At 42.3% G+C, this 144,179-nt stretch overlaps 4 protein-coding genes, 1 long non-coding RNA gene and 1 pseudogene across 6 annotated transcripts; 1 reads left to right on the top strand and 5 right to left on the bottom strand.

Annotated features, from left to right (window-relative positions):
• Nucleotides 1-18,974: 18,974 nt before the first annotated feature.
• LOC143515066 (N-acetylneuraminate-9-phosphate synthase-like) lies at nucleotides 18,975-22,530 on the bottom strand. Its single transcript, XM_077006971.1, has 6 exons — nucleotides 22,272-22,530; nucleotides 20,892-21,107; nucleotides 20,658-20,757; nucleotides 20,311-20,465; nucleotides 19,808-20,074; nucleotides 18,975-19,530 (listed from the first exon to the last, which is right to left on the bottom strand). The coding sequence occupies exons 1-6, from the start codon at nucleotides 22,401-22,403 to the stop codon at nucleotides 19,339-19,341; spliced, it is 1,062 nt and encodes a 353-aa protein (XP_076863086.1). The 5' UTR covers nucleotides 22,404-22,530; the 3' UTR covers nucleotides 18,975-19,338.
• Nucleotides 22,531-53,296: 30,766 nt separating this feature from the next.
• LOC143515065 (N-acylneuraminate cytidylyltransferase-like) lies at nucleotides 53,297-59,612 on the bottom strand. Its single transcript, XM_077006970.1, has 8 exons — nucleotides 59,271-59,612; nucleotides 58,681-58,823; nucleotides 56,586-56,741; nucleotides 56,224-56,357; nucleotides 55,959-56,053; nucleotides 55,315-55,486; nucleotides 54,928-55,093; nucleotides 53,297-54,832 (listed from the first exon to the last, which is right to left on the bottom strand). The coding sequence occupies exons 1-8, from the start codon at nucleotides 59,459-59,461 to the stop codon at nucleotides 54,618-54,620; spliced, it is 1,272 nt and encodes a 423-aa protein (XP_076863085.1). The 5' UTR covers nucleotides 59,462-59,612; the 3' UTR covers nucleotides 53,297-54,617.
• A 1,692-nt stretch (nucleotides 59,613-61,304) lies between these two features.
• LOC143515063 (N-acetylneuraminate-9-phosphate synthase-like) lies at nucleotides 61,305-66,693 on the bottom strand. Its single transcript, XM_077006968.1, has 6 exons — nucleotides 66,483-66,693; nucleotides 64,357-64,572; nucleotides 64,119-64,218; nucleotides 63,766-63,920; nucleotides 63,263-63,529; nucleotides 61,305-62,240 (listed from the first exon to the last, which is right to left on the bottom strand). Exons 1-6 carry the CDS (start codon nucleotides 66,612-66,614, stop codon nucleotides 62,049-62,051), a joined length of 1,062 nt encoding a protein of 353 aa, XP_076863083.1. The 5' UTR covers nucleotides 66,615-66,693; the 3' UTR covers nucleotides 61,305-62,048.
• LOC143515064 (uncharacterized) lies at nucleotides 64,548-101,092 on the top strand. The gene is made up of 3 exons (XR_013131027.1): nucleotides 64,548-64,721; nucleotides 99,975-100,059; nucleotides 100,238-101,092. It is a non-coding gene; the product is annotated as an uncharacterized LOC143515064 (long non-coding RNA).
• LOC143515062 (N-acylneuraminate cytidylyltransferase-like) lies at nucleotides 95,809-103,407 on the bottom strand. The gene is made up of 8 exons (XM_077006967.1): nucleotides 102,610-103,407; nucleotides 101,324-101,466; nucleotides 99,957-100,112; nucleotides 99,576-99,709; nucleotides 99,314-99,408; nucleotides 98,663-98,834; nucleotides 98,274-98,439; nucleotides 95,809-98,178 (listed from the first exon to the last, which is right to left on the bottom strand). The coding sequence occupies exons 1-8, from the start codon at nucleotides 102,795-102,797 to the stop codon at nucleotides 97,964-97,966; spliced, it is 1,269 nt and encodes a 422-aa protein (XP_076863082.1). The 5' UTR covers nucleotides 102,798-103,407; the 3' UTR covers nucleotides 95,809-97,963.
• A 4,189-nt stretch (nucleotides 103,408-107,596) lies between these two features.
• On the bottom strand, nucleotides 107,597-126,146 carry LOC143515061 (N-acetylneuraminate-9-phosphate synthase-like; annotated as a pseudogene). The gene is made up of 6 exons (XR_013131026.1): nucleotides 126,015-126,146; nucleotides 120,311-120,524; nucleotides 120,024-120,125; nucleotides 109,940-110,094; nucleotides 109,428-109,694; nucleotides 107,597-109,203 (listed from the first exon to the last, which is right to left on the bottom strand). The product of XR_013131026.1 is annotated as an N-acetylneuraminate-9-phosphate synthase-like (transcript).
• Nucleotides 126,147-144,179: the final 18,033 nt, after the last annotated feature.

Raw genomic sequence — 144,179 nt, 5'->3', positions numbered from 1 at the left:
TATTTAGACTGTTTCTGCACATTTTAAATCCGTCTTTTTTTAAATCACTGTGTCCATTTTACGTTCGCCCCCCCGGTCAACTATTTACGTTCGCCACCCCCCTTCAACAATTTACGTTTGCGTATGAGAGTGTCCTTGTTTTTTGTCAGACCTAGGTGGCAACCCTGTCACCCAGAGAACTGTTGCTAAGGACGTGATTCACATTTGCCCTGCCACTCACATTTTCTTTTTGATTGTACATTTAAGTTGATATTTTCTTCTGAATGTACAGTTTTTATATTAATGTTGCTCTTAATTTAATATTTATTTTGCACTCAGTTGTAGGTTAGTTCATACTTATTTTTTGTATTATGTTACAGTGATCCCGCAACACTTCGTGCTTCAGCTTTTGTGAATTCACTCTTTCACGGATTTTTATAAGATATTAATGGGGAAAAATAATTCACGGGTCTTCACTTTTTCACCGGTTGTCTGCGGAATTCGATCGGCGGAAAAAATATATATATTTATGATTTTTTACATGACAACACTTTTTTTTAATGTTGCTTTGTGTTCCAGGTTTGAAAAGTGCTGGAATTTAGGCTAAAGTACATGAAAATGCTTGAAATTGTAACTACTTGGTTTCACAACAAATAGCTGTCTGAACAGTTCTCTTGTATTACATTAACAAATACGAGCCTCTTGTAATTCCAGGATGAAACATAACTATTTTACATATATACAGGGCCGGCGCCACGTGGGGGCGAAAGGGGGCATGTCCCGCCCCCTCAAAGTAAATAATAAGACCCATTTATTTTACTACAATCGCTGCACGGCGCCCGCTCGACAATCGTCACACGCCGCCACCCAAGCACTCAACAACTTACGTTCGCCGCCCCCTCACTGTATATGTCCTGACGCCGGCACTGCATATATATAATATTCTTATATTTTTTTATTATATAATATAATATTTTATATTTACGTATAGGTTTAGTTTCATTTTGAGCCTGCCTGCCTCGATGTATAATAGTAAACAACACAGAATTGAAAATTAAACAACAGCGAATAATCAGTAATTATTGATGGTCAGTGAATTTAAATGAATTATAGAGGTCTTGGAAAGAAAATAGGGGATTAGGAGGAGATGATTCGGGCATAGATTAATGGTAACAGCAATTGCTAAATCGGACTCTGGGAGGTAGAGATATAATTGGTAGCTAACAGACAGAACTGGCTACCCCAAAGCAGCAAGTAAACTCTGAGCGTCTTACAGAAACGTAGCCCGGCATGTCCGTGCGTGGGTCCGGGGGAGGAAGGCGTGTCGAATGACGCACGTTCAAGGTTCGTTCACTCCTGAGGCGGCTAGGTCAACAGAGTCGGTCTCAGCTGAGACTGCTCAAATCGCGAAGACTTAGCAGTGACGTCACAGTCACGGATGGAGGGTCACAGTTCCCTTGATGAGATGTACTTCAAAGTTAAACTAAAGTCAATTTCTATCGGCCAAACAGAATTAACTATTTAACTAAAGTCACAGAAGATGAGCTTGACTTTAAAGACAATGCAAAACAAAAGTAAGTTTGACGATGACACATAGACTAAATTAAAACACTTTTCTCGAGAAAATAAAATATAACGAAGATCTTCTACAGGTTGGACAAAGTTTGAACTCGATTACGGTCTTTTTGGCATCACTCCAACTCTAGAATTCACTCTCGAGGGACACCTTTTAAGCAACATTTAGGGGCGTGACTGTAGTTCCCCATGGGTTGCTATTCTGTTGCTGAATATTCATCATCTCTGCCCAGACAGGAGGTCATCTGAGAAGGGGAGAGAGAGAGGAGAGGGGAAGAGAGAGAGAGAAAGTGGGGTTTTTGTGTGACGCTGAAGGAGGAGGCACAACAAGCGTCGGACAGTGCAACATACAACTTTTAATCGACACTCAAACACGCGTAAGCTCCGTGCGGAGTGCAAGCACACACGGACACTCTCACACAGGCACGAAACTTTAGACAAAGACGAGCACAAGACACTGCGCGAACGCACGTTAAATAGGTGAATAACACAAACCCTCGTGATCTCGAGACAAGGCACAGGTGCGACTACGAACATGCTCACGAACAACCCACACCCACGGAAGTACATACATGGACATGACGACACGCAGACAACGAAGCGGCACGCCCACAGGGAAGGGTCCGGAGCTGTGACCGTGACATTTTGACCCTACCCGTCAAGACAATTGGAATTCCCTATTCCTAAATAAATTGACTTGTAATGCTCTGCCTAAATAAGTATTAACTTGGTTCTACCAGCTTATACATTGAGCCATTCTTAATTTCCACTGTTGGACAATAAATGACACATAATACACAGACAGGTATGAAACTGGGGTCACATAAGCACACATGAAAATGGTTACATTTGATAAGTGACCAGAGGCGGTTTTTGCATAGAGGCGTGGCTAGGCAACTGCCTTGGGCCCCTCCCACTGCAGCCCACTGTAGGGGCCCCCTGACCAGAGCCGTATAGAGAGAGAGTCGCGACAACGGAAGTTCAAAACGCTTGATGGTCACGTGATTCACGGAGGCTTCAGATAGTTCCAGGAAGTTCAATTTGAGCGCATAAACACAGAGACAACTGCGATTTGAGGATTATTGTGAACATATAACGACCAACTTTAGGCTAATTTTAGAGCACATTGCTGTTTAATGCTTTGATTGTTTTATAATTGTTATATATTACGTTCATTTATATATTTAGAGGGACAGGAAGGGGTGAGAAATTCAGATTAGATTAATTTTCTAACATTAACATATCTTTAAATCATGGTAATTTCTGTAATCCCATGGTATTGGTGACCTAAGTAATCTAAATGACTAATGTACATTTTCTGACAGAAGGAAAATTTTCTTTGACTTCATTGTGCAGAAATATGCTTTAAAAGGTTACATTAAAACACATTACATTTACATCCAGACAGTATATGACATATTAAAATACATTGATAAATTATATATATATATATATATCTTGTCTTTTTAATACACACTTATTTACAGCAATTAATTCATTAAATAAATCTCTAATAATCTCAAATATGAATATCATGTCAAGCAGTTTAAGCAGTGTCAAGCAGCTGATTAGTTCCTTTTTCAGTTCAGTAATTGAGCTCAGCAGCGACCGTGCAGGCCGGCAGGGGAACTGCATGCTCAGTGATTCGTTCAGTGATTCGTTCAGTGATTCGTTTACTGTACTGAGAGCTCTCGTTCATTCTCTGATTTGTTCATGAACTGAAAGCTCTCGTTCACTCTCTGATTCGTTCATGAACTGAAAGCTCTCGTTCATTCTCTGATTTGTTCATGAACTGAAGGCTCTCGTTCATTTTCTGATTCGTTCTTGAACTGAGGTCTCTCATTCACTCTCTGATTCGTTCACTGAACGTACTGTCACTAGGGTTGCCACCTGTCCCGGTTTTCCCGGGACTGTCCCGGTTTTCACGTCGCTGTCCCGGTTTTCCCGGGCTGTCCCGGTTTGTCCCTGTTTTCCTTATTTTTAATATTCGGTCCCGGCAAAATAAAAAATTCATTTAATGTCCCGGTTTTCACTAGGTTAGTTCAAACGACTATTTAGACTGTTTCTGCACATTTTAAATCCGTCTTTTTTTAAATCACTGTGTCCATTTTACGTTCGCCCCCCCGGTCAACTATTTACGTTCGCCACCCCCCTTCAACAATTTACGTTTGCGTATGAGAGTGTCCTTGTTTTTTGTCAGACCTAGGTGGCAACCCTGTCACCCAGAGAACTGTTGCTAAGGACGTGATTCACATTTGCCCTGCCACTCACATTTTCTTTTTGATTGTACATTTAAGTTGATATTTTCTTCTGAATGTACAGTTTTTATATTAATGTTGCTCTTAATTTAATATTTATTTTGCACTCAGTTGTAGGTTAGTTCATACTTATTTTTTGTATTATGTTACAGTGATCCCGCAACACTTCGTGCTTCAGCTTTTGTGAATTCACTCTTTCACGGATTTTTATAAGATATTAATGGGGAAAAATAATTCACGGGTCTTCACTTTTTCACCGGTTGTCTGCGGAATTCGATCGGCGGAAAAAATATATATATTTATGATTTTTTACATGACAACACTTTTTTTTAATGTTGCTTTGTGTTCCAGGTTTGAAAAGTGCTGGAATTTAGGCTAAAGTACATGAAAATGCTTGAAATTGTAACTACTTGGTTTCACAACAAATAGCTGTCTGAACAGTTCTCTTGTATTACATTAACAAATACGAGCCTCTTGTAATTCCAGGATGAAACATAACTATTTTACATATATACAGGGCCGGCGCCACGTGGGGGCGAAAGGGGGCATGTCCCGCCCCCTCAAAGTAAATAATAAGACCCATTTATTTTACTACAATCGCTGCACGGCGCCCGCTCGACAATCGTCACACGCCGCCACCCAAGCACTCAACAACTTACGTTCGCCACCCCCCCCACCCCCCCCTCAACAACTTACGTTCACCAACTAGAAATTTTCTGATGCCCCCTCACTGTATATGTCCTGACGCCGGCACTGCATATATATAATATTCTTATATTTTTTTATTATATAATATAATATTTTATATTTACGTATAGGTTTAGTTTCATTTTGAGCCTGCCTGCCTCGATGTATAATAGTAAACAACACAGAATTGAAAATTAAACAACAGCGAATAATCAGTAATTATTGATGGTCAGTGAATTTAAATGAATTATAGAGGTCTTGGAAAGAAAATAGGGGATTAGGAGGAGATGATTCGGGCATAGATTAATGGTAACAGCAATTGCTAAATCGGACTCTGGGAGGTAGAGATATAATTGGTAGCTAACAGACAGAACTGGCTACCCCAAAGCAGCAAGTAAACTCTGAGCGTCTTACAGAAACGTAGCCCGGCATGTCCGTGCGTGGGTCCGGGGGAGGAAGGCGTGTCGAATGACGCACGTTCAAGGTTCGTTCACTCCTGAGGCGGCTAGGTCAACAGAGTCGGTCTCAGCTGAGACTGCTCAAATCGCGAAGACTTAGCAGTGACGTCACAGTCACGGATGGAGGGTCGCAGTTCCCTTGATGAGATGTACTTCAAAGTTAAACTAAAGTCAATTTCTATCGGCCAAACAGAATTAACTATTTAACTAAAGTCACAGAAGATGAGCTTGACTTTAAAGACAATGCAAAACAAAAGTAAGTTTGACGATGACACATAGACTAAATTAAAACACTTTTCTCGAGAAAATAAAATATAACGAAGATCTTCTACAGGTTGGACAAAGTTCGAACTCGATTACGGTCTTTTTGGCATCACTCCAACTCTAGAATTCACTCTCGAGGGACACCTTTTAAGCAACATTTAGGGGCGTGACTGTAGTTCCCCATGGGTTGCTATTCTGTTGCTGAATATTCATCATCTCTGCCCAGACAGGAGGTCATCTGAGAAGGGGAGAGAGAGAGGAGAGGGGAAGAGAGAGAGAGAAAGTGGGGTTTTTGTGTGACGCTGAAGGAGGAGGCACAACAAGCGTCGGACAGTGCAACATACAACTTTTAATCGACACTCAAACACGCGTAAGCTCCGTGCGGAGTGCAAGCACACACGGACACTCTCACACAGGCACGAAACTTTAGACAAAGACGAGCACAAGACACTGCGCGAACGCACGTTAAATAGGTGAATAACACAAACCCTCGTGATCTCGAGACAAGGCACAGGTGCGACTACGAACATGCTCACGAACAACCCACACCCACGGAAGTACATACATGGACATGACGACACGCAGACAACGAAGCGGCACGCCCACAGGGAAGGGTCCGGAGCTGTGACCGTGACATTTTGACCCTACCCGTCAAGACAATTGGAATTCCCTATTCCTAAATAAATTGACTTGTAATGCTCTGCCTAAATAAGTATTAACTTGGTTCTACCAGCTTATACATTGAGCCATTCTTAATTTCCACTGTTGGACAATAAATGACACATAATACACAGACAGGTATGAAACTGGGGTCACATAAGCACACATGAAAATGGTTACATTTGATAAGTGACCAGAGGCGGTTTTTGCATAGAGGCGTGGCTAGGCAACTGCCTTGGGCCCCTCCCACTGCAGCCCACTGTAGGGGCCCCCTGACCAGAGCCGTATAGAGAGAGAGTCGCGACAACGGAAGTTCAAAACGCTTGATGGTCACGTGATTCACGGAGGCTTCAGATAGTTCCAGGAAGTTCAATTTGAGCGCATAAACACAGAGACAACTGCGATTTGAGGATTATTGTGAACATATAACGACCAACTTTAGGCTAATTTTAGAGCACATTGCTGTTTAATGCTTTGATTGTTTTATAATTGTTATATATTACGTTCATTTATATATTTAGAGGGACAGGAAGGGGTGAGAAATTCAGATTAGATTAATTTTCTAACATTAACATATCTTTAAATCATGGTAATTTCTGTAATCCCATGGTATTGGTGACCTAAGTAATCTAAATGACTAATGTACATTTTCTGACAGAAGGAAAATTTTCTTTGACTTCATTGTGCAGAAATATGCTTTAAAAGGTTACATTAAAACACATTACATTTACATCCAGACAGTATATGACATATTAAAATACATTGATAAATTATATCTATATATATATATATCTTGTCTTTTTAATACACACTTATTTACAGCAATTAATTCATTAAATAAATCTCTAATAATCTCAAATATGAATATCATGTCAAGCAGTTTTTCTGTGTCCTTTCCTCCGTGTTGTTTGTGTAGTGTCCACCATGGTTTGCTGTGTTGCATGGGGATGCTCCAATCGAGCAAAAATGTATGGTTTCCCCACTGATACTGAGAGGAGAAAAAAATGGTTGTCTCAACTAAGCAGGAGCAATCTTACTAAAGATTACAACAGCAAATATATATGTGAGGTGTTCTGTCCTCGTCAGGCGCCCATTCACTTGACTAGACAGACAGCTAACGATGGAAAGAATTTCTGAGGCAGAAGCGAGTTTTGAACGTTTACTTCAATCTTCAGATACATAGAATTCTTCCTTCACTCTCGTAAAACTAAACAAACAAACAGAAATGTACATAGAAGTGTGTTCGCTGCATCTTCTTACATACATTTTCAGTAGCATACGAATTACATACAGAAACGAACATACTAGTTAGCTCTACATGACTTGCCGAAAATCGTCAGGCATTCTATCTATACACAAACAATATAGACTCATAAAGGCATGAATTGGTCATTTTACATAAAACTATAAACAATATCCACTTACAAGCAAAGCCTTCTCAAGGGCAAGAACGGCTTATAAGGATGAGCACCTCTTCACTTTGTGATGGTTTAAATTAACTGAAAAAACGAACTTCTTCTCGAGCTAGAAATGACATCACAGAAAGTTCCATCAGTTGAAGGTAGGCTTAATAGTGGATTTTTTACTAGAAGACACCAGGGTGGCGTCAGAACCCCAAACATTTCAATGTCATGACACTCCCCGTCTGGTATTGTGGGATACCACTACAATTGCACACTATATATTATGTGAACACACAATTAGGGTCTCTAAACACTGTCCTGTGACTCTAGATCATTGTGAGACATGAGAAGCACTGTTTCAGATACAGGTCTTTGGTAGGTCTTAGTTGCTCCATTCTTGAATATCTTGACCTCGACTTTTCTGACCTTACCATCTTTGTCTGGAAAGGTGTCGTTGATGAGTCCCATTGGCCATTCGTTACGATTTACTTGCTGGTCTTTTAGCAGCACTAAATCTCCAACTTGAAGGTTCGGACGGTCGGTCTGCCACTTTCCCCGGCTTTGAAGCGTCCCTAGATACTCCCGTCTCCATCTGTTCCAAAACACATCCGCAAGGTGCTGCACCTGCCTCCATTGCTGCCTGTGCAGATCTTTTCCGTCTGAACCACCTGGGAAAGGAGGAGGAACGCAGACCTTTTGGGTGAGGAGCATCGCTGGTGTAAGCAGGAAAGGTGAGTCTGGGTCTGTCGTGATAGGGGAAAGTGGTCTGGCATTGATAATGGCCGTTATCTCTGCCATAAGAGTGGAAAGCACCTCATGTGTCAATTGAACACGGCTGGACTGGAGAAGCATTGCATCTAGGATGCGTCTAGATATCCCTATCATTCTCTCCCAGCTGCCTCCCATGTGAGAGGAATGAGGCGGGTTAAAGACCCACGTGCAACCTTCTTCTCCGAGGTACCTTCTGATGTTGGACATGTTCGGGTCTGTCTGCAGAAACCCCAGCTCCCGACAAGCGCCAACAAAATTGGTACCACAGTCTGATCGTATCTGTTTGGCAGGTCCGCGCAAGCTGGTGAACCTCCGGAAGGCATTAATAAAACTGGAGGAGTCCATCGACTCAATCAGCTCAATGTGGATGGCGCGTGTACTAAGACACGTGAAAAGGACAGCCCACCGCTTGCTGTTTGCATGCCCCCCCCTGGTGCGCCGTGTGACAACTGACCAAGGACCGAACACATCTAGACCCACAAAGGTGAAGGGAGGTTCCATGCTCAAGCGATCGGGTGGTAGGTCTGCCATCAGCTGAGTGTTTGTTCTGCCTCTAAGTTTTCTGCAGATGATGCAGTTGTGCAGGACATGCTTAATCAATCTTCTTGCTCCAATGATCCAATATCCAGCAGAACGCACTGCTCCCTCTGTGAAGACTCTGCCCTGGTGCATCACTTGCTGGTGATAGTGCCCTACAAGTAGTTTTGCAACGTGACCCCCTGGAAGAACAAGAGGATGTTTCTCCTTATATTCTAGATCGCCATGTCTGAGCCGTCCTCCTATTCTCAGCATTCCTTCTTCATCACAGTAGGGACTAAGTTTGTACTGAGGACTGTGTGTGGGGATGTCTTTTCCGCCGGCTATGCAGGTAAGTTCTTCCTTGAAGGCTTCCTCTTGCACACTTTTGATGATTGCCTTTTCTGCCTTTGCTAGCTCTTCAACGCTGCGTGGCTGCTTGCAGTAATGCCATGGACGGCATGTCTGATCTTGGGCTTTGTTCTTGATGGATCTGATGTTGTGGACTAGCAAGCTCATGGCCCTGATTAGCTTCTTCCATGAAGAAAACCGTTCAAACCTCTGACATCCAAGCTGAGATCGATTGGTGAGCAGGTGAGTAACTGTTGCTCGTACCTCCACATCCACATCAGGGTCAATGAGTTCATAGGCTTCCGTGTCTGTGTCTCTGTTGGCATGTGACAAGAAGGCAGGCCCCTTTAGCCAAGCGCTGTCACTCAACATGGCTGCAGACACAGACCGGGTGTCGGCTGGGTTACAGTTGGTGGGGACATAGTGCCACTGCTTGGGTGCTGACGATCTTCTGATACGTTGCACCCTGTTGCCAACATAAACATAGAACCTCCTAGTCTGGTTACTAATGTATCCAAGGACTACACGACTGTCTGTGTAGAATTCAACAGCATTTAGTTCAATGTCCAATTCACTGGTGATAACTTCTGCAATTTCCACAGCTAGAACAGCAGCACCCAGTTCTAATCTGGGGACGGTGTGCGCAGACTGTGGAGCTAGTTTTGCTTTGCCCAGTACAAACCCGACGTGAGGATTGTCTTCTACATCAATAACTTTGAGGTAGGCAACAGCTGCAATAGCTTTCACTGAAGCATCAGAGAAAACATGTAGCTCTTTCCTTGTAGCCATTGAAACTGAGGTAGCAGCATAAGGTCTTCGAATCTGTAACTGCTGAAGATCACTGAGAGAATCTCTCCATGCACTCCATCCAGCCTCCCTGTCTGCAGGAAGAGGAGAGTCCCAGTCCAAAGTCTTGCTTGAGAGTTCTCTGAGCAGCATCTTTCCCTGAATTGTGACTGGTGCAGCAAACCCCAGTGGATCGAATAGACCGTTGATGGTGGCTAGGACACCTCTCCGTGTGTAGGGTTTGGCTGTGTTGGTCACTTGGAAGGTGAAAGTGTCTTCGGTTAAGTTCCACCTTAGGCCTAGGCTTCGTTGAATAGGTGTTGCATCATCATCTAGGTTGAGTTCTCTGAGCTCTTTTGCACGATCATCGGCAGGAAATGCTTCCATGACTTCCTTGCTGTTGGATGCTACTTTGTGGAGACGGATGTTGGATATGGCAAGCATTTTCTGTGTCCGTTTCAATAGATCGATCGCCTCACCGGCTGTGGGTCGTGAAAGAAGCCCATCATCTACATAGAACTCTCTCTCCGTGAAGCAGCGCGTATCTGAGCCAAATTCCTCTTCGCCGTGAGCTGCAGCGCGTCGAAGCCCATATATGGCAACTGAAGGAGAAGGGCTGTTGCCAAATATATGAACTTTCATGCGATACTCACAGAGGTCATTGGCAGGATCATTGTGCTTGTGCCAGAAGAACCGCAGGAAATCTCGGTGGTCTTCCCTGACAACAAAACTGTGAAACATCTGTTCTATGTCCACGGTCACAGCAACAGCTTCACGTCTGAACCGCAACAAAACACCGACCAAGCTGTTATTTAGGTCGGGTCCAGACAGCAGGACGTCATTGAGTGAAACGCCATGGCTCTTCGCACTTGAATCAAAAACCACCCTGATTTGGCCAGGTTTCTGCGGGTGGTAAACTCCAAAGAGAGGTAAATACCAGCACTCTTTCCCAGCTGGGAGAGGAGGAGCCTGCTCAGCATGGTCACGGTCGAAGGTGTTCTGCATGAAGGCGACAAAGTGTTTCTTCATTTCAGGTTTTTTCTCCAGAGTGCGTTGGACAGAAGCTAACCTTGTGAGTGCCTGGTCGCGACTATGAGGTAGGCGTTCGCGAGGTGTTCTGAATGGAAGTGGAGCAACCCAGCTGTTTGTATTGTCCATGAACATCTCTTTATCCATAAGCTCTAGGAACAGTCTGTCTTCCACAGAGAGCCCTATCTTGTCATCATCTTTGGTTGTCTCAAAAATTGTGCTTCCTAGTGAACACTCTAAAGATCTGTGAATGTCTGGAGTGGCTGTCTGCTCGAACAGGGACCCAAACTTCTCCTTGACGCGAAGCCTGTTAGGACAGGGTCTAAAGAAGGAAGGTCGTTTGTTCTCAAGAATGTTGGTGCGGTAAGTTTGAATAGCTGCAGGCCTGTGAGTGCTTCCTAAGCAGACATCACCTACAATGACCCATCCCAGGTCCACTCTCTGGGCATACGGCGTATCATGAGGACCATTCCGCTGCTCCCTTACTTTGTGGACTCTTAGTAAGTCACGGCCCAGCAACAGGAGGATCTTGGCTTCAGGATCTAGTGGTGGGATAGAGTGTGCTATGGGTTTGAGGTGAGGGTGGTATAGAGCCGACTCAGGAGTTGGGATCTCGGTCCGGTCGCTTGGAATGTTGATGCACTCGATTAACGTGGGCAAGGTGAGCATTGTAGTTCCATCTAGTGACTGCACAATGAACCCTGTGGCTCTTCTACCTGTCATCTCGGTTGTTCCAGCACATGTACGCAGTGTGAAGGGTAGGTCTGATCCCTTGATGTTGTACATGTCAAAGAAGTCAGGTCTCGCGAGAGACCGGTTACTTTGGTCATCTAGAACCACGTAAGCTCTTGTCACTTTCTCTGGGTGTGCTTCAGGAAAGATCTTTACCAAACAGATCTTGGAGCAGGACCGTGGACTTTGACCCTCTCCACACACCTCAGTGCAGCTTGACTCGACAGTTAGTGGCGGTGTTACTCCTGCGCTCTCCCCGCCATGCCTAGATGGTGAATATGGCGGTTCAGGATGGAGAGCTGAGACGTGATTCGTACTATCACACTCCCTACACCTAATGACTGCAGTGCACTCTTTGGCCATGTGACTCGTTGAGGAGCAACATCTAAAACAGGCACCAATGTCCTTCAAGAGGGCTTTACGTTCCTCTTAAGGATTTGCTGCGAAACTCTCTGCAGCGCTTGAGAGGATGCGGTTTCTTGTGAAGGGGACACTGCTTCTCTACATCGCCAGCTTGGTGTCCTGAAACTTCTTTCTTGTCTTTCTCTTGTGATATATCTGTCTTGTGGGCAAACACTAGACTCTTCTGTGGTTTCTTATCAGCGGCGCCTTGCTTTAGGTACTCTGTGTTACCAGTTTGCAACCTGAAACCTGGATCATTGCGTGCTCGTGCCTCATCGTAGACGAACTCACAAAAGAAGGAGAATGGAGGGAAGGTTACACCATAAGTGCTCTTGTACTTGAAGCCCTGTTTAAGCCATCGCTCTTGGAGGTTGTATGGTAATTTTTCCACTATAGGAGCGACACCACGTGCAGTGTCCAAGTAGCTAAGGCCAGGGAGGTAGCCTTCCAGCTTAGCGGCTTCTAACTCATGAAGGAGATCACTGAGTTCTCTCAGCTTCACTGGATCCTTGTTAGTGACCCTTGGGAAGTTTGTGAGCCTGTCAAAGAGTGACTTCTCTATAATCTCCGGAGAACCGAAACATTGTTCCAGGCGTTCCCAAGCCTTGATTAATCCAGCAGAAGGGTTACCTACATGCACGGCTCTCATTCTTCTGACATGCTGTGCTGACTCTTGTCCTAACCACTTAATTAGGAGGTCCAGTTCTTCACTGGCACTGAGGTGTAGTCCAGCGATAGCGTTGGTGAATGATGATCTCCATGCCCAATAGTTCTCAGGAGAATCATCAAACCGTGAGAGGCCTGAGGTAATCAGATCTCTGCGTGCCAAGTATCTAGCTACATCACTAACACCTGAACTGCCATCTACTGGCTGTTGTGAAACGCCACAGAGAGGTGAGAACTGTGCTGCACCAGCTGTAGGTTGCCATGGAGATGTGTGATGAGGCATAGGCTTGGTGGGTTGCGGTGTTGGTCTATAAAGTTTGGGCATTTTAGAAAAATTGGCTTCAACTGTGAACTCAGTAAGGCGCTGTCTAAGAGGAGACTCAGATTTCAGCATGTGAATTATTGGTGATGTGGGTTGTGCATGTGGCTTAACATCCTCTGTTAATTGTAACTGGACATACTGACATGTTCTCTCTTCCGCTTATTGCTGGAGCGATTTATCTGCAACCACTTCAGACTCCTCTGCCGCTTCAAGCGCACTAACTTCAGCTAAGGCAGCCGCCACCTCCCTTTCATGTCTGAGTGCGTTTAATCTAGCTTCAATTTGTGCTTTCTCAATCAGAATGTCTGACTCCTTCTTAGCGAATTCGGCTTCTGCGCGGGCTGTCTCTACTCTAGCATAAGCTGCAGCTACGGCTCTGCTGGCTGACGATTTGCCGGACAAAGATTTACTGGAAGACGCACGAGCAACTGACCTGGTTTCCACGGTAGAGGAATGTGTTGTTTTTCCATCCATCATTCAGATAAGCTGCAAACCAGGTGTGAGTAGTGGTAACGATGATGAGAAGTAGGATAACAATTGAAGATTACTTTCCTTGAATAGTTCCGCCCGCCGCGCTGGATGCTTTTTTACTGTTCTGTCCTCGTCAGGCGCCCATTCACTTGACTAGACAGACAGCTAACGATGGAAAGAATTTCTGAGGCAGAAGCGAGTTTTGAACGTTTACTTCAATCTTTAGATACATAGAATTCTTCCTTCACTCTCGTAAAACTAAACAAACAAACAGAAATGTACATAGAAGTGTGTTCGCTGCATCTTCTTACATACATTTTCAGTAGCATACGAATTACATACAGAAACGAACATACTAGTTAGCTCTACATGACTTGCCGAAAATCGTCAGGCATTCTATCTATACACAAACAATATAGACTCATAAAGGCATGAATTGGTCATTTTACATAAAACTATAAACAATATCCACTTACAAGCAAAGCCTTCTCAAGGGCAAGAACGGCTTATAAGGATGAGCACCTCTTCACTTTGTGATGGTTTAAATTAACTGAAAAAACGAACTTCTTCTCGAGCTAGAAATGACATCACAGAAAGTTCCATCAGTTGAAGGTAGGCTTAATAATGGATTTTTTACTAGAAGACACCAGGGTGGCGTCAGAACCCCAAACATTTCAATGTCATGACATGAGGTAATCATCAAACACTGCATTTGCACTTTTCACAATAAACACACTATTGGAAAGCTTAATGCCTGATTTATTAAAATACAGAATAGTGAACAAAAAAAAATCATAGACTCCAGGCAGACTCGGGTGCAGGGTGAGGGTGCTATCTAGTTGCAGGCTCCATTGAATCCCCTATGGTTCTTTGGCTTAAAGAAAGAGAGGAGAAAAAGACAGGAGAAAATGATTATTATGAGTATTGATGTGATATGAATTTAAACTTGTTGCACATCCTTGGTTGTTTCTTTATATGTGTAATGAGTGTATACGTATCCAGTAAGTGTTCTCTAATACTGTGTATTCACCCACTATGGGATATGTATATGGGTAGACAAAACTGAGTTGTCATGTGTGAGGAGTAAACTCACATCACTCTGCAGGCACATTTTGAGGCAGACCAGTTCATCAAAACCAAACAGGGCAAGACTAGGCTGAGAGCAGATGCTGTTCCCACCATTTTTGTGCATCGCCCCGCACTCAGAAAGAGGAAGCCCCCTGCACTACGATGCACCACTGGACCTGTAAAGACAGGGCCCATAGCTGCTGATCACAGCTATAGTGTTGACACAGGTATAATAAGTATGAACTCCTAATAATTATATTATTTCTTTAAGTGATAGAATATTTAAAACTTTTTTTTTTTTTTGTATATATCCAATATATCCAAAAATATAACAATATTTTTACATACAGATATAAAACCAACCAGCTCAAATGACCACTGCAAAGTAGAGCAGAAAGTATACCCAAGACATACAGCACAAATGACTGTGATGTATATGTATGTATGAATGTGTGTTTATGTGCAACACAAAAGTGCAACATAGGATAAATGTACAGAATGTACTTGCCAGCGAGGGTAGAGAGCCGCGACAACATTCCCCCAGAGGCCAGAGGTAGGCAGAGAAAGGCCCGGGAATTCCACCCGCCCACGGCCCCCCCAGGAGATGTGGAGTCCCAGGGCTGCACTTCCCAGTGACCCCCGCACGCCCGCCCCAGCAGGCGAGAGAGGGAGACCCCGGACAGCCCCCCCCACAGCCAAGGAGTGCAGGTCCAGGGCAACCAGAGGAAACAGAGCCCCCCCCCCCCCCCCATGGGCCAGTAGCAAAGCCCCAGCGCCCCGCCCCCCGGGGAACCACCCCCCACCCGGCAGGGCCCCCCTCCCGCCGAGGAGCCCCGAGCCGCCCCGGACCACAACCGCCCAGGGGAGCGGGCCAACCGCCCCCACGCCGGAGCACCAATCCAGGCCCCGGAATCCCAAGGCTATTTAAAGAATATTTAAAACGTAATCACACTAAATAGTATACGTCTTTTATATCCAGCAGTTTCAAAAACTGAGGAAATACGTTAATAAAATAAAATAAAAATAAATAAAACAAAATAAAAAGGAAAATAAAATAAAAGGATAAATAAATAAAATAAAAGGAAATAAAACGTTAGCTGGTACTCCAAAATGGATATCTTCATTTTACCTCCTCGACCCAACACACTCTACAATCACACTCAAATGTTATATTTAACCAATACTAGCTACCCCGCAAAAACATCGCGTTTGGGTGAAATGGCATTAAGAGAGGAATTTACAATTAATAGGCTGTCGGTCGTTAATGTGAAATCTCGCTAACCGTATTCGCGTTGTCTTAGCATAGATTTAGTTCCCTAAATCTGCTTATTAAGAGGTGGATAATTCACTAAAATGCTTTAATTCACATTTTAAAGCACATGCTAATTTGATTCTGATGTCCTTATAATACACAATCTGATTTATTAAGCGTACTAACCTGTAAAAGTGTATCACAGATGGTCCACTGCTCCAGTTTGACTGCGCTGCTCAAATTTGCTGCTAACTTCTGGGAACTATTGACAGGCTCCACGATCCGCCATTGCTGTAAAAAACTGGTCCATTGGAGTGAACGGAGTTGACGCGACTCTCTCTCTATAGGGCTCTGCCCCTGACTAGCTAACTTATTTCTCGCATATTAATGTTGATGGGCCCCCTAGCTAAATTCGCCTTGAGCCCATAAATTGCTAAGTCCGCCACTGTAAGTGACACAACTTAATACATATATATGCATATGCCTACTATAGCACATTACATGTTGATACTCGGTTACATATAAATCTAATTTGACATTACACTGGACTACAAGTTGTGATGGAAATTTTATGATTTCCCTTTTTCGTAATATATATTAAACACATTAGATGTATATGTTAGGGCTTTTGCACATATGTGTGTTAATCATGGCACTGAAGCCATCCTCATGGCTTCAGTAGGCCTCAAATGTGTTTGCCTTCTCTCTGGATGGCCTCGGCTCACTCCTAATTTGATGTTCTTCTGATGTTTCTAAACTGACCTTGCTGGAGGCGCCTAATCTCCACTTAGAAGTGGCCACGGCGACTCTCAGTCCACCATGCCATTATGAGAATGCTGAGTGTGGGGAGGGCATGTAAGGGGAGAGGCTAATATACTTTTGTCAAATCAGTGTTAATTACTTCATGTATTGTCCAATCATATTCTGTTAATCACCTCATGTTCACCTCGTGGACACTGTGTGTGCTTATGATTAAAGTATAAAAGATGAGAGTTTGGAGAGGGGAATTAGCTCTCTTTGCAAGTGCCTTGTGTGTTTGTGAGAGGGGTCTCTGTGCTCTCTTTTGCAGACGCCTTGTGCGTTTGTAACAGGGGTCTCTTGGAGAGGGGTCTCTGGGCTCTCTGTGGCAGACACCTTGTGTATTTGTAACAGGGGTCTCTGGAACTAATCCATACTTGCTTAATTAATCCATACTTGCTTATTAAATCCATACTTTGTTAAATAAATCATTGTACTTTATTATCTTACCCAACTGCTTCTGACTTTTATTGTGCTTACCATTTAAGGGTTTCAGAATTTCAACCACAAGTGTATTGATAGAGCTCAAATAATGCAGCACCTGAACATGAGAATATGCAGGTCTCTATGACAGAACTAATGAGCATGCATATCTAAATAGCAGAACACGCAAGAATATATATATGCATGCATGCCTTCACAATACAGTTCAAAGCTACAAAGATAGGTATGTCTAACTACTGAAACACATAGTAATACATGGATATGCGTCAATGTGGGGTGATTATACAATAACAGATATTCTGATAAAATTACTTAATATTGAGTACATGAAAGATCATGATTTGTGTTTTTATATCAACCACAGATCACTTTGTTCTGGTTCTGTAAGGGCTGGAAAGCTGGATACTGGTTTCACACATAATTATTCTTTCCTTGGTTGAAAGGTTGCCGAGTTTGGTGTCTCTAGACTGAGTTCGCGGAGTTGGTTCCAGTCGGCTCAATTCCAATTCCGTGTACAGTTCAGATTTGGAGTTACAAGGATTTCTTAAATATTGCATCTTCAGTTCTGGATTTTAACACATGAATTCCAAGGGGTTATAAACTGGGGTTAAGCCTTGGGGAATCAGATAGGCCTTTAATTTAGGTTTATGAGTGTAGACCTTTCCTGAGCTCTGTGGCCTCCTGAGAAGGGTTGATCCTGACCAGAGCACGTTAGTAGTATGAATTCCTTGGGGCCTGTTACCGAGCAAAGGACCAGTGTTTATCTTTACATACAATTAAAGAGCTGTGGATGGGTTAGTCTCTTGCCTTCAAAGGTGAAAGTAATCCACTTTGTGATAGTGCAATGACTTTGGCTGTCTCCGCTACACAATATTTGTTCCCAACTCACAAGAATTGTGTAAGAATGGGGCATAAAGGACAAGATTGTGACAGCGGTCACAGATAATGAGGCCAAAATGGTTGCTGCTGTGCGCAAGGCAGGTTGGGCACATTACCCATGTTTTGCTATCACCTTAAACTTGGTTGTAAAAGACTCGCTCAGAGGTGTCCTGGAGTTGTTTGAGATCCAAAAGAAAACAAGTGCAATTGTTTTTTTCTTTCACCACAGCACCTCTGGTACATCCAAGCTCAAGGAAATTCTAAAGAAGCAGAAATTTCCTGAGCAAAAACTGCTTCAGTCAGTTGAGACCAGATGGAAATCAATATTTTTACATGTGGCAGAGACTGTCTGAGCAAAAGGATGCAGTTAACACAGTTCTCTGTCTGCTTGGCAAAAGCTGTCTTTGCTTGACTCAGGAAGAATGGTCTGGAATCCGTTTCTCCCTGAAAGACCATTTGAAGAGGTAACCAGGGAAATATCGGCTGAAAAACGTTTCCATTTCAAAAGTCATACCCCTGCTGTCACTGATTTCCATAGCTAGGTGGAATTGAAGTTAACATGTAACAGGATAACTTTAATCAAGATGCCCAATAATAAAGCATCAAAAATCAATAATTACTGTACTGAGACAGTACTTGAGTTTGTACAAAGCATTTTATATCCTGGAAGTGGAAAATTATTTTGTGCTTTTTGTAAAATCTTCTAAAATCACACTTGACGAGCAGCATTTCAGAGACACAGAGAGTGAAACTAGCTCGGGTAGCAATCTAGCTAGGTAGATTGGCTATTTGCTTATCATTTTATAGGCTACTGTCACATGTGATGATAGCATTTCTGGTGATGGTTGTCTGCGAAATGTTGTAAATGTAATTTGCAGACTCCAAGCTCTCAGGAAGTGATCTTTGGTTTTGTTCTAGTTCTCAAATCAGTGCCAGAACAACCTACAGTCCTTTATTACAAAGTTGTGAACTCACTTATTGAACAGTTGTAGGGTATTTTATTCCATTTTATTTGTTATTGACCTCTCATCAGAGGTTCACATACTCTTATAACCTATACCTGAACCATTTCTCCCTAATTATATATAAAATGTCTACGGCTTCCCTTCATACACAATACCCTTTACCATCACCACCCCCTCCATAATTAAAATGATTAAATTAAATTAATTATTAATTATATTAATTAAAATGAAGATTTATTAAAATATGAATGGATTAACAAAGGGAAGAATGAAGGATGCCCAAGTTATGTGCAATGGTCTACACCAATTAGCAATCTCTCATTAGCCCACTGATTATTCCAGGTAAGAATTCTAAAAAGGTACACAATTTAATCAAAATAAAAACATTCCCACATACAATTACAATCCTTACATTTTCCTCTCTTCTTTTACAGACTACATGAATGGGTTTTTCTAAGTTGGCTGTGTTCACAGATAAAATTATCCTTATACCCTTTCTTATCCAAGTCTTTTTTTATTCCTATTCTTTCCATGGAACAGGTGATTGCCCTGTTACAAGCTGCAATAAAGTTGAATAAATATTATTAATTCAAATGATGTAATCAGCAGCCTTTAACCATGTCATTAGTTATGGTGTTATCTTCCTCTACGTCCACAGTTATTGTCTTGCCCACCAACTTGAAGATATTCTGGGGTGGTATGCCTTGTGGCTCTGCCACCTTAACTCCCAGCATGTCAAGGGTTAATTGTGTCCCCTTCTGCACTGCTCTTCTCACCACCACTGACTTGCCCAACTGAAACCAGAAAAGAAAATTATTATTAATGTTATTATTAACTATTAAAACATGATATTGGAAATGGTAATAGTATTAGTGATAGAAACAAGCAACGTTTGAAAAGTAATTTGGATATAATGTGGTTATTATTTGATAGCATATTATTTGACACTATGCTAAATTGCATATTCTGCTATTCATATTACTTGGTGAAATGAATAGCAGACAGTTGACAAAATAATCATGAACAACAGAAAGATCAATGAAAGTGCAGTACTTAAATTTGTGGTCAGACCTTGCTGTGGCAGGAGGCTTCACAGGGAAGCATTTGCTTGATTGTTGAACCCATGGCGAGTTCCACTGTTCGGATTTCTTTCACCAGTGCTTTGAGCTCAGCTGGCTCTAGGGACGCTGCATGGTCACTTCCCTTCCAACTTTTGTCCAAGGTCACATGACGTTCCACGACCTTTGCACCTAGGGCTACTGCGGCAATGGTTACACTGATGCCCGACTCGTGACCCGAGTAGCCGATCGGAATGTCTGGGAATTCCTTCTGGAATTCCTGCATTGGAGAGCAAACAGAGGTATGCATACCTATTCTGTTCTATGATCTTCCATGGCGGCATGGCAGGTTTGGTAGCAGGAGTCAGAGAAATAGCACCTAATGAGAACAAGTAACTAATGCATGATTAAATTTAATTAAACAATGAATTATTTATTTAAAAGTTCAGGGAAGTCTGTCCCTAAAGCTCCAGGCATAATGGCACCAAGTCTCTATAACAAGTGCAAGATTCTCACTGTGATGATGCGCAGGTTGACATGCTCTGTGGCCAGTGGGTAAGCACTGGTACACTGCAGAAAGGTGAAGTTTGGGTTGTGCTTCTTCACTGTCTGATAAACACAGTGCATGGTCTCCATAGACTGCATACCACTGGAAATCACCATGGGACGGCCTTGGAATATGTCCAAATATGCACCGTTACTACAGTAAACATTTTGTGCCATGTTAAATAATGAATGCAATGATTTATGATTATATGATCTATATATATAGAGAGAGACTCAGTTCAGACTTGTACATGTTGGAGTCACCTTTACTCCATTAGGGTTACAACTCTTGCTGAAACTGTAAGACACACACAAACCTTTTCTGGCGGTCTTCTCAAGGTAAGGGATGTTGCTGGTGTCTGCCGAGGCCACTTTAAAGAAGGGCACATTGATTTCATGTAGGAACTCAACTGCCATCTTTTAAGGAAAGAAACATAACAATAATAATAATTTCAAATTGTTTTTTTTTTTTGCTATCACTATATGTAGACCACATAGTAGTTCAAATACAGTATGTTTTGAGACCCATTAAACTAGAAATATGCCCTAACCTCGTCCATGCCTGATGCAGTGAAGAAAATTCCAACTTCTCTGGAAAACTTTTGCAGCTCTTTGTACTGTTCATGGCTGAACTCTAGATGGCGCTTATGTGCCCCATAAGTGTTTCCCCAGGAATGAGGAGAATTGTAAGGACGCTCTAGTGCTCGTTTAGTGAACCTGTGCTGGAGCTCGCTTTTCTGAAATTTCACACAGTCTGCTCCACAGTCCTGAATAGGGAAGATAGAGGAGGAGAGTGAGCAAGAGCATATTAAGCGAGTACAACTGGTAAGTGTGGAATTCAATCGCTGTGACCTGGACAGATTAGAGTAGACCATGCTTGAAAGTGATTTGGATATGTTTGACACATTTGGTAAGTATGGAATATTTTTGTTTTGGCATATGCTTTGTAAAATGAACTTGATCTTCAGTTGTGAATTTTTGTTTGATCGTACAGGATGTTTTCCTTTATTATTTTTTGTCTATAAAGATTGCTATGGGACCAGTGACAATAAATTAGACAGATTGTGAATGGAGACAAACCTGAGAAATACATTTTTGGGTTATAAATTTGTTTTTCATTGTCTGTGTTACGGAATATGTTGGGTTCCTTTTTGTTATCTTTTTATGTGGATTGTAAAACACCTATGACTGGAAGGGGGTAAGTGCCAGTTTTGTTCTGATTTTCTCCTGGTTTTGGCTTAGTTAGGGAGCTAGGTTGCATTCCTGTTTTTTTGTTGATTATTTGTTTTGTTAGGTGAAGTTAGTGTTTGGGTTGGAGTTAGTGTTGGGTTCTGTTTGTTGTGTTGGTCTTGCTTATCCCCTGGAGAAACTGCCTGTTTTTCTTTTGTTGGTTTGGTGCAAGTCATGACAAATACACATGAATGAATCCATGCGGGGTCTCTGTGGTTTACATTTATTAACCAAACACCCACCTCATCGCCTAGACTGACCAGTAACAGTCTGTCTGTTGGAAAGCCTAAAAAATGATATATTTAATACAGATTTGTTCTTTTCTTTTCCAATATAAATATGTAGGAGTTGAGGAGTTTTTTATTTATGCAACTGATTGAATAACTGACTCATTCCAAACTGAAAACAAATGGAACAACATATACAGTACATCTTGTACATCTTATTAATTATTGTCACATCATTATTTGTATACAAATCTGTGGCATTTAACAACTGCAGTTTAAATTAATGGCTATTATATTTACAAAAAGTTACTCATGTAGTATTGCTCTGGGCTGTTTTATTTATGTGAACAAACTCATCCGAGATTAAATGTTTCTAATTAGCATTATATATCAAATGTTACCTCTAAATAAAATCTAAAATAAATAAATAAAAACAAAGCCAAAAAAACCCTGTAAACTTTTCAAGGACAATACCTTAGCCATGTGAATCATTTTCTTGGCAATCTCAATGTCTCCTTGATGATTCTGACCAATCTCTGCGATGATGAAACAAGGGTTCAAGCCCCCGATTCTTCTTCCTGGACAAAGTTCAAACTCTGCAGACATCTTAGATTATGCTTAGATGCTAAAAAATAATTTTGAGATCTTCTCACCAGTGAGCTTTCGCTAGCAAAGGGGCTTACATCAGGGTCAAGGAGCAATATATAGGCTTCAGATGTTCCGCCCCCACACAGCAAGCAGTAAGTGACACGTACACAGGTTTTCTGTGTGTGTGTGTGTGTGTGTGTGTGTGTGTGTGTGTGTGTGTGTGTGTGTGTGTGTGTGTGTGTGTGTGTGTGTGTGTGTGTGTGTACACATGCATATTTTTTGTAGTTGTGTTTATAACATTGAAACAAGAAAATTTTGTAAAGACTCTCTACAGTGCAATACTACCAAGTACTTGGACTTCCAAGTGCTAAAACTGAAAAGTGTAATCTCAAAACGTATAAAGTGCAATTAAAAATTATTTGCAAAATGAGACAATCACATTGTGTACCTATCTCTTTATAATGAGAACAGCAAACAGAACATTTTGCTTTTTAAATGTATGTAAGGAATGTCACCTGATCTGTCCCTACCAGCCTCACCATGCCCCTTTTTTGGCATACTTATACACCTTCCCACCACTTCCTAGTCATGAAGTATCATCGTTTCCATGCAGCATACCAAGCGTTTCCATTGCCTGTTTGATCTCCTGTGGTCTGACCTTTGCTTACTCTCCAGACCTCGTCTCCTACCTAGCCCTTCTGTACCTGATGGATTCTGCTCTCGCGTTATGACCCTGGAGCGTCCAGACCACCCTAAGAAAACGCTATCGCTACTAATCTTAGTGCTAGTGATTCATGTGCCATTTTCTGTACACGTGATTCATTTAAATAAAAGCGGTATACATCCGCAGTTGGATCCCTCTCTGTCTGGTCAATACGTTACAATGTAGAACAAAATTCTGAAAACAGTTCCCCAATAAATGAATATTGGCTACACTTAGAGGCTCACTTTGCAGGTCTTAATTATTATCTGTGAATGAGTAAGGTAATAGACTTAACACATTTGCAAATTATATCTATAGTAATAAGATTATACAGAAAGAATATATAGTACAAAATGTTACAGTGAAGTGTGAAGTCATGAACAACTTTTTAATCTTAGTTATATTTAAAAGCTTTAGTGAACCAGAGGCTTTGAACAGAAACCCATGTCATGTCGTATAACAATTAGATGGCAGTAAATCTTACTGGACCTGTTGGGGAAGTGCATGAAGATGCATGAATTTTAAGACTTATAAGCATAAAGTTTGAGTATTTGTATTTATTATCATTTGTATTCGGTTTTAACTCATTCAGGTTCTCATTCATTTAATTCAGGTACTGTCAGTATGCCTGCAATAGCACAGCACTGGAATTAATATTATATTATCCTAATAACTAATCTAATAGATATTATTATTGATGCTGATCTTCGAATTTCAAACAAGAAATATGGAATTGATTAAGTGGTTTCTCAATGCAATCTTTTTTTCCACAGAGGTGTCATTGGTCGGGAGAACCCACATGTCCGGATAGAATGTTCTCGGCTGGATATGTGCTTGACTCCTGGGTGACATGGCGTGGGCTGTGTTCGAAATAGTCTACTACATACTACTGGCATACTGATTGAGCCCCAAATCAGTATGTCGTATGCAGTATGTGACCAAAATGAAAATTTCCAGTACGCGAAACATACCCGGATGACCTACTACTTCCGCAAAATATTCCAGTACGCGAACAGAGCTATCTTCGTGGTGTACTGCATCCCATCATGCAACGCTACGTTCACGTGACCCCGTAGTGTACTTTGCTTTTGTCGCATACTGGAAACGGTACTGCATACTACTACGAGGACCAGTATGCAGTATCCAGTGTATACTGAGTCCAGTATGCAGTATCCAGTATGTAGTAATCTATTTCGAACACAGCCGTGGTGTGTGTCTCGTGCCTCTCTCCCTGGAAGACATTAAGGGCGTATATCTATTTGGAACTTTCATTGGATTTCTGCTGATTGGATTGGCGTTGCCCTGGTGTATCGGGAAATTAAGAGTGGGGTCAGTTAGTGAAAACCCGCGGAAATTGCCCAACATGTTTGATGCGATAGGTAGACAGTGACTGTTAGTAAAAGCATGGATTCGATCATGGAGAGGCTCACAGCTCTACTGTGCCATACCAGCCTCTGCTCCCTCCATCTGGATGAACATGCCTCTCACTGATTGATTTTGTGTCACCTCAATGCTTATACATGCTATGGGGATTTTTTCCATGCTCACAGACTGTCGAGAGAATAATCTGTGATCATATTTTTTTTGTCTCTTCCTAATGTTATCTCTCTAACAGTATTCAACAAAAATGTGATAAATTGAAAGCGTTATTGTGGTCATACATTATAGGCAGCTCTGAATAAGTGCGTTTTGAGACCCGACAAAATGGGAAAAGGAATTTAAATTCCTCAAGTCAGGAGGCAGAGCATTCCATAGCCTAGGGACAGCTGCTAAAAGCCCTACTCCCCATGGTGACGAGACGTATGGTGGGAATAGCCAGGTGGATACAGGCAGATGATCTCAATGATCCTGAGTGAGAGGTGATATTAATGTGGTCTGATATGGTGGAGTAAGGTTGTGAATTGCCTTAAAAGTGAGAAGTAACATTTCATACATGATATGATGATTAACTGGGAGCCAGTGCAGTTGATGTAAAACTGTGATATGGTGAAACGAAGGAGTTCTTGTAATGATACATGCAGCTGCATTTTGATCCATTTTAAGTTTGTTTAACTTAATAATTTAAAAAGAAGAACATGAAGAAGAGATTTACAGTAATCCAAACAAGAAGTGACTAGGCTGTGAACCAGAATAGCAGTAGTGTGAGAGGAAAGAGAGGAGCAGAGGCGAGTGATATTTCTGAGGTGGAAATAAGCAGACAGATTGATATTACTGATGTATGATTGAAATGAAAGTGTACTACCCAGGATGACACCCAAGCTCTTTATCTGAACCGAAGGAGAAACAATTATCAATTTACATACACCCAGGGCATCTGCAAAAGAGAGCTCTGGATTGATCCATACTTGCTTAAATTCAGTTTACTTTATTACCTTACCCAACTGCTTCTTACTTTTATTGTCAGGAGGGAAATGTGGTGGAAAATCTAACATTTTCCTTAATGCTATGCTTTATTAGTTTATGCTAAACACAATAGTCACATGATAGATAGCTAGTGCTTTTTACCTACCGTATTTTTTGGACTATAGAGCGCACCTCAATATAAGCTGCACCTATCAAGTTTTTTTTTTTAATGGAAAATGTTGTTTAAGCCGCACCGGGCTATAAGCCGCATATATCTACTGAACTGAATACAGTGAGACCCTGCTTAACGACGGGACTGGTTAACGACGGACCGGAGTTACAACCGACTTTTTAAAATTCGCGCGGTGCACGGAGGAGCAGTGGCAGCACAATGGAGTGTTGTGGAATGTTGTGAAGTGTTGTGTACGATAAGCTGAGGCAGCCTTCACCGCAGCCCATCTCAGCAATGCGATCGCTCTTTCTCACACTGTATGCATGCATGAGAACATACTGTATTTACAATCAAAGTGTATCTAAATCTATGGTCACGCTTAACGACAAAAACTGCTTTACGATGGACTTTTCAGTCTCTATCCACGTTGTTAAGTGGGGACTCACTGTACATTTAACTGAACTGATCAGTTTCTGATTGGTGCCTGTATATGGAGCTTTTTTAGTGTCACCAGAACCTGAACCTGAAACCATTATTACTTGATGGTCGAAATTCAGGTTCAGGTCGAAATTCGGGGTCGGGAATGTATCCGCGATACTTAGGACGAGCAAACAAACAAACTCAGAGCTAATTGAACTGCATCTGGCCAATCACAAAACCAGGCATGAAAATCTGTCACCTTTCGGCGAAATTCGCCGTTTTGAAGTTAAAAAGTGTGACCTACGCGAATCATGTAGATCTGAGGAGTTTTTCTTTTTTTTGGGGGGTCGGGAGATATTATTTATATATATATATATATATATATATATATATATATATATATATATATATATATATATATATATATATAATCATATAGACTTAATAAGCAAACTTCCGAAATCGGCTATTTCAATGACACAGCAGCCAGCAATTTCCGCTCAGAACCATCATAGAGGCCAAATTGCGTTTCAATCATACGAACGTTCTTCATTCATGTTGTGAAGCAGGACCTAGTGCTGTCTACGCCAGGGACAAGGCAGAAGAGTGTACATGTACCACTACATTTACCAGATCGTACATTTACCACTACATTTACCAGATCATACATTTACCACTACATTTACCAGATCGTACATTTCCCAGTGAAAATACTATACTGCAGAAGCGTCCCCTAGTGAGCCCGCCAGCAGGCCCAGCTCCTTTATGGCCTTATAAAACATAATAAACATTAATGAATCTCCGAACAAAAGTGATAAATTCAAAATTTCCTATCCCATCTACATGCCTACCGAGTTTTAAACATCTACATGCAGCCGATAGCGAGATATCTGGCTTTGAAGTTGGTGACAAAAGTGCACCCCGCAGGGGGGTCTCCCAACATATCCGTTTAAAAAACATATTTATGATGTGAGATGTCTTAATGTTTTGTCACCTAAAAATCGTATGCTAATAAGGCTTTAATTTAAGACATTAACATCGTAGATCCGTTGTGGTTAAATATCTTAAAAAGCTTGCTCACCTCATTGCAAAATTTTGCGTAATCCACTTCCTGGATGAGACGCTCCGACAAATCTGCCCCCTAAGCATCACCGAAGTGTTTTGAAAGCTGATTTGACCTCTTATTACAAAGCTGCAGAGGTTCTGCTTTGATTTGAGTGGTTTTTATTGGTCTGAAGGGGGGGTAGTGACTTTGAGTGACAGGTTTTACAACCTCTCACCAGCGAGGTGCAAAGGGGAGAGGGGGTGGGCTCACCAATCAGCCTACTGAGACAATCTGGTGCTTTAGAAATGATTGAAAGCTGTACCAACTAACTAATCAATAGTTTACTTCCTTCTGAAGCTAACCAGCCGTCATTTGCCATGATTGGTGGATGATTTCTTTGTAACGAGGCCCTAGTCATTTCCAATGTGGGTCCGCTAGCATAGCAACATAAGCTAACCTTTGCTAACCTAAGCTAAGCTCCCCAGAACACACTGTTCGGCGAAACTGAAACAGTTATGGATCATTTTGTTCGTTTTTATTTCGATTGTGGATACTTTTGAACATCACAGAAAAGAAAAGGATTACTTTTGGTGGAATTTATTTCCATTTTTCGGATACAACGCCAACCCGAAGTGAGACTGTACACTGGCTACGACGCAATTCAACGTACTCGTGAGTAAAAATGGATTTTACATAAGCGAATTTGTACAAAATATATAATCTAATACTAAACATTAGATTATAAACAGTCTTGGAGCATTTAAGTGCTGGAGTACTCTGTATCGTGTCGGATGCTAGCCAAGTTGGCAACGTAAGCTTAGCTTAGCCTGTCGGACTATATTGGACATAAATATCATAACGTACCATTCATAGTTTGACATGAAATTTCTTCGTTGGAATTTTCTGGTCTTTCTGTAATATGTGCAACGTTGTTGTTTGAAATAGCTCCTCGGTTTCGTGTAAGGAATTTGTTAGCATGTTAGCTTAGTTGGCTGATGGTGTGTATCGGGTGTGGCATATTTGGACATGGGTGTGGTGCACTTGACATACCTTGGATAACTTTTCAATGCTTGCATGGATTTGCTCCATTTTTTCTGTGTTGTTAGAAAAGACCCTAGCGAAATTTATTGTAATTTCTGATACCACATTTGAATAACTATGTGAATATACTGTAGCGTCGGGCCAATTGGGGGTGCCAGAGGGTGACACCATTAGCCATGAGCTCTTGCGGCTCCAGCCCTGTTATGTTTAATTATGTGATGTTTATGTTTGTATAGTGTTTTAATGATTATTTATTGTGTGTTATTAGTTAAGTCACCCCGGTCCATCTTTTTGTGTACATGTGCATTATCGTAGTTTCCCCTCCATGTACGTGTAACGTTGCCGTCTTCATGACCTCCCCCTGTGTTTCATGTGCAAGCAGTGGGGAACCGTCAGGGCCCTCTACGCCCTCTCAGAGGGCCTAAAATATTCTTAAAACATTATATATATAATTATCCAATTTTATTTGATCTATTTACTTACAGTTTTACAATCGACATCTAAACAATTACAAAAATATAAGCAAATAAATTATTCAATCTGTGTCTATTCAATCTGTGTTGGAAGGTAAGGGGTTAAGTGGAAGCCTGTGAGCCTGTGTCTCCCCCTATCAGGACTTTGATGCCCGCTGTTCGTTTACAGAGGGCCTGGCAGTTATAATTCAGCGCAATACCAGTTTCAAATGACAGTAAAATTGACCAATCATATCTTCCCTCTTAGTGGGGGGGCTTAACTATGATAATTTCCGCCCACTGTGGCGACGCTAGCTGTCGTTAGCGTACCGCCGCTAGCTAGTTTTGATTCAGGCCCAGGTTAAATGGTCACGGTTCGCTACTGTGTGCAAGGTGTACCTAATTTAGGCCTCGAGTCATACAGAGTGTGCCTATGAGTGCCAGTTTTATTGCGAAAGAGGAATAAAACCTGTTCTGTTTGAGACTGAACTTCTCTGCAGCTTCTTACTCCCACGCCACAATACATTCCAGTCATGTTCAATTCAAGTCAGCATTTTTGACGTCAGGAATTTGAAAAATGGCCGCCGGGGGCGTGAAACTGCGCTTAAGTCCAAACAAGGCTTTATACAGTAAATGGGAGATGTGTCGTAACCAGGAAAAATTGTAACTCGGGAACCTCGTAACCCAAGGACCGCCTGTCAACTGAATTGGAGCAATGTCTTCGGCACGACAAAACAAGTTGAAAACTGACCAAAACAAACTGGAATTAAGGCACGAGGGAGGTAGCTTTTCTACGTAATGTCCGAAAATCAGAAGGCGGGATGACCCGCAAGTCCATTCAGCGCTTATTAGCGCCAGTCAGAGGATCTTATTTCGGCCTTAAAACATTTTCTTTGTCCCAAAAATTCAAATGACGGAAATCCGTCATGGTGACAGAGAACTTTAACCCATGCACTAGGCGAACATTTTTTTTCTCTCACAGAAACATCAGTACGCCGGAATTCCAGCATGGCGCCTGAAAACTATCAGGCCTGTAAACCACTATTAAAGAACAGAAATCTTGATCCCACAGTTCTCAATAACTCAACCTACATCTAACCTTTCCTTTCTTAGCAAAATCATTGAAAAAGTTGTGTCAATCCAGTTGAATTATTTGGTCAAAGTAAGTCAGATTTTAATATTTAATATATACTAAATGTATAGTACATGTTTAATATATACTAATAAAGCATAGCATTAAGGAAAGTTAGATTTTCCACCACATTTCCCTCCTTTTTATCCTTTATGGACAAACTACTGATCACTCCCTTGTGGGCTTTCAATCATAGCATCACTTACAGGAAGTCTATGAACCACTTACAGGAAGTCAACCACATTACATCATTACATCATTGTTTGAAGGATTAGTTAACTGAATCAAGATCAGAGAATTCAAAGGAATTAACATCAGAAAATTTTGGCAGATCGGCCTCCTCAACATCTGTCATCATCGTGAGGTTCTTAGGTGGTTTAAGCTACAGCCTGCAAAACACAACTCCTCAGAAGAGATAACAAACAAGGTACACAGAATAAAATCAGTAATATCACAATAATTACAGGGGTGCACACAGTCATCAGCCAGGTTCTCCAGTTTGCGACTATGTTTTCCCAAATTTTCCACAGCCCTTCTGCTATTGGTGGAGTAGAAACCGCTTGTTTCATATGTTCTATAATATCAGAGATGTTATCATGTGAATCTGGTATGAAGCAACAAGACACGTCTAGTACCCTACATAACCCTCCCTTCTCTGCAAGAAGAATATCTAGATCCATTGGGTCTGGATCACTGATAATAATATAATATAATAATAACATTTTATTTAATAAGCGCCTTTCAATACACCCAAGGATAAAAGCGAACAATAGAAGGAAAATATAAGAACATTAAAATACAATTTTAACGTTAAAATACAATACAAAAATACAAATAAAACAATATAGGCTCAGCCATAAGCCAACTGAAAAAGATGGGTTTTTAGATGTTCCTTGAATATAGTGATAGATGGGCAAGCATGTAACCAGCCACACTAAAGGCCCTATCACCAATAGTGCGTAACTTGCTGCTAGGAACTTTGAGCAAGTGCAGCTCTGACGAGCGCAAGGTGCGTACTAGAGAGTATGTCTGGAGGAGACTACTGAGGTAGGATGGTGCACAGCCATGCAGAGATTTAAACACCAGCACAATGACCTTGTACTGGATACGATACTGGACAAGGAGCCAGTGAAGACGTTCCAGAATGGGTGTAATATGCTCCCAGGATTTGGTATGAGTTAAAACCCTCGCAGCTGAGTTTTGCACATACTGAAGCCTGTTCAACAGCCGAGCCAGGAGTCCATGCAATACAGCATTACAGTAGTCAATCCTAGATGTCACAAATGCATGAACAATAGCCTCAGCAGCAGTATGGGAGAGAAATGGTCGGATCCTAGCAATATTCCTTAAATGAAAAAAGGCTGTCTTGCAGATGTTCTTAATGTGTTGTTCAAATGAGAGGGTTGAGTCTAGGATGACTCCCAGATTTCTGATCTGGGTTGATGTGACAGTAAATTCAGGAATAGAGACAGCACTATTGCCAATCTTCTTGAGTGTACCTGGAGAAGCAATTAATATAGCCTCTGTCTTGTTACTGTTTAGACTCAAGAAGTTCTCCTTCATCCATGTCCTCACATCAGCTAGACACTTAGTCAGAACAGGAGGCGGTAGACAGACAGAAGGTTTAGTGCATATGTATATCTGCACATCATCAGCAAAACAGTGAAACTGTAGCCCATGACCCCTAATAATGTCACCAAGAGGGAGCAAGTACAGTATAAAAAGTAGTGGACCAAGCACTGAACCCTGAGGGACACCATGTGATAAAATGCACGACTCAGATCTAAGACCTCCAATTGAAACAAACTGTTGCCTATCTGTAAGGTAAGACTGAAACCAGGCAAGAACAGTTCCAGATATGCCAATCAGATTACAGAGCCGAGTTAGTAATGTCTTGTGGCAGACTGTGTCAAATGCAGCTGTCAGGTCTAATAGGATGAGTAAGTTTACCAACCCCTGGTCAGCTGCTATAAAAAGGTCATTAACCACCCTCACTAGTGCAGTTTCAGTGCTATGATTTCTCCTAAAGCCGGACTGAAACACCTCAAACAGCTCATTTGATTCAATGTGTTCAGTTAACTGGGTAGCTACCGTTCGTTCTAGAGTTTTGGCGAGGAAAGGAAGATTGGAGATAGGCCTGTAGTTCGCCAGATTTTCAGGGTCTAAGCAATTTTTCTTTAAAACAGGAGTAATGGCAGCCATCTTCAAGGAAACCAGAACTAGACCTGTGATCAGTGAGGTGTTAATGCACTGTGTAATAAGAGGGCAAATTGTGGTAAGGCAAGCTTTGACCCAGGATGTTGGCATCGGATCTAATTGGCACGTGGTGGCTCTACAAGTCATAATTAACTGTGAGACCAAACCTTCCTGCACAGTATTGAAAGTGCACAGACAGCTGCCATTAAAACATGTAGAGGAATAATCAAAATCAGCAGATGCTAGACTGGATGGAAATTGAGAATAGATTGTAGCTATTTTCTGGTTAAAGAACGCCATGAACCGACAACATAGTTCAGTAGATGGAACTAAGGTAGAGCATTTTGCAGGATGCAGTAACTTACTAACATTGGAAAAAAGAGCTCTTGGATTGCCATGGGCACCTTGAATGACATTTGAGTAATAAAAAGTTTTAGCTTTTTTCAATTCCTCATATAATACCACAGCTCCTGTCTCGGTTCTCTATCATAAGCTTTCTCTAAGTCAACAAACACACAATGTAACTCCTTCTGTCCTCTATATTTCTCCATTAACACTCTCAAAGCAAACATAGCATCTGTTTTGCACTTAGCTGGCATGAAACCATACTGCTGCTCACAGATCTCTACCTCTCATCTAAGCCTAGCTTCCACTACTCTTTCCCAGATTTTCAGGCTGTGACTGATCAATTTTATTCCCCTGTAATTACCACAGCTCTGAACGTCACCCTTATTCTTGAAAATCGGCACCATTATGCTTCGTCTCCACTCCTCAGGCATCTTCTGACCCTCCAAAATTCTGTTAAATAACCCAGTCAAAAACTCCACTGCTGTCTCTCCCAAACATTTCCATGACTCCACTGGAATATCATCCGGTCCAACTGCCTTACCACACTTCATTCTCCGAATTGCGGCCCTTACTTCCTCCTTGCTCACCTGATGCACTTCCTGATTCACAACCTCTACCTCTTCTAACCTTCTTTCCCTTTCATTCTTTTGATTCATCAGTGCCTCAGCGAGAAGTGGCAGCCAATTGTGCACAGCGTACTCTTTACCGGAAGCCACAGCCCCCTGGGGGACTGAATAGGGTGCAGGAAGGGGAGAGAGGACAGACCCTAGTGGCAGAGCACCATCCACCACTGGGCATACAGGCACACACACGCACACACACTACTTTTTATTGAACAGAGAGACACAGGCACACTCTCAGGGAGAATTTGTCAGGGACTGCCAATTTACCTTACCTCCATGTTTTTGGAGTCTGGGAGGAAACCCACGCAAACACATGGAGAACATGGAAACTCCACTCAGATAGGGACTTGAACCCAAGACCCCAGTACTGAGAGGCAAACGTGCTAACCACCAAGCCACCATGTTTCCATCATTAGCCTTTATCATTCTAACCTGCTGCATGTCTTGCCCATCACTGTTCCTCTGTCTGGCCAATCTGTACAGATCCTTTTCCCCTTCCTTAGTGTCCAACTTCTCATACAGCTTGCTATATGCCTTTTCTTTAGCTTCTGCCACTGCTCTCTTTGCCTTATGACATCACCTTGTACCTCTGTCTACTACATCTCGCTGAAAATCCCAATTCTTTTAAGCCAACCGCTTTCCTCTCAAACTTTCCTGAACTTCCTCATTCCACCACCACGATTCCTTGTCTATCTTCCTCTGTCCTGAGGTCACACCAAGTACCTTCCTAACCACATGCCTCACTGCATTTGAAGTCTTATCCCAGGTAGGCTTGTCCCGATCCGATATTTGGTTCGGATCGGCCGCCAATATTTGCAAAAAAATGCGTTTCGGTATCGGATTGGCAGGTACGAGAAAATGCCGATCCAGACTTCCAATCCAGTTTTTTTTTTTAAGTCTGATCCGGGTTTTCCAGCGCAGTAAAATCTGGTCCGCATTTTCCAGCAGACCTTCAGCACACGAGCGTAGAATCTCCACAATTTAGCTCCGCGGCATCTCCATTAAGGCGGCTATGTACATTTGAAGTTATCGGTAAAAATGTCAGTTGTGTGGGATTATTTTACCTTAAAGGATGACAAAGACGAAGAGGTAGAGTGCAACATATGCCACAGTAAAGTCAAGCGTTGTCATAAAGCTGTAAGAACTTTTAATACAACCAATCTAATCAAGCATTTAGCGAAATACCACCGAAGACAAAAAGAAAGGTCCTACACAACTAACACTGGCAGAAATGTTTGTGTTAGGTCCTGATGTGATGAGTTCTTACTGTACAGCCGTACTGTTCTCTTAAGGGAGCGTGATGAGGTATTACTGTACACATAGTACTGTTCTCTTACGGGAGCGTGATGAGGTATTACTGTACACATAGTACTGTTCTCTTACGGGAGCGTGATGAGTTTTTGCTGTATGATTGTGCTGTTCTCCCAAGGGAGCGTGATGAGTTGTGGAATGTGTGGTGTTGTAATCTCTTTCAGGTGCACCCGTGATTATGGAGTCACATGATTCTGGGCGGTGCCTGATGAGTCCACAGCTACAAAAGGTTTCCTGGAAGTGTGGACGGGAGGAGAGAGTGGCAGGCTCTCCTCGTTTTGTTCTCCCTTTCTGAGGGAAGAGTTTGTTATACATCAGCTAACCGATGTTAAGAGTTTGATATACATCAGCTAACCGGTGTTAAGAGTTGTTATACTGCCCTTGTTCTTGTGTGTGGTGGACTGTGTCTTTGTCTTTGCATAGTGGTATGTTAATTATGTAGTGTTTCCTTTTATTCTTGTTGTTGTTATAATTCCAAGAAGTTGCTTAGCACCAGTTAGGGTAGGCCGCTGCTTGTTTTGTCGTTTGTCCTTTATTTTCCCTTTTTCAGCGTGGCCTACCTGAAGTCAGCGGTGCTAAGCCCATGCTTGTAAAATCTCGCATTTCTATCTACATCTTGTCCAAATACACTTATTTTGAATCAGTTAAGTTGTTGTTGGTTCCTCATTCTTACGTCATTCATCGAGTCATTTCATTATTTGTTTTCTGTTACCGTCTGACCTAGACCGGGCGGTAACAGTTTGCGAAGCTTGACAAACTGCCACTTTTTCTTAAATACAATTTACAATATTATTTGCACTTATGGCTTTTTAAGCCTTGGTTTTCTGATGCCATTTCTGTTTGTTATTTATTATTTTGTCTATTTTGAGTTTATTAATTGCTAAATAAACAGGTCAGTTTCAGCTTACCAACCATTGTGTATTATTCAAACACACCTAATTCAGCTGGCTACTTGTTATCAAGAGTAAAACGCTTCTCAACATGAGCTTGACAACAAAGTAAGTTAGCTATATAAATTTAAACTTTAATACATGCTCGGATAGGCCAGTATCGGTATCGGCCGATATCGGTATTGGATCGGAAGAGCAAATAAATATTGGTATCGGATCGGAAGTTCAAAAAGCTGGATCGGGACATCCCTAATCCCAGGTATCCAGAACACCACCACCCAGTACCTGCCTCACCTCATCACTGAATTTGACCCCACAGTCCTCATCCTTTAACTTCCACCACCTGATCTTAGGTTCCGCTCTCACTCTCTTCCTCTTTTTCACCTCCAAAACCATCCTACATATCACCATCCTATGCTGTTTATCTACACTCTCCCCTGGTAACACTTTGCAATCACTAACCTCTTTCAGGTTTCGTCTCCAACAGAGGAAATAGTCAACCTGTCTTCACCCACTCTTATATGTTACCCTGCGCTCTTACTTTTTCTTAAAGTAAGTGTTAACTACAGCTATCTTTATCCTTTTAGCAAAATCTACCACCGTTTGTCCTTCCGTATTCTTTTCTTTAACACCATATCTACCCAACACCTTCACTGTTCCCTCCACCAACATGTACATTTAAATCTGCTCCAATAACCACTCTCTCTTCTTTAGGAACCTGCAAAACAACTTCATCTAAGTCTCTCCAGAATTCTTCTTTCTCCTCCACATCACAACCTACCTGAGGAGCATAAGCACTGATGACATTCATCATCACCCCATCAATCTCTAACTTTACACAGATCACCCTGTCACTTACTCTCTTTACCTCCACTACACTCTTACTAAACTCATCCTTTAGGATTACCCCTACTCCATTTCTCTTCCTGTCTACACCATGATAAAAGAGTTTGAAGCCATCACCAATGCTCCTGGCCTTGCTCCCCTTCTACTTGGTCTCCTGTACACACAGTATATCTATCTTCCTCCTCTCCATCGCATCAGCTAGCTCTCTCCCTTTACCTGTCATAGAGCCACATTCAACATACCAACTCTAACCTCCACCTTCCTGCTCTGCCTCCTCTTCTTCAGCTTCAGAACCCTCTTCCCCCCCTCTCCTCCTCCTCCTCCTTGTCCCAACAGTAGTCCAATTTCCGCTAATGCCCTGTTGGACAACAGCATCAGTGGCGGTCATTGTTAACCCGGGCCCTTCCTGACGCAACCCTCCCTATTTATCCGCGCTTGGGACCGGCACTAAAATACACTGGTGTGTGCACCCTAGTGGCTAGATTATAAATTAATTTTTCTGGTTCTCCAATTTTGAACTGCCTGTATGTGAGGTTTGTGAAATACTCTAAATGCTCAACCCACAGTAAGGACTCTGATGCAGGCTTCTATGGCAGTAAAGTGTGGAACTGAGGGGAAAATTAGAGGGCTCATAGTGAAGATGGTTAGCCGAGCTGGGGCTCCAGCACCACAACTTCTGTTTGACAGGTCTGAGGAGAAATATGACCTGTGGGAAAAAAAGTTTTTGAGCTGCCTACACATCCTGAAACTAATGGAGACAATATTATATGAACCAAATCAGCCAAACGATGATGACCGACGAAAGAATGGCGACTGCTACGCCGAACTGGTAAGGCTAATCGATGACAAGAGCCTTTCGCTAATCTGACATGAGGCTACTGAAGATGTCAGAAAAGCACTGAAGATACTGCAGAGAAGCTGAGAATCATTAACATGAACACATCGCTGACAAAGTTGCTCATGGAAGAAGAAGAAACTGTTACTGATTATCTGATAAGGGCAGAGAACATTATCACTGGGTTAAGAGAAGTGGGGAAAACCCTCAGTGATGGACTAATCATGGTCATGGTGCTAGGCGGGCTACCAGATTCATTCAAATTGCTAGTGGTGCATGTGACACAGAATGAGGATAATGTCACGTTCGCCGACTTCAAGAGAAGGCTGCGAGTTTATGAAGAATCTGAGAAAATGAAAATGACAAAACAATGTAATGAAAACATATGCAAGAAAGGGCAAAGCAGACCAGAAAATGGAAGAAAAGATGATGATACAGATATTAGTGTGGACCAAAGGGACACAGAGCGCGAAAATGCTACAGGCGAGTCTGGTGCAACCATTGCAAGAGCACCATGCATGCAGAAACCCTCTGTAAGAAGAAGCATGGGCAAGATGGTGCCAGGAAATTTGCGGAGGAGCAAAATGGAGCCAACGATTTCATCTTCATGGCCAAATGGGTGACCAGGGGTCACCCACGTCATGAGTCGCCCGCGGGCTTGTTTTAAAAATGGCTCACTATAGCGCCATGCACCAAAGCGCTGCATAGTTTGTTTTTGCTATTATAGATTGTCCGCGGTTGCTAGCGGTCTTACCGCTTAGCAATTGACACTCACACACGCAACTTTCGTTCGCCAACCCCCCCCCCCCCCGCTCAACAACAACTTTCGTTCGACGAGTTCTAGAAAAGGTGGTGGCTTTATAATAAATTTTATAATAAAAAATCTCAGACAGAGAGCACGATCCTGCAATCGAAATCGCTCCTCAATGCCCTGCACTCAGCTCCCACCACAGACCCATGTTTAAATTTGTTTAAATAACCCTAACTGCCGCACAGCGCTGCGTGTGACGTAATCCCTGAGCCGCATCAAGGCTGGATTATTTATTATGGATTATACTTTCGTGAGTGACCAAAGCGCGTGACTCTGCACACCTCGCGCGAACGGCGGAGGCGTTTATACTTGCCGCGTCACATTCTTTGCAGTAATCTCTGAAACGATATGTGGTAGTATAAAGAATCACCCCTCAAAAACAGGGGAAGGAAAATTTACCTGACAAAAATTAATTGCATTGTGTTCCAGGTTTGAAAAGTGCTGGAATTTAGACTAAAGTAAGGGCAGCCCTGTTCAGAATGTAGACAGCGTGACTGTCAGTACGCAACATGCAACCCGGGCCCCACCGCTTGGCACTTTATGTCTCAAAGTTGGCACTCCATGTCTCAAAGGTTGCCGACCCCTTGTCTACAGTGATGCTGATTGGGCATCAGATTCAGCCGACAGACAAAGTACGTCAGGGTACTTGTGCCAGTTTAATTGTGGGTAGCTCTTTGATATCCTGGAAAACAAGAAAACAACCAACAGTGGCTTTATCAACATGTGAGGCAGAATATATGGCCTTAGCACCAGCCACACAGGAAGGCATTTACCTAGAGCAACTGCTTAGTGGTATTGACAATTACCAGTATGCACAAAGATACGCACAAAGACAACCAAGCCTGGCATAGCATTAGCCAAGAACCCTGTAAACAGATAGAGGTGTAAGCATATTGACATTAAGTACCACTTCATAAGGGAAAATGTAAATAATGGAAGGTTTATTTTGGAGTATTGTCCTACTGAGCAAATGATTTTGTCCTCCCTTCCTCATCAGAATTGTCTGTCTTCTCTATTGCTGGACAAATTACTGATACTTTCCTCTCTACATTCTCTTCATCCATCAATCTTCTGTGTCCTCCCTCCCCCAGGCTTAAGAGATCTGTTCCATCCACCCCCTGGCTAACTGAAGTGCTTCGCAGCCACAGGAGAGATCTAAGAACTGCAGAGAGGAGGTGGAAGAGAAGTCACCTAGATTCAGACCTCCGCTCATATCAATCTCTCCTTTCAAAGTTCTCACTGGAAGTCACATCAGCAAAGTCAGCCTACTACAGAAAGAAATTTGAATCATCTGCATCCAACCCACGCAAGCTATTCAGTATTTTTTCTTCACTCCTTAACCCTCCCTCACCCCCTCCTCCATCCTCTCTCACTCCTGAGGATTTTGTCATGTTCTTTGAAGAGAAGATTGCAGCAGTCCATCAGTCCTTCTCCCCAGCTCCCAACCTTCCTACTAGTACCCCTAATCCAACACTCAACTCCTTGGCTTCTTTCTCCCCTCTCTCCTCAGACAAGATACATGAACTTCTGACGTCTAGCAATCCTACTACATGCCCACTGGATCCAATTCCTTCCACTCTTTTCCAGAATATGTCAAGAGAACTCCTTCCGTTCATCTCTGCAATCATCAACAACTCCTTAGTTTTGGGTCATGTGCCTATCGTGTTCAAGATGGCAAGGGTGGTACCAATCCTGAAAAAAGCAACACTTGACACCTCTGACATGAACAACTACAGACCGGTATCACTTCTTTCTTTTCTATCAAAATCTCTGGAGCGAGCAGTCTATGACCAATTATCTCTCTTCCTCACCCAGAACCAACTCCATGATCCTAATCAGTCTGGCTTCAAACGGGCACACTCAACAGAAACTGCCCTCAAAGCAGTGACCGAGAAGCTCCATGCTGCCAAGGCTAACAAGCTATCATCAATATTAATTCTTCTAGATCTTTCTGCAGCCTTTGACACAGTCAACCACAACATCCTCCTCTCTGTTCTTTCTAGCCTAGGTGTGACTGGCTCTGCTTGGAAATGGTTCCAGTCATATCTTGAAGACCGTTCCTATCAGGTATCATGGAGAGGATTTACATCCAATCCATGTAAACTTTCCACTGGAGTCCCCCAAGGCTCGGTCCTAGGCCCTCTTCTTTTCTCTTTATATACTCGTTCCCTTGGTGACATTATTTTGTCTCGTGGTTTCTATTATCATTGCTATGCTGATGACACCCAGCTAATTCTTTCCTTCCCTCATTCTGACACCCAGGTCTCTAGGCGTATCTCGGCATGCTTGGCAGATATTGCTTCATGGATGACTACTCACCACTTGAAGCTCAACCCTAGCAAAACTAAGCTTTTGTACATTCTAGGAACCTCAAACCTACACAACGACCTCACAGTTTCCTTTGAGAACATCTTATTAACACCATCAGAAACTGCTTGAAGCCTGGGTGTAATGTTGGACAACGAGTTGTCCTTCTCAACACATGTTTCAAAGCTGACCAGATCCTGCAGATTTCTCCTCTGCAACATACGGAGAATACGACCCTTCCTTTCACAGGTAGCTACTCAAGTGCTTGTGCAGTCTCTAGTAATCTCTAAGCTGGACTACTGCAATTCCCTACTTGCAGGTCTTCCTCTACGGGTCATCAGACCTCTACAACTAATTCAGAATTCTGCAGCACGACTGGTCTTCAATCTACCCAAGTTCTCACATGTGACTCTTCTACTACGCTCTCTTCACTGGCTTCCAGTAGCGGCACGCATCAGATATAAAACCTTGATGCTTGCTTACAAAGCCAAAAATGGACTGGCCCCTCCTTACATGATGTCCATGGTAAAAAGCCGATCTGTACAGCGAACACTTAGAACCTCAAGCTTGGCTCGACTTGAAACTCCATGCTTAAAGTCTCATGGAAGACAAAGCTCCAGACTATTCTCCATCCTGGCTTCAAGATGGTGGAACGATCTTCCATTAGCTGCTAGGACTGCAGAGTCTATTGCTATCTTCAAGCGTAGACTGAAGACTCACCTGTTTGTTGAGTTCTTACCAGAGCACTAATTCAGCTGATACCACTTGCCATTGTTCTTAAATTGTATGTCTGTTTATGGTTATTTGTGCTTCTTGGCAAATGTCTAACTTGCAAAACACTAGGTAATGATACTGACTCCTGTAGTTTAGTAGTAGTCTGACTCAATGGTGTCTTGAATTCTGGCCTATCTGTACTATTTCCTAGGATGTATTCTGTGATCAGAAGCAAAACACTTTGTAAGTCGCTCTGGATAAGAGCGTCTGCTAAATGCCGTAAATGTAAATGTAAATGTAAATAATGAATTCTATTTTCTGGTTTAATGAGTTGTTATTTTGTTTTCTATGGGATGCAATGGAATAACAGCGAGTGGGGGTGTTAAATATGATGTAATGCTCTTATTTTGATATGGAATGTTATATGTATATGATTCACATCCTTGTCAGTCAAGTGAAACAATGCTCAAGAGAGCGGTCATGCTCAAGTTCAGTTTCGTGTTTATAATAATAAAATAATAATAATTGAGAGACTCTGCTCCACTTATTTTTTGCCACGTAGGTTAAATCTGCGCAAGTAAGATAGATAGTTCAACAAAGGCCAACAATTAGAAGTACGATGCAATGTGGTGGAACTGGTATGATTATGGAACAATTCCAACGTCAGTGACATTCAACAAAGTTCCCAACATGTCCATCAATAAACAGCTACTTCATATTCAGAAAAGCTTGTAAAAGGCCAACAATGATTGCAATGTAGTGGAACTGGTATGATTATGCAAACTGCACCATCGTATGACCCATCTGACTCGTACACATTCTTATGACTCATCTCACAGTACAATTCCAACGTCAGTTACCAACATGCCCATGGCTGTATGGTCATCAATAAAGGATACTTCATATCCAAAAAAGCTTGTAAATGCTATGCAGGACAATTAAAATGACCATATTTGTTTTACTTTAATCTGGTGACATGTCTGGGTGGCAAACTAAGCTCCTAAGATAGCTGTCATTTTGTCTCCAAACAGCCATTACATGTTTGTTTTGTTATTTCAAATGCAAAATCACCATAGAAGCAAATAAAAAAACACAATCATTATTTCTTTGCATGCCAGTGGCACAAAAGACGTTAAGTAAAGATATTTTAATAATATAGAGATCATGAGAACATAGTGTTCATACAAACAGGAGTCCCTGCATACCAAACATGTCCAACTGTCATTATAGACGTCACCTTGTGCACACACCCAAAGGAATGTTTAACAGCAAAGAGACTTTCCAAGACTGTTACCACAAAATTGAATGCCTATAATAGCCCATTGTAACACATTGTGATGCCACCTGTCAAACATTCCTCACTTTACTTTCTTTTAGGTGTTTTTTAAATTCCCCATCTCCCCATTAGTAGTTCTAGATCTTGGTGTTCATAAATTCTGTGTTCTCTATTCATTCGTTAAGGTTGTTCATATTAGGTTCTGATTTTGGTTGGGGCTTGCTCTAGTCATGTTAACACTGATCCATTCATGTCTGTTGTTTAGTCCGCCCTCAGTCATCTTTTACCTTGTGCTTACCTCTGTATATTATTGTTTAATCTAAGTGTAATATTATTTAATTTTTATTATGCCATCAGCATGTTACTTGTCTCCCATTTGGTTGTGTGTCCCTTTTCTTCCTCTAAAGAAATAGCTCTCTGTAAATTAAATAAATATCCAGTCTCTCTTTGCTTGTGTCTGCCTCCCACATTGCATGAGCCTGAAATGTTACACTCCAGAATGTTTTGTATACTATGAGATCACCATTTTTACAGGAGTTAATGGGCCTAGCTATTTCTAGCAACCACAAAAGTGTAGGTCAGATCCTAGCACAGGTATCAGATACATACAGATATAGCTACAGTAGCTATAGTAATAGAGGTAGTAATACAGTCAAAAAGATCAGTCTAAGGACACAAAACAAAATTGGGATAACGCTAAATCCAGTAACAGGAGAAAAAACTATATCATGACTATATTGTAACTACTAGAACTGCAGTGGTGTTGGTCTGAAGTACTCACACAGAGAAATTCCTGTGACATTGCTAGGACTACCAGGCTGCCTCCTTGGGTTGCCCCTGAGATGTGTAAAATTCTTTAAATCTTTTTTTTTATTCTTTAAATCATGCTGATGGAAGTCCATGAACTCCCAGATCCAGAAAGTCCCGTGTCAGTACCTAGCACCTCTCCTTGGGGCCATAGCAGTCCCACTCCACCAGGTACAACCATCCTACCCTTCTCCTGGAGTCCCCTGTAGGGTGGCCAATGTGGCTTTTCTGAGTAAAATCACTACATACAGTACATACTGATTTTCAGCTATCTACATGGAACTGTTGACCAGAAATGTTTTACGTATTTGTTTACACATGGACCACATCTCTTCTTATAAATAGCCCTTTTAAAAAGCTTGCCATCAAAGCAATTGTATGACACTTTTGAACAAAGTATGGAACGTTGGTAATTAGTAATAACTTCATAAGTGTTTAGCTGTCACCCCTGGAGTGATTGACAGTTATTCAAACATACAGAACTCCCTTAACTTTCATTGATACTTTTGGACATTATAGAAAGGAAGAAACTTTCTTTTGCTATGGAGTTACTTGGTTGCAGTGATGAAATGGAAGCTGAGAATGATGGTTCAATAGTCGTTCAAGTTGAATGGTTCAATAGCTGCTAGCATGGATTACAAGAAAGGATTAATTTGTGCATGTTAGAATTGATGCTAATAGCAATTAAGCTAATATCTTTTAGCCTATTAGCAATGAACCCATACGTAGTGGCCATTTAGTAAGTTGGTGAACATTGTTGTGATGTTTTAGCAAAAACATCTGGAGATGTGGAAAACACTGAGTGTAGCAACCCTTGGATCCAAAACAGAGAGTCGACAGGCGCTTAGGATTCCTTTATTTTTTGCTCGCAATAGCATCAACTACACATATACCTCACTTGGCTCTCCAAGGAATGCAAGTATACAATGTAATAGTCTTTGATCCGTCCTTAACCACAAGCATTGACATTTTCTTGCTACAAAATGCAAACCCACAATAAACTTCAGCATCTAAACTGGTAAAACTAACTGCCCTGCCCTGCAAGTACTTGTATTTTTCATATTGTCTTTCAGAGAATGGGTCAGAGGCACATTTTTAATGTCCATAGTTAAACATAAAACATTCCCCCCGCGCACCTCAAATGGCCCCACCAGCCTCCTAGTATGTGTGCGTCCAGGTTGACATGGTGAAGGCTTCTCCAGGTGCACCAGATGAATGGAAATGGTCAGTGTGAGGTCCAACACTTGAGAGGCACCCAGCTCCGTTCCTCAGTCCACTAGGTACTGCAATTGCCTGACTCTTGGCAGTACAAAAAATAGCGCACAATAACAACAGGGCTGTAAAGGGTGTAAAGGGCGTAAGCCTTGTCCCATCATGTCGGAGAGAGTTCTGGGCATATTCTGCTCACGAGAGGTAAAGAGATCAGGTGTCTGGATGGTCATAAAAGAAGGCTCTTAGAAACCTACCTAGTTCCTGGTTGTGGTCTGGCACAAGAGAGGGCTCAGGACTGCATGCACATCATGCACATTTTGATCTATAAGAAGATGGACTGGAGAGAAACTGCCTGTCTGATGTGCACCTTATTGCATAGAGGAGATCAGCCAACAATGGTCCAGCCTATGAAATATGAGGGTTGTGTGTGCTCCACCATGGGTGACAAAGCACTTGCCAGAAGATTAGAGAAAATCACCACACTTATAATACATCCAGACAGGGCCGGAGTGGGCAACTTTTTCAGCCCGGGAGTTTCATGCCCAAATCCGACCCAAAATTATTTTCCCCTCCCAATCGGCCCAAACTAGAGATTCACATGAGCCGGCCCATCGGGAATCGTCCTGAATCTCCCAATTAGCCACTCTGGCTCTGCATCCAGACCAAACTGGTTTTATGAAGGGTAGACAATCAGCCAACAATATACACAGACTAATAAACATAATAGATTACTGCACAATTAACAAATTAGAGTTTACCATTTTATCTTTAGACGCAGAAAAAGCATTTGTACGGGTAAACTGGAAATATTTATTAGCAGTTCTACACAAATTTGGATTTGGCTCATCCTTTATAAACTGGCTCAAATCTTTACATAGCTCTCCTAATGCAGGCGTTAGGACAAACTATATCACTTCACAAAGCTTCACTCTGCAAAGGGGCACCAGGCAGGGCTGCCCACTATCACTTTCACTTTTCGTTCTCTTCATTGAGCCATTAGCAGTAGCAATTCGACAAAATGCAAATATTACGGGAATTAACACAGGAACCACAAACCATAAGATACGTCTTTACGCAGATGATGTATTACTTTTCTTGCAGAACACACAACCTTCTCTTCCGAATGCAATCAAACTTAGACAGTTTCTCTTCTATATCAGAATATTCCATCAACTGGGGTAAATCAACAGTTTTGCCTATAAATTGTAGTTTCCAGAATTTGACCACCACTCCTCTCCAATCAGGTAATATTAGATATTTAGGCATACATGTCAAACATCTCAAAATTTCTATGGAAAAACAAGCCATCAAGAATAAGTCTGAAAACCTTGCAAAAGCCTAAACTCAATGGTGGCTTAGAACTACCAAATTTTTATCATTATTTTTTAGCCAATAGATTACAGTACATTTTAAAATGGATCAAATATGACTTAATACACCGCCCATGGTTGGACCTAGAACAAGCATTCTGTGAGAAAATAAAACTCAGACCTACCTTACATTAGCTCTAATATTAAGCATGATGACTGTTTTAAAAGCCTTAGTATAAATACTTCACTGACAGCCTGGTGAGAATTTCTAAAATTAACTCGGTCCCCACTCATCCGATGCAAATTAAAACCCATTTGGAACAATCCAGACATTTGTCAGAATAAGAAATTACTACATTTCACATCATGGCATGATAAGGGAATAAAAAAATTAGAACATGTTATTAAAGATGGAAACTTTGTCACAGTTCAGGAACTTATATCAGAATATGGAATAAACAACAGTAGATTTCTTGAATATCAACAATTGAAATCCATCATTCAACAGAGATTCAACCGCAATCAACTGAATTTAGAAATATCAGCATGGGTAACTGAATTTTTAAATCTATGTACTTCTAAATTATCAAAACTGTATAAATTATTGTTAAAATTTGATGACTCAATCTCCCTTCCAATAGACAAATGGGAACGAGATCTTTCTATTAATCCAGATCAACACTTTTGGACAGATATATGTACAAATATCTTCAAAATAAGTAAAAGCCCCAACTTACAACTTATACAATACAAAGTCCTTCATAGAACACACTATACAGGACAAAGGATGTTCCAAATGGGCCTAGCACAGTCAAACATATGCACCCACTGTACAGTCAATATAATTGATAACTATATGCATGCTATATGGGATTGTAGGCCTGTTCAGGAATTCTGGCAGAAAATATGTGTAGACTTGTCCACATAGTTTAAATGCTGCATCCCAACTTCCCACAGACTGTGCATCCTAGGAGACGTCAGTGAATTGGCTATGGAGGCAAACACATCACACATAGTTCTTACTGCTCTATGCATCACCAAGAAAACCATTCTCATTAAGAAGGGTGGGTCGGTTCACCTGTCTCTTCACAGTCTGTCCCTCAGTTTTACTGCACTTTAGACATTGAGGGCCTTTGAGGGGACGGTGTGGACAAACACTGACCGGTGGCCCGGGGCCCACGTTTGTCCCAGCACCTGTCCCCTCAATTTTAACTACACCATAGTATCATACACTACCATATACACCATGGGTTTTCCCTTTTATTTTTTCTCTCCCCCTATTTTCTTTTCCCCCTTTTCTATATTCTATCTTCTTATGGTCCACCTAACCTCAATCATTGTTATCCCTTTGCACTATATTATACAGAATTGTTATCATTTGATCTGTACATAAATACAAAGTTGCCCTCCAAAGATGGGGGGGGGAGGTGGGCCACAAAAAAAAAACAAACAGTTGAGTCTTCAGTCTAGACAGCAATAGACTCTGCAGTCCAAGCAGCTAATGGAAAATTGTTCCACCATCTTGGAACCGGGACAGAGAATAGTCTGGAGCTTTATTTTCCGTGAGACGCATTTTTGTCGAGTTTTGAGTCGAGCCAAGCTTGAGATTCTGAGTGCTCGCTGTACAGATCGGACATCATGCAGGGAAGGGCTAGTCCATTTTTGGCTTTGTAAGCAAGCATCAAGGATATATATCTGATGTGTGCTGCTACTGGAAGCTAGTGAAGAGAGCGTAGCAGAGGAGTCACATGTAAGAAATTGGGGAGAGTTTACATAGAATGGATGTGGATCCTCTCCATGTTACCTGATAGGAATGGTCTTCTAGATATGACTGGAACCATTTCCAAGCAGAGCCAGTCACACCAAGGCTAAAAAGAATGGAGAGGAGGATGTTGTGGTTGACTGTGTCAAAGGCTGCAGAAAGATCCAGAAAAATTTAAACTCATGATAGCTTGTTAGTCTTGGCAGCATGGAGTTTCTCGGTCACTGCTTTGAGGGCTGTTTCTGTTGAGTGTGCCCAATTGAAGCAAGACTGATTAGGATCATGTAGATGGTTCTGGGTGAGGAAGAGAGATAATCGGTCATAGACTGCTCGCTCCAGTTTTTGATAGAAAAGAAAGAAGTGATACTAGTCTGTTGTTGTTTATGTCAGAGGTGTCAAGTTTTGCCTTTTTCAAGATTGGTACCACCTTTGCCGTCTTGAACACGGTATGTACATGACCCGAAACTAAGGAGTTGATGATTGCTGAGATGAATGGAAGATCTTTTGACATTTTCTGGAAAAGAGTGGGAGGAATTGGATCCAGCAGGCATGTAGATTTGCTGGAAGTCAGAAGATCTTGTCTGAGGAGAGAGGGAAGAAAGAAGCCAAGGAGTTGAATGTTGGTGTAACGTTGGGTGCAGGAGGCAGACACCACGACGATTACGGTGCACAATCAACATTTATTGGACACAACACGAAATAGCTTGGTGCGGAGCGCAAGTAGCACACAAACACTCACGCTGACACGTAGCTTTAGACAAAGACGAGCACAAGACACTGCGCGAACGCACATTAAATAGGTGAATAACACAAACCCTCGTGATCTCGAGACAAGGCACAGGTGCGACTACGAACACGCTCACGAACAACCCACACCCACGGAAGTGCATACATGGGCATAACGACACGCAGACGACATAGTGGCACGCCCACAGGGAAGGGTCCGGAGCTGTGACCGTGACAGAACCCTCCACCAGGGGCTCGCTACTCCCGGAGCTTCCCGCGTAGCTGGAAAAGCCCCGAACCAATACCAACGGGCAGGTCCGGAGCCGCCGGGTTCACGAGCCTCCGAGAGCCGTCTCCCCCGATGGTGGGAACCGCCGCGAACAGCTCTAGAACACCCTCCCTGGGAAGACAGGGGAGAATACGTTAAACAATGGCACAGTCACAAACATGCACACAGGGACGCTGAACACAAAGGGCACAAACGGGAACAGTGGATTAGGGAGAAACACTGGGACTGACAAAAACACCGGTACACAAACATTCATCATCGGAGCCAAGCTCCCCGCCTTAGGCAAAGCCTGCAGCGAAGAGAAAGCTCCGGGGACTGGGGGTGCTGCAGAAGGCGGTACACCTCTCGCCTGTTCCGCCCGTTCACCGCCAGGTGCCGCACGGCTAGCGGATGCGCTGGGTGCAGCGCGACTGGCCGACCGCTTGGGGGACGCACTTCTGGTGGACGCGCGAGGTGCAGCGCGACTACTCGCCCGCTTAGGGGCAGCACGTCTGGCGGACGCGCGAGGTGCAGCGCGACTGGTCGCCCGCTTAGGGGCAGCACTATCGGTGGGCGCGCGAGGTGCAGCTCGACCTGTTTCCCGCTTGGAGGCGGTGCGACCAGCGTGTCTCGCGGCGACTGTCCTCCCTGGTCCGCGGCTACCTCCTCCGGGAGTGCCGTAGGGGCTTGCCGCCCTATAAGCCTGCTGGCGCTCCTCCACCCTCTCTGGGAACCTCCCGTAGGAAGCCCCTCCTCTGCCAGGCCAGCCTCCCCTGGTTCCGGTATCGGGGGTGGTGTCCATCGCCGGCATCACCTCCTCGGCCACGCTCCAGTCCATGGACCGTGCGGGGGTCTCACATCGGGAGTGGTCCATGGGCTCCTCCCCACAGGACTCCCCACTCTCCAACCTGGGCGGACTGTCCGGTCCGCTCCCTCCCCCTTTGTAGACTGTCGGGAGCGAACACACTGACGGAAGGCTCTCTCCCTCACTCTCCTCGCTCTCGTCCTCGCTCACAAAGGACGATGAACCAACGGACGGAGGTGGGCTGGCGCTCCCTCTCTCCCCGTAGCACACCGTTGTCTCGGAGTGCAGAGACGGAGGGGGACTAACGTTCTCCCCCTCTCCGTAGTACACCGTCGAGTCGGAGCACACAGATGGGGGAGGACTGACGTTACCCTCCGCCTTCTCGGGGTGCTCGTAGGCATCGGAGCAGACCGATGGCGTGGGGCTGGTTTCCCTCTCCTCGTCCGACGTCAGGGGAGCCGCTGACGTGGGGGAAGGGCAGCTGGCCTCACCCTCACTCTCCTCTCCGGAGTCCTCACTCCCGAACTCATCCTCGGGGGGAGTGAGGGCAAAGGCACCTACCCCCACCATGAACGGTTCACTGGACTCCTCCTCTGGGAAGTCCAGGGGCGGTGCTCTCCTGTCCTCCGATCCGCTGCTGCCCACCGCTCTGGGTGGCCGCCCTAGGGACGCGGGAGGGTGCAACTCTCTCCATATGCGGACCGCGGACTGGCGGATACCGTCTGCCATCTCTTCGTCCTCCGTCTCTCGAGCCGCGCACAGCAAGTACGCACACATGGGGTGCTGCTGCATGGTCTGCTCGGTGACAGGGGATTCGCGGCGCCGAACCGGGGAAGAGCCGTGGTGACGTCGGCTTCTCCTCTTCCCCTTTGGGGCACGGGTGGCGTATCCTGGCATACTTCTTATTCGGCTCGTCTTTCTGTAACGTTGGGTGCAGGAGGCAGACACCACGACGATTACGGTGCACAATCAACATTTATTGGACACAACACGAAATAGCTTGGTGCGGAGCGCAAGTAGCACACAAACACTCACGCTGACACGTAGCTTTAGACAAAGACGAGCACAAGACACTGCGCGAACGCACATTAAATAGGTGAATAACACAAACCCTCGTGATCTCGAGACAAGGCACAGGTGCGACTACGAACACGCTCACGAACAACCCACACCCACGGAAGTGCATACATGGGCATAACGACACGCAGACGACATAGTGGCACGCCCACAGGGAAGGGTCCGGAGCTGTGACCGTGACAGTTGGGATAGAGATACCGGTAGGAAGGTTGGGAACTTGGGGGAAGACTGACCAACTGCTGCAATCTTCTCTTCAAAGAAGATGACAAAATCCTCAGGAATGAGAGAATATGGAGGAGGGGATGAGAGAGGGTTAAGGAGAGAAGAAAAAACTGAATAGCTTGCGTGGGTTGGATGCAAATGATTCAAATGTCTCTGTAGAAGGCTGACTTTGCTGATGTGACTTCCAATGAGAACTTTGAAAGGAGAGATTGATGAGCTGAGGTCTGAATCTAAGCGACTTCTCTTCCACCACCTCTTCCAAGGTGCCTTGGGGAATGAGTGAATGAGAAGGCAGAGGACAGAGCATCCGTAGTTGCAGAGTTCTCCAGAGTGATCCAGGTTTCTGTCAGAGCCAGGAAGTGTAATGAGTATAGGGATCAAGAGCTGAGATGAAGTCAACCTTCTGGACTTGGCAATTCACTGTGATTGGTGTGTTAGAAATTCGGCCTTCAGGAATCAGATTCAGGAGTCAGGAGACTGGACGGCTTCAGTATTGACACATTTATTGACACACAGAGCATGTAACAAGGTGGAGCATGACCAGATCTACTGGGGTCTATGTGAGAAGCCTTTTATACATTGTGGAATGAAAGAGGAGGAAGACAAGGAGTTTAAGGGGGGTAAATTGGGGATGAAGGTGCAATCTACATTTGGTTGGGTAGTTGCACCTTAGGGTTAAGACATTACAGGATATACAACAAAGGACAGAGGATATACAAACAAAGGACAGAGGTGCTGGGCATACAAATGTGGGTTGACAGACAGGAGACGATTAAGACAAAGGGGTGAGATCTGAAAGAAGCATATTTTTTCTCAGGTGCTTGTGATGACCGTTGTGGGTAAATTAGGTTATAGGTGTTGCGATGACTATGATGCTATCTATGAGCTCTGTGGGATACATACACAGGAATTGCCAGACACATTATGGAATAGAACAAGCTTTATGAATACTAGTAGGGAAAGAGAATGGCAGAATAAGTTGACATTTAGCTGGATTAGAGATTCAAGGTCTTTGGAGGAAAGTAGATTAAAGCAGAGAGCGTATAATCACTGACGGAGGTCGGAAGCTTATGCATACCACTACAGACGCATGTGTAGTGGAGTTGTCCTAACTTATCTGTTTTAGTACGTGCTATATCCACCCCCTAATTCACACCTTGGACAACAGCTAACAAGCAACAAGGTTAGAACAAGAAGCCTGGAATTTACCAGAATCTGAGGCAAAAGTAATTAAACTCAAATCCTACCTTAACCAATCACAGGATGTTCAAAGAGTAGATAAACAAAGAGAGACACTGCTCAGCTAATCTGGAAATTCTCATGATTAAGTGTAGACTGTTTTATCTGCCAAGTGAGTTCACTTCCACTATTGTCACTGCAGTATATATACCACCGGATGCTAATGCCAAGCTGGCTATAAAAGAACTTTATACAGCCATTAGCAAACAGCAGACTGCTCACTCACAGGCTCCTTTTATAGTTGCGGGTGATTTTAATCACTCAAACCTAAAGACAGGGCTTCCAAAATTTCACGAGCATGTTTCCAGCAGTACAAGAGGAAACAAAACACTGGATCATGTATACACAAACATTGCTGGGGCTTATACCGTGACCCCCCTCTCCCATCTGGGAAAGAGATACCTGCATAGGATACACAATAATATGCTACTATTGTGTATAGTTATAAACAAACATTGTGTCAACATTCACTGCTATGCAGATGACACTCAACTTTATATACAGTATCAGCCAAACCTGATGACAAACACGGTTTAGGAAAAATTTAAGCCTGTGTAAGAGATGTTAAATGCTGGTTGTCTCTAAACTTCCTCCAACTTAATGAGGACAAAACAGAAGTTCTCCTTCTGGGCCCAAAGTCTGCAGGACAGAAAATACCAGATCTAATGCTTAATCTCGCAGACTACCCCATTACACCTGGCACAGTAGCCAAAAAGTCATACTCAACTCTCAACCTACCATTTGATAAATACATAGATAATACTACTAGGATAGCTTTTCTAGATCTTCCCAACATTGCCAAGTTACAAAGTGCATTATCAAAGCATGATGCAGAAAAGTTGGTGCTCGTCTTTGCTAGCTCCAGATTAGACTACTGTAACTCATTACTGTCAGAATGTTCATATAGGAAGCTAAATAAACTTCAAATAGTTCAAAACACCGCAGCCAGATCATATCAGACCAGTAACATCAGCCCTGCATTGGCTCCCAGTTAAATTTCATATTGATTTAAAAATTCTTCTATTGACTTATAAAGCACTGCACGGGCTTGCTCCTGATTGCCTCCAGGAACTTATTTCCTATTATGAACCCCCACGTCCACTAAGATCACAGGGTGCTGGCCTCTTATAAATTCCAACAATTAATAAGGTAACAGCAGGGGGAAGAGCCTTTTCTTATAAGGCCCCCCAACTTTAGAATAACCTTCCAGAATGTGTCCGGGACTCTGACACAGTCTCAATCTTTAAGTCTAGATTGAAAACCTACGTATTTAGTTTGATAACTAATGCACCCCCTTAGATAAAAGGTACAGATCCAGTGGTTCATAGGCAAAGTGTTTTATGGTAAACTGGGGCACTGGTGCTATCATCCTGTCACTGCACGTGGTCACTCAAGTTAGTTTACAGTGCAGTGGATGAATGCTCCCAAGTCTGTTACCTTCTGGTTCTGCCTTTTCAGCTAGGCTCTAATAATTTAATTTAATGCCTAATATTAAACATGGTGTATGTTCAGGGGGACAGGCATGACGCAAATGCAAGTTCAGGGAAATTTATTAAAGACAACAAGGAACAGACTAGACTGACAAAACCACAAGGCACATAAGAAATTACGTAACCGAAAACAAACAAGATGGCAAAACAGAATAACAAAACGACAGAACTACTCTTGACTTAGTACGAAGACCACACACACACATAACCGTACGACAGAACTAGAAACCAAGGAGGACTAAACCAACATAAGGCTCAGGGTTATACACACAGGAACAGCTACAAACTGAAACATAAAGCATAGGGCTGCAGACAGTAACATAACACGAAAGACACAACCGAAAGCCAAGGCATTGTGCAAAATGTAAAAAATATTTTAAATAAAATATGCCTGCCTGAAAATATAAAACTATTTGCCACAAAACAGCAAAAAATATTAAGTAAAGCTTCAAGTAACAGGGTTTAAAAAGCAACAACAAAAAATGTTTATAGGCCTACTTGCCAAGACGCACCGCAACGAGATGAGACGACACGACCGAAACAATATACGGCTGAACTGTTTTTTTTTTTCACTTTACCCGTTTTAAATGGTATGCCGTGTTGGTTGTTGTCGTGTGAAATAAAAGACGTTGATGACATAACTTGCACTTTACTTTGTTTGATTCATGAAGTTTTTTTAGTAGCCATTATAATCTCGGCAGATGCTGACGATCCTGTAGCGTGTAAAGCTCTGCTCATTTGGATTGTGCAACTGCAGAGTGTGATTTATTAATGTGTAGTGAGGAAGAAGCCTATTGTTAATGCACATACATCATTTAAAAATATTTATTCACAGAAATTAGGATGATTTTATTTGACAAAAGGCTATATATAATGAAAACAGACATTTCATGTAACAACTACTGCTTAGCAGCATCCTTGGGCACCCCCATGCAGTCAGAATGGTACATTTGAGTATGACGTTCATAGTCGACTAGGGGTCCTCAAATCGAATAGTCGAATCAGTGACTATTGCAGGTCACTCCTATCCCATATGTTTATCATGTTTATAGTAACTTGTATCCCATCTTGTTTATAGCATTGACATATCCAATCTGTATATCTTGTTTATAGCATTTATATATCCTATCTGTAAATCATGTCAATAGCAACCCTTATTCCATCTGTATATTAATAGCTAAAGGCTGATTATCCATACTTATGGTTGACCTTAGGAATGATTAACAGATCTAAGAGAAAAACTTGGATTGTATTGCTTGAGCAACTCATATAGATACATTGGTCCAGAATTAGAGTAGCACAAATAATTCAGTAGTTTCAATACCAGAAACTAATGTTTGGGTGTCAAAAATCTATTGCTCTCACAGCTGCTGTGTCCAGAGACCAACAGTGACACTAGGGTGATATTGTGATTATCTGGTGATATGTACACAATATCTTGGCTCTGTTCGCCTCTGTGAATCTGGGTTTCCAACACCATTTTTGATGGAAAGTGAGTTTAAGATGTTTTAATGAGATGAGACATTTTCCAAGTTGATACTTTGTGCACCAAGTTTGGGGCTGATTAGCTTGTTGCTAACAGGAACTGCTCATGCTCAAGTTTTTATCTTTTCTGTGTACCTCTTTGTTTAGCTAGTGACAGTGTGGATCATCAAAGCACGGCAGTTCAGTGAAGCAAATTTAGAAAGAAAATAATATGAATAAATGCAGCTAACCAAGAAACCCCCCGGAAGAACGGAAGTAGCAGTTTTAAAACAAAAAGGAACAACATAAATCAACAAATCCCACAAAGTAAGATAAAAAATAAGAAATAAACAAAGAAGAATCAAAAACAAAAACTTTATTTGCTCTAAAAATTGTTTCTATCAATGCGGTCCTCATCCGTCTTAGCAGTCACCTTCTTTTTCAATAGTAGGATGTGCAGGGCGAACTCTCGGAGGGCTCCTCGCCCAGGCAGACTGTGGCAGGTGTACTTGGCGGCCACCATGGCTGCTGCAGGGGCATCTGAGGGGACTCCGCTCAGCCCAGCCTTCGACAGGCATGCCACATCCTGTGTGTCTGAGCCTAAGGAGATGGAAAGTGAGTGTGATGGAGGGTAAATTGCCTGAGAAATTGAATATGGTAAAGAATGTGTTGCTCATATAGTTTCTGAGCCTCACCGAAGTAGGCCACATCTTCCCACTGGAGGTCCCTGTCCTTCAGCAGATGGTCTACCTCAGCCTGCTTGTCCTCCACACTGTACCTGAGGGTGCAGCCAACTTTCTGGGCAAGCTTCTCTGCCAGGGCCCTGGGCACTGGATCATCACTGGAAGATATCAGGATCACCTAATATGTGAAACAAAAGGAATATTGTATTATCTGCTGGAAAAGCAGCTGGGAAACTGGTCAGCAACAGGGTATGCTTAACCAATTCTCAGTATTAATGGTCAAATGTTTTAACATCAGAATAATGAATACTGTGTAAGAACAAGTCAGCAACAGTGTTCTTTAAGTCAATCACCAACACACCTGCTTCAAAAGACACCAACACACATGCAGCTACATACCTCTGTGTCCTCATCCTGCAGCATGCGTATGGCAGAGAGATCCCGTGTGTTAGTGGACACCAGGTCTTCTCCTGAGGTTGAAGTATACATCTGTCCATCAGTCAGACAGCCAGACACAGAGCATAACAGCAGCCTGAAATGTGCTGGTTTCATCTGCCCAAAATAACCAAACCTACAGAACAACAAAAGGCTCATCTTAATACGTGTCCCAAAGCAACCATACCCGATGTTCTACCTAACTTCAATGGACATTTATGAACTGTATTCTGTTCCTTGTAAATATAGTTCTAGTTCCTGAAAATATGCATAATTCATGAACGTGTGATAAAGCTCTTTAATCTGACTCAAATGCTGAGTGTTATATTTATTGATAGACAGGTTTAGATTATATACCTTAATGCAAATTAAACTTCTATTAACAGCCACAATGGAGCTACTACGTAATCACACAAAATGCTGCTCCAAGTTCCAGTGATAACTAGGCTGGCCACTATCAAACACCTGGGCCAAATTACACCTGAGCCTATGTAGATTCCTTTCAGTAGAACAAAATAAATAATGGGGTAATAAAATAAAAAATAATAAGAGGACAAAATAAAGAAATACCAGAGAAAGTGGTTTGTTGTGATGCCTTTCCCTCCTACCTGAGGACCCTCTCCTCTGCCACAGGCCAGTCTATGTCTACATCAATATCCACACTGTGTTCAGGAAGCATCTCATAATAGGCCACTCTCCCACACTTGGAAAATTAAAACATAATGACATTCTTAGTGCAAACCAGACTTATAACAATGTCTATAGCATTGTTTTATAACAGTGATGAAAGTGTGCATAAGTGATCTGTTATGCACCAGTCTGGACCAGTATCATTGGCCCTTGATGTAATATGAATTACAGCAGGTACTATACCTGCTTTAGCCTATTCTCTAAGATTTCTCTTTTGTAGAAGTAGAAAGAGCCATTCTCGCACAACTCCCCTGCCCAGTCCTGTCGCCGGGGTCTCTTGGCAGGATTCATGTTCAGAGGAAGGGTGATTATCCCCTCTGTGATGGGATTGAAAACAGGGAGGCTGTCCTGAGAACAGACGCTCGTCATACCACCACTGAAGCAGAGCTGGATTATTTATACTTCTGCTCATATTTAAAGAGCCTAATGACATTTTTTTCTTTATGATTGTTACATTTACTTTTGCTTTAAATTTACATTATGTTTACTTTTGCTTAGTTTTTTTTTTGTTTGTTTTTGCATTTTGCATTAACGATCACTCCTACCTTCTCTGTTTACCTCAGACCAGCGGAACTGGTGTCTTCGCACGACAGAAAATACGTAATCATATGCGTCATCTGTGATCATGTTTAAAGCTTCGTTGATGTGGTAAGGGTGCAGACATGGGGAAGTGGCTTGGATATGGCAGACAATGTCCACCTCTGGAAGACAGATGTGGGCAGAGCTTGTTCAGCAAATGTGGAAAGTTTAAATAACAGTCAGAATATACATATTTCTACTTTTATTTACTGTGTCTCATAATGTGACTTGGAACACCAAACTGAAACTAGCAGCCTTGAGCAGATACACACACACAAATGAGTTGCAAAATGAATAGAAATATAGTCCAGACATTGACAAGGCAGAAATAATGTTTTTTTTTTATTTGAAATAATTTTCTACTTTAAACTTTGCTTTCGTCAAAGAATGCTCCCTTAGCAGCAATTACAGCATTGCAGACCTTTGGCATTCTAGCTGTTAATTTGCTGAGGTAATCTGGAGAAATTTCACCCCATGCTTCCAGAAGCCGCTCCCACAAGTTTGATTGGGTTAATGGGCACTTTTTTCATACCATACGGTCAAGCTGCTCCCACAACAGCTCAATGGGGTTGAGATCTGGTGACTGCGCTGGCCACTCCATTACCGATAAAACACCAGCTGCCTGCTTCTTCTCTAAATAGTTTGTGCATAATTTGGAGGTGTGCTTTGGGTCATTGTCCTGTTGCAGGATGAAATTGGCTCCAATCAAGCGCTGTCCACAGGGTATGGCATGGTGTTGCAAAATGGAGTGATAGCCTTCCTTATTCAAAATCCCTTTTACCTTGTTCAAATCTCCCACTTTACCAGCACCAAAGCAACCCCAGACCATCACATTACCTCCACCATGTTTGACAGATGGTGTCAGGCACTCTTCCAGCATCTTTTCAGTTGTTCTCACAAATGTTCGTCTGTGTGATCCAAACACCTCAAACTTTGATTCATCTGTCCATAACACTTTTTTCCAATCTTCCTCTGTCCAATGTCTGTGTTCTTTTGCCCATAATAATATTTTTCTTTTATTAGCCAGATATGGCTTTTTCTTTGCCACTCTGCCCTGAAGGCCAGCATCCCGGAGTCGCCTCTTCACTGTAGACGTTGACACTGGCATTTTGCGGGTACTATTTAATGAAACTGCCAGTTGAGGACCTGTGAGGCGTCGATTTCTCAAACTGGAGACTCTAATGTACTTGTCTTCTTGCTCAGTTGTGCAGCGGGGCCTTCCACTTCTCCTTCTACTCTGGTTAGAGCCTGTCTGTGCTCTCCTCTGAAGGGAGTAGTACACACCATTGTAGGAAATCTTCAGTTTCTTGGCAATGTCTCGCATGGAATAGACTTCATTTCTCAGAACAAGAATAGACTGTCGATTTTCAATTGAAAGTTGTCTTTTTCTGTCCATTTTGTGAGTTTAATCGAACCAACAATTGTAATGCTCCAGATTCTGAACTAGCTTAAAGGAAGGTCAGTTTTATAGCTTCTCTAATCAGCAAAACCGTTTTCAGCTGTGCTAACCTACTTGCACAAGGGTTTTCAAGGGTTTTCTAAATATCCAATAGCCTCCTTACACAGTTAGCAAACACAATGTACCATTAGAACACTGGAGTGATGGTTGTTGGAATTGGGTCTCCATACATCTATGTAGATATTGCATTAAAAACCAGATATTTACAGCTAGAATAGTCATTTACCACATTAATAATGTATAGAGTGTATTTTTGATGCATTTAATGTTAGCTAAATTGAAAATAAACTGCTTTTCTTTCAAAAATAAGAACATTTCTAAGTGACCCTCAAACTTTTGAACGGTAGTGTATATAAAATATTGTATATGTAAATTTTTATATGAATGCTATGATAAGTATGATGTTAAATGTAGTGTGTAGAACAAAAGAAAATGTTGTGTGCAATAACTGTTTTTCAGACTGCCACAAGAACTTTAGAGCCATGTACTGCCAATGCCTCTAACCTATATGGTTTGTTTTAGTAGATCATTTTGCATTCGGTAGTGCTGCTCCATTTTATTACCAAACCTCAAGAGTGCAGTGCTCATCCAAATAAGTGTACCTGGCCGCAGTCTGAGGAACTCCTGGATGGTTTCAAGTGAGCTGGAGGAATCTCTGGACACCTCGGGACTCCGACGGATCACCTGAGCACCCCACAGTTTGGCAACCCTCTCTATCTCATCATGGTCTGTGGACACCCACACACTAAAAACAGGAGATCACACCAGCCACACATTTTAAACTGAAGCTCTGTAGTTACTCATGACAACTACAACAAAAGTAATAATTCAGGAAAATACAGGTTGAACACTGGTTCCATATCTGTTGCGTGATCTAAAAATGACCTTTCAGAAAAAGTTATCTTTTTTTTTTTGTTTTTATTTTTATGACTGGTTAAACTAGGTTGTGCTAATAATGGTACTTGCAACATAGGGAAAAAATAGAACAAACGATCTGTGCTCTTGCCATTATGACACAGTCAGATTGTTTGTGCTCCTGCCATTATGACAGTCAGATCGTTTGTATGCGTTTCCACGTTGCCATCAAATCAAGCTGCTCAAACCTCCACCACCATATCATGACATATATTTAGTCCTCTGTAAAATCATAGAGCACCATAAAAATAAGACCGTGGGCATACGACCATCCTACCTGTCAAGTGTTTCTGAGTTCAACGCTGCTCTCACAACCCATCCAATTAGGGGCACCCCAGCAAGGATCTTGATGTTCTTCAGGGGGATCCCTTTGCTACCTCCCCGCGCCAGAATGAGTGCTGCCTTGTGGGGCTTTTTAAAGTCTGAAGAAATCTTCCTTTGACTGGGTGCTGATTTCTTATTCTCCATAATCAGCAGACTTAAAATTCGCTATTTGCTTTGCTAATTACTGCAGTTAATTCAGGACTTTAGGAGATTTGTATGTCTCTACAGGCTGTTACACTATGATGATGCTAGATGAAAATGTCTATATGTCTGTATCTTGAGACAAACGCGGAGGTGTATAATGCTTATTTTTTTTGTGTTCATTAAATAGAGCAGCTCTTGTCCGCTCCGCCCCCAAGTCGGCTATCAACTTTTCATAGGCTACAACACCAAAGCTGCCACCCCCTCTGAAATTATATTAATTCACAGTATCATGGACGTAATTTTGGGGGGGGGGGGGACGGGGGGGACATGTCCCCCCCACTTTTTCAAAAGCTGGCTTTGGTCCCCCCCAGTTTTTACGGTTAAAACCAAATATTTAAATAGCGACGAATCCATGTCCCCCCCACTTTTGAAATCAAAATTACGTCCATGCACAGTATAATATACATCGACGTCAGTAGTGACACAATGTTTTCCTTAGATTATTCCTAAATGTCCTTTATTCGCGTTTCTTTTCTTTTTTCACATAGAACCAAATACGATTTGCACTACGCATTTTCCTTTTGCCCGAGTGTCTCATTTAGCGGATCACTACCGTACTCTAGTGACCGTATCTTTACAAGACATATCGCTAATAATTACTGAGTTGTTCAATTACAATACACGTGAAAGTTAGAGAATTCGCGCATCCACGATATCATTTTATTAAACACGCTAACACTAACAGTAAAAAAGAATGATTAACACAGAATGCAGTTTTTAACAAGGAATGGACTTCTGCATATATGTTTATATACTGAAGTAAAATGTAAAGCTGTGTGTTTAGTTTGCGGTTAGCCTATCTGTATTTAAGGATTACAGTTTGAGTATATACTATTACGAGAGTAAATACTCATATATACAAGAACTTGTCTGATGCAGAACAAACATTCATTCATTCAAACGTGACGCCAGATTTTGTGACCACAGAGGGCGCTATTTCAGTTTCTGTTCAGAGACAGGAGCGCTTTACGAATGCTACGGAAACTATGCTGATGCGCTTTCTTTTCTTCTTTTGTTGGTGTCCGCGAGCCAAAATATGACAGATGCTTGTATTTACATTTTATCGTCTCTTACTTACATAAATGTATATTATGTATATGGGTAAAACCGGAGCAAAGAAAAGAGAAGCGCGAAAAATATTATGAGCGTAAAATGCGAGACGCAAAGAAAGTGTGACGCGTAAACAAAGAAACGCAAAAGAGGGAAAGTATTGCAGAAACAAAATAGGAACGTAAAATGCAAAATGCTAATCTTATATTTGCGATATATTTTTTCTCGTCACCATTAAAGCCCCTAATTTGACTTCATAATATGATCTCTACCTTGCCCTTCTGTCTGTACGTTTGTTGTTACTCTGCTACTTGATCTGTCCACTTGTATTAAACCTGCACATGGATACAAACCCATCTCGTGATTCTGCAATGTTACAATTAAGAAGAAATGTAAAATGTCTTAGGGTCAGTGAGCACTAGCTATATAAGAAATCTCTGGATTACATTATCTTATCCTAGGAAGGATGAGCAAGCCAGAAGAGAATTTTATGCTTCAAGATTTGCTTTGGTAGAGTTAATACAGGTGTTACTTTAAAAATTAGTACTAAAATATTTTTTTGGAAATACACATAGGAGAATAACCAGATATCAGAACAGCACAACTGTTCTGCAATACTTTGCAAATGGGGAAGCAAAAATAAATAGTTTTCATGTTACATGACAACCGGGAGGAGGAATTTAAATGGAGTCTAACCATGGAAATTGATGGACATTGATCTTGGACATTTAGTTATTTCATTTATTGATTTTATTTCCCAACAGTCCCAAAGACAAGTTGCCATAGTGAAGAAGCAGACAAAAATTAAACAAACAGTTAAACAACAAAAAAAAAGTAATATCGCCTCCATCAAAATTACTCAATTCTCAAATCAATCATTCATGGCACTTGGTTTGAAACATGCTCATCATTTTCTGAACCCCCTTCAGTTGTTCCACTCATGGACCTCTCCTCCCATCACAGGTTCACCTACTCTTATAATCTATACCTGCTATACCTGAACCATTTCTCCCTAATTATATATAAAATGTCTACAGCTCCCTTCATATACACAATACCCTTTACCATCACCATACCTTCCATAATTTCAAAGTTAATTAAAATGAAAATGTATTAAAATATGCATGGAATAACAAAGGGAAGAAGGAAGGATCCCCAAGTTATGTGCAATGGTCTACTCCAATTAGCAATCTCTCATTAGCCCACTGATTATTCCAGGTAAGAGTACTAAAGAGGTACATAATCTAATCAAAATGAAAACATTCCCATATACAATTACAATCCTTACATTTTCCTCTCTTCTTTTACAGACTACATGATTGTTTTTTCTCAGTTGGCAGTGTTCACAAATAAAATAATCCTACACCCTTTTTTATCCATGTCTTTTTTTCATTGTTCCTGTTCTTCCCATGAAACAGGTGATTGCCTTTTTACAAGCTGCAATAAAGTTGAATAAACATTAATTCAAATTAATTTATCAGCAGCCATTGACCATGTCATTAGTTATGGTGTCATCTTCCTCTACGTCCACAGTTATTGTCTTGCCCACCAACTTGAAGATATTCTGGGGTGGTATGCCTTGTGGCTCTGCCACCTTAACTCCCAGCATGTCAAGGGTTAATTGTGTCCCCTTCTGCACTGCTCTTCTCACCACCACTGACTTGCCCAACTGAAACCAGAAAAAACATATTATTATTATTATTATTATTATTATTATTATTATTAACTATTAAAACAAATGATACTGGAAATGACAATAATATTAGTGATAGAAACAAGCAACATTTGAAAAGTAAATTTGATCTAATGTGGTTTGTTATAGAAAATGCTGAAACTCTACTTTCTCAAAGAGTATTTTTAAACATAGTGTGCGACCAAACGAGGAAGTTTAAGGTCAGCCTTTGGGTCAAGGGGACTAGACAAGGAGAAGGCGGCAATGGAGACATGTTCCAGACAGGTGACATGTTCCAGACAGAAGACCTGTGCCCGACGAGCAAGTGTCCCCTAAAAGTGCAGAATTTATGCTTTATTTGGTAATAACATATGTCTCATTTATGACCATGAATCATATGACTTTGTGATGACTTTGTAACACAAGACCAGCCAGCCCTCATGGTATATAAGGACTGGTGGCATGAGAAATAAGCTAGAGATTTTGGTGAAGTAACCATTCCGTGTGCATGTGTTGCTTTCACTGACTGACACTCTCTGGGCGCTCATAACTCTGCTTACAGAGAGACGCCGGTTCCACGACAGGTTATTATTTGATAAAATATAAATGTGCTATATTTTGTCAATTGTGATTTTTTACACCCCAGTCGAAATTTGTCCTCCGCTTATAACACATCTGTGCAGTCAGAACACACACACACACACTAGTGATTACTAGGGGGCTGTGGATTACACGTGCCCAGAGCGGTGGGCAGTCCTAGCCCGGCACCCGGGGAGCAGTTGGGGTTAGGTGCCTTGCTCAAGGGCACCTCAGTCATGGCCTTAGGTCTGGGAATCGAACCCACGACCCTCTGGACACAAGACCAGTTCCCTACCACCAGGCCATGACTGCCCCATAGCATACTATGCTATATTGCCAGAGACATAACTTGGTGAAATGAATAGCAGACAGTTGACAAAATAATCATGAACAACAGAAAAGATCCTTTAAAAATGCAGTGCATAAGTTTGTGGTCAGACCTTGCTGTGGCAGGAGGCTTCACAGGGAAGCATTTGCTTGATTGTTGAACCCATGGCGAGTTCCACTGTTCGGATTTCTTTCACCAGTGCTTTGAGCTCAGCTGGCTCTAGGGACGCTGCATGGTCACTTCCCTTCCAACTTTTGTCCAAGGTCACGTGACGTTCCACGACCTTTGCACCTAGGGCTACTGCGGCAATGGTTACACTGATGCCTGCCTCGTGACCCGAGTAGCCAATCGGAATATCCGGGAATTCCTTCTGGAATTCCTGCATTGGAGAGCAAACAGACGTATGCATACCTATTCTGTTCTATGATCTTCCATGGCGGCATGGCAGGTTTGGTAGCAGGAGTCAGAGAAATAGCACCTAATGAGAACAAGTGACTAATGCATGATTAAATTTAATTAAACAATGAATGATTTATTTAAAAGTTCAGGGAAGTCTGTCCCTAAAGCTCTGGGCATAATGGCACCAAGTCTCTATAACATGTGCAAGATTCTCACTGTGATGATGCGCAGGTTGACATGCTCTGTGGCCAGTGGGTAAGCACTGGTACACTGCAGAAAGGTGAAGTTTGGGTTGTGCTTCTTCACTGTCTGATAAACATAGTGCATGGTCTCCATAGACTGCATACCACTGGATATCACCATGGGACGGCCTTGGAATATAAGTCCAAAAATGCACTGTTACTACAGTGAACTGTGTGTTAAATAATGAATGCAATGATTTATGATTATATGATCTATACAAAGAGAGACTCAGTTCATGTTGTGTTTAATTTTACTTGTACATGTTGGAGTCACCCTTACTCCATTAGGGTTTCAACCCCTGCTGAAGCTATAAGACACACACAAACCTTTTCTGGCGGTCTTCTCAAGGTAAGGGATGTTGCCGGTGTCTGCCGAGGCCACTTTAAAGAAGGGCACATTGATTTCATGTAGGAACTCAACTGCCATCTTTTAAGGAAAGAAATATAACAAAAACATCACAAAAAAACTTTCAAATTGTTATTTTTGCTATCACTATATGTAGACCACATAGTAGTTCAAATACAGTATGCTTTGAGACTCATGAAACAAGAAATAGTCTCTAACCTCGTCCATGCCTGATGCAGTAAAGAAAATTCCAACTTCTCTGGAAAACTTCTGCAGCTCCTTGTACTGTTCATGGCTGAACTCTAGATGGCGCTTATGGGCCCCGTAAGTGTTCCCCCAGGAATTAGGAGAATTGTAAGGACGCTCTAGTGCTCGTTTAGTGAACCTGTATTTGAGCTCGCTTTTCTGAAATTTCACACAGTCTGCTCCACAATCCTGAATGGGTGGGGAAGATAGAGGAGGAGAGAGAGCGAGAGCATATTAAGCGAGTAGAATTAAATTCTGTGTGGAATTCAATCGCTGTGACCTGGAGAGATTAAAAGAGATTGCAATGGAAAGTGATTTGGATATGTTTGACACACTTGGTGAGTATGGACTATTTTTGTTCTGCCATATGTAAAATTAACTCGATCTCCAGTTTTGATTTTTTGTTTGGTGCTACAGTATGTTTTCCTTAATATGTTTGTCTATTAGATTAGACAATAGGACCAGTGACAATAAATTAGAGATTGTGAGTGGAGACAAACCTGATCAATACATTTTTTGGGTTAGACCAGGAGTGGCCAACCTGCGGCTCTTTGCCTGGTTTCATGCGGTCCGCGCTCTCACCTGCACAAACGATCTGTGCCGTGGCCCGAGTACCTCATCAGCTCTGAGGGCGACAGACTGTTACACCTTCGTGGTGCGCGGTTTGTTTACAAGCCTAGCGAGCCACTAATACTTTTAAAACCGGCGTAGTGGAAAACGGGAGACTAGCGGCATGAAGTGACACTGCTTTGAGTCTCGTTGGTGAGACGCGGTCTTATGTCACACGTTTGGAATAAACTACATACGAGGTGCTGCTAAGGCACCGCAGACGATTGAGGGAGGCTTCAAACCTACTGCCGCTGTCTGTTCTCTTCTTCCTAAAGGCAAGTGGCGTTATAAACGGAGTTCGTGCACTTTTTACCTAGAAAACAAGTTGCGTACATAACAGAGCTCGTAGTGTGCGTGCACGCATGCACGAGCAACCTCGCCGTGCCGTGGCGCACCTTCTCCAACCGTGCCAAAGTCCTGAAGCATATCACGCCTTATGTTTATATCGAAGTTTGTGTTTGTTTTTTTAATGTGCTGTTCGCTTAGCTTGAGTTCACCCCTGTATTTTTGTCAAACGCGCATGTGCGTGAGATGAAAACATCGCTTCCCAGCCAGGACAGGACGATTTCAATAAACAATTTGTGTCAAGTGTGCTCTCAACATGGCAGGGGAAAAATGCACAGCAAAACAAAAATATGAAGATGAACAGAGGACGTTTTTAACAGAGTAGGCTGTCCTAGCCCGGCACCCGGGGAGCTGTTGGGGTTAGGTGTCTTGCTCAAGGGCACCTCAGTCATGGGCTCAGGCCTGGGATTCGAACACAGGACCATCACGAGACCGGTTCCCTAACCACTAGACCATGACTGCCCCAACACTGTTTGTGTGTAACATTTACAATAAATCAGAGCAGAGGTCTCTCTCTCTCTCTCTCTCTCTCTCTCTCTCTCTCTCTCTCTCTCTCTCTCTCTCTCTCTCTCTCTCTCTCTCTCTCTCTCTCTCTCTCTCTCTCTCTCTCTCTTTCTCTCTCTCTCTGTGAGAGACAGGGGGGGGGGAAAGAATGGGTGATGTGGCTCTTTGTTGTAACATTGAAAAACTGCCACTTTTTTACTGTGTCTGTTTAGTATAAAGCCGAAAAAAACTGTATATTTAATACAGATTTGTTCTTTTCTTTTCCAGTATCTGTAGGAGTTGAGCATTTTTTTTATTTATGCAACTGACTGAATAACTGACTCATTCCAAACTGAAAGAAAATGGAACATCTACAGTACATCTCATACATCTTATTAGTTATTGTCACATAATTATTGTATTGTGCTATTTGTATACAAATCTGTGGCATTTAACAACTGCAGTTTTAATTCATGGAAAATTATATTTACAAAAAGATTCTCAGATAGTATTGCTCTGGGCTGTTTTATTTATGTGAACAAACTGATCCTAGATTAAATGTTTCTAATTAGCTTTATATATCAAATGTTACCTCTCAATAAAATATAACATAAATAAATAAAAATAAAGCAAAACCCCTGTAAACTTTTCAAGGACAATACCTTAGCCATGCGAATCATTTTCTTGGCAATCTCAATGTCTCCTTGATGATTCTGACCAATCTCTGCGATGATGAAACAAGGGTTTGAGCCCCCGATTATTCTTCCTGGACAAAGTTCAAACTCTGCAGACATCTTAGATTATGCTTAGATGCTAGATCTTCTCACTAGATCTTCTCTTAGATGAGATCTTCTCACCAGTGAGCTTTCGCTAGCAAAGGGGCTTACATCAGGGTCAAGTAGCAATATATAGGCTTCAGAAGTTCCACCCCCACACAGCAAGCATGGAAGTAAGTGACACGTACACAGGTTTTCTGTGTGTGTGTGTGTGTGTGTGTGTGTGTGTGTGTGTGCACATGCATAATATTTGTAGTTGTGTGTATAACATTGAAACAAGAAGATTTTGTAATGTTACAGTGCAATACTTCCAAATACTTGGTCTTCCAAGTGCTAAAACTGAAAAGTGTAAAGTACAGAAAAAATATTTCTGTAAACAGAACATTTTGCTTTTTAAATGTAGAACAAAATTCTGAAAAAGTTCCTCAATGAATGAATATTGGCTACACTTAGAGGCTCACTTTGCAGGTCTTAATTATTATCTGTGAATGAGTAATGATTTAACACATTTGCAAATTATATCTATAGTAATAATATACAGAATAGAATAAATAGTACAGAATGTTTTAGTGAAGTGTGGTCATGAAGACTTATAAGCATAAAGTTTGAGTATTTAATATCATTTGAATTCAGTTTTAACCAAGTACTGTCAGTATGCCTGCAATAGCACAGTATTGGAATTAATATTATATTATCCTAATATCTAATCTAATATATAGATTAGTATTAATGCTGATCTTTGAATTTCAAACAAGAAATATGGAATTGATTAAGTGGTAATTCAATGCAATCGATACTATTTTCCACAAGGAGTCATGGGTCGGGAGAACCCACATGTCTGGATAGAACGTTCTTTGCTGAATATGTGCTTGACTCCTGGGTGACATGTTGTGGTTTGTGTCTTGTGCCTCTCTCCCTGGAAGACATGGAGGATGTATATCTATTTGGAACTTTGATCACTGGGTTTCTGCTGATTGGATTAGGCGTTGCCCTGGTGTATCGAGAAATTAAAAGATTTCTTGAACATCCGTGGAAATTGCCCAACATGTTTGATGCGAAGTTTAGAGCTGTCGAAACGCAGACTGTGACTGTTAGTAAAAGCATGGATTTGATCATGGAGAGCTCACAGCTCTACTGTGCTAGACCAGCCTCTGGAGGAGGGTCGTGGGTTCGATTCCCAGACCTGAGGCCATGACTGAGGTGCCCTTGAGCAAGGCACCTAACCCCAACTGCTCCCCGTGTGCCGGGCTAGGGCTGCCCACCGCTCTGGGCACGTGTGATGTGTGTGTGCGCGCTCTAACTGCACAGATGGGTAAGAAGCGGTGGACAAATTTCGATTGCGGTGAAAAATCACAATTGACAAAATATGGCACATTTACATGACTAACCGGGAGCCAGTGCAGTTGATGTAAAACAGGAATGATATGGTGAAAAGAAGGAGTTCTTGTAATGATACGTGCAGCTGCATTTTGATCCATTAGAAAATTGTTTAATGATTTAAGAGGAAGACCATAAAGAAGAGAATTACAGTAATCTAAACGAGAAGTGACTAGGCTGTGAACCAGAATAGCAATAGTGTGAGAGGAAAGAGAGGAGCGGAGGTGAGTGATATTTCGGAGGTGGAAATAAGCAGAGCGATTGATATTACTAATGTGTGACTGAAATGAAAGTGTACTATCCAATATGACACCCAAGCTCTTTACCTGAACCGAAGGAGAGTGCAATTATTAATAGTGAGAGAAAAAGTTTTTGTTTTAGAAAGATTGGATTTGGTGCCAACAAGTAGAACTTCTGTTTTGTCACCATTTTATTTGAGAAAATAAAGGGAGCCAGGTTTTAATTTCAGCTAAATAGTCAGTAAGGAAGGGCAAGGGAAAATTGTAAGTGGGCTTACCAGAGATAACAGAAGAGGGTTGAAGTTTAAAGTTGTATAAAAGGTCATCCTCGTTATCGTGGAACATTTCTCTAAGATGGCCAAGTTCGTGGCTCTGCCCAAGCCTCCTTCGGCCTCCTTCGGAGACGACTTGTCTGTTTTTAGAGCACGTTGTACGTGTGCATGGGTTCCTTACTGATGTGATGTCTGACATGGGCCCTCAATTTGCTAGCCGGTTCCGGGGCCAGCCTTTCCTCGGGCTTTCACTCACAAACCAATGGCCAGACCAAAAGGGTAAACCAGGACCTTGAGCAGACCCTTCGCTGCCTGGCCTCCTCTAACCCCTCCTCCTGATCGGACCATCTGATTTGGGCAGAATATGCCCTCAACACTCTGTGGCACTCTTTCCTACGTATGTCCCCATTTGAGGGTCTCTATGGTTATGCTAGGTATGCTTGGTGTGCCTGGGGCTCGGGCCCTGGTCAGGCGCTCTCAGTTGGCTGGGAAGAGGGCTCACAGGGCCTTGTTAGCAGCCTTGGCCGCTCAGCGCCATAGTGCTGACAAGCACAGGCTCTCGGCACCATCAGCTGTCGGCCAAGGACCTACCGGTCCGTGGGGACACCAAGAAACTGGCTCCATACTTTCTGGTCCCGTTTAAGGTCGTGCGATGGGTAAACCCGAGCTCCCACCAATAAACTTTACATGGTGACGAGCATTGGGACCACATTTGTTTTTCTGCTTCTTTGTTTTTAATGGGCTATGATCTTCAATGATTTCTGATCATGACCTACACTGGGGTTTTTTCACTTTATTGTTTGTAAGAATTTCCTTCAATGAGAATCTCTTTCTGTAACAGACACTTTCTCTATGCACTAGTTTTCTCTCTAATATCAATAACATCATATCTATATCATCTGCACACTCTAGCACACTACATTTACATCTTTAGCTGATGTGTTTGGCATCTTGATTTGGGTGCTGCTGTTTTGGCTTTTGTCGTCACATGCATATCATAGTGAATTCATTATGTGCATCTGCTCTGCATCTATATATACTCTGACATCTTCTTGAATAGTGAGTATGCTTCTGCCAGGTGTACACCAAAGAATTTGGTGGACTTGAGGATCTCCATGGTGGAGTGGTCAGTGCTTAGTGGAGAGTGATTACACATTTTTCTTCTGAAGTAAACAAACATCTCTTTGGTTTTGTTCACATTCAGAGACAGGTTGTTGCTTTTACACCAGTCCATTAGCCATTGCACCTTCTCTCTGTATGCTGGCTCGTTCTTGTTGATGAGACCCACCAGGGTTGTATCATCAGTGAACTTGATATGGTTAGAGTCATGAGTAAGCACTGTGAATAGCAGTGGACTGTGGTGGTGCTCGCTGCGTAGTTGGTCTCCCAGTCAGAAAGTCCAGGTAGACTCAACTTTCCAATCAGGTGCGGAGGATTGATGGTGTTGAATGCTGAACTGCTGTATATGAACAGAAGTGTCTTCATTGTCCAGGTGGATTAATGCCAGATGCAGGGTGGTGGCTATGGCGGTGTCTGTTGAATCTTTGATGAGTGAAGTTTATAATATCTCATTGATATTTACAAAATGAATGCTTTCATCAGGCACATTGTGTGCATGGTAAATAGATAAATTAAGAGTGCTAATAAAACCTCCTTAGTAAACATTTGTTTTATCCACACATGGATGTTTTGTGTGCAAAGTAAATAGATATGTGAGAGAGCTAATAAAATATCAATAGTGAAAATAGATTTTCTATTCTCAGGTTTCATTCCATATATTCAGACTTTCATTCCATATATTCAGACTACATTCCTTATTCTCAGGTTTCATTCCATATATTCAGACTCAGCTTTTCCCTTTACTCGACTAATAGTTGAATTGGGTTTATATTTTGGGTTAAAAATATTTTAAATAAAATATGCCTGCCTCTTCAAAGTAAAAACCTAAAACACTCAGATAAATGAATAAACATGGTAGGTTGGCTATATTCAGCTTTTATTTATTTACTCATTTATTTTTTATGAAACGTTAGAGAACATTAACCGTCAGTGCGCATTGCGTATATCGAACTGTCAGACAGGCACAGTGCAAAATGTCAAAAATATTTTAAATAAAATATGCCTGCCTGAAAATATAAAAAAATTACCACACAACAGCAAAAAAATATAAGGAAAGGTTCATGTAACAGGGTTTAAAAGCAAACAACAAAAAATGTTTATAGGCCTACTTGCCGAGACGCACCGCGACGAGACGATCGAAACAACAAACGGCTGAACGCGTTTTAAATGGTATGCCATGTTGTCGTGCGAAATGAAAGACGTTGATGACATAACTTGCACTTTACTTTGTTTGATTCATCTTTATCTTTTTCAAAATACTTTTGACATTTAACAGACACTTTCTCTATGCAGTAAATTTCTCTCTAATATCAATAACATTATATCTATACCATCTGCACACTCTAGCACACTACATTTCTATATATATCTTTAGCTGATGTGTAGGGGAGAGTGGGGTGAGTTGTGCCAGTTTTTACTTAAAGTGACTTTAAAGTGAGACTATGACAGTAATGCTTCCAACTAAAATATGTACATATATTTCAGGATGTGGGGCATCCCTGGAATCAGTCACTTTGGATGTGAAATATAGTATTTACGAAATACAGCTTTTTGAAAAAAAGTGGTCTCGTGGCACAACTTGCCCCCAGTGCGGGGTAAGTTGTGCCATTGATTACTGAAGTAAAATAATATATTTTGATCTCAAGAACTGGAATGCTATATAAAAGCTAGACAAATTCAATACAAAATTACTAATTTAAGGTTTATTTAAAGTTACTTTACAACATCAAAGGCTAATTTTCTACAAGCCTATTGTGCCACATGAGCACACAAAAGATAAATTTTCTTAAACAAGGCCTAACACTTCAGAACAAAGTTCAGTTCAAAATGAAACAAAAACAGTAGCAAATATTACATTTTTTTAGCATAATTAGCATATATCTTAATTTTTCCCTTATTGATCCATTGCAGTTTACATTTACATTTGCATAAGTTGAAGCTATACGCTTTAAATAAGTCCAGTTCTTTTATATCCTATTTCTTTTCCATCTATCTTTTTCTTCTCCATGTTTTACTTTAATGACATCCTGCATATGCTCATCTCCCTCGCCACCTGACCAATAGACTTCCCTTCTCCACCTCTTCACTACTCTGTCCATGTCCTCTAGAGGAGTGGAAGCCCTGCATGTCTTCCTCTTATAACTCCGTGGCATGATGGTCTATTTCTATTTTGGGTCTAAAATTAAGAATGTCACATAGTTTAAGTGATTAAATATAAGAATAAAATGTACAACTACAAAAAAAAAAAACAATATGTTTAAAATATTCATAAGTGGGTGTGAGTTCTGCCACTGGCACAACTTACCCCAGGCCCTATGGCACAAATCACCCCAACCCCACCATTTGGGAAAAAATGCATCGTCCAGTAGTTTTGGGCTAACATCATGCTAGCTGCATAGACTCATAGTGTAGCTTACCAAAGTACTAAAACGTGTAAAATGTTTTCATACTTCTCTATAACTGTTTGGACACAACAATCAAAAATCCTTGATCATAGGAATTTTACTTTGAAAGGCAAAAAACAGTTTTTTGAACTTAAAAGTGCTTTCCTCTTATGCAATGAGGCTCTCTTCTTTGCAGGATGAGTAAAATGAATGTTTTTTCAAAAATTAATGGTCACATAACCAATTTCTTCTCTGGTTCCCTAGAAACAGGGGGTGGCACAACTTCCCCCCTGGCACAAATCACCCAACTCTCCCCTATGGTTTCTTGATTTGGGCTCTGCTGTTATGACTTTTGTCGTCACATGCATATCATAGTGGATTCATCATGTGCATCTGCTCTGCTGATGCCTTCTGTTTGGTCGTCTATATACAGGGTTGCCAACTCTCACGCATTGAGCGTGAGACACACGCATTTGACCGTTTTCACACGCTCTCACGCCACACTTCCGATAAAAATCCAGTTTATTTACCTCTGATCCACATCTATAATTCAATGAGTTACTAGTTTGCTCTGGTGCCAACCACCGGCGATCGATAGATCGCGATATAACACTTAATTTGTGTCCATTTTACGTTCGCCATCCCCCCCTCCCCCGCTCAACAACTTGCGTTCGCCAGGTTAAAATCTCACTCTAAGCGAACGTCAAAAGTTGGCAACCCTGATATATACTTTGACATCTTCTTGAATAGTGAGTGTGCTTCTGCTAGGTGTACACCAAAGAATTTGATGGACTTGAGGGCGTGTGAGCGTGTGAAGACAGTCAAATGCGTGTGTCTCACGCTCATTGCATGAGAGTTGGCAACCCTGTGTTGAATGCTGAACTGATGTATATGAACAAAATTTGAGTAAGTGTCTTCATTGTCCAGGTGGATTAATGCCAGATGCAGGGTGGTGTCTGTTGAATCTTAGATGAGTTAAGTTTATAATGTCTCATTGATATTTACAAAATGAATGCTTTCATCAGGCACATTGTGTGCATGGTAAATAGATAAATTAAGAGTGCTAATAAAACCTCCTTAGTAAACATTTGTTTTATCCACACATGGATGTTTTGTGTGCAAAGTAAATAGATATGTGAGAGAGCTAATAAAATATCAATAGTGAAAATAGATTTTCTATTCTCAGGTTTCACTCCATATATTCAGACTTTCATTCCATATATTCAGACTACATTCCTTATTCTCAGGTTTCATTCCATATATTCAGACTCAGCTTTTCCCTTTACTCGACTAATAGTTGAATTGGGTTTATTTATTTATTTATTTATTTTACAGCACCTTAAACAGGATCGCATTCTCATTCAGGACTTTTTTCCTCTTCAAAGTAAAAACCTAAAACACTCAGATAAATGAATAAACATGGTAGGTTGGCTATATTCAGCTTTTATTTATTTACTCATTTATTTTTTATGAAACGTTAGAGAACATTAACCGTCAGTGCGCATTGCGTATATCGAACTGTCAGACAGGCACAGTGCAAAATGTCAAAAATATTTTAAATAAAATATGCCTGCCTGAAAATATAAAAACATTACCACACAACAGCAAAAATATATAAGGAAAGGTTCATGTAACAGGGTTTAAAAGCAAACAACAAAAAATGTTTATAGGCCTACTTGCCGAGACGCACCGCGACGAGACGATCGAAACAACAAACGGCTGAACGCGTTTTAAATGGTATGCCATGTTGGTTGTTGTCGTGCGAAATGAAAGACGTTGATGACATAACTTGCACTTTACTTTGTTTGATTCATCTTTATCTTTTTCAAAATACTTTTGAAGTTTTTTAATAGCCATTATAATCTCGGCAGATGCTGCGTATTCTGTAGCATGTTCAGCTCCGCTCGTTTGGATTGTGCAACTGCAGAGTGTGATTTATTAATGTGTAGTAAGGAAGATGCCTATAAAAACAACATTTTAAAATATTTATTAACAGAAATTAGGATGATTTTATTTGACAAAAGGCTATATATAACGAAAACAAAGACATTTCATGTAACATCTAATGCTTAGCTGCATCCTTGGGCACCCCCATGCAGTTAGAATGGTACATTCGACTATGACGTTCATAGTCGACTATAGTCGAATCAGCGACTATTGCAGGTCACCCCTACTTACTACACTCACTTTCTTCTCGACCTACTTCAATGGACATGAATGACATTTCTGTCAAACAGCATTTGTGCAATACATTGTACCACCCCTTGGCATTTTACTGTAAATACAACTGTACAACTGTTTATTGCATATCTATTCTGTACATATCTCTTGTATAGTCTGTGTGTAGCATGTTTCAAGTCTTATTTGTGGGCAAACACCAAGACAAATTCCTTGTATGTGCAACATACTTGGCGAAATAAAGTGATTCTGATTCTGATTAGTTATCATCAATATGCAGATGATTTATCTAGAACCTAAAGCCCTAAAATCTATTTGCTCACTGTTTGACTGCATAGGTGATGCACAGACATGGATGTCTGACAATTTTCTGCAACTAAATAAAGAGAAGACAGAGGTTCTTGTTCTTGGCAGTGATTCACAAAGGAATGATGTCCAGACCTATTTAAATCAAATGAATCTGAATGCCAGACAATGTGTTATGAACCTGGGCGTCACCTTTGATAATGAGCTCAGCTTCAAATCACACATCATGACTACATGCAAGACAGCTTATTTTCACCTCCGAAACATCACTAAGGTCCGAGATATGCTCTCTTCTGCTGATGGTGAAAAACTTGTCCATGCATTTATCACATCAAGGCTAGATTATTGTAACGCTGTTCTATCTACTCTTCCAAAGAGCTCTATTTCTCACCTACAGTGAGTGTTGAGAATATATTTGTTAGAAAGATAATTTATTTAGAACACATGATGTAAATGTAATAGTTAAAGCAAAATTAATGTAAGTCAATTCACAGATTTTTTAGAGTAACAGTTCATGTGCCAGTGTCAGATATGAAAGGAGCTTAAAACGAGACTGTAGGTCAGTTTATTCAGGAATGTGTGGGAGATGGACTTCATTGCCCAGGGGACATTGCGCATGTGAGAAGACGGGCGGGTTTTCTGGGGTCTGGCGGGCTCATATATTTTTTACGTTGTGAAGGATGCAGACGATTCGAGTCAATTACCCGCTGTAAACGTGCCAAGTTTATTTTCAGTAAACAGTTTGAAACGGAGAGACGTCTCGCTTCATTATTTTTAGTCGCCAACACGATCAATCAGAACATTTTGGTGCCGAAACCCGGGAAGGTAGAACGAGATGGCTGACGAAGAGAGTGAAGAGAGACCACTCGCGGCGGAGCAAGGAGAAAGGGCGCGAAGAAAACGCCGGACGATTCGAAGCTCCGCTACGCGACTGATGAACCAGATTGACGCTGAATTGCGAAAAGAAGATGAACAGAGGGATCTCAATCGTGTGCGGGAGATGTTAGCAGTATTGTTAGCAAAGGAGGACAGTTTGCGCGAGCTGGACAACATAGTGGAGGAACACACTTCACTGGAAGACATGGAGGCGGAGATTGAACTCGCAGAAGAGTATAGAGATCGCGTCATTGAGGTAAAAACGCGTGTTCATCGCGTGATCATCGAGAACGTGAGTAACCCCCCACCTACTCGTCAAAGTGATGCTAGTAGTGCAAATAAACAGACAATGAGACTGCCAAAGTTACAAATTGACAAATTTAATGGAGATGTAAGCTCATGGCAGGAATTTTGGAGTCAGTATGAGACTGCTATTCATAACAACAGTGCACTCTGCAAGAAAGAGAAGTTTACCTACCTGAAAACTTATCTTACTGGAACAGCTGCAAAGTCAGTAGCAGGGCTTGCACTGACCGACAGTAATTATGACGCAGCTATTGATTTACTTCAAAGGAGGTTTGGAAGGAAAGATCTAATTGTAAATGCTCACATGTCAAAGCTACTGAATCTCACTCCTGTAAAGAAATCCTCTGATGTCACTGCCTTAAGACAGTTGTATGATGAATGTGAAGTTCAAACCAGAAGCCTAGAATCATTAGGAGTGGTATCAGACACCTATGGTGGAATGTTATGCCCAATATTACTCCAGATGATGCCAGATGACATGGCTCTTGAATACAGCCGTCAAAGAGGTGACAATGACGAGTGGAAGGTGGCCGATGTGCTTCAATTCCTTCAGAAAGAGGTTCAGACACGAGAGAGAACTGTACAAATGATGAAATCATTTAATCAGAGAGAAAACCAGTTCACAAACAAACTAAACAGTAAGTCACATTCAGCTGGTGACATGAAAGTAAAGAAACCAAACATGACATCTGCAGCTGCGCTACACGTTACGGAACAGAAAGTAAACAGTTGCTTGTTCTGTGATCGTGTTGAACACAAATCTGAGAAATGTCCAGACTACGATGTACCAGCACGCAAAGAGAAACTGAAGAGACTAGGCAGGTGCTTTGTGTGTCTAGGGTCCAAACACATTGCCAAGTTCTGCAGGACGAGGGGCGTGTCATGTGCCACATGTGGTGGCAGGCATCATGCAGCTGTTTGTGAGAAGAATCTGGCACCTCCACCTGATGTGTCGACCAACACAGACACACTCATAACCTCAGTAATTCCTCAAGCAGATAAAGCAGAGAACACGGTGCTGCTACAGACCGCCAAGGCATGGGCCATAGGGCCCACAAGCAGGAAGATGGTCCGCTGCTTGTTAGATGGAGGCAGTCAGGGGAGTTTCGTGCATGAGAATGTAGTGAAGGAGTTACAGCTACCTGTTACCAAACAAGGAACGCTTACTCTTCACACCTTTGGCTCCTCTACTCCAACGACAGTTAGTCGCAGCATAGTGAAGCTCAGCTTGGAGAATGTGTGGGATAAGCAGCAGAGAATTGAAATAGAAGCTGTTGTGACCCCACGAGTATGCACAGCACTGATGAAGGTTCCAGGTGAACACATACAGAAAGAGATGAGAAAAAGAGGTCTTCAATTAGCTGACTCTGATGGAGATTATAAACCTGAACTTTCTGTGCTAATTGGCTCTGATTATTACTGGCAGATAGTATCAGGCCGAGTTGAAAGACTGACCAAGAGCCTAGTGGCACTAGAGAGCACATTCGGATGGGCAGTACAAGGCCCAATGGCAGTGTCCAGTATGACGGAGTCAACATGCATGAACATACTGCTCAGCGACGAGGCACAGATGGACAAACAATTGCATGCATTCTGGGAGCTCGAGTCCCTGGGCATAACAAGTGAGAAGCCTGGGAGCCCAGAGGATGCGGAGGCATTGCAGCGGTTTGAAGAAACCTCCATTCTCAAGGACGGGCGTTACGAAGTGGAGTTGCCGTGGCGACAAGATCATCCACCACTTCAAGACAACTACCGCATAGCCAAAAGGAGATTGGAGAGTTTGAGGAGGAAACTAAGCAAGGATGTCACACTGTACAGCAGGTACAACGAAGTCGTGGAAGACTACATAAAGCAAGGAATGGCTGAGGACGTGCCGAAGGAGCATGCATCACTGCAAGGCAGCCAGACGTACTACTTACCCCATCATGCTGTATTGAGGGAAGACAAGGCGACAACAAAACTCCGAGTTGTGCTTGATGCTTCGTCTCACGAAGATGGAAGTCCCTCTCTGAACGACTGTCTCTTAACCGGTCCCAATCTGAATCCAGATCTGATGAGTGTCTTGATCAGGTTTAGACTGCATGAAGTGGCTTATATGGCAGACATCAAGAAAGCTTTTCTGCAGATTTCACTTACAGAAAGAGATCGGGACGCTGTAAGATTCCTGTGGTTCACAGGGCCACCCGCACAGGAGAAGGACATGAAGCTGCGCACACTCAGAATGACGAGGGTGGTGTTTGGAGCTTCGTCAAGCCCATTCCTACTCGCAGCCACCATTCGGAAGCATTTGAGACAGTACGAATTAGAACACCCAAAGGTGGTAGAAATAATCAGCTCCTCACTCTATGTGGATGATTTTATTTCAAGTTCAAGTGAGGTAACAGAGGCCTACACGGTAACAAAAACGGCCAAGGACATAATGTCTGAAGCAGGCATGGAGCTATGCAAATGGATGACGAACTCTCCTGAGCTCAAGGAAAAATGGCAGGAAAGCTCGATGGATTGTGCTGCTCAGCCAGAACCTCCCAGGTCCATTCTGAAGGTGCTGGGCTTGGTGTGGAGACCGGCCACTGATGACTTCATGTTCGACCTCAGAGGGCTGCTGAATATTCTGAAGGAAAGGGAGAACACAAAACGAAGTGTTCTGCAGTCTTCTGCCCGAATCTTTGACCCATTGGGATTTTTGACACCCTTCACGATTAGGATCAAGTGCATGTTTCAAGAGATGTGGGAGAGAGGGCTCCAGTGGGACGAGGAGCTGCCACCCGATCTGACAAAGAAGTGGCAACAGTGGTGTTCAGAGCTCCCTCAACTGCACGAGGTGTCAATCCCACGGTGGTACAAAACGCGCAGGCCACAGCAGAGCAATCAAGTGCTGAAGCTACATGTATTCTGTGATTCGAGTGAAAGAGCTTACAGTGCAGTCGCTTATGTCGAAGGAGAAACAAAGGAAGGAGAAGTGACTATAAGCCTGGTCGCATCCAAGTCCAGAGTGGCCCCGCTTAAAAGAATGACCCTGCCACGTCTGGAGCTGATGGGTGCTGTGATAGCAGCCAGGTTGGGGAACACACTCATGAAAGCGCTGCAGCTCGACAAGACACAACTCAGACTGTGGACAGATTCAATGATAGTTCTGCACTGGATCCGCGGCTCTGCTCATAAGTGGAAACAGTTTGTAGCGAATAGAGTCACCGAAATCCAGACTCTAACAGACCCTCAGTTCTGGTCTCACTGCAAGGGGAAGCTTAACCCAGCTGACCTTCCCACCAGAGGCCTAACTGTACAAGACCTGAAGCAGAGCACATTGTGGTGGAATGGACCTTGTGTTCTGATGACAGCTGATCACTTAGAGAGTACTCAGGAAGATGTTCAGGAAGAGGAGGTTAAATCTGAACTCCGATCCAGATACCAGATTGCGGTACAGGCTGTTCAGCAAGAGACAGACTTCCCAAGTCCTGTCTTATGTCTAGAGAAGTACAGCAAACTAAAAACAGTGCTCCGAGTGACAGCCTGGATCAAGAGATTCATCACCAACTCGCGTTCAAGATCTAAGGTGAGTGGTGAACTGACCGCGGAAGAGCTGAATGAAGCTGAAAAATACTGGACGAAGGTGATCCAGCAAGAGAGTTTCAGGTCCGAAATGGATCTGCTGGTATCAGGGAAATGCCCCAACACTGACTCCAGAATACGAGAGCTCAAACCATTTCTGGATGAAGATGCATTGCTTAGTGTTGGAGGACGGCTACAACACTCTGATCTCTCTTACAGACAAAAACACCCCTGGATTTTGCCCAGCAAACACAAATACACGGAGATGGTGGTGCAGAATCAACATGAGCAAATATGTCATGCAGGTGTACAAGACACTTTAGTGCAGACTAGAGAGAAATATTGGATTCTTAAGGCACGGCAGGTGGTAAGGAAGGTTGTGTCCGGATGTGTATTTTGCAGGAAATTCAAAGCGAAGCCTGGACAACAGACTACTGCACCATTGCCGAGGGACAGAATAACAGAATCACCACCTTTCGAAGTTACTGGTGTGGACTTCGCCGGGCCACTGTATGTGAAGATCCAGAGCTCAATGGCGAAGGCATACATAGCACTATTCACGTGTGCTGTAACCAGAGCAGTCCACTTAGAGTTGGTCTCGGACATGTCTACGGAGCACTTCTTACTAGCTCTGAAACGATTCGTATCTAGAAGAGGAATATGTAAGGTGATCTATTCAGATAATGCCAAGACGTTTAAAAGAGCAGATCAAGATCTGAAGGAGCTCTGGCAACGAATTAAAGATCCACGACTGCGAGAGTTCTTCTCAGAGAAGGGCATAGCCTGGCGGTTCATCGCTGAAAGAGCAGCCTGGTGGGGCGGGTTCTGGGAGCGGCTAGTTAGATCAGTCAAAATCATCCTCAGAAAGGTGCTTGGCAGAGCTAAACTCAACTTTGAAGAGATGTGCACCATGCTGACTGAAGCTGAAGCCATAATCAACTCCAGACCGCTCACTTATGTGCCCAATGATGTGGACCAGCCAGAGCCACTGACCCCTGCCCACTTCTTGGTGGGTCAGAGACTGACATGCTTGCCTCCCAAGTCGTTTCCAGCTGAGATCAACCGTCCAACAGCCAATAAGGAGGAGATGACCAAGAGGTGGCGCTACAGACAACGACTCATGATCAACTTCTGGAACCGCTGGCAGAAGGAATATCTGCTGGATCTGAAGTCAGCTCGTCGCTGCGACACCCCACAGCCTTCCACGCTGAAGGTTGGAGATGTTGCACTCATTAGAGAAGATAACGCCCCCCGGCAGAGCTGGAAGCTGGGGAAAATCGAAGAGCTGTTTCCTGGTCGTGATGGCCTGGTGAGGTCATGTGCAGTCCGCACCAGCACGGGGACTGTTCTGCGGAGGCCCATCCAGCTTTTGTATCCTTTGGAAATTGTATAAACAGTAGTTTATGGGGGGGGAGGATGTTGAGAATATATTTGTTAGAAAGATAATTTATTTAGAACACATGATGTAAATGTAATAGTTAAAGCAAAATTAATGTAAGTCAATTCACAGATTTTTTAGAGTAACAGTTCATGTGTCAGTGTCAGATATGAAAGGAGCTTAAAACGAGACTGTAGGTCAGTTTATTCAGGAATGTGTGGGAGATGGACTTCATTGCCCAGGGGACATTGCGCATGTGAGAAGACGCGCGGGTTTTCTGGGGTCTGGCGGGCTCATATATTTTTTACGTTGTGAAGGATGCAGACGATTCGAGTCAATTACCCGCTGTAAACATGCCAAGTTTATTTTCAGTAAACAGTTTGAAACGGAGAGACGTCTCGCTTCATTATTTTTAGTCGCCAACACGATCAATCAGAACAGTGAGTTCAGAACGCTGCTGCAAGGGTTCTGACCTGCAGGAGAAAAAGAGATCATATTACACCTGCAATCCACTCACTGCACTGGTTACATGTCAGCTTTAGAATACATTTTAAGGTTCTAATGATGGTTTTTAAATGTCTTTGTGGTCTTGCTCCTCTTTACCTCAGTGAAATGATGGTTAGATATGTTCCAGTCAGGTCTCTCAGGTCTTCAAACAGTAATCTACTGGTGATTTCATAAAAGCCGATTAAAGATTGGCGAGGGGGCTTTTAGCCACTATGGCTCAAAGCTCTGGAACTTTCTTCCTGAAGAGCTCAGAGGCATTTCATCCCTTCACAGCTTCAAGAAGAGTCTCAAAACTTTCCTCTTTAGATCTGCTTACTTTATTACATTATGTTGTCTATTATTTTCTAAATCTAATAATACTAATCTTAATAGTATTATCTTATTTACTTTACTTTTTTATTATCTTATTTACTTTACTGGAGTGGAGTGCTACAGTCAGACGCAAAAGTAGAACTGAGCCAAGAAGAAAGAAAAATATATATTTTACGAGGGAAAATAAAAATAGTAACGCACAGTTACTTGGATAAGTAACTTTAATCTGATTACTGGACTGGAAATAGCGCGTTATATTACTTGTTACCGAAAAAAGTGGTAAGATTGGAGTAACGCGTTACTGACATCACTTTTCGCCACCCACCCCAAACACCCCCGTCAACAAAGTACGTTCGCCACCCCCCCTAAGAAGGAGCCATTTGGGAGCCGAAAGAGCCGACTCTTTATGAGGAGCTGAGCCAAAAGAACCGGCTCCCTAAAAAGAGCCGAAATTCCCATCACTATGATGCCTCCACAGAATGTTGGTGGTAGGTGGGCCTGCTGTTCATTTACAGAGGGCCAGGCAGTTATAATTCAGCGCAATACCAGTTTCAAGTGACAACAAAACTGACCAATCATATCTGCCGTCTTAGTGGGCGTGCTTAACTGTATGATAATTTCCGCCCGCTGTGGCGACGCTAGCTGGCGTTAACGTACCACCGCTAGCTAGTTTCGATTAATTCCTTTGATGTCCTCGTGCGTGTTGTTTACATATTACGCTTCAGAGGAACACGGAGCTGTGAACCTTATTTTGTTGGAACCTTATTTTGCTTAAAATGCACGATTATCATACCGTGTGTGTTTGCTTATTACCGGTAAAAGGCAAGCCAGTGGAGAAACTGACCCGCGCATGCGCAACTCCGCTCCGGTTCAGCTACTCAGCACACAGCAGTGAGAATGGCAGAAAGTGCATCAGACTTAACAAATTTCTTTACAAAAAAAGGGCTAAACTAAAATCAGTGGTCAAAATGATGTCATTGTGGGCCTCGCGCGCTGTCGATTCGCAAGGTCGTGCACCTCTCGAATTTTGTAACTTTGCGTGTGCCACACCTCAGTGCAGTGAACAAAGTCATGTTTGCAGGGTTCATACACCTATACAAGGTGGAATTAAAGCATATGTACATCACTTTCAAATTTCATTTCAATATTTCCCAGCACGTTAAACTTATGTAAGTTCAATATTTATACATATACTCGTAATGATTCGAAATAATTCACTTTTTTTCACATTATTTAATGGTTGTTTATTTTCTTCACATTCTCTCATGTTTTGTCCTGGAATTACAAGAGGCTCGTATTTGTTAACGTAATACAGGAGAACTGTTCAGTCAGACAGCTATTTGTGAAACGAAGTTAGTATTTGTATTTTAGCCTAAATTCTAGCACTTTTCAAACCTGAAACACAACGTCAGGTAAATGTTCCTTCCCTTGTTTTTGAGATGTGTTTCTTTATACTACCACATATCGTTTTGGACAACACTGCAAAGAATGTGACGTGGAAAGTATAAACGCTTCCGGCGTTTGCGGAGGTTCGCGGAATCGCGCGCTACGGTCACTCATGAAAGTATAAACCTAACTTTTTAAGGTCCTTGCTTTCACTGGATGTGAAGGACGCCATTAATTTACATGCGTTCATTTTCAAATTCTGACGTGAAATCCATGATTTAGGTTTCTTTAATTTTGCAGTATTTATATAAACACGTGTACAGCTTATTTTTTTAAAGGAAACATTTTGTATACAATAGTTCCAGGTGTCTACAATAAAAAGTTCATTGAACAGTGCCCGTCTATTTCGCGAGCTGTTTTGAAAAGTTTTTTTTTTTTCAATCGCGTTATCTGCTCTTATTTTGAAATCGCACCGCGATCTCAAGATGAGGCTGGGGATTGCCTCTATGGCAACAATAAACAAATAGCAGATGCCCAAATACGTTCGCCTAGCAGACCCCCCCGTCAAAAATTTATATTAGACCAGGGGCCCATCTCCTGTTTCCAAAATGGATCAATGACAGCTTGAGAAAGCTGTTCTACTTTGATACTTGAAGAAAAAAAAACATGCTCAATAAAATGTAGGCTACGTGTTCAACGGTTTATTCAGTTAAACATGAAAATAGTACTTTATGCCTACATACTTTAAGAGGGCATATTCAGTCAAACATGAATTTGTAAGCCTACATACTGTACATTAAATGTTTATATCATGTTTAATGTTAGCTAAACATGAGATTTGAAATGTAAGCCAACATTTAGTACAAGGGTTCGATAACCTATTTTTGGCGTCGGCGACTCTTCCCCTGAGCTGCATCAGTGCTTGACCCAGCGTCAGCAGCATTAGCAAACGGGTGTTTTGCGTTTAAATGGTACTTCAGACTGGTAGAACTCCTACAATAAAATAATTCTGCGTTGCATAAGCTGCAAACAACTTTAGTCTTGTCAATTTCTTAAAAAATGAATTTTCCATGATGCAAATCTGGCGGCTTCGTGGCGGCATCCATGTAAGCACATGTGCGATTTGTTGTTGTAATTCACAGGTTTGAAAACTCGTTCTCGCCCCCTACTGTGCAATTTGGTTAGGAATACACCCGAGCTAAACTATCAAGGTGAAAGTCATCATAGTTTGCTTACCTATTTTGACCCAGCTCCCAACCCAACTTTAAGAATAGATTAATGGCGATAATTTTTATATCGCCCAATGAGTATCACATTATCGAATGCCGTTAACGCCGATAACGGCCCACCACTAATATATATATATATATATATATATATATATATATATATATATATATATATATATATATATATATATAATATATAATATATATTAGCTCTTCTGCTTCCGGCGCTCTTCTGCTTCCGGCGCCGCCGCGAGTGGCTGCCTTTTCCAGTAGCTCCGTCTTTGTGTTTTTTGTTTTTCTCTTTTCTCGAGTTAAACTTTATTTATTGTCTCAGGCTTTTACGCACGACCAAAGTGCATCTTATTTATATCCTAAGGATATTTTAATTTTTATTTTCATAGTGGTATGGAGTGCAGTGTAGAGTTTCGATTCTATTCCCGGGAACAACTGCTGAGCCTCCGTCCCATGGGACGCGGGGGCATTGTCCAAACAATCCCGGGGGAGCTGAGGCGTAAGTATCGGGGCTGCAGAGCCGGTGCTAAGCTAAAGGCTAAGAAGACGGAGAAGCGGTGGAGATACAAACCCTCGGTCCCGTCGGTGGTTATGGGGAATGTTTTACAAACAACAGTTTTATTCCACACTCAGCAATACCTTAGACAGTGTAGCTCCAATTAAAACAAAATTAATTAGGGAGAAAAAGCTATCACCATGGTATGACGAACACACTCGTCTTCTAAAACAGGCAGCTCGAGCAGCGGAGCGAAAATGGAAATCCACCTCACTAGAAGTGTTTAGAATCACATGGAAAGACGCCATAGTCAAATATAAACATGCCCTAATAAAAGCTAGAGCCGCATACTATTCGACACTAATAGAAAACAACAAGAATAACCCTAGATTTCTCTTCGCGACGGTATCTAAACTAACAAGAAATATCAACGACACTAGTTCTAACACAGCACTTACACACACTAGCGATGAATTTTTAAACTTTTTCAATAATAAAATAGATAATATCCGACTACAGAGTCATAATACATCGCAGCCTAACCTCCAATCCAACCCCAGTAGTTCAGCTATTAGTAACAATGCATCCAAAAATATTACTGAGCTAAATATCTTCAATCCTATATCGCAAAAAGAGCTCACAACATTGATTAATTCGTCTAAGCCTACATCATGTATATTTGACCCAGTTCCAACCCGTCTATTTAAAGACCTACTCCCAGCCACTGCAGGGCCCTTACTTAATATGATTAACTCCTCCCTTAACCTAGGTTACATGCCCAAACAATTAAAATGCGCCGTAATTAGACCCTTGATTAAAAAACAGAATCTCGATCCGCAGATTTTAGCCAACTATAGACCCATTTCTAATCTCCCATTTATCTCTAAAATTTTAGAAAAAGCAGTTTCCAATCAGTTAAACCACTATCTCCAATCAAATAGTATCCATGAAAAGTTCCAATCAGGATTTAGACCAAACCACAGCACTGAAACAGCTTTACTCAGGGTAGTGAATGATCTACTAATATCGGCCGATAATGGGCTCGTCTCGTTCCTTATACTGTTGGATCTTAGTGCAGCTTTTGATACTGTAGACCACAACATTTTGCTGGATAGACTAGAAAACACAGTAGGTATTAAAGGAGTCGCACTCTCCTGGTTTAGATCATATTTAACTGACCGCTTCCAATGTGTAAGTGTTAATAATAAAACCTCTAAATCTGTGCAGGTTAAATATGGTGTCCCACAAGGGACAGTCCTAGGACCACTTCTATTCACACTGTACATGTTACCCTTAGGCGAAATTATGCATAAGCATGACATCAGTTTCCATTCCTACGCAGACGACACTCAGCTATATTTATCGGCAAAACCCGATGATTTAGGCGCAAACAGTAAGATTGAGAAATGTGTAGAAGAGATAAAACATTGGATGGCATGTAACTTTCTAGCACTAAATGCCGATAAAACAGAATTGATAATAGTTGGGTCTAGGGCTGCGAGAGACAAGATACATAATGCAGCATTGAATCTACATTCTTTTACTATAACCCCCAGCGCAGAGGTAAAGAACTTGGGCGTCACAATAGACCCAGATCTCTCGTTCGATACACATATTAATAATATAACTAGGGTAGCGTTCTTTCACTTGCGCAACATTGCCAAAATTAGAAACATATTAAATATTAGTGATGCAGAAAAACTAATCCATGCATTCATATCCTCTCGTTTAGATTATTGCAACAGTCTCCTAGCTGGATGTTCTGGTAAATCGATAAACAAACTCCAGCTGGTTCAGAACGCAGCAGCACGAGTTTTAACAAAAACTAAAAAGTTTGATCACATTAGTCCCGTACTATCGTCATTACACTGGCTGCCAATTAGATTCCGTATTGACTATAAAATACTTTTATTAACATATAAAACGCTGCATGGCTTAGCTCCAGACTATCTTAGTGAACTTATTGAACAATATAACCCAGCGCGTTCACTTCGCTCGCAGGACGCAGGGTTATTAACTGTTCCTAGGATCAAAAAGATCACAGCAGGTGGAAGAGCCTTTTCTTTTAAAGCTCCACAATTGTGGAATAATCTTCCTGCCTCTATTCGGGACTCAGACACAGTCTCAATGTTTAAAACTCGATTAAAGACTCATCTGTTTAGTTTGGCCTTTGATTAATCTGTTACATATTTACTACATCTCGTATCTTTTCTCCGAGGTTCACCTGGAGAGTAACATTGCAGTCGGAGCCTACAATACCAGCATCGCTGCTCCGACACGGAATGAAAGCCTGGCGTTCATCAACAGACATTTACAGTGACAATATCATAACCCAGAACTTTCATTTTTACCTTTACTTAGTCTGATTGTGTGATTTGTGTGTGACTTGTGTATTTGTCTGTATTTTGTGTAATCTGTGTGTTAACGGGCCGCCCAATGGAGGATGGGTTCCCTTTTGAGTCTTGGTTCTCCCGAGGTTTCTTCCTATTCCCCACTATCTTAGGGAGTTTTTCCTCGCCACTGTCGCCCTTGGCTTGCTCATTAGGGTTCTGGACCCGTAGTATTGTTAACCTTTTAAATCCTGTAAGGCGCTTTGTGACAACATGTGTTGTGAAAAGCGCTATACAAATAAACTTTGATTGATTGATTGATTGAATGTCAACTCGCTGACCAACAAAACCGATGAGCTGGCTAGTCTGGTGAAGACCCAGAAGCTCTACAGGGAGTGCAGCGTGCTGTGTTTCACCGAGACCTGGCTCACCCCCGACACCCCGGACGCTAACGTGGAGCTACCTGGATTCTCTACGGTGCGAGCGGACAGGGACCCGAAACTCAGCGGGAAACGCAAAGGTGGGGGGCTTGCGCTTTTCATCAACACCAGGTGGTGCAACCCCGGTCATGTAAGCGTGAAGGTTATCTGCTGTCGGGACATAGAACTGTTAGCGGTGAGCCTCAGACCGTATTACATGCCGCGGGAGCTCTCACACGCCATCTTTGTCTGTGTTTACATTCCACCCCGGGCGGACGCGCAGGCAGCGTGTGACGTCATCCACTCTACCGTCGCAGCGCTACAGACACAGCACCCTGACACCTTCTGTCTGATTTCTGGCGACTTTAATCACATCACACTGGACTCTACCCTGCCTGCCTTTTTCCAGTTTGTGGACTGTCCCACCAGGAAAAACAGGACTATTGATCTGCTGTATGCTAATGTGAGGGACGCATACAGGGCCACCCCACTACCACCACTGGGGAAATCAGATCACAATCTGGTTTTCCTACAGCCTCAGTACAAACCACTGGTACTGAGGCAGCCTTCTACCTCTCGCTCATTCAGAGTTTGGTCTCCTGAAGCAGAAGAAGCCCTCATGGACTGCTTCGAGACCACTGATTGGAGTGTGCTGCTGCACCCACACGGTGAGGACATTGAGGGAGTGACACACTGCGTTACGGACTACTTGAACTTCTGTATGGACGTAGCTGTTCCCACAAGGACTGTACGCTGCTTCCCAAATAATAAACCCTGGATCACCAGTGACGTCAAGGACCTCCTCAATCAGAAGAAGAGGGCGTTCAAAGATGGAAACTCGGTGGAGCTGAAGCGCGTACAGGGGGAACTCAAGGTACGTCTGAAAGAGGCCAAAGAGTCCTATAGGAGAAAAGTGGAGAGAAGGCTGCAGGACAATAACATGAGGGAGGTCTGGGGTGCGATGAGAGCTATCACAGGGTGCAATAACAATAGCAGCAGCTCAGTGGAGGGGGGTGTGGACAGAGCAAACCAGTTTAACAACTTCTACAACAGGTTTGACTGTCCTGCTCCTGCTGCCCCCTCCCCCCCTGCAGCACTCACCACCCAGTCACCCCCACTAGCCCCCCCAGCAGCCCCCTACTCCTGCACCTCCCCCCCTCCTGCAGCAACTACCACACTGTCACCATGGCCAGCGAATCGGCCCTCACCCTCACCTCTACGACCCCCGTCACCATCACCACCCTCACCTCCACCATCTCCGCCAACATCAGCACCACCATCAGTGAGTAGACTAAACAGCTCTTGCAGTCCCCCCACCTTCACTGTGGACCAAGTCAGAAGACAGCTGAGGAGACTTCACCCCAGAAAGGCAGCTGGCCCGAACAGAGTGTGCCCCAGAATGCTCAAAGCATGTGCTGTCCAACTGGGGGAGCCGCTTCAGCATGTCTTCAACCTGAGTCTACGCCTAGGGAGGGTCCCTGACACGTGGAAGACAACCTGCCTCATTCCAGTTCCCAAGAAGCCACACCCGAAGGAGCTGAATGACTACAGGCCAGTTGCTCTGACATCCCACGTGATGAAGACCATGGAGCGACTGCTGCTGTGTCACCTCAGACCTCAGGTCCACCATGCTGAGGACCCACTGCAGTTTGCTTACAGGGAGAAGGTGGGGGTGGAGGACGCCATCCTCCATCTCCTGCACAGAGCTCACTCTCACCTGGACAAGGGGAGCGGTGCTGTGAGGGTCATGTTCTTTGACTTCTCCAGCGCCTTTAACACCATCCAGCCCCGACTGCTGAGAGACAAGCTGGTGAAGATGGAGGTGGACATGCACCTGGTCACCTGGATCACTGACTACCTTACTGGGAGGCCACAACATGTCAGGATCAGGGACTGCTCCTCTGATACAGTGATCAGCAACACAGGAGCACCTCAGGGGACCGTCCTCTCTCCAGTCCTGTTTACCCTATACACATCAGACTTCAAATATGACTCGGAGTCGTGCCACATGCAGAAGTTCTCCGATGACACTGCAATTGTGGGGTGTGTGCGTAATGGACAGGAGATGGAGTACAGAAGCCTGATTGAGGACTTTGTGGTGTGGTGCAAAGCTAACCATCTACAGCTGAACATCACCAAAACCAAGGAGATGTGCATAGACTTTAGAAGGTCCAGGCCCTCTCAGCAGCCAGTCTCCATTGATGGGGTCAATGTGGAGATGGTGAAGGCCTACAAGTTCCTTGGAGTGCACCTGGATGAAAGGCTGGACTGGTCAGTGAACACCGACCACCTCTACAGGAAAGCCCAGAGCAGACTGTACTTCCTCAGGAGGCTTGCGTCATTCAGGATCTGCCAGAAACTCCTGCTGATGTTCTACCAGTCTGTGGTAGCCAGCGTCCTCTTTTATGCTGTAGTGTGCTGGGGAGGCAGCATCAGCAAGAGGGACGCTGGACGTATTGACAGGCTGGTGAGGAAAGCTGGTTCTGTGCTGGGTTTACAGCTGGAGCCCCTAACACCACTGGCAGAGAGGAGAGCCCTCAACAAGCTGCTGAACATCATGGACAATGTTCACCATCCTCTGCACAGCACGATCACCCGGCAGAGGAGCTCATTCAGCGGCAGACTGCTGTCCAAGTCCTGCTCCACCGACAGGCTCAGGAAGTCTTTTGTCCCTCAGGCCATAAGACTGTTTAACTCATCTCAGCACAGCAGACTACAAACTTTGTGACACCTTCTCCGGTCACTCTAATGGTCATACCCCCAAATCATACCCTACCTCTATTTTCAGTATTGCTATTTTTTATTACCTGTACTTAAATTTTCCACTTACTACTGTATTATTGCACTACTTGCACTATTGTATATTGTATTATTGCACTACTTCCACTTCCACACATTATTGCACATTGTTTCTTCCACCATTATTGGAATGAGTAATTCTGGCTGCTGTAATTCTTGTCATGTACCTTTTTTGCTGCTGTTATTTGTCATGCTGCTGTTATTTGTCATGCAACTCTTCCAGTACCTTGCTACTGGAACTCAGGAATTTCCCTCTGGGATAAAATAAAGTATCTATCTCTCTCTCTCTCTCTCTCTCTCTCTCTATATATATATATATATATATATATATATATATATATATATATGTGTGTGTGTGTGTGTGTGTTTCCTGCACGCTCCAGTGTATGCTTCTCTCTGCGCTTAGTAGCCTGTACCCTCCCTTCGTTTCTCCCGTGTGCTGGTCTGGTTTGTTCTGTTTTGTCTTTCCTGTTTTAGTTCTCTCATATCTCTTTGTTGGTTTATGTAGTTGTTCCTTGTTAGTTGTGTTTTCCTTCACATCTTGTTCCCCTCCCTTGTTCTCTATTTAATGTTTTCTTCGCTCGTATATTTCTCCCCGTCATTCTGTTCCCCTTAGTAGTTAGGTTCTGTTGTAGCCTTCGTCTTTCACTTATAAGTTCGTGTATAAATTCCCTGTGCATTCTAGTCTTCTTGCTTTCTAGTCATTCAGTTTATTCAGTCCTGTTTGTGTTATGGTTGTGTCATGCTATAGTATTGTTAGTTCATCCATTATTGTAAGTAGAGTAGTCCTTCCTGTGGTGTGTCTAAAGTTTAATATTTCTTGTATTGTGTTTAAAGTGGTGTTTCATTTAGCGTCTAGCTTATGTTTGATCTAGTATATATTCTCCTGTCCTTAGTTGTTCTCTCTTGTTCCTTTTGGTCTTTGTTTAAATTAATAAATCACATTAATACTTTTTTTTTTTTTTTGCATCACACCCGCCCCCCCTTGATTCGTTACAGTTAGGAACAGTTGCTCGTCCACAGTTATGTTCTCACCAGGCATGTAAGAAGCAATACTGTTTTTCACAAATTTATCAAATATCTCAGAAATCATGGCAAATTTATCTGTCGCAAGGCTGGCAGCCCTTGTGTTCTTGTCATGAAAGCACAGATAGCGCATGATATCTCTGTCGAGACATTGTCTCTTTGAAAATGGGATTTCCCAAGTCAGCAGACCAGTATTCATTCAGTTTCATGCTTTCACCGGCTGTTATACCTCTCAAATAAACGAGACCCACAAGTGCTGTCAGTTCGTCAGCTGTTAATTTGAACTGAGCATTATTTCGTTCAGCTTCTGCCTCTGTGTATTTCAGAATTGCGCCCCACATTTCTGTGTCAGTCAAACACAGTAAACTGGTCAGTGGACTTTTAATTTTGTCCTTGGCATAACACAGGCCCTGGGGTTTCTCTCACAATATTGCACTTTTGTGCTCTACCCCGAGGGTTGCCAGCAGTTTGTTCAACCCATACCGTACCGTCTTTGGCCGGAAATGAGTCATCACCACTCAGTTTCAGAGTCCGATTCTGAATTTGAATCAGATTCAAGATTCAGATTCATTTCACTTTCGCCCTCTCCATCCAATACCTCACATTGTTCGCCCTCCGATTCCATCTAATCAATATTGCACAGCATGTCCAGTTCTTGCTTTGGAGTGTATAGCATTCTCCGTGCCATTTTTATAATACAATGTGCAACCATTCAACGATTTACAGTATTTTGTGATCAACTCATTCTCATCCAACTTTGAAATTCAACGTTAGTGGGGTCCATTTTGCCATCAAACTCTTTCAAAACAAGATGAATTAAACAAATAAACATATTGCTTATGTACTTCATATGGCTGGTTTCAGTATTGGAAAAACACATGATGACATTTTTCATGATCAATTCAGAACATAGCTGTGTCTATTTTTTTTTTTAGGTATGCTCAAGCACCCCTAAATTGAATCCGAGCAAGACTAAAAACTTGTTTTTTGTAACGGCAGTTGCAACTCATTTTACATGACCAGATGCAGTACACCACAAAGATAGCTCTGTTCACATACTAGAAAATTTCATTTTGGTCACGTACTGCATACTGATTTGGGGCTCAATCAGTACACGAGTAGTATGCAGTTTGTTCAAACAAGGCGCTGGTTGCTTGTTTGCTGTCGTTCGCTGGAATTACTTGCTGCAGGTGTGGTTACACCTTGGTCCCTAGGTGTGAATTGGGGTGCAGACAGCACGTACTCAACTGAAAATTTTGGGCAATTATGGTAATAGGTATTATCGGTACATTTGTGCTCATCATCTGTAGACAGTAATGCACTCCAATGCACTCCAATGCAGACCAAAAACATAATTGAACAAGTGATGCTTAATTTTCTTTAATCTTCCATGCTTACTCTTGATTTATGCACTATGAACTAATAAGCGGAAGGAATGAAGGCTTGTGCATTTACTTGCAATTCCCTACCTTACCACATGGATGTCACTAATTCCCGCTCTCTCCGCAATCTTTTGAAGGGATACGGATGCCTCAAACTTTGCTTAAATATACGCTCGTTTTCACGCCAAGTATTTTTTTATAAATCACAGATCTTACGTGAGATGATGCGTATGCACATTTCAGGCCCCTTTTTGTGCGTACGCACCCTTTATAAGTGAGGCCCCTGGACACTAGCACTGCACCCCAAGAGCGTTCTTGAGATGACAAACGCAACTTTGGTGTGGTCGTGCCTGTGAAGCTGGTAAGAAATGTCAAATGTCCACTCAAATGTCCAATCTGTACCTATTTTCTTTTTCTTTTGTTTTATTTTAAGGATTTAAGATATTATATATTGATAGTGATCATTTTGGTTACATATATAAATTGCCGAATGGTTGTTTTTGTTGAGTATCTGGTGTGCATTTACATAAATTTATAAGATAGTTAGGAGCACATTATGTGTATGTGGAAAATGCACCACAACTCCTTTTTTAAAGCAAGTTTATTTCTATAGCACGAACCCTAGGTAAAGAAGAATAAAAAAATAAGGATATATTACATCCTGAGAGAAATAAACTCAGGAAGGTTTTTGCAAAACAAGAAAAGAATTTAAGCATTTAAATCAAAAGTTAAAATAAATCAAAGAGAATTGAAAAGCAGAATTTCATATATATGCAATACTGTCCCTGAGAATTAAACTTGGGCCTAACTGAATATGAATATGTAGGCTTTTATTTTTTATTTGAATTTCTGTTGAGGTACTGTGACAGCTGTGCAGCATAATAGCTAAAGGCTGCTTATCCATACATTTGCTTGGCGAAGTACAGAAGTATTCTGCATTTTTTGTACTTAAGTATTGCAAGTAGTTTATTCTAAAATTTATTACTCAAGTACTGAAAATAAAAAGTACACAAAAAGTATTGTGTTTTGAATTAATTAAAGAAAGCTGTCAAAGTTTGATTATCAATTGTTTTTATATATCTCTTAATAATCAAAGATGTCAAAGGCCACAAACACAAGTGTTCTGTATGTACAAACAAGTAGCAAAAAAAAAACTGGGCTTAACACTTCGTACACAAAAAACAGATAACCTATGTCCCGCTACATCGTAGGTTTGACGCAGAAGTACAAGTTCACCTTAATTTAGAGAAAACTGGGTGTATTTTGAACATAAAATCTGTCCGTTGGATTCTAAGGGTGAGCCTACTGCCCTGCGTTTACCCTCAATAAATGGGCACATGATTAGTCAGCATGAAAAGAGACACAGATTACTGTTGCTAAAAACACAACATCGCCTTTATGATTTATGATTGCCAGCTAATGTTAAGTGAATACTGCAGCATGTCATGAACATAATTAGGTTAGTTAGTTAAGATAACTAACCTAACTAGGGCTTACTGACAGCTCAAACTGGTGTGTCTTCTGTGCACTATATTTATAACTTACATTGATGTGTTTCTTCAAGTTCGAAGGTGAATTTTTGAAGGCCAATATTTCACCTTCTTTAGGGAGGCAGAGATGGCACTTCATCCTATAGGAATTGACTTTCACTCCAGCAAATGCAAACACTGTCTCTAGGTAGGGCCAGGGTGGTCTCCTTCCTCACCGCCATGATCACTCGATGTTGAATGTGTGGAAGGTGCCAATATATGTACATTAAAATGCCAATATGCTTATTATGCAGCACTTATGCTGCTCTTCTGCTGTTACCAAACACGGTACCATCTCTTTTAATGAGATAAGTGAATTATTTGGAATAATTTAGAGTATATGTGTATTTGTATAAATATGTAAATTAAACTGAAGGTGCTGGAAAATACTGAAAATGGACCTTCAAAGTGCCGTAGGAGTGCGTGAATTCCACCTTGTAACTTCGCACGCACAAAAATCGAGAGGTGCACGACCTCGCGACGCAACTGCGCACGTGGCCAATGCGCATGGGTGGAGCCACCGCGATTGCATCATTTTTGTGCGCGGACCCTTGCGGCAGTCACAACGTGTCAAGTGAACCTAGATTACGAAACTCAAGTGTTGAGTGAAGGCAGCCGCAGAGTTAATGGGACGCGACCGGAGCATGCACAGTTTTCTCACAAGACAGCCTGATCGCTTAACCCGGTGACAGCGCCAGCTAACATGTTTATAATTGTAACGAGTAACTATACAGCATGTAAAAAATGTGTCGGAGTAAAAGTATTAAACTAATGGAAAATATGTAGTGAAGTAAAAGTGGAAGTAGGAGAAAAAAATGATACTCCAGTAAAGTACAGATACAGCATTTTAGTACTTAAGTACTGTAGTGAAGTAGTTCTACTTCGTTACTATACAACTCTGTGATTAACAGATCTAATAGTACAACTTGGATTGGATTGTTTGAACAACTTTTATAGATACATTGGTCCAGAGTTGCACAAGCAATTCAATTGTTTCTATACCAGAAACTAATGTTTGGGTGTCAAAAATCTATTTCTCTTACAGCTGCTGTGTCCAGAGACCAGCAGTGACACTAAGGTGATATTGTGATTATCTAGTGATCTGTACACAGTATCTTGGCTCTTTTCGCCTCTGTGAATCTGGTTTTTCGACACCATTTTGCTCTATATCAAGTTGGAGGGGGCAGTCTATGCCTTTTAAGATGTTTGATGAGATGAGACATTTTTAAGATGATACTTTGTGCACCAAGTTTGGGGCTGATTAGCTTGTTGCTAAAAGGAACTGCTCATGCTCAAGTTTGAATTTTTTCTGTGTACCTCTTTGTTTAGCAAGCGACAGTATGGGTCATCAATGCACTGCAGGTCAGTCAAGCAAATTTAGAATATAAAGAATAAGAATATTCTGTTCTAATACTAATAAGACTGCTGTGTTTTGTAATTATGTTAGTGAACATTGTGTTATTGAATGTGTAAGAAATACAAAAATCCCTAAGGCAAAACCCCGTGTCATTTTAAAAAGACATTTTAAGTTTTGATCAACAAACCTTTCTGCATGATCTGTGTCATAGTTAGCTTAGCAAGGTATCTTTGATCTCAGATGCTGAATTGGCATGGGAAAAAAGTGTACTTTAATGATTCTGATATCAAAATCTGAGTTTATCTGAAGTCTGTCACAGAAAATAAAAAAAACCCTTTAAAGTTTTGGAAGTCAGTTAAATCTTTGTCTGTGAGCATTTGACCCCAAACCTGCCAAATCAGATTCTAGTTCTGACTAAATAAATGACAAAAGAGCTATGGTCAATCATTTCACAAATCATTTTATTCATGCTGGTTTTATATTTGACCAAACTGTTCATACACATGTCACACATCCTGCCATGTCTGAAACTGAACATGAAAATGGAAACTTGGAACTTTTTCATTTCAGACCCATTTTAGTGTTAGAAGTTCATAAAGCTCAGAAAAACATTGATCATAAAAAGTCTATTGGTCCTGATAATCTTGATCCATTTCTTCTAAAATTGTCAGCTGATTTTATTACTGATTCTATTCTATACATATTTTTAATCTGTCTTCTTTCCGATTCTATTCCTAAATGTTGGAAAACAGGCTGTTCTCCCTTTATATAAAGGTGGAGACCCATCAGATCTGAATAATTATCGCCCAATATCTAAACTCTCAGTTATGCCTAAGATTTTTTAATCAATTGTAAATCATTTTTTTCTGACAAAAACATTTAAATTAATTTTCACTCAGGGTTTAGAAGTGGCCCTTGCACTATCACTGCTGCTACATTAGTGACAAATCATATTATAGAAGCTTTGGACAAAAACAACATTGTGCTGCATTATTTGTCGATCTTTCCAAGGCATTTGATTCAGTTATTCATGAATTGTTACTAACCAAATTGAGATCAATTGGTTTAAGTATGAAGGCTGTTGCATGGTTACAAAACTATCTTGAAGATCGGACTCAATGTGTTTATGCCGAAGGTTATGAATCTGAATCTCTTGAGGTAACAAAAGGTGTCCCTCAAGGATCGTTCTTGGGGCCCATTCTGTTTAAAATGTTTATAAAATAATCTAGGTAAAGACATTAAAGCAAAATTACATTTATACGCTGATGATACAGTAGTGTATATTATGTCTTTAGAAGGGAAATTCATTGAGAGAGTGTTTTCTTACAAGTACTTAGGAATATGGATAGATTATAATCTGTATTTTAATGTACATATTGCAAATTTAGTTACAAAGCTTAAAGCAAAACTTGGTTTTTATTTTAGAAACAAATCCTGTTTTACATTTAGCGCTAAAAAGAAACTTGTAGAAGCTAGTTTTCTGTCTGTGATTGATTATTGTGACCTATTGTACATACATGCAGCATCCCACATACTGCGACATGTGGATTCAGTGTATCATGCTTCATTACGCTTCATTACAAATTTCTAGTCTCTTACTCATCATTGTATTCTTTATAACTTAGTTGGTTGGACATCCCTCACAATTTGTAAACAACAGCATTGGAATAATTTTATCTATAAAGCAATATTTGGCTAATTTCCAATGTACCTTTGTAATCTCCTGTCTGTTAGCTCTGGTCTATATCAGCTTCGTTCTAATAAGTGGGTGCTTTTTAATGTACCACAAGTGGCAACTGATTTAGGAAAAATTGCATTCTCCTATTCGGAAACTTGGGGATGGAATAATCTAAAAAAGTGCTTAAAATAGAAATACTCACATCCTTAAATGTAAATTGTAAATGTGCCATATTTTTGTCAATTGTGATTTTTCACCGCAATCGAAATTTGTCCTCCGCCTTTTACCCATCTGTGCAGTTTGAACACACACACTAGTGATTACTAGGGGGCTGTGGATCACACAGGCCCAGAGCGGTGGGCAGCCCTAACCCGGCACATGGGGAGCAGTTGGGGTTAGGTGCCTTGCTCAAGGGCACCTCAGTCATGGCCTCAGGTCTGGGAATTGAACCCACGACTCTCCGGTCACAAGACCAGTTCCCTACCACCAGGCCATGACTGGCCCTTAAATAGATTTAATGCTACCTTAAAGAATGTAATGATGGAGACTTGTGCTTGTTCTTATTGAGACTCTTTGTATTTTTATATTGAGTTGTATTTATTATATTGTACATGTATAATTATTTAAATGTAAATCGTTTTAAGATGTTGTTCATTCTTATTCTGTGGTTCTTCTACCTTCTTCTACCTTGGCCAGGTCTCTTTTGTAAAAGAGATTTTAAATATCAATGGGACTTCCTGGTTAAATAAAGGTTATAAATAAATAATAATATAAATGAATGCAGCTATCCAAGAAGCCTGCAGACAGGACCGACATAGCAGGTTTAAAACAAAAAGGAACAACATACATCAACAAATCCCACAAAGTAAGATGAAAAGATAAGAAATAACCAAAGAATCAAAAACAAAAACTTTATTTGCTCTAAAAATAGTTTCTATCAATGCGGTCCTCATCCGTCTTAGAAGTCACCTTCTTTTTCAGTAGTAGGATGTGCTGGGCGAACTCTCTGAGGGCTCCTCGCCCTGGCAGACTGTGGCAGGTGTACTTGGCGGCCACCACAGCTGCTGCAGGGGCATCTGAGGGGACTCCGCTCAGCCCAGCCTTCGACAGGCACGCCACATCCTGTGTGTCTGAGCCTAAGGACATGGAAAGTGAGTGTGATAGAGGGTAAATTGCCATAGAAATTGAATATGGTAAAGAATGTGTTGCTCATACAGTTTATGAGCCTCACCGAAGTAGGCCACGTCTTCCCACTGGAGGTTCCTGTCCTTCAGCAGATGGTCTACCTCAGCCTGCTTGTCCACAACACTGTACCTGAGGGTGCAGCCAACTTTCTGGGCAAGCTTCGCTGCCAGGGCCCTGGGCACTGGATCATCACTGGAAGATATCAGGATCACCTAATATGTGAAACAAAAGGAATATTGTATTATCTGCTGGAAAAGCACCTGGAAAACTGGTCAGCAACAAGATATGCATAACCAATTCTCAGCATTAATGCTCAAATGTTTTAACATCAGAATAATGAATGCTGTGTAAGAACAAGTCAGCAGCAGTGTTTGTCAATCACCAACACACCTGCTTCAAAAGGCCCCACACACCAACACACATGCAGCTACATACCTCTGTGTCCTCATCCTGCAGCATGCGTATGGCAGAGAGATCCCGTGTGTTAGTGGACACCAGCTCTTCTCCTGAGGTTGAAGTATACATCTGTCCATCAGTCAGACAGCCAGACACAGAGCATAGCAGCAGCCTGAAATGTGCTGGTTTCATCTGCCCAAAATAACCAAACCTACAGAACCACAAGGAGTTCATTGTAGCAACCATCTTAGCAACCAAAGCAACCATGCATGATGATTTATCTAACCTCAGTTGAAATGTATAGAACTGTATCCTGTTCCCTGTAAATATGGTCCTAGTTCCTGAAAATATGCATAATTCATGAACTGGTGATAAAGCTCTTTAATCTGACTCAAATGCTGAGTGTTATATTTAATGATATACAGTTTTAAATTATATACCTTTATGCAAATTAAACTTCTATTAACAGCCACAATGGAGCTACTACGTAATCACACAAAATGCTGCTCCAAGTTCCAGTGATAACTAGGCTGGCCACTATCAAACACCTGGGCCAAATTACACCTGAGCCTATGTAGATTCCTTTCAGTAGAACAAAATAAATAATGGGGTAATAAAATAAAAAATAATAAGAGGACAAATATAGAAATACCAGAGAAAGTGGTTTGTTGTAATGCCTTCCCCTCCTACCTGAGAACCCTCTCCTCTGCCACAGGCCAGTCTATATCTACATCAATATCCACACTGTGTTCAGGAAGCATCTCATAATAGGCCACTCTCCCACACTTGGAAAGGAAAAATATAATGACATTCTTAGTGCAAACCAGAGACATAACAATGTCTATAGCATTGTTTTATTAGTGATTTTAATGATAACAGTGACCTATAATGCACCAGTCTGGACCTGTATCATTAGCCCATGATGAAATATGAATTACAGCAGATACTATACCTGCTTTAGTCCATTCTCTAAGATTTCTCTTTTGTAGAAGTAGAAGGAGCCATTCTCGCACAACTCCCCTGCCCAGTCCTGTCGCCGGGGTCTCTTGGCAGGATTCATGTTCAGAGAAACAGTGTTTTTTCCCTCTGTGAAGGGATTGAGAACAGACGTGCCATCACTGAAGCAGAGCTGGATTATTTACACTTCTGCTTATATTCATAAAGCCAAATTGTATTTATGCTTCATGTTTGTTACATTTATTCTTGCTTTAAATTTACATTGTTTACTTTTGCTTTGCATCACCATTTTTTGGGGGGGTATTTTCTTTGTTTGTTTTTTGTTTGTTTTGCATGTTTGCATTTTGCATTTTTTGCAGTAACAATTCACTCCTACCTTCTTTGTTTACCTCAGACCAGCGGAACTGGTGTCTTCGCACTACAGAAAAGACGTAATCATAGCCCTCATCTGTGATCATGTTTAAAGCTTCGTTGATGTGGTAAGGGTGCAGACATGGGGAAGTGGCTTGGATATGGCAGACAATGTCCACCTCTGGAAGACAGATGTGGGCGGAGCTTGTTCAGCAAATGTGAAAAGTTCAAATAACAATCAGAATATACATCTTTCTACTTTTATATTTTATGCTCATACAAAATAACTGTGCTTGTGTCTTATAGTGTGACTTGGGACACCAAACTGAGGTGTGCATGTGTGACAATGAGCAGCCTTGAGCAGGGGAGTGTTCTGAGCTGAGCCCTTCGCTATTAGGGAGAGGTGAGGCACGCATTTTTCCTGAAAGCTGAACTACTCCACACACCCTCCTTTGCAGTACACCCAGCACACACACACACACACACACACACACACTCTCTCTCTCTCTCTCTCTCTCTCTCTCTCGTCTCCTCATCTCCCAATCACCCACCCATTATAGTCAGTTGCAAGTTCTATTCCCTTGTTTCCTTCACTACTTAAGTCCCACAGGTACCAGCCTCCAGAACTTCACATTCTCTTTTCCAGGTCCACGGACTCCTATGGCTGAGCTGCTGAAGGCCACTATGAGAGACTTCACTGATTCAAGACATGTTATGTTCCTTGATTTGATGTCACAGCTATTATTAACATATTACTACCGCCCTAGTTAAACTAAGGTCCTGGAAACAATCTAAATATTTAGTCATGTAAAGGGCAAACTTTGTTTAAGACATGAAATAAATATGCACAAATATTTAACTCACTCTAACACATTAACTGTGAAGACTGGAGGGTAGTGAAGGTTTTGTGTCAACCTGCTGTATCCTCAACACATACACCCCCACTGTGATTGTGGTAGGAGCTTTTAAACCCATCTGGAACTAGGGTTTACTTCCTTCTTAGAATGGAGAAAAGTGTAACAGTAATAAAACCCTAGCGTGACTTGCTGAACTCTTTTTTTACTTTGTCATGTTATTTTATTAAAGTACTTTATCGTGTAAGCATTGTTTATTCCTCTCAATGTAATGCGTTTTTAAGATTTTGGAGAATAAATATATATATATAATATATTATATATATTATATATATATATAATTTGTATATAAAAATCTATGTTGTTTGCAGAACCAAAGGACAGAATGTTTTTCAGATTGCCAGGAGAACTTTAGAGCCATGTACTGCTAATGTCCCTGACCTATATGGTTTGTTTTAGTGGATCATTTTGCATTCGGTAGTGCTGCTCCATTTTATTACCAAACTTCAGAGTGCAGTGCTCATCCAAATAAGTGTACCTGGCCGCAGTCTGAGGAACTCCTGGATGGTTTCAAGTGAGCTGGAGGAATCTCTGGACACCTCGGGACTCCGACGGATCACCTGAGCACCCCACAGTTTGGCAACCCTCTCTATCTCATCATGGTCTGTGGACACCCACACACTAAAAACAGGAGATCACACCAGCCACACATTTTGAACTGAAGCTCTGTAGTTACTCATGACGACTGCAACAAAAGTAATCATTCAAGAAAATACAAGTTGAACACTGTAGATAGTTTCAGTCACAGTGGTTAAATATAAAACATTTTTGTGTATATTTTGCATTTAGCTACACATTTGTCACAGTCCTGATAAACAAAATAAAGTGTTGTGTCTGTTCAGCACTTAATTGTAATCGGCCTTAGTTGCTGGGAAGGTCATCATGGAGTTTGTGTTTGCTGGTGGTTTAGTGCTAAAGAGGTGCAGCTTGGTTTAAAGTGAGTTTGGAGAGGGGTGAGGAGGGGACACCAGTCATGTTTTTTCAAAAGTGCTACAGTTCAAGGGTAGACACCATTGATCAGACTTCAAATCAGCCCAACTAATCTTAACCAAACACTTAAAACACGATCTCAACCTGACATACCTAACTTTACACCAAAATCTAATCCTAATCATCCCCAAGGCCCTAAAGATGACCTTACCCCTAACCAAAATTCTGTTACACAATGTTGTCAACATTATAATAACATATAATAAAAGTGTTTTAATAAGCATGTCTGTAATATTTGTTGAGTGTGCTAGGATGATATGTATTAAACATGTTACACATTCAGTGATGTCTCAAGATATCCTCTACAAATAAAGTGAAACACAACTGAATTCATCAGATTATAAACAAATCTTAGTTACACAGTTTTTACATTAAAAGTCTTGATTAATCTAATGAATGTACACTGATTCTTCACTGGTGCTATAACTGTTGCATGATCTAAAATGACCTTTCAGAAAAAGTTATCTTTTTTTTCCTTTTGTTTTTATATTATAACTGGTTAAATTAGGTTATGCTAATAAAACAGTGAAGAGTGCATGTTTGGTATTTGCAGCATAGGGATAAAAGAACAAACGATCCTTTGTACTCTGCCTTTATGACACAGTCAGATCGTTTGTATGAGCTTCCACGTTCGTTGCAATGAATTAAAGCTGCTCAACCCTCCACCACCATATCATGTCAAACTAGTTAAGCAAGCACAAGACATATGTTTAGTCTTCTGTAAAATCAAAGAGCACCATAAAAAATAAGACCGTGGGCATGCAACCATCCTACCTGTCAAGTGTTTCTGAGTTCAACGCTGCTCTCACAACCCATCCAATTAGGGGCACCCCAGCAAGGATTTTGATGTTCTTCAGGGGGATCCCTTTGCTACCTCCCCGCGCCAGAATGAGTGCTGCCTTGTGGGGCTTTTTAAAGTTTGAAGTCTTCCTTTGACTGGGTGCTGATTTCTTATTCTCCATAATCAGCCGACACACATTTCGATGTTTGCTAATTACTGCAGTTAATTCAGGACTTTAGAATTTTGTATGGCTCTACAGGCTGTTACTCTATTCTGACGCTGCATGGAAATGTCTATATGTCTGTAGTATTTTGAGACAAACGCGGTAGTGTATAATTCTTATGTATAATACTTTCTGAATGTATTTATGTTCATTAAATACAACCGCTCTTCTCCGTTCCGCCCACAAGTCGGCTTTCAACTTTTCATAGGCTACAACACCAAAGCCACCCCCTCTGAAATTATATATTATTTCGCAGTATAATACGCATCGAAGTCAGTGACAATGTTTTCCTTAGATTATTCCTTTGTGTCCTTTATTCACGTTCATATTTTTACATAGAACTAAATCAGTTTTGCACTACGCATTTTCCTTTTCGCCGGCTCTTTAAGCGGCTCATTACCGTACTCTAGTGACCGTATCTGTAACGCAGCTCGCGCTGCGGAGCGAGGACGGACACAATTGCTGAGAAGAGCGAGATTTAATAAATGTCTTAAGTAATCTAATGAATGTACTCTGATTCTTCACTGGTGCTACATCTTTTGCATGATCTAAAAATGACCTTTCAGAAAAAGTTATATTTTTTTCTTTTGTTTTTATTTTATGACTGGTTAAATTAGGTTATGCTAATAGTGCAGAGTGCATGTTTGGTATTTCCAGCATAGGGATAAAACAGAATAAACGATCGTTTGTGCTCTGCCTTTATGACAGTCAGATCGTTTGTATAAGCTTCCACGTTGCCATCAAATAAAGCTGCTCAACCCTCCACCGCCATATCATGTCAAACTAGTTAAGCAAGCACAAGACATATGTTTAGTCTTCTGTAAAACCATAGAGCACCATAAAAAGTAAGACTGTGTGCATACGACCATCCTACCTGTCAAGAGTTCAACGCTGCTCTCACAACCCATCCAATTAGGGGCACCCCAGCAAGGATCTTGATGTTCTTCAGGGGGATCCCTTTGCTACCTCCCCGCGCCAGAATGAGTGCTGCCTTGTGGGGCTTTTTAAAGTTTGAAGTCTTCCTTTGACTGGGTACTGATTTCTTATTCTCCATAATCAGCAGCCTACAGTTCAAATTTCGATGTTTGCTAATTACTGCAGTTCGTTCAGTATTGTAACGTCGGTCCTACGGGCGACGTCACTCCCAGTGGCAGGGCGACGTCACTTTGATGTGTTTTAAGGAAAATTTGTGATTTTATGGATTTAATTTTATTGTATATGTGGATCAGAGGTAAATAAACTGGATTGTTGAATAAAAAAAACTCTGTCGAGGCTCCTCCTTTATACCACAGTATTTTAGGACCTTTGTATGTTTCTACATGTTATACTTATACTGCATTGAAATGTCTGTAGTATCTTGTGACAAATGCGCTGCTGTGTATAATACTTATGTATATTACTTCTGATTGCAATTATGTTTATTAAATACACAGCAGCTCTTCGTTCCGCCCCCATGTCGTCTATGAACTTTTCATAGGCTTAGCTACAACGCCAAAGCTGCCACCCCCTCTGAAATTATATATTAATTTCGCATTATAATACGCGTGAATGTCCGTAGTGAGTCACACAATAGTTGCCTTAGCTTATTCCTAAATGTCCTTTATTCGCGTTCAGTTTTGCATGAAGCGTTTTCCATTTGCCCGGCTCTCTTTTTAACGGGTCACTACCGCCCTCTAGTGACCGCATCTTGACAAGACAGATCGCTAACATTTACTGCGTCGTTCAATTACACGTGAAATTTAGAGAACGTAAGTTGTTGAGCGGGGGGGGGGGGGGGGGGCAACGTAAAATGGACACAAATTAAGTGTTATATCGCGATCTGTCGATCGCCGGTGGTTGGCGCCAGAGCAAACTAGTAACTAATTGAATAGTATATGTGGATCAGAGGTAAATAAACTGGATTTTTTTTCCGGCGTTAGATATCGGAAGTGTGGCGTGAGAGCGTGTGAAAACGGTCAAATGCGTGTGTCTCGCGTGAGAGTTGGCAACCATGTGGTCACCCTAAATTAGCTAGCTTGCGTCAGCTTCCTCGAGGTTTTTCTCTAGCTCCTAAGTAGGCCACATGATCTTTTAATATTGTGGCCAAAATGTCTAATTAATTAGTCACTGTTAATAAATAATAACTTTGTAATATGTAGGCTAATCAAGGTTTGACATTAACAATAGCTACCAGCCACTGTGACTAACATTAATACAGAACAAGGAGGTGTTGCAGTGCTAACTAATATACAACCTAATTGTACACTTGAGCATTTTGACCATGTTAGCTAGCATCAGCTTTCTAGGTGATTCAGACAGTCAGAAAATCACTGTGAAGGATTTCCACAGGGAGTGAAGAGGCAGACACAAACGCTGAGAGGAGTGTCAGGGCAAAATTTATATTTGGTCTTTCTGTAATCATATTCATCAGTATTTGTATATGTATTGGCCACTATTAGTAATAAGATAAGTGGAAAGGAAATCACTTTATTAAGGTATATTGAACATGTGCCAGGCCTAGGCAGGGCTTAATTTGAGCCGGATCCTGCCGGAACAGGATCCGGGAACTCTTTCATTTTGAAGCGTGTGTTCCGGGAACTGTCTGCCTCGATCCGGCAAAATATTATACCGCCAGTGTAACAATTTACGCTTGCGTTCCGGCAACGTTTGATTTACAAATTAAGCCCTGGGCCTAGGACATGTTGATCAGTGTATGCTTTGCAGACCTGTAGTCTCTCTCTCTCTCTCTCTACCTCTACTCTTTCTAGTAGTACTCCTCGTGAGTTGAAGGCAGACAGTCCTGAAGGTCTCGGGCCTGTAGGTAAGGGCGTCTGGCGTCAGAATGGTAGTATATCTGGCGTGCTTGGCCCTCCTTGTAGTGTGCAGAGCAAGCAATACCCAGGGAGGCAGTTACTTTTGTAACAGTGAAATCTCTTCTTGAGTGCCGGGTGATCGACTCCTTTTGCGGCTGCATGCGGCGTGAAGGTGATTACATGGGGTGTAATTGTGTGACAGGGAGTGTCACCCTTGGCCAGGGATGGTGAAGCATTTGAGATGTGGGAGGCAGACTGCAGTGCAGGCTACAAGCCCAGACTGGATGCTCCCCTGCCATGCGCAGCCTCCACCGCCGTGCCACCCAGACTGAATGACTGCCCCAACAACAACAACACCTGGACGTGTCACATGTCCAGAGACGGAGGCAGCAGGACAAAGCAGACCAACACTGGACTACACAACATGGACATTAACAGTTACAAAGGTTGACGAAACAAGTCAGGCACCTGAAAATGGCTCATGAAGCAGCGAGACGAGACAATCACACAGACTGGAAAAAGCGAGATAAGAAGAGCAGAGGGAAAGGTTGTGGGAAAGGGAAAAGCCAGAAGGACGATGAGGACGACACATGTTGTGTCTGTGGGTAAAGCAGACACAGGGCACGAGAATGCCTGCAGAAGAAGACCAAGCACAAGAAACGGAGAAACCAGCAGGAGGAGGATGATGACTGATGGGAGGAGGGGTCGGCTGGTGAAGGTCTGGAAGGGTCAGGTAGGACACAAAATTTTTCCTATGCTTGGCAATGAAGAAAAGCTTTCGCTAACCTGTTACTGCTGTTGAGAATTAAGCCTGAGCTCAGTAATGTTTAATTTGTTAGCCATATGAGGCCAGTGTCAATGCAACATGACTAAGTTGTTAAAGCATTTAGTAGCCGAAAAGCACAAAGTTGTGCAAACCAAATTGCAGTGCTTGCAGAATAAAATCAAATTCCCGGGTCATCCTACTATCCCAGAAAGTGATGGCCATAAAAAAATTAAAAATACATTCAAAAGTCTACAAACTGGCCTAGGACCAAATTGCAATTCATTATATTTTAGGAATGTGCTCCTACTGCACACCATGCATGCCTCGAGGCCCTGCTGAGCACGATAGCTCACGGGAGGGGCTTACTAGCCCACAGTGCACTTAGTTGGACATGAGAAGCAGAAAAGGCCTTCAAACGGCTAAAGAGAGCATTACAGCAAACACCAACATTGGGTTTGCCTAATCCAGATCTCCCATTAATGTTAACAGCAGATGAGAAGCAAGGTTGAATGACTTGTGTATTGGTACAAGCACAGGATGTTATACTGTGTACTGTACTGTGACAAATAGCTTACTATTCAGCCAGATTAGATCCTGTGACAGACAGGGTTCCCTCCCTGTTTCAGAGCGGTAGCCACTGCTGTGAAAGCAGTGAACGCATCACGTGATATTGTAGGTCACACATGACAGCAGCCCGCTGGCTGAGATATCACACTGTTTTACTAGGAATGCTGAATATCACCATTAAAAGATGTACAGTTCTTACCCCTGCAACACTTTTGATGCCTCACCCCATCACCTCACCTCATGTGATACCTCACCCCATCACCTCACCTCATGTGATACCTCACCCCATCACCTCACCTCATGTGATACCTCACCCCATCATCTCACCTCATGTGATACCTCACCCCATCACCTCACCTCATGTGATACCTCACCCCATCACCTCACCTCATGTGATACCTCACCCCATCACCTCACCTCATGTGATACCTCACCCCATCATCTCACCTCATGTGATACCTCACCCCATCACCTCACCTCATGTGAGCCACATGCTTTACTTTTTTAATAAAAAGTAATTCAAACTCAGTGTCAAATAGGCAGGCATGGGTCAAATCTAACAAAGAGTTAAACAAAGACATGTTAAACAAACCAAGCACACCTAAGAAGACTCACGGACAAGATAAGGCTGGTTTATTTTCCACATTATATTGGCATAGAAAGAGGACATTGAGGTAGTCCATATCATGCGAAAGTGTTTTGAAATTAGGCCAGTGTTGACAATTGATGTCCAAGATTCAATACACACTGGGTCTGTTCCAAAACATAATGAGCTGCCTACGTAGGCAGTGATTAGGTAGGTACTGTTTACGTAGGCACTGTTTACGTAGGCAGCATTCTAACTGACATCTATCCTCATAAACCAGATTATTGAGATTCTCTATAGAGAGCAATTTCATCATATCATCTTCTCGTTCAGTGTATGCGACTGGTGTTTTTTATTGCCTGTTTGAGTGTTGCCTCAGCTTTTCAGCATGATGGATTCTCCTCTTTCCATTTTTATCATGATTTTTATTGTAGCTAGCAATAGGCTAGCTACTTGTTGTGATAAGATACTTCAGACTTCAAAGTCCACTACCATAAATGCTAACCCATCTGTGTATAAAACTTAGTTTGGGCACAAACAAACCTAAAAGTTAAAATAAATGCTATGTTAATATGTATGCTATATTTTATATTAAGAAATATATTTTAAAATGTTTCTGGAACATTCTTGAAACTTGCAATAAAAATTGCAATAAAGTACATTTGAAAAATACGTTATTGCAGGTCGCTCTGCTGTTTCTAGAATGTTCAAGAATGTTCATTATTTATTCAATATAAAACTAGCTAGCTAAGTAGATATTTGCTTATCATTCTATAGACTACTGTCATATGTGATTATAGTATCTCTGTATGCCAAATGCTGTAAATGTAATTCAGAGATGCCAAGCGCTTTGTTTTGTTCTAGTTCTTCAAAACCAGTGTCAGAAACTCACTTATTGTTGTGGGTTATTTTATGCTGTTTGTTTCATGTCAGTTTGGGCCATTTTCCTTTACTTAGGGTTTTTTGGTTTGTTTTTTTGTTTGTTTCTCTCCCAACTTGACTGGTATTAAAGCAGTAGCACTAGTAACAGCAGTATGGACATGTTTCATTAAACTGATATGTTATTCTAATATGCTATGCAAGTAGTATGTAAAATATTCTTTATTTGGAAATAATAAAGAATAAAATATTGCAGTAGTTAATGAATGGAACAAAGAACAATATAGAAATGTCTCAGGGTCAGTGAGGACTATATAAGAAATCTCTGAGCTACATTCACCTATCCTAGGAATTATTAGTAAGCCTCAATATAATTTTATACTTCAAGATTTAGTAGATTTAATGGAAGCCTTCCATTACCTTAAAAAATTAGTACTAAAATAAAAAATTTAAAATACACATAGGAGAGAAATCAGATATCAGATAATCACAGGAGCAAAGGAAAGTCCAATTTTCATTGGAAAAAAAACATTAAAAAGCTGTAATGAGTTTGAATAAAGATGATTGATTCAAATTAAATAATAATCATTCTTTGACCATGTCATTAGTTATGGTGTCATCTTCCTCTACGTCCACAGTTATTGTCTTTCCCACCAACTTGAAGATATTCTGGGGTGGTATGCCTTGTGGCTCTGCCACCTTAACTCCCAGCATGTCAAGGGTTAATTGTGTCCCCTTCTGCACTGCTCTTTTCACCACCACTGACTTGCCCAACTGAAACCAGAAAAACAATATTATTATTATTATTATTAATAACTATTAAAACAAATGATATTGAAAATGGCAATAGTATAGAAATAAGCCACGATTGAATATTTCAATCTAATGTGATTATTATTTGATAGCATAATATTCTATATTGTAAAGCCAAAGACTTTCAATAATCATGAACAACAGAAAGATCAATGAAAGTACAATACTTAAATTTGTGGTCAGACCTTGCTGTGGCAGGAGGCTTCACATGGAAGCATTTGCTTGATTGTTGAACCCAGGGCAAGTTCCACTGTTCGGATTTCTTTCACCAGTGCCTTGAGCTCAGCTGGCTCTAGGGATGCTGCATGGTCACTTCCCTTCCAACTTTTGTCCAAGGTCACATGACGTTCCACGACCTTTGCACCTAGGGCTACTGCGGCAATGGTTACACTGATGCCCGCCTCGTGACCCGAGTAGCCGATCGGAATGTCCAGGAATTCCTTCTGGAATTCCTGCATTGGAGAGCAAACACAGAGGTATGCATACCTATTCTGTTCTATGATCTTCCATGGCAGCATGGCAGGTTTGGTAGCAGGAGTCAGAGAAATAGCACCTAATGAGAACAAGTGACTGATGCATGATTAAATTTAATTAAACAATGAATTATTATTTTTATTATTATAAGTTCAGAGCAGTCTGTCCCTGAAGTTCCGGGCATAATGGCACCAAATCTCTATAACAAGTGCAAGATTCTCACTGTGATGATGTGCAGGTTGACATGCTCTGTGGCCAGTGGGTAAGCACTGGTACACTGCAGAAAGGTGAAGTTTGGGTTGTGCTTCTTCACTGTCTGATAAACATAGTGCATGGTCTCCATAGACTGCATACCACTGGATATCACCATGGGGCGGCCTTGGAATATAAGTCCAAAAATGCACTGTTACTACAGTGAACTGTGTGTTAAATAATGAATGCAATGATTTATGATTATATGATCTATACAAAGAGAGACTCAGTTCATGCTGTGTTTAATTATTTTACTTGTACATGTTGGAGTCACCCTGTTGTGATTTTGGGTTTTTTGCTTAGCAATAGCACATGCTTTGTTTATTCTTTTAACATAATACAGAAGTGAAATGTAACCACTGTTTAATGTAGAAGTAAAATGTAACCACTGTTTAAGATGTGTCCGAGCTGTGAACCCTGGGAGAGGATGTTGTGAAACCACACTGTAGAGTGAGATCTAAAAAGCAGAAGGTGTAGGCCTGATCGTGCCGACGTTGGGGAAATATGAATTTACAGCATCTTCATGTATGGTGGCCTCTTGCCGGCCTATCAGTCCATAGACAGGAACCATAAGTCCATCTGGGAAAAGTGTTGGGGTTGCAGAGAAGAAAGAGAAGTATTGTATGCTTGAAGAACAATACCATGTAAGGTATGGAAGAGCTGAGCATTTGGGGGCGGAGAAATTGTATATAAAGACGGCATGTACAAACACTTGTTGGGTCTCTCTGATGTAAATGTTAGTATGTGAGATCCCCAGAGATATCTCTGTATTTAATAAAGGCCTTTTTGGTATTGCTATAATTTTGGTATGTTGTTCCTGCTATCTCTTTCCCATCAAACGAACGCGCTGGGCTAAAGTGGTAGGTAGAAGTTTAAAGCCCCCAACAATTGATGACCTTCCGACGTGATGGGAAGAGAGATTTTTGGAACACGTCTTCTAAAATACCGTTAGTTCGTCCGAGCCGGCTCAACTAAAGGTAAAGCAGAATACCTGTTACAACAAAATTTCTGCACATTTGTATAATTCCAAATTGTGATGAACTAATGGTGTTTGGTCGATGCTAAATTAAATAGCAATTTTTTTTTTTTTTTATTATCTTTTTTGGTTTGGTTTAAAAGGTAAAATATACGGTTTAAAAGAAAAAAGGGTTTCAGTCCCTAAAAGGAAAATATAGGGTTGGAGTCCCTATGAAAACAGGGTTGGAGTCCCTATACCGGCCTAATAAGTGTTTCTTTGTTTCCTGGGGTGTGGCAAACCCTCCCATTTGCCTGACGAGGCGACGGTAAGACCGAGCGGCGTTCTCGAGTCAGCTGGGTCACAGGCGTCCCGGGGACTTGAGGTACCCCCAAAATCGCCTGGTTTCGGACCAATAACCTGAATTGATTGAGGGTGGTAAACCTTACGGTGTCAACAGAGCCCTCAATCTATTAAAGTAAGGTTGAAGACGACTGCAGGCGAGTATCAGTTTTTTATCAACAATGGCTGGTGAGGAAATGCGAAACGTATGTAAAAGTTTGATGTAAAATGGTTGGTTTTTGGTGTTGGTTTATGTGAGTGGAAAACTTGTCCACATATAGGAACAAATGACTGTGACTTGTAAAGTAATTCATACAACTAATGTTATGAGACATTAAAAGTATGAGGTGACCAAGACAGGCAGGCGACGACCGTGTGTCTTTAGGTGACATCATTGACCATAAATCATCACAGTCTCTCTGCAAATTAGAATAACTGAAAGAGCAACATGAGAATGTAGGAAGACGGAAGTGAGCCCAGTTAAAGCGTAAAATAATCAATTGTGAAAGAGAACTAGCATTGCAACGCAAAATATAAGTTTGTTGGCTTGGGCTATCGGGGAACAGGCCAGGAAGATAGCAGACAGTCAGAAAAATGTGCCACCTTATGATCAAGGCTCGGTAATGCCCACAGCTTCCTCACAGGAGAGTGCCACCAAAACTCAGGGAGAAGTAAAAGGAATCTATTCAGTGGTTAATGTAGAAACAAGAACAGTCCAAATAGTTAAAAACCCCAATAAAGAGTGTAAAAAACCCATGTCCCAAATAGTTAAACCCCCCCCCCCCCCATGCAAATTCAGTCATTCGACAAGATGAGAGCAAGGAGGGGGGGAGAACTGCGACCAATGAGGAAGTGAATCTGAGCACTCTGAAGAGACTGACAGAGAGGAAGTGGTGAACAACATTAGAACACGCTGCACACAGAAGACAGGCAGGCGAGCAGAGGTAAAATAAATAAATAAATAAATAAATATAAAATAAAATAAAAAACGTGCTAATCCTGCTAAAGGAATTAAACTAGGAAAGACCAAGAAGGGAGTTAAGGGAGCAAGAAAAAGGAAAATAGACAATAAAAGTAAGTCAGGTCGTGCGGTAAGGGTTAACTGCAAATTAATAGGTACTGGGTGGAGATAGTTATAGATGGCGCACACACCGGGATAAGCGAAGTGAGTAAGTGACGTAGACATGCCAGAGTGAAATGGTGATGTATTTGGCAAGTTAAACTAGATACGTTTTGATAAGATATTGGCTTTGGGAGACGTTAGAGGTGTGGTAGCACGTTGATGCACTGTCATACATTCATTGTATAGTTCTGCCTTCATTTGCCATCTCAGCTGTTTCTAGATTATATCTCATTATTGTCTGGGATTTAGTTCCTGGTTTTATATGTTCTGATCGTGGGTTATTGTGTTTGTGATCTTGTGTTTTTTCCCTCTGTTACTCTGGTCAGTTGGGTCACAAGTTTGTTTAGGTAAATGTTTAAAAGCTTTGCTGGTATTGGATTTTTACTGGTTCATCTAGCCTCCTTGTCCTTAGTTTGTTTTGGTGTCTGGTTATTAATGAAAGTATGATAGATGTTCATGCATTATTAATGTTTGAATCTGCCTGTCTAGCAGTTTTGTCTTCGGTTTAGGTTATTGACATGTTCCCTTGCTACACATGTTTTTAGCAGTCTGGTTTAGTTAATAAGGTTCTGTTTTGTTTCTGTATCGCTAGTTGCTTTAGTTCCTACAGTGTTTTCCCTGTGCCCTGTGTTATGTTAACACTCCCTTACATATAAATTTCTCTTCCTTGCATAGTCACGGTGGACCTTCATATTCTTAGTGTTAAAGTGCACTGTAAAACCCAACAAGTCCACTAAACTCAAAAGTTTTGCTGTAACCGATTACCTAAGAAATGTTAAGTTCATGTAATATAATTTTTAAGTACAGTTAACTTAAAAAAATAATAAAACTTTAAATAAAATATATAAGTTTAGGGGCGGCATGGTGGTGTGGTGGTTAGCACTGTCGCCTCACAGCAAGGCGGTTCGATTCTCGGTCTGGGCTGCTCTGTGTGGAGTTTGCATGTTCTCCCTGTGCCTGCGTGGGTTTCCTCCGGGTGCTCCAGTTTCCTCCCACGGTCCAAAGACATGCGTGTTAGGTTGATTGATCACTCTAAATTGCCCGTAGGTGTGTGTGTGTGTGCGTGCGTGTGTGTTGGCCATGCGGTGGAGTGGCGACCTGCGGTGTACCCTGCCTTCGCCCGGAGATGCTGGGATTGGCTCCAGCCCCCCCGTGACCCCGACTAGCGGGATTAAGCGGTTCAGATAATGGATGGATGGATGGATATAAGTTTAGGAAAATATGAATTTTTAAGATATATATATATATATATATATATATATATATATATATATATATATATATATATATATATATATATATATATATATTTATTTAAGTACTGCATACTACAATACTTGGTAATAATTATATACAGTAATTAATAGAATTTCCTCCAACTTAACTTTTTTTCATTTTTGTGGCATTTGGCAGACGCTCTTGTCCAGAGCAACTTACATTTTATCTCAGGTGAGCAATTGAGGGTTAGGGGTCTTGCTCAGGGACACCTCAGTCATGGCTTCAGGTCTGGGAATCGAAACTTAAAACATAACAAAAAGTTAAGACAGCGTAAAACCTTAATGCTGGGTTTACAGTGTAGTTTTCCTGCACCAGCCGCACTGTCCACCATGTTTGTTCAAAAATCACAGTATGCTAATTATATGGTTTTAACCAATAGGCATGCAGGAGCGCATTGTGTCAGACGCTCGGCAAATATTAAATGAAAAACAATGAGTTTAGTGATTGTCTTCACTTGAAAATGTTGAGCTTATTGAGATTAAAACTTGAATATCGTTGTATGAACTTTAATGTTTTAAGCTGTTTGAACTGTTTTGCAGTTTTGCTTACAAATAGAATAATTTTAATGAGTTCACCACACTGTCAGGGAATACAGTGTGAAGTTACTGTTTAAGTTAAGTGCCTTTCAGTATGCAGAAAGCACAACTCACCTGCTGCATGAAGTACCTCTCACTAGACATAATGGAGCATTAGGTGAGGCCCTCTGTTAAATGGCCAGTACATGCAGCATCCGCCATTTCTAAAGTCACATGGTTGGATAAGTCAACTCCCACAAATTATCTGAGCCAAGCAGCATACATCCGGGTGTCCCAATGCTCACACCTTAACTGGTTTAGAAAAGGGTGTACGCAGGCAGTGTACGCGTACAGGGGCCCGCCCCAGACTCCTCAATATGTTCCCTATCTGCAACAGGGGTGGGAGTACCCACCAATGAGATTTAACTCAAGTTTAAGAGGGAGGGGTCGGGCAAGGGGCAACGATGGTCAGGGTTGTCCTGGCAACTGTGGTTTTGGTATTGCTATAATTTTGGTATGTTGTTCCTGCTATCTCTTTCCCATCAAACGAACGCGCTGGGCTAAAGTGGTAGGTAGAAGTTTAAAGCCCCCAACAACCCTTACTCCATTAGGGTTTCAACCCTTGCTGAAGCTATAGGCCCTTTTCACAACAAAGCCGAAATACGTCACCGCCGGGTAAAACAAGTTCCTGTACTCGTAGAAGATAGTTGTTGTCAATTCACCTCAGCATGGAGCGTGTATTTAGTTCATCCCTGTCATCACTGCCGAGACTGAATTTTTAAGACGTTTTCAGGATCGTTGGAGAACATTCAACAACGAAGGGTTCCAAGTTGAATAGAGGCTACAAATTGTTTGTAGAAGAATTTATTCACTCATACCAGGGTAAGGTGACACCAGCTAGCACTAGTTAGTTAGGTAACTAACTATTATTTAACGTATAGCTAGTTCCATTAGTAATCCTACGGAGTGGTAAAACAAACAATATCTAGCTAGGTTAGCAAGCCAAGTGACATCAGCTATTGATTGTTTGGTTTACATCAGTATCAATAAAGTTCATGACACACACCAAGTTATTAAGTGTTGTTGTTTATTCCAGGGTTGCCAACTTTTGACGTTCGCTTGGAGTGAGATTTTAACCTGGAGCCGGTGGCGAGTGTATTTTGTTGAGCGGGGGGGGGTGGCGAACGAAAGTTGTTGAGCGGGGGGGGGTGTTATATCGCCGGTGGATGGCGCCAGAGCTAGCGAACTAGTAACGTATTGAATCATATATGTGGATCTGAGGTAAATAAATTTTCGGCGTGAGATATCGGAAGTGTGGCGTGAGAGCGTGTGAAAACGGTCAAATGCGTGTGTCTCACGCTCAATGCGTGAGAGTTGGCAACCCTGTTATTCAGTGTCCACGCTATTTTCCATGACAACGCTGGGCAGGGCCATCTTGGTTGACTTTGTGTTAGAACTTCCGGTGCTACGGATACGCTGATACCGATTACAAGCAAAACGACAACAAACACAAAATGACTAGCATAATATGTTCAGTTAGAGCAGAGGTGGCCAACCCGTCAGAGACCAAGAGCCACAAGAGACCAAGAGGGGGGTGGCGAGTGTAAATTATTAGCGGGGGGGATGTAAAATGGACACAAATTAAGTATTAAGTAAAAAAAAACAAGCACAAAGTTCGATATAAACACATGGCGTGATATGCTTCAGGACTTTGTCATGTTTGGAGCACATTACGAGCTCTGTTATGTACGCAACTGTTGTTTTCTAGGTAAAAAGTGGATAAACTCTTATCAACACTTGTTACAACGCCACTGACCTGCGCTCATCTTTAGGAAGAAGAGAACAGACAGCGTCAGTAGTTTTGAAGCTCCCTCGGTCGTGTGCAGTGCCTTTGCTGCACCTCGGATGTGGTTTATTCCAAACGTGTGACAGAAGAACCGGGTCTCACCAACGAGACTCAAAGCACAATCACAATCACAGACACTTCATGCCGCTAGTCTCCCGTTTTTCACTACGCCGGTTTTAAAAGTATTAGCGGCTCGCTAGGCTTGTAAACAAACCGCGCAGCACGAAGATGTAGCTGTGTGTCGCCCTCAGAGCTGATGAGGTAACCGGGCCACGACACACACCGTTAGTGCAGGTGAGAGTGGACCGGCTGGGGAGACCCATGAAACCAGGCAAAGGGCCGCAGGTTGGCCACTCCTGAGTTAGAGGGTGTCACAATAATTGGAAGAAGAGGAAAACTTGGCTTGACCAACAGTGTTACGAACACAGCTCGAAAAGATCTGAGTGTTGTGCGGCACCTTATAACTTATATCCACCGCCTTCCAAAGAAGAGTACCTGCGTCTAAGGCTGAAGGCGCTACATTTAAAACATCCACCCAAACGTCCATACGTCTGCTCTTATCATTTTGTGGAGGGGAAACCAACACCAGATCATTCTTATCCCGAGAAATGGCTCGGTTATGAAGCTTCGATGAAGCAAACGCGTTGGGTGCTTATGAGGCTATCAGATAAGTAACTATTTTATAATCAGTGGCCACATCTTTTCCTTGCATTCATTTTGTAATTTTAAGTAATTAAGTAAAGAAGTAAATAGACAAGAATGCCTATTTTATGAAAAAAATCATTAAAATGTAGCTGACCGGAAGTTCTAACACAAAGGCGGAAAAAACACACACTTGAAAGTGGGCGTGGCGAAATACGGTGAATAGGCCGTAAGGTGAACCCCGTTTTCGTTCTGATCCGCTCCGCGATCTCCCAACTACATGCCCGTTAGCTGATAAAAATGATCAAGTTATATTGCACTTACCAAAAAAGTTTCGCGTCACAGAATCCTGTACTTTGTTTGAACCGAGACGTTTTCTGAAGAACTATTTTCCTCACGCTGAATGACGATTATTTTGACGTCAAAAGACACCGCGTGACCGCGCTAAACCAATCACGTAACCGATTTACGACAACAAACGGGAAAAAATGACAACCTGCCTAGTGCTGTCAAATATAACCTACAGAAAGAAATCTCCCAAAATATAATTTTATAGTGGGCATAAAATAATTATCAACAATATCGTTGATAAATATTATTTTATGCCCACTTTATATACAATAACGCACTATTTAGTATTTATTTGGCCCTCAGAAATACATGAATGAGCATTATCATAATCCTCATTTGTGTATTTACAGCACAAATCACAATTATGTAAGTGACCTTTCATGTTGTCAGTTGATCAATTAATGGAAATAATTCCAATAATTATTGATAGCCATCCATGTGTTTGTAACAGGGGCTAAATGAATTCCAAGCAGTGCTATATAACAAACAACTGGAGCAAGTGGATGATAAGGTTACCTTTTCATGTTGTCATTTTTATAAATAAATGGAAATAATTGTAATTATCAATAATTATCAATAAGGACCCTTCAGGTATTCATTTATTCACTAACAACACATAAAAAAACTATCAAAACAATGAGGGCATACACATCAACTGGCATAAACTTATATACGTATATACATAACCATAATAAAAGGAATGACACAAATAGAATAGAGGTTAAATCACACACACACACACACACACACACACACACACACACACACACACACACACACACACAGTATGACATGTAGAACAGAATGAGGGGCTGGATTTCTTGTCATCATGTCACTTGAAGGTTTCCATCTTCCAGTCTCTGTCCTTGATGTGAATGAGGACGCTCTACACACACACACACACACACACACACACACACACACACACACACACACACTCTGTCCTTGATGTGAATGAGGATGCTCTGGTCATCCTTCACTTCAGCAGCTTCCTGCAACTTGCCTTGTACAAAAGAAAAGAACAAAGGATGAATAAATAGGCAGGCAAAAAAATGAAGACTTCATTTTTCCTGGTGGTGTGGTGTTGTAAAATGGTGCTAGGTGTTGCACCCAAAACAAGATTTCTTGTGCACACAGATGTACAGCACAGCCAGGACACACCTCTAGAGACAAGTCTGGTTGCTGGGGCCGCCCAGCAACACACAGGGACAGTCCCAAGTGTACAAGTGTGAGAGAGGGGCAGTGGGGGGTGGGGGAATGGACCGGGGGATGGGCTTGCTGCTGTAAAGCAGTGTGTTGACCAGACAGGGCATCAGGCTGAGGAGCCACAATTCTAAACAGGTATTCAGTGGCATATTAACATCAGGCATGCTATGACATTTATACAAACATACCCAGTACCCCATTAAAGTCAAAGTGTGCTTCATTCTATATCAAAGATCTCAAAACAATAGGGGGGGGGGGGGGTATTATAGGCATGGGGATGTTATGTATTGGAAAGTAATTTCACACCCACACACATCACATTATGGCAATTCAGACATACATTGATATTAGAATTAGACAAATACAAGGATTGTGTAGCAGTGTAGGCTACATAGTCATTCAACTTCTCCCAACATCTGTGTGTGTGTGTGTGTTGGGGGATATGATGCATTTACATAGACTACCTACTGTGTGGTGGGGGGTGAGGGTGATACCCAGTCTTACCTGCAGTTAAAGTTTGTGTTTTTGTCAAAGCTTCTTTATGGCGTCTGCCACCCGCGACGACAAATTTGCAGCCTTTCTTGTAAATGATGCAGATGGCAGGAAGAACGGGGCCAGAGCTGGAGATGGAGAGGCTTGATCTGGACCGAAGTTTCCTGGTCGGAGTAGTCCCAGTAGTTTGGGGGTCCTGTTGGTCATACCCCCTCTCTGTTTCTCGCACGAGACGCCGTTTAGTTCTTCCGATCTCTCGTTGGTCAATAATCCTCCGTTACATGTGGGATGTAAAGCCGCGTCATCGGGAATTTCTTCAAATGCAGTTCAAGAGTGTTTGAAACTTTCTGCTACGTCTCTGGACTCGCCCCGCAACTCTAGCCACTGCCGAAGACTATTTCGAAAAGTATTCCACCTTGTGCTGGTGAAATTCTGTATTTCCTCATGTTTAACAGACGATATATGCATGTAACAAATCTTATGTTTCGAAGATTTCTTTTTTTGAACACTTTCGGACGAGATTTCCTCTTCTTCGGTACATCTGGATCAACGCGCTGCTACAACGACGTCTGCTTCTGTTTACTAGCTCAGCTGACATACCAGCGATCCGATTGGTCCATTCTGATGACGTCTCAACCGTGGCACCTCTCAAGAGCCAAAGTGTTATTACGCCTACCAGGCACTAGTCCTTCCATTAAACGCTGCGAACAAAAAAAGTACTGTATTTTGAGCGGCGAAACTTTTTTTAAACCTCAACATAACTCGTTCTTTTTATGAGTTGAAGCGTGTTTGGTTCGGATAGCGCGGAGCGGAATTTATTTTCTGAAGGACTTTTCGATGTTCACCTTACGGCCTAATAGTCGACAGCAAAGTGATGGTCAGAGCTAGATGCTACCGATCAGAGCTAGATGCTAACGGATCAGAGCTAGTTTCAGAGCCGGTTTCAGTGGAACAGTTGCTGTCGGCATTTGAAAGACCAAGCTCTCGGCTGGGAGTACACGTTCGTCCACCACGGGGGGGGGGGGGGTAGCAAGTGTAAGTTGTCGACGGGGGGGGGGGGGGGGGGGTAGCAAGTGTAAGTTGTCCACGGGGGGGGGGGGGGGGGGGGGGGGGGGGGGGTAGGCTGGTGAGTGTAAAATGGAGACAAATTAAGTATTATAGCGTGATCGATTGTTAGTGTTGACTTGCAACTCCCGCGGTAGCCCAACTCAAAAGTAGCCCAAAAAAACGCACCACGCGATCCCAGAATTTACCCGCTGCTGGACTTTCAAACAAGCCCAATTTGGCAACTATGCACACACAAACCTTTTCTGGCGGTCTTCTCAAGGTAAGGGATGTTGCCTGTGTTTGCCGAGGCCACTTTAAAGAAGGGCACATTGATTTCATGTAGCAACTCAACTGCCATCTTTTAAGGAAAGAAATATAACAAAAACATCACAAAAAAATAGTACATTCAACTTATTATTTTATTTATTTATATTATTATATATTTACTTATACATTCAACTTGTTATTTTTGCTATCACTATATGTAGGCCACATAGTTGTTCAAATACAGTATGTTCTGAGACTCATAAAACTAGAAATAATTCCTTACATGCCTGATGCAGTGAAGAAAATCCCAACTTCTCTGGAAAACTTTTGCAGCGCCTTGTACTGTTCATGGCTGAACTCTAGATGGCGCTTATGTGCCCCATAAGTGTTTCCCCAGGAATGAGGAGAATTGTAAGGACGCTCTAGTGCTCGTTTAGTGAACCTGTGCTTGAGCTCGCTTTTCTGAAATTTCACACAGTCTGCTCCACAGTCCTGAATAGGTGGGGGAAGATAGAGTAGGAGAGTGAGCAAAAGTGTGTGGAATTCAATTGCTGTGAACCAGAGAGATTAGAGGGGACCGTAAATGAAAGTGATTTGGATATGTTTGACACACTTGGTAAGTATGGAATATATTTGTTTTGCCATATGCTTTGTAAAATGAATTTTTGTTTGGTCATACAGGATGTTTTCCTTATTATTTTTGTCTATTAGATTGCAATGGGACCAGTGACAAAAAATTAGATGGTTGTTTTTCAGTGTCTGTCTGTTATAAAGCCCAAAAAACAATATATTTAATACAGATTTGGTCTTTTCTTTTCCAATATAAATCTGTAGGAGTTGAGCAATTTTTAATTTATGTAACTGACTGAATAACTGACTCATTCCAAACTGAAAGCAAACTGAACAAGATCTACAGTACATCTCGAACATCTTATTAGTTATGGTCACATTATTTTTGTATAGTGCTTGTGGTATATTGAGCTTATGGGCTCTCCGTAGTTTCGCATGTTCTATGTGATATGCACATGCCCAGACAGATGCGTGCCAGAACGTGAGCCTCCATTTGGCATGTTGTAATTTGGCTATGCAAGTTTTCAGTAAACGTGGTTAATTGCGTGCAAACCGTCTCGTCATTAATACACCACATAATTGGCGACGAGGTAAAAAGTGACTGTAGTGAGCAGTGAAAATGGCTAACTTCGCCAAGCAGGACAAGTTTAATCCAGAAAACGAACAGTGGACGGCTTATGTCGAGCGGATGGAACTTTTTTTCGAAGCACACAATGTCGAGGATGAAAAACGGGTAGCTACTCTGCTAAGCTCTGTTGGTGCTTCTGCATACGGACTGCTACGAAATTTAGTTCAACCTCTCAAACCTAAAGATAAGACGTTTGATGAAATTGTGGTAATTATGTCAGATTACTATGAACCGAAACCACTGGTCGTAGCCGAGCAATTCAGATTCCGACGATGTGTGCAGAAGAACGACGCAACGGTAGATCAGTTTGCTGCGGATCTGAAACAGCTAGCTGCAAGATGCAACTTCGGGGATAGGCTGGACGAGGCTCTGCGAGACGGGTTTGTCAGTGGAATTTGTGATGAAGCGTGCCAACGCAAGTTGCTTTCCACGGATGGGCTAACGTTTGCCAGAGCCCAGGAGATCACTCTCAACAGGGAAGCAGCCCACCGAGACCGAGACCTAAGACAAAGCGAGACACCGTCTGCCTCTTCTGTGCACAAGGTAAAGGAAAAACAAAAGCCTTCTCCATCAGCGCAGACAGCGTGCAATAGATGCAGAAGAAAGAATCATAGCCCAAGTGAATGCTATTTTAAAACTGCCAAATGCCACAAGTGTGATAAGGTCGGTCATATACAAAAAGCTTGTAGAGGTAGCCAGCCTGCCGCAAGAGAGAAGAAAGGAAGGCAAAATAAGACTCAGCGAAAAGTGGCAAGTTATGTGATAGCAGAAGAGGAGGAGGAAGTGTTCTGTGTAAATGAAACGGACAAACAGGTATTCACAGTGAACTTTTCTGTAAACCGGAGAAATGTTCTAATGGAAATAGACACGGGAGCTGCAGTCAGCATAATATCAGAGGCAATGTACAGAGAGTCGTTCGCGGATGTGCTATTAGGGGGCAGCAATGTCATGCTGAAGACCTACACTGGCCAGGCAATTCCAGTAAGAGGGCAGTTCGTGGCAAAAGTTAACTATGGAGATCAAACTGTTGACTTACCATTAATTGGAGTGAAAGGCAATGGACCTGCACTTTGTGGTAGGAACTGGCTTGAAAGCATCAAGTTGGACTGGAAAACAATTAAAATGATCTGTGAAAATGCAAAGTAGCCCTCAGCACCCAAGTCAATACTTGAGGTGTTAGAAAAATACAGTGAAGTTTTCAAAGAGGAGTTGGGAACATTAAAGGAAATTAAAGCAACAATCTCTGTCAAGCCTGACCCCACGCCCAAATTCCACAAAAGCCGCCCTTTGCCATTCGCAATGAGGGAACGTGTGGAAGATGAACTACAGCGACTGGGAAAAGAAAACATAATCAGTCCTGTGAAGCACAGTGAATGGTCCACTCCCGTCGTTCCTGTGGTCAAGAAAGATGGCAAGATTTGCTTGTGCAGCGATTACAAGGTAACGGTGAACCAGGCAACCAATACAGACATATACCCACTGCCACGCATTGAAGAAGTGCTGGCAACGCTGAGTGGTGGCAAGTTGTTTTCTAAAATCGACCTAGCCTCAGCTTAACAGCAAGTGCTCCTTGACGAAGATTCAAAAAAATACACAACAATCAACACCCACAAGGGCTTGTTTGTGTATAATCGTCTTTGCTTTGGCATTAACTCTGCTGTTAGCATCTTTCAGAGAGTAATGGAGAGTCTGATGAAGAACCTGAACGTGGTTGTTTATCTTGATGATCTGCTCATAATGGGAAGAGATGAGGCAGAGCATCTGAAGAACCTCGACAGAGTTCTGCAACACCTACAAGAGAATGGCCTGCAGGTGAAAAAGTCAAAGTGCGAGTTTGGAACGACCCAAATCGAGTACCTGGGCCATGTCCTGGACAAAAAGGGGGTGTACCCATCCAAAGACAAGGTGAGAGCAATACATGATGCACCCACACCTACAAATGTGAAAGAGCTACGAGCTTTTTTAGGCCTAGTTAACTACTATGGCCGTTTCGTGCCACAGCAAAGTGCTTTTCTAGCACCACTTTACAGTTTGCTGAAAGAGCAAGTCACATGGAAATGGAAGAAAGCTGAACAAGATGTATTCAACAAATGTAAAGAACTCCTGACAAGTGACAAAGTGTTGGTGCACTATGATCAGAGCCTGCCGTTGACCTTTGCATGTGACGCTTCAGCTTATGGCATTGGAGCCGTAATCCAACACACAACATCAGATGGAAAAGAGCATCCAATTGCTTATGCTTCGCGTACCCTCTCTCCAGCAGAGAAGAACTATTCACAAATTGAGAAAGAGGCCCTAAGCCTTGTGTATGGTGTTAAGAAGTTTCACCAATACCTTTGGGGACATCAGTTTAATCTGGTCACAGACCATAGGCCACTATTGACTTTGTTCAGAGAACATAAAGGGCTTCCCACGATGGCAGCAGCCCGGATTCAGAGGTGGGCCATCGTATTGTCGGCATACAACTACCACATTGTTTACCGTCAGTCAGAGAAGCATGGCAATGCTGACGGGTTGTCTCGTGTGCCGCTATCAGAGACCAAAGATGCTGGAACAGAAACAATTTCTGTCTATGTCGACGCACTAATATGTGAACACTTAGAGGGCGTGCCACTGACCGCAAAGCACATTGCCAAGGTAACGAGAACTGACACAGAGCTCTCAAAGCTGCACAGATTCATCATGGAAGGGTGGCCAAAAGAAATACCTGAAGAACTGAAAGGGTACCACAAAAGGTGTGATGAACTCTCTGTGGAGCAGGGGTGTGTGCTGTGGGGCACGAGAGTGATTGCACCAGCGAAGCTCAGAGCTGCTGTGCTTAAAGAAATCCACAGTGGGCACCCTGGCATTGTGAAAATGAAGGCAATTGCACGGCAATACGTCTGGTGGCCACATATTGATATGGACATTGAGAAAGTGTGCAAAGGATGTGAAACGTGTCAGCTAGAGCAGGGAATGCCGCGCCACGTGCCACTGCACCCTTGGGAATTCCCAGGAGATGTGTGGAAGAGACTTCACATTGACTTTGCAGGGCCAATCTTGGGCCACATGTTCATGATTGTAGTTGATGCATTCTCAAAATGGCTGGAGGTTTACAAAATGACACAAATAACCCCCTCTGCAACCATCACCAGACTAAAGAGACTTTTTGCATCATATGGAGTCCCTGAACAGATTGTCACAGACAATACAACAACCTTTATGTCTGATGAGTTCCAACAGTTCGCAAGGAGAAATGGAATCCTCCACACGACCGGTGCTCCGAGGCACCCAGCCACAGACGGCCTAGCCGAGAGATACGTCTCAACGTTCAAGGCTGGCATGAAAAAGCTGTCAAGAGAAGATTTGAGCATTGAAGACAAAGTCTCTCACTTCCTGCTACGGTATCACACAACTCCCAACAGCACAACAGGCGAGTCACCTGCTGATGTGTTCTTGAAAAGACATGTCAGAACCAGGCTGGACTTTCTGAAACCAAACATTCAAGAAACGGTGATGAGGAAGCAGTATCTGCAGAAAGAAGGACATGACAGAAAAGCGTTGGACAAGCAGTTCGACGTTGACGAGCAAGTCTACCTGCGAAACACTGCTGGCGAAACACCAAGATGGATCCCAGGGATCATCACCCAGCAGTCAAGGCCTGTGTCCTACAAGGTCCGTGGAGAAGCGACGGATCAAGAGTACCGGTGCCACGGAGACCAGCTGAGATCTTGCCATTCTGCGGGGTTTCCAGATCTGCAATCTGAGGAGGTTGCTGAGGAGACTGAGCCGATGGAGAGCAGTTTCAAAGCATCCCCAGCACCTGAACTGCCAGACCCAGCTGAGCCGCCTGATCCTGTTGCAGTGACCCTAAGACGCTCCCAGCGTACCCCAAAAGTGCCTCAACGTTACCAGGACTAAGTGTGGTGATAAGAAACTGTGTGCTGATGAAATGAATGAAATGAGCCATATTTTGTCAATTGTGATTTTTACACCCCAATCAAAATTTGTCCTCCGCTTTTAACCCATCTGTGCAGTCAGAACACACACACACACACACACTAGTGATTACTAGGGGGCTGTGGATCACACATGCCCAGAGCGGTGGGCAGCCCTAGTCCGGCGCCTGGGGAGCAGTTGGGGTTAGGTGCCTTTCTCAAGGGCACCTCAGTCATGGCCTGTCTGGGAATCGAACCCACGACCCTCCGGTCACCAGACCGGTCACCAGTCCCCTAACCGCCAGGCCATGACTGCGCCATGACTGATGTTTAGTTTAAGTTACAGTTAAAGCATTCAGTTGAGTTTATTTATGTAGTATGGGTAATGTTGATCATTCTAATCTTAATGCATAGTAATAATGTATTTATTGTTAAAGTAAAGGGGGAAGTGATGTGGTATATTGAGCTTATGGGCTCTCCGTAGTTTCGCATGTTCTATGTGATATGTGCATGCCTAGACAGATGCGTGCCAGAAAGTGAGCCTCCATTTGGCATGTTGTAATTTGGCTATGCAAGTTTTCAGTAAACGTGGTTAAACGCGTGCAAACCGTCTCGTCATTAATACAGTGCTATTTGTATACAAATCTGTGGCATTTAACAACTGCAGCTTTACTTCATGGCAAATTATATTTACAAAAAGTTCCTCAAGTAGTATTGCTCTGGGCTGTTTTATTCATGTGAACAAACTGATCCTAGCTTAAATGTTTCCAATTAGCATTGTATATCAAATGTTACCTCTTAATAAAATATAAAATTAATAAGTAAAAACAAATCAAAAAAATCCTGTAAACTTTTCAAGGACAATACCTTAGCCATGCAAATCATTTTCTTGGCAATCTCAATGTCTCCTTGATGATTCTGACCAATCTCTGCGATGATGAAACAAGGATTCAGGCCCCCTATTCTTCTTCCTGGACAAAGTTCAAACTCGGCAGACATCTTAGATTATGCTTAGATGCTAACATATCATTTTGCGATCTTCTCTCCAGTGAGCTTTTGCCAGCAAAAGGGCTTACATCAGGGTCAAGTAGCAAAATATAGGCTTCAGATGTTCCGCCCCCACACAGCAAGCATGGAAGTGACACGTACACAGGTTTTGTGTGTGTGTGCACATGCATATTTTTTGTAGTTGTGTGTATAACATTGAAACAGAAGACATGCCACAGTGCAACACAATAATTGTTTACCAAGGACTACCAAGTGCTAAAACTGAAAAGTGTAAGCTAAAAAAGTGTAAAGTGCAATTAAAAATTATTTGCAAAATGACAATCACATTGTATACCTACCTATCCCTTTTCTAATGAGAACAGCAAACTGCTCATTTAGTTTTTTAAATGTAGAACATAATTCTGAAAACAGTTCTGGCTACACTTAGGTTCACTTTGCAGGTCTTAATTATTATCTATGAATGAGTAAGTTGTTACAGAGTTTTTATTTTATTATATTTTATTTTTTTGGTGTTTGGCTGTTTTGCAGCATTTTGCAGGTTCTCCAGAAGATGGCGGAACGACCCGATTACCATCTGGTGCAGGAGTCATGTAAGTCATGTGGCGCAGGACAAAACTGTATGACGGGTCTTTAAAAGCACGCTCAGAGAGAGAGAAGCACTGCCTTATGGTGTCTTGAGCAGGTTATTGGGTAATACTGAGTGGTTTATGGATGGTTTTGCAACTGGCTGTGTGAGTTTGGACTGATGGTTTTACCGTCAGGTCTGTTATGAGAGATATCAATAAGCAGGGTTGCCAACTTTTGACGTTCGCTTAGAGTGAGATTTTAACCTGGAGGAGGTGGCGAGTGTAAATTGTTGAGCGGGGGGGGGCGGGGTGGCGAACGTAAGTTGCTGAGCGGGGGGGGGGGTGTTGAACGTAAAATGGACACAAATTAAGTATTATATCGCAATCTATCGATCGCCGGTGGTTGGTGCCAGAGCAAACTAGTAACTCGTTGAATCATAGATGTGGATCAGAGGTAAATAAACTGGATTTTTTTTTCAGTGTGAGATATCGCAAGTGTGGCGTGAGAGTGTGTGAAAACGGTCAAGTGCATATGTCTCACGCTCAATGCGTGAGAGTTGCCAACCCTGAATAAGCGTTGTAAGAAGTAATGCTTATATCCAATACCAATTTATTGTATTTGTGTATTGTGTATAAAGAAGATAATTGTGGATTTTGGAGGTTGTCTATTTTGAGTTTATTACTTTAAAGTTGTAAGGCTGGGCTGCTGTATTCTTTTGGTGGTTTTCTCTTGGTTAAGTCATAGGGAGATAGGGAAGGTTGTTGTATTTTTGTTTGTGTTTCTTAAGGTTAATTAAGTTGAAATGGGGTGTTATGGAGTTTGGTTTGTTATGTTGGCCTTGGCCCAGCCTGAAGACAGTGTTTATTGTATTATTGTAGATACCTATATATAGATAACTTTAATATATGTAACACAAATAAATCAATGGCAACAGCCAAGACATCAATTTCAGTGTCGCCCTATATATACATTTTTATTTATTTTTATGTTGTGACCCTGACTAGTGTACGGAAGAGGATTAGGGCCACTATAAAAAAAATGGGGCATTGGTCTGAATTCTGAGAAAAAAGTCAGATTTGTGAGGAAAAAAAGTCAGAATTCTGACTTTAATCTCAGAATTCTGGTTGCTCTTTTTTTCCAATGCCCCATTTTTTTTTATAGTGGCCCTAATCCTCTTCCGTACTAGCGAGCCGGGTTCATCTGGGTCATAACAAAGTGGGGGCTTGTCTGTGCTTTTCTTTGTTTGGGGAGGTTCATTCGTGCCTCGTGAGTTTGGTGCTTTTTGGTGTGGGGGTGTGTTGTGTTTTAACATTCACACACAGAGTAAGGAACTGTAATGATGCTGTGGCACCAAAGGTTACTAAAATTATCTCTGGTAAAATTAAGATGCCCTGGAGAAACATTCCATCTATTATAAAATTTTGGCAAGATTGTAGGCAGGCTGAGAGACATTGGCAAAGGTCAAAATTGCAAGTACATTTTGATATTTCTAAAACAACATTGCAGAATTACAACAGTGAAGTGAAATCAGCAAGGAAAAACTACTTCTCTACCTTAATCAATTCATCCAATAGTAACTCAGCTGCCTTGTTCAGAAGTATAGATCAGCTAGTAAACCCCACCTCCTGTGTCTTCCCTGAAACTGTTTCAGTTGAAAAATGTAATGTTTGCAATATTTTTTAGGGACAAGATTGCTAGTATAAGGCAGAACATAGCAACAAGCACTAATAGACTATCAACCCTTATATCAGTTACTCAGCCTAACTTTATTATTTTCAAGAAGTTGACATGGTAACACCGTATTCCAAGCATTCATGGATGAGGTCTTCCGCGACATGATCGATTAAATTTGTGTTTGTTTATATAACCCCTGCCTACCAAGGCAATCTCTGCCGGGACTAGTCGTTTTCGGTATCGTAGGGTTCGTACAGGAGGACTGCGGTAGCTAATACAAATCAGTATCTTATGCCCTTTATACCCATGTAACGTGTATGAAGAGAAGTCAGATGCACCCACTAGATGGGCTATCAGACAATACACGCGTGAGATAGTCTAGACACGGGAGGAGGAGTAAAGGTGGAATAATTCAAACAGTCAATTATAAAGTCTTAACAAATACAGCCGGCATTTATTTAACCATTACACATTAGAAGAACAACAGTCTTTTCTTACACCAATCACCCTACATTCAGTACCTGGCCTTGGGACGAATGGCGGAGAAAGGAAAAAATACCCCAGAGCTCAAAATAACAAAAAAAGAAAAGAGGAATCTCTATACAACTACCCAGGTTGTATAGGTTATGTACTCAAGCTTATCTGTCCTGAAGGAGCAAGGAAGTGTCCACTGTGGAGTGTGAGGGCGCTCAGCACGTCCTTGGCGTGGGGTCTCGACGGCAGCTCCACGTGCAGTCGACCTAGATTCTTCGGGCTTACAAAAAAACCAACCTGCATAAGCAGGATAATATCAGATAAATTCTCTAAATAAAATAACATCAGATCTGAAAATTATCGTATCTGTAATCCGCAACATTCAACAGCTCTCGGGCATTTACACAGTGCTATATCGACTGGAGCCTAGCTCGCCACTAGCTAACGCTAGCACATTACATGCCCATTCATCACCGCATTCCGTCGCAATTCTCACTTCACACATAGAGTCACATTTTTCCTCCCGGTTGGTTTTAAATAACAACTCTATATAATGCAAACAATTATCATTCATTGTGAATGTACAATTTAGCATAACCACCGCTAGTGAATTACACCATTCAAATAACATAGAGAACATTGAACACTCGCCGGGGAATACAACTGAAAAGGGTCTTGATAATCTCTCAATTCCCAATACTTCTTACAATTTTATGTTGTATAAGGAAACAATTAACATCAATGTGAAAATATCCGTTAACTTTTCCTTAACTTTTCTCTTCTCCGTCGTTCACAGTATCAGTGACACAACGTGCTAACGCTTTTTCTCTCAATCTATATTTTTTAGGAAATATAGCGATAGTGAACCCATAGGCCACCTACTGGTTGAAACTAGTACTGCATCATGATATTTAAAAAATGAAAATAATCAGTGTGTTTAACTTAGGTGGGTTACACCCACAATAACACAATTACACCAATAAAGTTGCAGGACGGATGTATTGTGTTACACTAAATACACTATAGCATGAGGACCAACAACCATCTGCACAAATACATAAAATGTCAACATTAACACTACAAACATTTACAAGTTCACAGAATTAGAACAGTGATTGCATCTCAGTCCTATGTTGAATTCAGCAGTAGAAAGGAAAAAACAAAAATATTCTGAGATGAGAAAATTATGTGTGAAAAATGGAGTCAAAAAGGAAAAAATATGTATGACGAGGCTGAAGTTGGTTACTTATTCGCAGTTTGAGATTCGTTTGGTTACTTATTCGCAGCTCCGTATTCGTCGGCTGAAGTTGGTTACTTATTCAAAAAGGGTGTGTTCACGATGCGTGTTTGCTGCGCACTTTGTTTAAAAGCAATAGATTAAACATTACATTAAACGAGCGTAGGAGCAAACATTTAAGAGGTTATTGTTTCCCATACTGATTTTGTGAATGTAAAAAATAAAAATACAATGAAAGCATTTCATTTGTAAAATGGTTTCTATTTCAAGTCGTTTCAATTGTATGCAGTTTGTACATGATTGAATTTGTCAACATTTCTAACGTAAGGAAACATATTCTTAGATTTGAAAACTAAAAACACAGAAATGCTGGAAACACGGCATATTGAGTAAAGCGCACAGGTGAAATAGTTCAGATGGTCAAGTTCAGAGGCCTGCTGTATGCCTGTAATGTCTTGGGCCAGGCAAAACTCAATTGTATCATACATAACTAGTTCCCATATGTATGAGGAACCTGTTTTTAGCCTGGCCCAGAATCATTTTATGCCTCAAATCTAACTGGAAACACGGCATATTGAGTAAAGCGCACAGGTGAAATAGTTCTGATGGCCAAGTTCAGAGGCCTGCTGTATGCCTGTAATGTCTTGGGCCAGGCAAAACTCAATTGTATCATACATAACTAGTTCCCATATGTATGAGGAACCTGTTTTTAGCCTGGCCCAGAATCATTTTATGCCTCAAATCTAACTGGAAACACGGCATATTGAGTAAAGCGCACAGGTGAAATAGTTCTGATGGCCAAGTTCAGAGGCCTGCTGTATGCCTGTAATGTCTTGGGCCAGGCAAAACTCAAATGCATCATGCATAACTAGTTCCTATATGTATGAGGAACCTCATTTTGGCCTGGCCCAGAATCATTTTAGCCCTCAAATCTAACTGCGAACATGGCATATTGAGTAAAGCGCATAGGTGAAATGGGTCAGACGGCCAAGTTCAGAGGCCTGCTGTATGCCTGTAAGGTCTTGGGCCAGGCAAAACCCAATTGTATCATACATAACTAGTTCCTATATGTATGAGGAACATGGTTTTGGCCTGGCCCAGAATCATTTTATGTGTCAAATCTAACTGCAAACATGGCATATTGGGTAGTTAAGCACACAGGTGAAATGGTTCACAGGGCCAAGTTCAGAGACCTGCTGTATGCCTGTAATGTCTTGGGCCAGGCAAAACTCAATTGTATCATACATAACTACTTCCCATATGTATGAGGAACCTGGTTTTGGCCTGGCCCAGAATCATTTTAGCCCTCAAATCTAACTGGAAACACGGCATATTGAGTAAAGCGCACAGGTGAAATAGTTCAGAGGGGCAATTTCAGAGGCCTGCTGTATGCCTGTAATGTCTTGGGCCAGGCAAACCTCAATTTTATCATACACAAGTCATTCCTATATGTATGAGGAACCTGTTTTTGGCCTGGCCCAGAATCATTTTATGCCTCAAATCTAACTGGAAACATGACATATTGAGTAGTTAAGCACACAGGTGAAATGGTTCACAGGTTCAAGTTCAGAGGCCTGCTGTATGCCTGTAAGGTCTTGGGCCAGGCAAAACTCAATTAAATCATACACAACTACTACCTATATGTATGAGGAACCTGTTTTAGCCTGGCCCAGAATCATTTTATGCCTCAAATCTAACTGGAAACATAGCATATTGAGTAAAGCGCACAGGTGAAATGGTTCACAGGGGCAAGTTCAGAGGCCTGCTGTATGCCTGTAATGTCTTGGGCCAGGGAAAACTCAATTGTATCATACATAACTAGTTCCTATATGTATGAGGAACCTGTTTTTAGCCTGGCCCAGAATCATTTTATGCCTCAAATCTAACTGGAAACACGGCATATTGAGTAGTTAAGCACACAGGTGAAATGGTTCACAGGTTCAAGTTCAGAGGCCTGCTGTATGCCTGTAATGTCTTGGGCCAGGCAAAACTCAATTGTATCATACATAACTAGTTCCTTTATGTATGATGAACCTGATTTTGGCCTGGCCCAGAATCATTTTAGCCCTCAAATCTAAATGGCAAAATGGCATATTGACTAAGCGCACAGGTGAAATGGTTCATGAGGTGGATTTCAGAGGCCTGCTGTATACATGTAAGGCATTGGGCCAGGCAAATAACATATGCATCATACATAACGCTTTACTATATGTAAGAGAAACCTGATTTTGGCCTGGCCCAGCATAATTTTATGCTTCAAATCCAACTGGAAACATGACACATGGAGTGGTGCGCACAGGTCAAATGATGCAGAGCAGCAATTTAAGAGGCCTGCTGTATGCCTGTAAGGTCTTGGGTCAGGCAAAACTCAAATGCTTCATAAATAACACGTTACTCTATGTACGAGAAACCTGATTTTGGCCTGGCCCGATAACATTTTAGTTCTCAAATCTAACTAAAAACATGACACATGCAGTGGTGCGCACATGAAATTGTTCAGGTTGATTTCAGAGGCTTCCTGGATACCTTTAAGGTGCTGGGCCAGGCAAATAACATATGCATCATACATAATAGGTTCCTATGTGTAAGGTTTCTCTTACATATAGTAAAGCGTTATGTATGATGCATATGTTATTTGCCTGGCCCAATGCCTTACATGTATACAGCAGGCCTCTGAAATCCACCTCATGAACCATTTCACCTGTGCGCTTAGTCAATGTTATTTTGCCATTTAGATTTGAGGGCTAAAATGATTCTGGGCCAGGCCAAAATCAGGTTCATCATACATAAAGGAACTAGTTATGTATTATACAATTGAGTTTTGCCTGGCCCAAGACATTACAGGCATACAGCAGGCCTCTGAACTTGAACCTGTGAACCATTTCACCTGTGTGCTTAACTACTCAATATGCCGTGTTTCCAGTTAGATTTGAGGCATAAAATGATTCTGGGCCAGGCTAAAAACAGGTTCCTCATACATATAGGAACTAGTTATGTATGATACAATTGAGTTTTCCCTGGCCCAAGACATTACAGGCATACAGCAGGCCTCTGAACTTGCCCCTGTGAACCATTTCACCTGTGCGCTTTACTCAATATGATATGTTTCCAGTTAGATTTGAGGCATAAAATGATTCTGGGCCAGGCTAAAAACAGGTTCCTCATACATATAGGAAGTAGTTGTGTATGATTTAATTGAGTTTTGCCTGGCCCAAGACCTTACAGGCATACAGCAGGCCTCTGAACTTGAACCTGTGAACCATTTCACCTGTGTGCTTAACTACTCAATATGTCATGTTTCCAGTTAGATTTGAGGCATAAAATGATTCTGGGCCAGGCCAAAAACAGGTTCCTTATACATATAGGAACGACTTGTGTATGATACAATTGAGGTTTGCCTGGCCCAAGACATTACAGGCATACAGCAGGCCTCTGAAATTGCCCCTCTGAACTATTTCACCTGTGCGCTTTACTCAATATGCCGTGTTTCCAGTTAGATTTGAGGGCTAAAATGATTCTGGGCCAGGCCAAAACCAGGTTCCTCATACATATGGGAACTAGTTATGTATGATACAATTGAGTTTTGCCTGGCCCAAGACATTACAGGCATACAGCAGGCCTCTGAACTTGGCCCTGTGAACCATTTCACCTGTGTGCTTAACTACCCAATATGCCATGTTTGCAGTTAGATTTGACACATAAAATGATTCTGGGCCAGGCCAAAACCATGTTCCTCATACATATAGGAACTAGTTATGTATGATACAATTGGGTTTTGCCTGGCCCAAGACATTACAGGCATACAGCAGGCCTCTGAACTTGGCCCTGTGAACCATTTCAACTGTGTGCTTAACTACCCAATATGCCATGTTCGCAGTTAGATTTGAGGCATAAAATGATTCTGGGCCAGGCTACAAACAGGTTCCTCATACATATAGGAAGTAGTTGTGTATGATTCAATTGAGTTTTGCCTGGCCCAAGACATTACAGGCATACAGCAGGCCTCTGAACTTGCCCCTCTGAACCATTTCACCTGTGCGCTTAACTACTCAATATGCCATGTTTGCAGTTAGATTTGACACATAAAATGATTCTGGGCCAGGCCAAAACCAGGTTCCTCATACATATAGGAACTAGTTATGTATGATACAATTGAGTTTTTCCTGGCCCAAGACATTACAGGCATACAGCAGGCCTCTGAACTTGGCCCTGTGAACCATTTCAACTGTGTGCTTAACTACCCAATATGCCATGTTCGCAGTTAGATTTGAGGCATAAAATGATTCTGGGCCAGGCTACAAACAGGTTCCTCATACATATAGGAACTAGTTATGTATGATGCATGTGTTATTTGTCTGGCCCGACGCCTTGTAGGCATACAGCACACCTCTGAAATTTCCCCTCTGAACCATTTCTGTGCGCTATCTGTGCACTTAACTATTCAATATGCCGTGTTTCCAGTTAGATTTAAGGTATAAAATGATGTTGGATCAGGCTAAAATCAGGTTCCTCTCTTAGGGAGTGACCTGTTCTTCATGATGCATTTGTTATTTTTCTGGCCCACCATCAATAAGGCTTTCAATAATCCTCTGAAAGTGCCCCTTTAAAATGCATTCACCTATCTGCCCACTGCTCAATATGCCATGTTGTGTGCTGGTATTTCTTCTTCCGATTATTTGTGTTCTAGAACAGCATTTCTGTGTTTTTAGTTTTGACGAATTCAATCATCATGTACAAACTGCATCCAATTGAAACGACTTGAAATAGAAACCATTTTACAAATGAAATGCTTTCAATATATTTTTATTTTTTACATTCACAAAATCAGTATGGGAAACAATAACCTCTTAAATGTTTGCTCCTACGCTCGTTTAATGTAACGTTTAATCTATCGCTTTTAAACAAAGTGCGCAGCAAACACGCATCGTGAGCACACCCTTTTTGAATAAGTAACCAACTTCAGCCGACGAATACGGAGCTGCGAATAAGTAACAACGAATCTCAAACTGCGAATAAGTAACCAACTTCAGCCTCGTATATGTGTGTGTGCGCGTTTGGGGAAAAATAGGTCGGCGATCCGATGTTTAAACAGTGCACAATTTCCCAGTCCTACCACTCTGTGACCAACAGCAGTCCACTGAAGGCAGAGGACAATGTGACGGTACGACGGTGGAATCCTCAAAGACGACCCGATGAACAGCGCTAGAATGGAGCATTAAAAAAACCAGCCTGCACACACGTGTGGAGCGATAAGCCAGTTTCCAATCCCTCAACATTTATCAATCGTCACAAATCAAGAATATTGTACATACTTCAATAACACATAACATGAAATTACAAAAACTTTATACATTGAATACGTTTCTGCTCTCCCTTTCCCCCACTATTGCATGTTACAATAGCCAACTCTTCTAGCAATGACTTGGCTAAGTAACTAATATAGCTAAATTGCATTTTACCTTCATACGCATTACATCGAAATAACACCTTCAAAGTGTTGTCGTGCTTGTGCTCCTCCGTATGTGAGCTGCGGCACTTGTGTGGATGACGTGAGTGGAAAAACTTCGCACGACAAGGAATCTAAAGTTTACTGTTTTTACTGAAATCTCGGCAGGTCAATACAGAACATTTAACATTACAGCAACACGAACAGATTGTCAGATGTACGGGCTCTAGCTCGGGCACAGAACAGCAGTTTGCACTGTCCATGCGATGAGCCGTGAGCGCCGTCTGTTTTTTATTAATTACCATGGCAACCATTTCTAACCGATCGCATCCTACATGCGCTACACACACACATCAACAAAGAGAGAGGAGGGAACTAATTCCTCAAATGTGAACTCTTACACTACCCCCCTCCAGGAGCACTGAGTCCCTTCAGTACAAGTGAAGTACAAATACAATGAACCTATTAGTGAACCAATTAGTGAACATAACTCGATGGCAGTATACACATTCTTTGCTTCTGCAATTTCTTCAAGTTCAAATTTTTTCTATTTTTTTTTTTTTTATTTTTTTTTATATATAACGAGCACTAACTCAAAAGACATACAAACTCACTTAAATTCACAAATTCACTTAACAGTCCACCTGTTAGAACTAATTCCGGAACCTCTCCGGTTTCTGAACTACACGTCCGCTGGACGTCTTAACGGTCTTTCCTGGGAAGCCTTGGAGCCCTGGTCTTTCCTTTGGCTCACATCCCAAGGCTTCCAGGTGAGGTGCTCTCTCTTGATCACATGACTCCTTAGAAATTCCTTTCTCCACTAGGTTGTCACCATTGCTCTCTTGTAACGGCAGCTCTGGCACCAACGGGGCACCCTCTTCAGCCATCTGTATAGCTAGGCCCTGGCGCTGCTGTAGCACTTGGCTCCTTCGTCGTCCAACCCACACAGGAACCACTTCACCATCATAAGTTTTCAGCCGATTGTGATGCATTATCTGGCTGCGTTTCAACCCCTGAATCTCATATAGGACAGGACCCCGGCGTGCAGAAATGATGAAGGGGCCCTTCCAAGGTGCTTGGAGCTTGGGGCTTAGTCCTTTCCTTTTGGTGTCATCCCTCACATACACCAAGTCACCAATGTTGTAGGTGCACTCTCGTGCTCGAACATCGTACACCTTCTTCTGTCGTTCCTGTGCAGTGCGGAGGTGTTCCCTGGCTGTGTTCTGTGCCTCCTTGAGTCCCTCTTCCAGGTTGTAGAGGAAATCAGTCACCTCCATTCGGGAAGATTTGAGTTCTGCAGCTCCCAACTGGATATCCTGGGGTTGGTGAACCTCTCGGCCGAACATAAGCCGATTAGGCGTGAACCCAGTGACTGCATGCCGGGAACTGCGGTAGGCTGAGGTGAGCAACGGGAGGTGCTCATCCCAGTTCTTTTGGTTTTGGTCTACATAACATCGGATCATCTGGAGTAAGGTTCTGTTGAACCGCTCCACCTGTCCGTTAGATGCCGGATGGTACGGGGTGGTTCTGGTCTTGGTGATCTGCAGAAGCTTGCATACACTTTGGAACAGGGAGCTTTCAAAATTGCAGCCCTGGTCAGTGTGCAACTCAAGGGGGGCTCCAAATCGAGCAACAAACTCGTACACAAGCTTCCTAGCTGTGGTCTCTGCCCCTTGGTCAGGGACGGGAAAGGCTTCGACCCATCGTGTGAACTGGTCAATTATGACCAGAATGTACTTATTCCCAGAGCTGGATACTGGAAAGGGACCAAGGATGTCTAAGTGGAGACGGTCGAGGGGTGCTCCAGCCTGATAGCTTTGTAGCTTCGCTCGTTTCAGCGGCCCTGGGGCTTTGCGTGCACTGCAATGTTGGCATCTCCTTACGAACAGATGCACATCCTCACTCATTCCATACCAGTGGTAGCTCTGACGTAGGCGCTCGAGAGTTTTCACTTCCCCAAGGTGACCAGAATAGGGAGGGCTGTGACAAGCCTGTAGGACCTCTTCTTGCATGGAAACAGGGATGAGCAGTAGCAAGACTGAATGTTGAGCTCCTACCCTGTCCCAGGAATAATGTAAAACTCCTCCCTGCAACACAACCTGAGGCCAACAGAGCCAGAACTTTCTCACTGCAGGGCTCTCAAGCATCACCTGATCTTTTGTAGGGAGCGTTCCCGACTCTTTCCACATGTGGAGGGTAGAGAGGACAGGGTCAGCTTTCTGGAGTCTGGCCAACTCTTCAGAGCTGACTGAGTGGAGCCAGTTAATGACTGGAGTCTCTGGCATAGTTCCGACACTTGGCTTGCTTCCAACGATTGAATGTTGTCACCAGCGGTCTCACCGCCAGACTGGACACATCTCACCGCCAGCGGCACCACATCATCGACATCATCCTCAAACCTTGTCCACTGCTCATGAAGCCTTTGACAGTACTTGCATCCTTGGCATGGAAGGTCTGACGAGTTCTTTCCAGCTTGATAACAGTCACACTGATACAGGCCTCCTTCTGTTCGCCTCGACAAAGCATCAGCATTACAGTGTTTGCGGCCTTCTCTGTGCTCGATGTGGAAATCATACTGGCTCAACTCCTCCAGCCAGCGAGCCAACTGGCCTTCGGGGTATTTGAACCGGAAGAGCCAGGTGAGACTGCCATGATCTGTTCGCAACAGGAACTTTCTGCCCAGTAGGTAGTGGCGGAATTGGCGGGTGTAACGAACAACAGCAAGTAACTCCCGTCTGGTGACGCAGTACCTCTGCTGAGCTGGTGTGAGTTGGCTACTGGCATATGCCAGAACCCGCTCCTCTCCCCACTGTAGTTGTGACAGGACTGCTCCAATACTGTGGCTTGATGCGTCAGTGTCAAGAATGTACTCGCCTCCAACAATGGGGTAGCCCAGTACTGGTGCAGTCGTTAGTTTTTGCTTTAGTTGTGTGAAAGCATGCTGGTGCTCATCCGCCCACAGGAATGTAGCACCCTTCTTTAGCAGGTTGTGGAGTGGGCTCGCCAGTTCTGCAAAGGCTGGGACAAACTTACGATAGTAATTACATAACCCAAGAAAGGCTTGGAGCTCTCGCAGGTTGCTGGGGGGCTCCCAGATCTGTACATCCTTGACCAGAGTGGGGTTTGGGCGGATTCCGTCGCCACTCACAACGTGGCCTAGGAAGAGGACTTCCTCCTGAAGCAAGTGGCACTTGGATGGCTTCAGTTTCAGTCCATAGCTGTGGAACCGCTGGAAGACCTGTGCAAGCCGGCTCAGGCTCTCCTCCACCCCCCTACCGAGGACGATTACATCATCAAGGTAGATCAGCAAGGCGTCCCACTGAAGTCCTCTAAGGACGAGCTCCATCGCCCTTTGGAATGTGCCTGGAGCATTGCAGAGCCCAAACGGCATACGGGTGTACTCATATAGCCCCCATTTGGTGAGAAACGCCGTCTTCTCATGGTCTCCATCATCTACCACTATCTGCCAGTAGCCAGACTGGAGGTCAAGTGTTGAAAACATAGTAGCACCCCCAAGAACATCAAGGCATTCCTCAATCTTGGGCAAAGGATACGCATCCTTGACCGTCAGGTTGTTTAGACAGCGGTAATCCACACACCACCATACGCCCCCATCCTTTTTTCGTACTAGGACGACCGGAGAGGCCCACTCTGATGAGGAGGGCATAACGACGCCTGCTTCAAGCATGGCTCTAAGATGCTTCTCCTCTTCACATTGGAATCCAAGAGGTGTCCTTCTCATTGGCTGGCGCACAGGTTTGGCTGATCCTGTGTCTATTTTGTGGGTGACAGCAGAAAGGTAGCCCAGGTCGGTATCATCCTTGGCGAAGACGGATTGGTAAGTTAACAGTAACTGGAGGAGACGTTGCTGTTGCTCCTCATTCAGCGCCTCAGAAGCAGCACCAACCAGGTCGTGGAGGTGTTCAGGTAAGTCGGAGATTGTCGTCACCCTTCCAACCACCAGCGCACCTCCTGACTCCCTCTCTACGCTGGGCACTGGGCTTTGCCCCGGCAAAGAGAGTGGCTCCTCAGGATAAACCTCGACTAGGACGCCAAGGCAGGTCCCCTTCGACAGGGTGCTTTGCTAGTGGAGAAGTTGCATAACCTGACGAGCACTCGTTCCTCCATAGTGGTGGCTACGCTTCCAGAGGCTACAGCTTCTGTAATGTTCAAAGGTTCTAACACAGCTGGAACACCTGGTCTTGGGTCGTCTACTTCGCCCCACACCACACATTCAGAGGCAGGTGGTATGGTGGTGGGCTCCCCTAGGGTCACCCGGGCAACACAATAGTCTGACCTGCCCTCTCTTACTATTTTGGAAGGTACCAGTTCGTTCCCAATAAAAACTTTGCCACGGGTGTGGATGACAACATCATGTGACTTCATCAGATCCAAGCCTAGCAGGACAGAATCACGTATAGGTGCTACATACACGTTCCACATGCAATCCCGAATGTGATGTTTAGTCCACTCCTTGCCTCCATACCATCTCCAACTCCTGCATTCAGGAGGTAAGTATTACGTAGGCTTGTTGGATCACCTCCGAAAAGAATCCTATACAGCTCCTCTGAGATTACAGTTGTTTGAGCTCCAGTGTCCACCACCGCCTGTGTTGGAGTGCCATTTACAGTCACAGGAATTTGCAGACTCTCCCCTTTGTTGCTGGTGCTGCTGATCTGCAGCCCTCGTAGCTGATGATCTGAAGTTGGATCCCTATCACCATGCCTAAGTGCAACTGTTGGGCTCAGTGACCTTGGGCAGTCCCTTCGGAAATGTCCTTTATCCCCACACTTAAAACATGGGCCAACTGTATCACGATTTGGACTTGGTGACTGGTTGCGTGTTCGACTGGACTGCATGTGAGGCTGGTTTGGCTTCCTCTCTGATGGTAGGGAATCTTGTATTTTTGCTCTAGTTTGCTGGCGCTCTGCATATGTAGACTGAAATTGGTCAAACTGCAACTTTAGGCCCCCTACTGAGTGAACGAGGGCCTTGACTTGGTCCGCCAGCTCAGCAAACTGATCAGTGGTTACATACTGGGGGGTCTGCACCCTACAAGAAGTAGCAGTGAAGCTCTCACAGATGTCCCCATCTTCAGCCCAGGAAACGCGCCTCGCCCGGCTCTTCATTTCAGTTTCACGTCCCATAGTAGCTTTGAAGTTATGTTCGTGGGCTTCCACCCATTTTTGGGCCTCTGCCAGGGAGCACGGATCTCGGTTCATAACTTCATAAGCCACCTTTTGATTTCTCAGACCCTTGAGGAAGACATCGGTTGCCAGTTGATCCTGCAGCTCGAGATCCACCCCTGGGTATGCAAGTGTGACAAGGCGCCGCACCTCTTCTGCAAACTCAGCTGATGTCTCTCTACTTTGCCGAAGCTCTCCTAGCCTCCTCCTTACTGTGGTAGGCGGATCCCTCTTTCCAAAACGCTGAGTGAGCTGTTCAACTAAGAGAACATAATCCTCCCTGGTGCGTTCTGGCAGCGAACAGACATAGCGTATTGCAGCTCCCCGTAAGCAGTCATGCAGTCTGTCTATTCTCTCTGCGGTACTCCACCCATACTTCCTGGCCAGGCGCTCAAATGGCAACAGAAATGAGTCCCATTCATCATTTCCATCAAAGGTGGCAAGTTTAGGCCGATGCACTTCCTGCAGAGTGTACCGACTGTTGTAGCCAGAGCTATTCACCCTCTGCCCCTCCTGGTAGGAAAACGAGTGCTGGGCTTCCTGCTCAGGGTCTCTACTGCTTCTCTGTCTGCTAGGTTCAGGTTCAGGATTGACACCCCTCCTGTTTGGGCCAGAGTTGTGAGCCTGTCTGGAAATTACATCCAGCTCGGCAGCAAAGGGGCCCCCAACATAATCTCTTGGTCTCACAGGCATCTCACAAGAAACTGAAGGTGCAGCACTAGACTCTGGCATACGCCTATCCCGGGTATGATGTGGTGCAACTTCATCCCCTTTTTCACCATGAACAGCAAGAGGTGGTGTGACTTGCTGTGCAGCTGGGTCTCCCCTTGTTATGTGTGTGAGGACAGGGTTAAGCATCATTTGCAGCTGCTTAGTCTGCTGATTTTGATTATCCAGCAAAGCTTGTAACCATTTCGGGGCTCTGTCAGACTCAGGAGATCCTGCTAAAGCTCCTTGTAGCTCCTCCGTCATTTTATTATCCTCCTGTCCACAAGGTTGTTTGTGTTGTTGTTTTTTTTTATTATTTTTTATTTTTTTTACCTTTGTCCTTTACCCTACTTATTTATTATTGTCTTTTATCTTACTTATTTATTTATTTATTTATTATTGTCCTTCTATCCCGTTCATTTGCTTGTTGTTAAGCTTCCTGGGTTTTTATTATGAAGGAGAGCCGTAATGGTGGACATGAAGTAGATCGCACAAGGACGGCAGGACCTATTATAGCATTAGCTCTCGAATCCCGTCAGCCAGCTAGTTAGTTTTCCACATCGGGTTGGAGTACTCACGACTGGAAGAGTTTTTTGGACATCCCACTTCTGACACCAGTTGTCGTGCTTGTGCTCCTCTGTATGTGAGCTGCGGCACTTGTGTGGATGACGTGAGTGGAAAAACTTCGCACGACAAGGAATCTAAAGTTTACTGTTTTTACTGAAATCTCGGCAGGTCAATACAGAACATTTAACATTACAGCAACACGAACAGATTGTCAGATGTACGGGCTCTAGCTCGGGCACAGAACAGCAGTTTGCACTGTCCATGCGATGAGCCGTGAGCGCCATCTGTTTTTTATTAATTACCATGGCAACCATTTCTAACCGATCGCATCCTACATGCGCTACACACACACATCAACAAAGAGAGAGGAGGGAACTAATTCCTCAAATGTGAACTCTTACAGTATGAATAACTTTCAGAATTCACTCACAACAGAAATGTATCCTGACTGGTTTCTTTCTCATTTCTCAAACACTGAACAAGGTAACTAATTCTTCCGTACATGAACAATTAGCCATTTAGCTCACAACTTACCAGGATATCTTCAAATAACAATTCTTGAGTGTTTGAGAAGAAAAAAAACGAAATCATAACTTCTTCAAAATCAACTCTGTCCGTATTAGTGTAGAATTCTCCATTCCCTTCGTTAACAATATTAAACGTTTAACCTAACTAACTCGACGTACAGAAGTTTCCCCTATCTCCGTGTGTCACGGTGGAAAAAAAACGTTTGGAAAAAAAACCGTTTAGAAAAAAACAACGGATCACTCCTCATATGGGGGGAGGGGCCCAAGGGAGCGTCTGCCAATATTCTATCCTTAATGTAATATTAAGGCAAAATCGCCTGTAAATAACAAATGAGAAAAGGAAAAAAATAAAAATAAATAAAATCAGTGTATGAGTGTGACACAATAATTCACCAGGGTTACATTTATATTGACGACATCCTGATTTATTCCCCTTCTGTCTTGGAACATGTCCGACACGTCCCTGCGGTGCTACAACGCCTACGGGAGCATAATCTTTATGTAAAGGTAGAGAAGTGCAAGTTTCATTGCTCCTCGATGACGTTCCTGGGGTGTACTCTTTCCCTTGGTCAGACCTTCATGGATACAGAAAAGGTGGAGGCTGTCACGAAGTGGCCGATGCCCCGCTCCACGAAAGAACTACAGAGATTCCTGGGATTTGCTAACTTCTGTCGCCGTTTCATCCAAGGTTTCGGTGAGTTAGCAGCCCCTCTCACTAATCTCTTGAAGGGTGGGGGAAATCGGCACTTCACCTGGGCAGTCAAATAGGAACGAGCGTTTTCACTCATCAAGAAGGCTTTCACGCAGGGGCGGATCTACGGGCGGGCCTGGGTGGGCCAGGCCCACCCTGATTGGCAGCTGGGCCCGCCTAATCACAAGCTCAGAATACAGTTTTCAGTATGAAAATTAATGAAAATAAAGTATAATTGCTGCAAGATGGTGCCAACACCCCCCCGTCAACAAATTACGTTCGCCTTGATCCTGTATGGTCTTCACGAGTTGGTGGACTGTCTCGGTGAGCGTCGTAACGGTAACTTCTGCTGGATCCATGAATAGGCGAAGTATTTCTGTAACGTATTGACCAGACAGAGAGGGATCCAACTTCGGAAGTATACCGCTTTTATTCAATTGAATCATGTGTACAGAAAATGGCACAAATATCACTAGCGCTAGGTGTAGTAGCAATAGCATTTTCTTGCGGTGGTCGGGACGGTCCAGGGTCATAACGGGAGAGCAGAATCCGGGAGGTACAGGAGGGCTAAGCAGGAGGCGAGGTCTGGGGAGCAAGCAAGGGTCAAAGCACAGGAGATCAAACAGGCAATGGAAACGCTTGGTATGCTGCATGGAAACGGCAATACTTTGTGACTAGGAAGTGGTGGGAAGGTGTATATGTATGACAAAAAGGGGCGTGATGAGGCTGGGAGGGGCATTCCTTACAGTAGTTGTCATCAATATGGAGATGACACTCAACTTTACATTTCTCTAGAACCTAAAGCCCTAAAATCAATTTGCTCACTATTTGACTGCATGGGTGATATACAGACATGGATGTCTGACAATTTTCTGCAATTTAATAAAGAGAAGACAGAGATTCTTGTTCTTGGTAGTGATTCACAAAAGAATGATGTCCAGAATTAT

This window comes from Brachyhypopomus gauderio, chromosome 5 (genome assembly GCF_052324685.1).
Source record: "Brachyhypopomus gauderio isolate BG-103 chromosome 5, BGAUD_0.2, whole genome shotgun sequence".
NCBI lineage: Eukaryota > Metazoa > Chordata > Actinopteri > Gymnotiformes > Hypopomidae > Brachyhypopomus > Brachyhypopomus gauderio.
The sequence above is the reverse complement of the archived record's forward strand: the minus strand, read 5'-3'. Positions and strand labels throughout refer to the sequence as shown.

Excerpts from the sequence above, each read along its gene's own strand:
- LOC143515063 (XM_077006968.1), bottom strand. The coding sequence starts at position 66,614 with ATGTCTGCAGAGTTTGAACTTTGTCCAGGAAGAATAATCGGGGGCTCA. Across the intron at positions 63,530-63,765 it reads TCAACCTGCGCATCATCACA|GAATTCCAGAAGGAATTCCC; the intron begins GTGAGAATCTTG and ends TCTCCAATGCAG. Across the intron at positions 62,241-63,262 it reads AAGCCTCCTGCCACAGCAAG|TTGGGCAAGTCAGTGGTGGT; the intron begins GTCTGACCACAA and ends TTCTGGTTTCAG.
- LOC143515066 (XM_077006971.1), bottom strand. The coding sequence starts at position 22,403 with ATGTCTGCAGAGTTTGAACTTTGTCCAGGAAGAAGAATCGGGGGCTTG. Across the intron at positions 20,466-20,657 it reads TGAGAAGACCGCCAGAAAAG|GCCGTCCCATGGTGATTTCC; the intron begins GTTTGTGTGTGT and ends ACATATTCCAAG. Across the intron at positions 19,531-19,807 it reads AAGCCTCCTGCCACAGCAAG|TTGGGCAAGTCAGTGGTGGT; the intron begins GTCTGACCACAA and ends TTCTGGTTTCAG.
- LOC143515062 (XM_077006967.1), bottom strand. The coding sequence starts at position 102,797 with ATGGAGAATAAGAAATCAGCACCCAGTCAAAGGAAGACTTCAAACTTT. Across the intron at positions 100,113-101,323 it reads GTTCCTCAGACTGCGGCCAG|AGGTGGACATTGTCTGCCAT; the intron begins GTACACTTATTT and ends TCTGTCTTCCAG. Across the intron at positions 99,710-99,956 it reads GTCTGAGGTAAACAAAGAAG|AGGGAAAAAACACTGTTTCT; the intron begins GTAGGAGTGAAT and ends ATCCCTTCACAG.
- LOC143515065 (XM_077006970.1), bottom strand. The coding sequence starts at position 59,461 with ATGGAGAATAAGAAATCAGCACCCAGTCAAAGGAAGATTTCTTCAGAC. Across the intron at positions 56,358-56,585 it reads GTCTGAGGTAAACAGAGAAG|AGGGGATAATCACCCTTCCT; the intron begins GTAGGAGTGATC and ends ATCCCATCACAG. Across the intron at positions 56,054-56,223 it reads TAGAGAATAGGCTAAAGCAG|TGTGGGAGAGTGGCCTATTA; the intron begins GTATAGTACCTG and ends TAATTTTCCAAG.